At 52.5% G+C, this 126,268-nt stretch overlaps 2 protein-coding genes, 1 long non-coding RNA gene and 2 pseudogenes across 4 annotated transcripts; 3 read left to right on the plus strand and 2 right to left on the minus strand.

The window, feature by feature from the left end:
• Nucleotides 1-22,929: 22,929 nt before the first annotated feature.
• Nucleotides 22,930-23,903, plus strand: LOC101434682 (L-lactate dehydrogenase A chain pseudogene; annotated as a pseudogene).
• Nucleotides 23,904-39,269: 15,366 nt separating this feature from the next.
• Nucleotides 39,270-52,986, minus strand: LOC139440116 (uncharacterized). Its single transcript, XR_011650170.1, has 2 exons — nt 52,943-52,986; nt 39,270-39,933 (listed from the first exon to the last, which is right to left on the minus strand). It is a non-coding gene; the product is annotated as an uncharacterized lncRNA (long non-coding RNA).
• Nucleotides 52,987-65,283: 12,297 nt separating this feature from the next.
• Nucleotides 65,284-70,569, plus strand: TMEM106C (transmembrane protein 106C). The gene is given in 9 exon segments (XM_023592274.3): nt 65,284-65,376; nt 65,820-66,012; nt 66,014-66,035; nt 66,896-66,959; nt 67,592-67,751; nt 67,844-67,984; nt 68,433-68,482; nt 68,952-69,005; nt 69,843-70,569. Coding segments are annotated over 8 exon segments (753 nt in total). The 5' UTR covers nt 65,284-65,376; nt 65,820-65,847; the 3' UTR covers nt 69,940-70,569.
• Nucleotides 70,570-74,044: 3,475 nt separating this feature from the next.
• On the minus strand, nt 74,045-103,424 carry COL2A1 (collagen type II alpha 1 chain). Of its 2 annotated transcripts, XM_058307889.1 has the most exons (54): nt 103,100-103,412; nt 98,939-99,145; nt 97,432-97,448; nt 97,241-97,273; nt 97,107-97,139; nt 96,955-97,008; nt 96,696-96,797; nt 95,610-95,687; nt 94,939-94,983; nt 94,778-94,831; nt 94,298-94,351; nt 93,473-93,526; nt 93,022-93,075; nt 92,843-92,896; nt 92,510-92,554; nt 91,951-92,004; nt 89,439-89,483; nt 89,100-89,153; nt 87,784-87,882; nt 87,486-87,530; nt 87,300-87,398; nt 87,072-87,125; nt 86,575-86,682; nt 86,143-86,196; nt 85,957-86,055; nt 85,760-85,813; nt 85,248-85,346; nt 84,938-84,991; nt 84,597-84,650; nt 84,246-84,299; nt 83,969-84,022; nt 83,700-83,744; nt 83,429-83,527; nt 82,933-83,040; nt 82,583-82,636; nt 82,272-82,325; nt 81,886-81,939; nt 81,507-81,560; nt 81,164-81,271; nt 80,573-80,626; nt 80,091-80,144; nt 79,282-79,443; nt 78,959-79,066; nt 78,650-78,757; nt 78,382-78,435; nt 78,135-78,242; nt 77,946-77,999; nt 77,701-77,808; nt 77,414-77,467; nt 76,921-77,028; nt 76,256-76,544; nt 75,732-75,919; nt 75,166-75,408; nt 74,045-74,624 (listed from the first exon to the last, which is right to left on the minus strand). In XM_058307889.1, the coding sequence occupies exons 1-54, from the start codon at nt 103,182-103,184 to the stop codon at nt 74,478-74,480; spliced, it is 4,464 nt and encodes a 1,487-aa protein (XP_058163872.1). In that variant the 5' UTR covers nt 103,185-103,412; the 3' UTR covers nt 74,045-74,477. The 2 variants fall into 2 exon arrangements, with proteins under 2 accessions (XP_058163872.1, XP_058163873.1); XM_058307890.1 differs by lacking the exon at nt 98,939-99,145 and having other exon boundaries at nt 103,100-103,424.
• A 1,350-nt stretch (nt 103,425-104,774) lies between these two features.
• Nucleotides 104,775-104,875, plus strand: LOC111767055 (U6 spliceosomal RNA; annotated as a pseudogene).
• Nucleotides 104,876-126,268: the final 21,393 nt, after the last annotated feature.

Raw genomic sequence — 126,268 nt, forward strand, 5'->3', positions numbered from 1 at the left:
ATTTTCTTTTTTTTTTTTTTTCAATGGCATGAGTGGGTTGTGACCTTTAGTTGGAAAACTCCTGCCCTAGATTATGTGCTTAGGCTGACTGGATGGGGGGGGGGGACACAGAGGGTTAGCCCGGGGTTATGAACGTTGCCTCTCACCATGGGGTCCCTTCATTTCGTACCTGGAAGATGAGACTCAAAGAAAGCCTTTGAGAGAACAACATGGTTCACACAGAGCTCCCTCCGAACCCTGTGGTGACTCCAGCATGGCTACAGGGCTTTGGAAGGTTCTCTCTCCAAGGTGGCTTGGGCAGGGCTAGGTCCCAGAGGCAAGCAACACGCTTCCATCCACGGGTTGCTTTCGTGGCCTGAACTCCGCCATCTTACGACTCTTCTGCTGGGGGCTGGGGGACAGGTAGCCCTTACAGCCTCAGAAAGCTTCACAGCATCTCAGAAATCCTGACTCCTCCATACTGGAATGCTCTGCGGGGGGCACGTAGGGGGGTGACGTGTACAATACCACACAGACGCAGCCTGGCCTACAAAGAGTAGGCCCAGCTGGTAATCCAGTCTCAATCTGCCTGGCTCCAGGGCCCCATTCCCAGAAGCCCAGCTCATGTCTCCATCCTCAGGGCTTTGGGCTCTTATCTTTCCCACCTGCTCCCACATCCTCAAGCCCCAAGCTTGAGGCTGGCCCACACGCCGCGGCTACTGGCATGGTAAAGCAGAGCCTGCGGTCAGACAAAGGGAGAGGAAGACTCTCACCTGCAAGCCGAGGCAGCTCCAGAGTCCTCCCAGTCCCCCAGGTATTTGCTGGGCTCCCATCCAATCCCCAGCAGACAACCCCAAACCCCAAACATCAAGACTGGTGGAATCAAGACCAGTGGGAAAGCTTGGGGTCCTTTCCCATCTACGGCTGGTTGTGGCTGTGGGTTTTGCAATAACCATGATTACTCTTGTAGGCGATGATGTGAACTCTGTCCTTAAAGCCTTGGGGAATTCTTATGTTGCTTCCCCCATGGAAGAGTGCCGTGTGGGAGAAACTGGTGATGGAGATCAATGGAGAGGCTCTGGCTTGGGAGCAGATATCCCAGGGACAGGTGAGAGTTAGTGTCACATTGCTGCTGGACAGATCAGTAGGGACCAGCTGACTGTTAACAAAATAAGCCCCCTCCCAATCCCCCTTTCCCAGAGGAAGGTCTCCAGGGAAGACGATTGGGCAATGATCTCCTTTTCTTCATACCAGTTAGCTGAAGCTCCGCAAGCCTCATCCTGGGCATGACTGCATGTTTCTCCAGAAGAACAGGAAGAACATTCCGTAAGCAGTCCAGGAATGTATTAACCAGCTCTCCCTTGGGGCCCCAACTCTAGAAAGATACAGCTGTTGACAGCTCTTCTCCCTTGCCTTTAGTCTCTGGCCTGAGACAAACATATTCCAAAGCCCGGCTGCCCCTTCCTGTTGTGTTTTCTACCATCCTCATCCTATTTTGTTAAAAGAGGTTGCCATTTGCAAGAACTGTTATTTCCACCTCCTACATCCAAAAGGGTGTACTCTGGACTGGATGGTGGTGTTGAGTCGCTCTGCATTATCCACACTCTCATTCACTGTCTTCTAGCTAAGTTTGTTGTTGCTTTTTTAAATTTATTTCACCCCCACCCCCCACCCAGTTGTCTGTTCTCTGTGTCCCTTTCGCTGCAGGTTCTTCTTTGTCCGCTTCGGTTGTTGTCAGCGGCACGGGAATCTGTGTTTCTTTTTGTTGCGTCATCTTGTTGTGTCAGCTCTCCGTGTGGGCGGCGCCATTCCTGGGCAGGCTGCACCTTCTTTCGCGCTGGGTGGCTCTCCTTACGGGGCACACTCCTTGTGTGTGGGGCTCCCCTATGTGGGGGACACCCCCTGCGTGGCACGGCACTCCTTGCGTGCATCAGCACTGTGCATGGGCCAGCTGCACACGGGTCAAGGAGGCCCGGGGTTTGAACCGCGGACCTCCCATGTGGTAGACGGACGCCCTAACCACTGGGCCAAGTCCACTTCCCTCTATCTAAGTTTTAGCCCTCTGTTTGGGTATCTTAAGAAGTGGTCTCCAAATGGTTTTTTTAAAAATTATTATTATAAAACCCTACAGGTGAAAAAAAAAAAAGAAAGAAATAAGTGCTTGCATCTTCATATATGAATATGATTTTTAAAAGTTCTATCATTAGCTAACCTCTCATCATACTATAAAGTTAGACTGAGGTTCATCATCAACATTAATGAATGTAAAGTCATCTTTCAACAGTAATGAATATAAAGTCATCATCCTTACTGATTTCCCTGGTACTACTCTTTCACCCTCAGATATTTCACCCAACATGCCTGACACATGACCATCTGAAAACAGAGGGTGCCAGGGTCGATCTTTATATTAAATATATTAAAGCTTGATTTTTAAATGATAAAAAACAAATCTAAAAAGAAGTCATAATATTGTCTTCCTAAACCCAGCGGATCATGCAGCCCCTCCTCCCTTGGAAACCATTGCTCCCGAGAACGGAGAGGTAGGAGTTAGACCTAGAAGGCTCAGCAAAGTAGGTGAATGGACCCATCCAAGTTTACACTGCTGGGGAGTAGCAAAGCAGGGACAGGGGCCAGGTCTCCCACCACCCTGTGCCTCTTCTTCCCTCGGCTTCTTGAAGAAAGGCCAGCACTCATTTTAGAAAGGGAGCTAGAAAGTCTGGTTCCAGGCCAGCACATTCCATTCTCTTTAGAAGTTCTTCCTCTGGTAGCTGCAACTTCTGTAATTACAGTCTGGCCGGGAGCTTCGCCATTGGTTTGGGCCTCCATACACCTGGGTCTGAAAGAGTCCTTGCTTTGAAAGGTAAAGGAATTTGCGTTGGTGATGTCCAGGTGCCTAAGAAGTCCCTGGCATACCTCTGTAAGGTCCACAGGGATTGAGAGTGCGGAGCGGGGCCTGCACGTCAAGCTTGTAGTGTAGGAGTAAAGAACTGCGGCTTGCTCCGCTACTTTACTGCGGAGTGACTTGGGGCAAATCACAGAGAATCTCTCTGGGCTTTGGTTATGCCATCAGTAAAAAAAATGGGGACAATAATAGAACCAACTTCATAGGGCTGTTGAGAAGATTAAGCGAGGTAACTTATGTGAAGCCTTTAGCCCTGTGCCTGGCAAATAAATATTCAATGAATATTAGCTAGTGTTACTCCTGGAATAACAAATTGCTGTGATTAGTAAAGCCCTTAAAATTGTCCTGGTGCCTGGGGTCTCACTGATTTATTCTTATCTCACTGATAAGGAAGGTTGGGAGGGAGGGAACAAAGGAAGTAAGGGAGTGAAAGAGAGAAAAGGGAGGGGACAGTTCAGCCTACTGGAATTTTTTTTTAATTCATAGGCCTATCAGCAATACTACCATCTATTCTTTAAAAAAACAAAAGCAAAACTAGAACAATTGTAAGTTTACAGAAAAATCATGCAGGAAGTACAGCGTCCCATATAACCCCCTCTGACACACACGGTTTTCCCTCTTATTAACATTTTGCTTTGTCATAATTATGCCATTAACTTTAGTCCGCTGTTTACAGGAGGGTTCGCTCTTTGTGTTGTGCAGTTCTATGGGTGTGTGTGTGTGTATGTGTGTGTGGTAACTTATATACAACCTAAAGTTTCTCTTTTACCCCTTTTCAAATATACACTTCAGTGGTGTTAATTACACTCCCCACCTTGTGCCTCCATCACCATCATCCATTGCCAAAACTTTTCCATCACAACAAACTCTGTAACAATTACGCATTAATTCCCCATTCCTCTCCTTGACCTGGCCCCTGATAACCTGTATTATAGTATCTGAATTTGTGGATTTGCATTTTTTATTCTGCTTATTTCATAAAAGTGAGATAATACAGTATTTGTTCTTTTGTGTCTTTTATTTCACTCAACTTGATGTCCTCAAGCTTCATCCATATTAAAGCATGCATCATTCCTTTTTATGGAGCTGAATAGTAGTTCATTGTATGTATATGCCCCAGTTTGTTTATCCATTCATCTGTTGATAGACAGTTGGGTTGCTTCCATCTTTCAGCAATCGTGAATAATGCTGTTATGAAAGTTGCTGTGCAAATCACTGTTTGAGTACCAGCTTTCAGTTCTTTGGGATATATATCCAGAAGTGGGATTCTCAGTCATATAGTAATTTTATACTTTCTGAGGATGGCCAAACTTTTCCACAGTGGCTGTACCATTTACATTCCCAGCAACAATGAAGGAGTGTTCCTATTTCTCCACAACCTCTCCAACTCTTGTTATTTTCCGTTTTTTGATAGTAGCCGTTCTGCTTGATATCAGATGGTGTCTCATGGCGGTTTTGATTTGCGGGCTTAGTCTAACTTCTTGAAGGTCATCAGCTTGGGACAGGCTCATCAGATGAGGGAACCAGTGGACTCCAGCCCCCAGGGTTTTGATTTGCGGGCTTAGTCTAACTTCTTGAAGGTCATCAGCTTGGGACAGGCTCATCAGATGAGGGAACCAGTGGACTCCAGCCCCCAGGGTTTTGATTTGCGGGCTTAGTCTAACTTCTTGAAGGTCATCAGCTTGGGACAGGCTCATCAGATGAGGGAACCAGTGGACTCCAGCCCCCAGGGTTTTGATTTGCGGGCTTAGTCTAACTTCTTGAAGGTCATCAGCTTGGGACAGGCTCATCAGATGAGGGAACCAGTGGACTCCAGCCCCCAGGGTTTTGATTTGCGGGCTTAGTCTAACTTCTTGAAGGTCATCAGCTTGGGACAGGCTCATCAGATGAGGGAACCAGTGGACTCCAGCCCCCAGGGTTTTGATTTGCGGGCTTAGTCTAACTTCTTGAAGGTCATCAGCTTGGGACAGGCTCATCAGATGAGGGAACCAGTGGACTCCAGCCCCCAGGGTTTTGATTTGCGGGCTTAGTCTAACTTCTTGAAGGTCATCAGCTTGGGACAGGCTCATCAGATGAGGGAACCAGTGGACTCCAGCCCCCAGGGTTTTGTTGGAGGTTGGCATTGTGATTCCTTTACTGACTGACTCAGGCAGGTCACTTTCACATTTGTGAGAAATGGGGAAAAGGAGTTAAATCTATCTCACAGGATCAGCTGAAAGAATTGCCAGAGCTGTAGTTACTGAGTGCCTCACGGGTCTGCAAACCCTCCCTCTGCAGTCTGGGCCATCGCCGTTTGGGGTGCAGACTCAAACTCAGCAATGGGAGTTGTTTGTACCTGGACTACCCCATCAGGAGCATCTGAGCTTTTTGGGAAAAATAAAGCATTTAAGATAACGATACTCTGGGCTTTGTGCAAACTGTATTCCTCATCCAGGAAGTTGCTCTTTGGGAATCCATTCTTTTATTACAAGGGGTGAATACCATTTATTTTTTTGCAGATGAAGATGAGGAGTATCTGAAGACCTTAGGATATGTGAAATCTGGTTTGTACTACAGAAAGAGTTTTGATGATGCTTCCTTACATTTTCTTCTAGGAATTTTGCCATTCTGGTGTCTTTTACTTAGTTCTTTGAGGCATTTGGAGTTGATTTTTGTAGATGGTGTGAGGTAGGGGTCCACTTTCATTCCTTTACAAACAGAGATCCAGTTTTCCCAGCACCGTTTGTTAAAGAGATTGTTCTTTCCCCATTGAATGTTCTTTGCTCCTTTGTAAAAAATGTGAGAGTTGACTTCTAAGCTCTCAGCTCAGTTCCATTGGTCTATATGTCTGTCCTTGTTCTGCTACCATGTGTTTTGATTACTATGGCTTTGTAATAAGTTTTAAGATTAAGATAAATCCTTCCAACTTTGTTCTTCTTTTTCAAGATGGCTTTGGCTATTCTAGGCCCCTTACCTTTCTATATAAATTTGATGATTGTTTTTTCCATTTCTGCAAAGAATGTTGTTGGAGTTTTTATTGAGATTGCATTGGATCTGTAAACCACTTTGGGTAGAACTGACATCTTGACAAAAATATTTCATCTTTCAATTCATGAACATGGAATGCCCTTCCATTTATTTAAGTCTTCTTTGATTTCTTGTACCAATGTTTTATAGTTTTCTGTGTACAAGTCCTTTATACCCTTTGTTAGATTGATTCCTAGATATTTCATTTTTTCATTGCTATTGTAAATGGATTTTTTTTTCTCGATTTCTTCTTCTGATTGTTCATTACTAGTATATAGAAACAGTACAGATTTAGGGATGTTGATCTTGTAACCTGCCACTCTGCTGAACTCATTTATTAGCTCAAGGAGCTCATGTTAGGCAATGGTTTCTTAGATTTCAGACCCAAAGTACAAACAACAAAAGAAAAAAAATTTTAATGGGACCTCATCAAAATAAAAAATGTTAATGCCTCCAAGGACTTTATTGTAAATGTACAATGACAACTTACACAATAGTAGAAAATATTTGGAAACCACATATCTTTACAAGGTTTTTTTTTTAAAGATGTATTTTATTTATTTCTATCCCCTTCCCCCACTTTGCCCTCTGTGTCCATTTGCTGTGTGTTCTTCTGTGTCTGCTTGCATTCTTGTCATGCAGCACCGAGAAACTGTGTTGGATTTTTTGTTGCAACATCTTGCTGCATCAGCTCTCCGTGTGTGCGGCACCTCTCTTGGATGGTGGGCTGCACTTTTTTTGTGTGGGGTGCCTCTCCTTGTGGGGTGCTCTCCTTGAGCATGGGCACCCTTGCGTGGCATGGCACTCCTTGCGTGTGTCAGCACTATGCATGGGCCAGCTCACGATGCACATGGGTCAGGAGACCCTGGATACTGAACCCTGGACCTCCTACATGGTAGGTGGATGCTCTAACAGTTGAGCCACAACTGCTTTCCATAAGGTTTTAATATCCAGAATATATAAAGAAATCCTTCAACTCAATAATAAAAAGACAAACCATCCAATTAAAAATGGGTTGAATAGACCTTTCTCCAAAATTGATATGCAAATGGCCACAAAGCACATGAAAAAAATGCTAAACATCATTACCCATTAGGGAAATGCAAATCAAAACCACAATAAAAACCATTTCACACCCACTAGAATGATTACTATTAAAAAATGAAAATTGCAAGTGTTGGAGAGACTGTGGAGAAATAAGAACACTCATTCATTGTTGGTTGGAATGTAAAATGGCACAGCCACTGTGGAAGACAGTTTGGCAGTACCTCAGAAAGTTAAATATGACCCAGGAATCCCACTTCTAGGTCTATACCCAGGAGAATTGAAAGTGGAGACTTGTACAGATATTTCCACACCAATCTTCATAATGACATTATTCATCATTGCCAAAAGATGGAAGCAACCCAAGTGTCCATCAACAGATGAATGGCTAAGCAAAATGGAATATATTTACTACAATGGAATATTATTTTGCCATAAAAAGGAATGAAGTTCTGATGCATGCTACAGTACAGATGAACTTTGAGGCCATCATGTTGAGTGAAATGAGTCATACACAAAAGGACAAATATTGTATGACCTCACTGATATGAAATAAGTAGAATAAGCAAACCCATAGAGTCAGAATCAAGAATATAGGTTACCAGGGTATGGGGTGAGGGTAGGGAATTGGTAGTTAAGGCTTAAAATTTACAGTTTCTATTTGGGATGATGGGAAACTTTTGGTAATGAATGGTGGTGATAGTAGCATAGCACAACATTGCGAACATAATTATAGCACTGAATTACATATTTGAATGTGGTTTTTAAATGGGAAATTTTAGGTTTTATATATATGTTACCAGAATAAATTTTTTTAAAAAAATCCATGGAATTACAAAATACAAACAGTGAACCCTAAGTTAAGCCATGGACTATAGTTAATAGTACAATTATAAAAATATACTATTGTCAATTATAACAAATATACCATACTAATGCAAGGTATTAATAATACCTTGGGATTTATACATATGGGAATCCTGAATTTTGTGCATGAGTGTTCTAAAAACCCACAACTTTTCTAATTTAAAAAAAAAAGAAAAACTATTTTCTTCCAACTCACTAAAGAGTATGTTCAGATTTCTTTTTTAAAAATGGTTTTCAAGCATTAATTAAGACTTTAAAAGCTATGTGCAGAGGCTTCCAGGTCCTATGCCGTCAGGATCCAAGGCTGGGAGCAGAAATGGCTCGAGCAGTTGAGCGTCTGCTGCCGTCCCAGGTTCGGTTCTCAGTGCCTCCTACGAAAAAACAACAACAAGCAAAACCAAGGAAAAAACCAACTCAGGGGAGCCGATGTGGCTCAGCAGTTGAGAGCCAGCTTCCCACATAGCAGGTCCTGGGTTCAATTCCCAGCCCTCAAAGCCTCACACACACACACACACAATCCAAGGCTGAGGCTGCTTTGTCCCCAAGATGGTTCCTCTCAGACATCAGAAGTCCCTCTGTTCGCTACCAGAACCAGCTGGCTGTGGCCACAGCTTGGCTCTCTGTAGTGAAGACACTTATGCTTCTACTGCCCAGTCCTACCAAAAGGAACATTAGCTTTTCCAGCCCCAGGCAACAAGCTCATGAACCCACCAGGGAAACCAAGACCCCTTGCTGACGTGCTGGTGGTGGCAGAGCCCGGCAGCATGCGTGGATTCTGGAGGAAAGCAGGATGCCGACGTCTGAGTCCCCACAGGTCTCGCTTGCCTCTCCACTTTGTGGTCTGGCCATCCGTTCTTGGCACAGACTCCCAAAACATTTGGAGGGATGCCTCATAACGTCCCACAGCTTCCCAGGAACATCTAGTTTAGATCCGCAGCCCCAGAATAAAGGGAACTCTCCAAATTAGAATTGTGGTGTCCTTTGACTCTGTGCCCTGACATGGACAACTCAAATTATCCTGCAGGTCCGTGCATCTCTGGGGTTGGAAGTCCGGATAGTGATTATGCTTGAGAAGAAAAGGGCATTGGGGGCTTCCACAGTGATGGTCCCGCTCTGTATTTTGACCTGGGTATAGTGGTTATCTGCATGTGTTGTTCACATGATGATAATTTATCAAGTTGCACACTCATAATTTGTACATTTTTCTCTGTGTATGTGTCAACAAAAAGTTCACTTAAAATATCTAGTCTAGCCATAGCAGGTGTGGCTCAAGTGATAGGGCCTCTGCCTACCATATGGGAAGACCCAGGTTTGATCCCTGGGGCCTCCTGTTGAAAAAGAAGAGAAAGCATGCCCACACAGCGAGCCAGTGCTCACATGGAGAGCTGAGTACCTGCGTGGTGAGCCAAGTACCTGCGTGGGTGTCCATGCAGCAAGTCAAGTGCCCACGTGAGTGCCCACACAGCGAGCCGAGTGCCTGCGTGAGTGCCTGTTGTGGCGAGCCAGAGCCTGCGCGCTGAGCCAGTGCCCACATGGTGACCGAGTGCCCACGTGGCGAACCAGTGCCTGCACAAGTGAGTCACACAGCAAGATGATGACACAATAAAAGAAAGATGAAGGGAAGAGTCAAGGTCACAGGAGAGACCAGGAACTGAGGTGGTGCAATTGACAGAGAAACTTTCTTCATATCAGAGGTCCCCAGGATCGAATCCCGGTGAATCCTAGAGGAGAAAGACAAAAAGGGAAGACAAAAGGAGAAACAGATACAGAAGATCACACAGCAAATGAACACAGACAGCAAAAACAGAAGCGGGAGGTGGGGAGGGGGAAGAAGAGGGGAAGAAAAATAAAATGAAATATACTCTATGTTCCACTCCCAACAGATTGAATACACAAAATGTTTTTTATTACTATCATTTTACAGATGAGGAAACTGAGGTTCAGAGTGGTCTTCATCAAAAAGATAACATGAAGAACTTGTAGGGAGTAATGGATGAGCAGTGTACCACTGGATCATAAGCTCTGTTAGCCCAAGCACCTTATCTTATTCCTCTTTGTATCCTCCAGTGCCTAAGACAGTACAATGCAGATAGCAAGGGTTCCACAAATTATTTAGCAGTCAAGATTCTCTGCAGGACAGTTAAAAGAACCTAAGCCTAAGAAGCCAAGTTCTTTGAGCCACTTGGCTTATTTAGGGAGAGCCTAAGACAGGATCCAGTTAGAATTCAAACCGTGATCTGTATCTAGGACTATAGTTGCCAATAGCCTGATGCCACAGGCCCCCAACCAGATTGAACCAGAGAGGCAGACAAGACAGGCTCTCCCAGCAATAGCTGCTGGCAGCAGATGGTGTGGTGGCCACTAGTGGCTAATTAGAAGTAGGAGAGCAGCCTTGAAATATTTAGCTCAGCCACCACCAGGGACTTTCGTTCAACCCACGTTCTTGAGCAGAGCTGTTGCTGAGTTAGGTTCCTGGGACCTGGAAAGGAGGGATGTCCAGCTTGTCCTCTGAGTGGGAGCTGCTGAGTCAAGAAATAATGTGTTGAAGAGGGCTGAACCACTGAGGTCTCCATCCCTTCTTTTCTTTTCTCAGTACAATCAATCTTTATTTAATCACAGCTCAGTGTTATAGCTCGAATCTGGTTGGGGCCATGATGGAACCCATCCCTTCGTCACAGGCCTCAGTTCAATTGAACATTTTACTCTTCCCTACCCTTCTTCTCTGCCCAGACAAGCCAAAGGGTCTTAGAACTTTCATCCTGCCCTCCCCCTGCTTTCCAATGTACCTCGCTTATCTCTGTACCTTATTCATCCCTTGACTCCTTATTGCTCAAGGGGTGGGGAGTTTAAGAGACATCCAGAGCTAATGGCCAATGAGTTTATGACTTGGATCTGTCCAGTAGGACAATAACATTCCACTTGCCAACACAACACAGTCCCCACATCTTCTCTCTGCCTTTCCCTCCAGTGAAACCTATATCATGGGAAGACAGGTTGAGAGAGAACAGTTACCGAAGTAGTTTAGAAGCCCAGGCATGAAAACACCACTTCGGCTCTGCAGGGGCTGGAGTGGAGGTTCTCAGCAGGATACTGGACCCGGAGCAGTGAATTACAGGAACCCAAACCGTTTGTCTGTATCCTTGAAGTAATCCCCGTATTTCAGATCCCTATCTTCTTTTCCTCTTTCCAGGAAGAGGATGCTTGACCTTGACAGGAATTAGAAGTGACGCCTAGAGGCAAATGTTAAAACCTCCACTGCTGCTTCCTAGAGATGACTGAAATAATTCAAGCCCTTGTACCCAGGTAGGCGCTGAAACTTTGGAGAAATGAATGTCCCTGTGTCACCTTTCCCTCCCCCATCGTCCCCATTCCAGGAGCCTTAAACTTTGAACTGATACAGTATACCCTGTCGGTTGTGACATTACAAACCCGCCTGATAGAGAGGCTTATTTGGTGCCTCCAGCCAATTTACTTCCTTGTCAAAGTTCTGAATGTAAGGAAATACAATTCCTGCTTTGTGGTTATTAATAGTCCCTGCTCTAATCACTTGTTATCTTACTGCATTCGACTATACATTGACATTTGATCTGTAGTAATTAAGGATTTATTGCCATGTTTATTTCTACCAAACAGCCATACACTCTTTGAGTACAGGTCATTTGGGGATAAGTGGTTTTGGAACTAGAACTAGAACAACTGACAAAGAATTATATGCATCAAGATTGTGTTACCTTCATCTTAATCCAACCTTGAAAAATATGTTCTGTTTCTAACAGAACAATGGAGAAGATACCTTGAATGAAACACTCAATTGAAAGAATAAGCTTTAAAAATCTTAAATGCATGAGCAAACTGTCACAAAAGAAAGAAATCTGCAGAACCTGAGAATATAGTGAAAGTATGAACAAAGGCAAGTAAGCAATGGCCAAAGCAATGGCCTTCATCCTGAGAATTTCTGTAGAATTCTGGAAATCTTGAGCTTTCACTTTGATGACTTTACATGGTGCAGGGACAGGATAAAGAAGCCAAGGGATCTCCCTGCATCAAGTTGGGCCTTCAAAGGATACATCCCAGGACCCCTTATATAAAGTGAATGAGAAATAAACCCCCACAAGGAAGGGGAAAGCAAGGAAACTCACCTGCATCATTCGGATGGTAGAAAAAATTAGAAATATCCCCTTAGAATTTACAACCACAAGCCAGTGCTCATGTGGACATGCAGTCCAAATTCATATGCTGTGTAATAAAAAAAATTCACACAGAAAATTTAATTTGAAGTGGTCCTAGATTGGTACTGCTCAGGTAACTGGCAGAATCAAACATAAAGCCTGTCTAAGGAACTCAACCTCATTCCAGTACACATTTTCCAGATGAAACTTCAAGGAAAATTACAACTCATAGTGAAAGTCACAAAATGCAAAGGAAAACAAAATACACTGAGTGAGAATCAACAGGCACAGACCCACAAAAGCAGCAGGTGTTGTAATTTTCAGACCCAGAATATAAAATAAATAAGTTTCATAAGTTTAAAGAAATGAAAGAGAAGCTAAATAAGGAGCAAGAGACTGTAAATAAGAAGACTTGGAAAAGAAACAATTTCTAGACATGAAAAACAATAAGCATAGAATTTTAAAAATCAGTTGAAAGATTAAACAGCAGATTAGACATGGCTGGGGAGAAAATTAGTACAATATTGAGGAACAAGTTATTTGGAATGTAGCCAAGAAAGACAAAGATTTGCAAAATACATAAAGTTAAGAGACATGAAGGAAAGACTGAGAGAATCAAACTGTGTCTAATTAAAGTTCCAGAAGGAAATAGAAGAATAGAAAAGAGGTAATATTCAGAAACAATGACCAGGATGTTTCCAGAACTGTAGAAAATATGCATCTTTAGCTTTAAGTATCCCAATGAATCCCAAGCAGATAAAGGAATTCACACCTAGGAATAGCATAGGAAACTAAACAGCAAAGAAAAAGAGAAGATTGTGAAAGGAAATAAAGAGAAAAGTCACCTATGAATAAATGATAACTAGACTTATGGCTAACTTTTTAACAGCAATAATGGGGCTAGAAAACAGGGATATAGCAACATCTTCAATGTGCTGCAGCAACAACTGAAAAAAATGACTGAACCAAGAATGCTATAACCAATGCAACAACCTTTCAACAATTAGGGAAAACAAATATATTTTCCAAATGAATTGAAAACAACCAACTTTTCCTTACTAAAGGAAATTCTCGAGTAAATTCTTTACTTCAAGTGGAAGGAAAATTATTTTAGTTAGGCTGTTTGACATGCAAGAAGGCAAGGGGAATAAAGAGATAGGCAAAGATGTAGATAAATCTTAAGAAATATTAGCTGTTTAAAATAATAGTTAATGCATCTAATTTATGCATGGTGGCAAAGGCTAGATCTGAAATAATGGATAAAAAAGCACCCAGGTTCTAAGATCTTCGTATTGTTCAAGAGGGAATCACAGATGCTGAGTAATTTTAGACTTTGTTAAGGTAAGAATGAATAAAAAATAAATAGGGTAACCATAAAAATGGCTATAGAGTGCATAACTTCAATCCAAGATAAGGGGAACAAAAGAAGACAAGAAAGGTATATTTTTAAAATGAGATCAAGATGGCAGTGTAAGATGCTCCAGGACACTGTTACCTACAGAATCTTTGAAAAACTAGCAAAAACTGATATAATCATCTTCCTGAAGAGTCTGGAAAATAGTTAAAGGATTGCAGTAGCTGGGCAAGTGCTGAATCAAGAAAATGCAGGTTTTTAAATGGTTGGAGAAGCTCCTGGCACCCTTGCTGGTCCTTCTCCTCCACCTCTGGCATGCTGTGGGCCAGTCACACCAGGCCAGCCTGTCCTCCCCTTGCAGGCCCCAGGCCCTCTTCTAGAGGGAGCAGAGTACCCCTATGACCATCCTGGGGTACTTTCACGTTGGTGCCAGTGTAGTAAGTGGCAGCCTGAAAGACTGAACCAGGAAATTCTTATCTGACTCATCATCTCAGGAAAGAAGCAGCTTGCAGACAGCTAAAGCAACATAATAAACAAGTAAAGTAGCCTGGGCAAAGGATTACTTGCTTTAATATACACAATAGAGCTCCAGTCAGGGAGTGGGGGATAATCTATTTCATAGGGATTAGATCCCATTTACATTCAGATTCCTGTAAATGGGAGGATTCCTAAGGCAGTCAGCAAGCACAAGCCCAGGACAAGACACGGGCTCAGAAAAGACAGGGAGGTCCCTGCACTTCATTTTCACCCTGGCTCATCTTTTTGATAGGAGTTCTAAACTCTGAAAGAAAGCATCAGCCAACACAGAACCAATCTGCAAACAATGTGAAAGGTGTTTTATGCATTGGATTGTTTGTTTTTGCTAGCTCCTGGCCCTCAAAGAAATCTCTGTCATATGACTAGTTGGATACAAATTTAAACGACAGTTCAGGGGCTAAATCCTAGAGTTAACACACTGAAATATTAAAATGTACAGCACACAACAAGAGCACATGATAAAGAAACAGAAAATAATGACCCACCCAAAAGAACAAGATACAAATTCAGAAACCATCAACGAAGAAGACCAGACTCTGAGCATACTGGACAAAGACTTTTAAAAAATGATCTTCAAGGAGATTCACATGGAGAAAGAACTAGAGAATATCAGAAAATGGTGAATGAACAATATGAGAACCTCAGTAAAGATATAGAAGTTTTAAAAAGTAACCAATCTTGGGCTAGACCATACAGTATGTGACTATATCTCAATAAAACTGCTTAATAAGCTAATAAATAATAGTGCAAGAATAGTCAAATATAGTGGCTATGTACAGCAGGGGAAACAGAGCGATTAGAGGGGAGGCATTTCTTTGTGTGTTTGTGTGTCTGTTTTTTTGTTGTTTTTTATTATTATTTTGTATTTGATTCTTCAGCTAAGATGGCAGAAGAGATGATTGATTTTACATGTGTTAACACTCGGCCACAACTGAGAACAGAACTAGTCCAGAATGTCACAGGTCCAGGGAAAGGACCAAAGGGAATGCTTTGGTGTGAACCAGGTGGGTGTCTCTCAGAGGTGTTCACAAAGTTTGACGACTGCTGAAAGCTCTGGATCCATTGTGAAGAGTTTTAGATAGCATTACGCAGCCAATAACTTGTACCAGCTTCCTGGGTCTCTGGCATTCCATATTCCTGCTCCCCTTGTCTGCAGGGGTGCACACGCTCTAACAGTTTACTTGGACATCTGCCTCATCTTTCTTCTTCTGAGCTTCAGTCTGCGCATTCGCTTCTTCCTCCACGTGGCTCTCAGAGCGCGGAGGTTTCCACCAAGGTGGTGCTAAGGCCAAAAGCCGTTTATTATTATTATTGAAATAACAAAAATGCTTTAGTAAAGATTGAAGTGATAAATGCACAGCTGTGTGATAACACCAAATACCATTGACTGTACCCTTTGCATGAATTGTATGCTTTATTAATATGTCTCAATTAAATTGATTTGTTTTTAAAAAATAGAGTGTGTTGGGGGGGGAATGCACCAAATGTAAGATATGGACCTTAGTTAGTGGTAATATTTTCATGATACTCTTGCCTACTTTGTAACAAATGTATCACCACAAAGCAAGGAGTTGGTGGAGGGGTGATATGGAATGCCTGTATGATGTTACCCATGTGTATTTTGTAAGTTCACAACTTTTACTATGCACTTAATGTTTATGTATGCTTAGGTATGAATGATACACGTCAATAAAAAATAGATGGAAAAAAAAAGTAACCAAATACTGGAGTTGAAGACCACAATACTGAAATTGAAAAATTCCCTAGAGGGGAGGGGATGTGGCTCAAGAGGTTGAGTGTCTGCTTCCCACATGGGAGGTCCTGGGTTCAGTCCCTGGTGCCTCCTAAAAACAAACAAACAAACAACAATAAACAAACGAATGAAACAACCAACTCAAGGGAGCCAATGTGGCTCAGTGGTTGAGCACCAGCTTCCCACATATGAGGTCCCAGGTCAGCCCCAGTACTTTAAAAAAAAAAAAAAATTCCCCAGAAGCTTTCAACAGGACAAAAGGAAGAATCAGTAGACTCAAAGAAAAGACAATTAAATGATACAGACTAAGAAGAAGAAAGAATGAAAAAAATTGAATAGAGCCTAAGAGTCCTGTGGGACACCATCAATCATACCAATATATGCATTATGGGAGCCCCAGAAAGAGAAGCAAAAGAGAAAGGGACAGAAGGAATAGTCAAAGAAATAACAGCAGAAAACTTCCCAGATTTAACAAAAGACATGAATATACACATTTGAAGAGTTCAATGAATCCCAACAGTGAAAACTCAGAAGAATTATTCCTGCATATATATATAGTAGTCAAACTGTTGAATGCCCAGGACAAGGAGAAAGTCTGAAAACTGCAAGAGAAAACCAACATGTTATGTAAAAATGGAGCCCCAATGAGATTGTCAATTTCTCAAAGACCTAAACAAAAAACCAGAATAATAAAATTCCTAGAAGAAAATAGAAGGAAGCATCTTCAGGGCCTTGTGTTAGGCAATGGTTTCTTAGAATTTAAATCAAAAACAACAACAAAAAACAGATGAACTGGATTTCATCAAAATTTAAAACCACTGTGCCTGAAAGGACTTCATCATGAAAGTTAAAAGGCAACATAGAATATGGGGAGAAAATATTCAGAAACCACACACCCGATAAGAGTTTAATACCCAGAATGTATAAAGAACTCCTAGAACTCAAGAACAAAAAAACAACCCAATTTTAAAAAGGGCAAAAGTACTTGAATAGGCATTTCTCCAAAGAAGATAAAGAATGGCTAGAAAGTATATGAAAAGCTTCTTAACGTAATTAGTCAGAGAAATGCAAATCAAAACCATAATGAGATACCATGTGAGGGCGCGGATTTCCGCGGAGGAGTAGAGCAGGAGCCGAGGACGCACAGCGACACGAGGGACGACTGCGGAGACTCTGAGGATGGTGCGAACAGGTCTACTTTATTGGGGGATACAGCGCTTATATATGCGCAGGGTAACACCAAATAAGGCAAAGAGTGAGGGGAGAGTTGCTGATTGGCTGGGGGAAGGCGGGAAGGAGCTGGGTGGGTAGGGCTGACGTATAGGATGCCGATTGGCTGAAACTGCTGACGCAGCCGTTGCTGGGCAGGGGAGCCGCGGTGAGGTTACACTTTGGGGAGTAGGCGGGAAGTTCTGGGAGGCAGGGCAGAGGCTGGCTGATTGCTGCAGGGCACCTTCCCAGTGGTCCAAATGGTGGATGAAGATAGAGGGTCAGTGCTCGGGCAGGGCACCTTGGGGGCACTAATCAACCCACACCAAGCACCCACCCAATGGGAGACAGCGCTTATCTCAACTCACCGGGCTTGCCCAACGGGGACGGGCCTCCCCATCACCATGATACAACCTCAGAATAGCTACCATTAAAAAAAAAAATGAAAATAACAAGTGTTGTATAAAATGTGGAAAAATAGGAACACTCATTTATTTTGGGTGGGAATGTAAAATGGTGTAACCTCTGTGGAAAGAGTTGGGTAGGTCCTCAGAAAGTTAAATATAGAACTACCATATGACCCAGAACTCCACTTCTAGGTACTGAAATAATTGAAAGCAGGGACTTGAGCAGATATTTGCACACCAATGTTCATAGCAGCATTATTCACAACTGCGAAAAGGTAGAAGCAATCCAAGTGTCCATCAACAGATGAATGGATGAACAAAATGTGATATTTATACACACAATAGAATGTTATTCAGCAAAAAGAATGACGTTCTGATACAAGTTTCAGCATGGATAAACCATGAGAATATCATGTTGAGTGAAATAAGCAGACACAAAAGGACATATATTGTATGATCTCATTGATTTGAAATAGAGTAAGCAATTCATAAAATCAGAAACTAGAATACAGGTTACCAGGGCCCAGGGTGGGGGTAGGGAATAGGGAGTTAATGCTTAATTGGTACATAGTTTCTATTTGAGATGATGGGAAAGTTTTGGTAATGGATGGTGGTGAAGGCAGCACAACATTGTAAATGTAATTAACACCACTATATTTGAATGCAGTTAATAGGGAAATTTTAGGTTGTATATATGTTACTTGAATAAAATAAAATAGGACTGTGTAACACAAAGAGTGAAGCCTGTCTGCCCTGACTATAGTGTCTGGATGTCTCCAGAGACCTCAGGAGCCCCACTATTTGGGGTAATATCTACTTTGGCAGTCAAGGAGATCCTGCTGAGACGTGCATAAGCATAACATCTGGAATGACCTCCTGACTCACTTTGAAGTCTCATAGCCATATAAACTCATTTGTCTTTACCTTTCCCTCCTTTTGGTCAAGGTCTTTTTCCAGTTGCATTGCTAGCTGGTGCTTGGTAGTAATCCCTTGGTGCCAGTGAGGCTTATCCTTGGGGGTCATGTCCCACACCACGGGGAAGGTAATATATTTATTTGCTGAGTTCAGCTTAGAGAGAGGTCACATTTGAACAAAAGGAGTCCTAGGAGGCAACTCCTAGGCACCCTATAATGCTAGGCTAAGTTTCCATTTCAAGAATAAAGGTTCACAAGCACAGTCATCTATCAAGGGCCCTTCAATGGACCATCCTCCTTCAGTACATTGCTGCTCTACTTGGGGAATCCTTGGTGTTCCATTTGAGAATGTGGCAGAGCTACCCAGGATAGGAATTTGATATTCCTTCATTTATTATGTGACTCTCCACCCACTGTGACAATGCCCCATGAACATGTGAACACATTTGTATGCTTTATATAATATGTATGCCCAAGTGAGCTTCCTCCCATGTATCCCCCATCACTGACACCCCACACCAACGGTCCTCTCCTGCCTGGAGTTCGGTGCCTTGCCAGTGGGCCCTACTTTGGAATCTATGCTCCCCAGGGTGACAGAGTTGGACTCATTTGTGGTTTCACTACACGTGGCTCTTCTGTTCTTCTATTTCAGCCTATAATTAGCTCTAGAGTTGGTAGGTGTATGCCCAAGAGACTTAAATCTTTGGGACCGTCCATGCACCAACTGGGCCCTGAATCTCAATGAAGTTGCAACACCTACTCTCCAGTTCATTGGTCTCACCCATGACAACTAACAGGGAGGTGATGATGGACAGCTACCATACGAAGGGGCCGAAAGAGTGTACAACTGCAAGCAAGAGAGTCTCATCCATCGGCCCCAATAGATTGCAACCCCCTTTCATTTAGAGGCAGAGGGGACATGACCACACCAGAATCCTCAGGATTGGGGAATGAACTATGGACTAAAGTAGACATTCTGGTATTCTACTATAGAGGTGTTGGGAGTGGGGCATATAGGAATCCTGTGTATTTTATGTAACATTTATGTAACCTAAGTAACTTTAAAAAAAAAATAAGTGTAATATGGTGGCATTTTCGGGACTTTGGGATTGTCCTGAATGATGTTGTAGTGATAGATTCAAGTCATTACATATCTTGTCATAACTAAAAACAATGTGTGGGAGAGAGTTTAAACTATAATGTAAGTTATAATCCACATTTAGTGGCAATGCTCCAACATGTGTTCACCAATTGTAACGAAATGTATCGCACTGATGAAAGATATTGTTAATGTGGGAAAGTGTGGGAGGAGTAGGGAGCAGAGCATATGGGAATCCCTACATTTTTCATGTAACATTTATGGAATCTAAGTATCTTTAAAAAATAAAATAGGGAAACGGACTTTGGCCCAGTGGTTAGGGCGTCCGTCTACCACATGGGAGGTCTGCGGTTCAAGCCTCGGGCCTCCTTGACCCGTGTGGAGCTGGCCCATGCGCAGTGCTGATGCGCGCAAGGAGTGCCCTGCCACGCAGGGGTGTCCCCCGCGTAGGGGAGCCCCACGCGCAAGGAGTGCGCCCCATAAGGAGAGACGCCCAGCGCGAAGGAGGGAGCAGCCTGCCGAGGAATGGCACCACCCACACTTCCCGTGCCGCTGACGACAACAGAAGCGGACAAAGAAACAAGATGCAGCAAAAAGACACAGAAAACAGACAACTGGGGGAGGGGAGGGGAATTAAATAAATAAAAATAAATCTTTAAAAAAATAAAAAAATAAAATAAAGTTCATATTCAAGAAAAAAAGGAGTGAAGCCTAATATAATAGTATAATTGTAATAATATTGTTTCATCAAAGGTATCACACTATTGTAAGGGGAGGGGCTATATGGAAACTCTATTTTCTGCTTGATTTTCTTGTAAAACTACAATTTCTCTAATTTAAAAAATTAAATACAAAAATTTTTTACATGAACACAAAAGTCAAGATAACCAGAAAGCACGTATAAGGTGGTGTAGCAAGAAATGAAAATAAGTCAATAACCACCATAAATTATAATTAAATAAATCTTCTGATAAAGAATGACAATAGATTGGATTTTTAAAATTCCAGGTATATCCTGTCATGTGTCAATTAATCAGGAAGCTGAAATAATCCTAAACTTGTGTGCATTTAATAAGATAGCCTCAACAATATAGAGCAAAATGACAGAACAATAAGATGATGTATCTACTCTCGCAGTGGAAGATTTTAACACACTTCCCTCAGTAAGTGATAGATTCAATGAACAAAAAAGTCAGTAAGGATTGAGAAGACAATTAACAAGCTTGACCTAATGGCTATGTAAGTAACTTTCAGCGCACACAACAAATAGAAAACAAACATTCTTTTAAAACACCACACGGAATGTTTGTGAAGATTAGCCTGTTAGGCCATAGAGCTAGTCTCAACAAATGTAAAGGGTTGTTTTCAGAAAGGGTTACTTTCTGAACCATAATTCAATTACAACAGAAATGCTATCAGATAGGGCAAGTTAGCTTATGCTGAGGGCACAGTGCAAGTTTATTTTTTGCTCATGGTGCAGGCAGGCCTCCAGGGCAACTGCCCATTCTGTGTGTTGTGTTCCTGCCTGCTGGGACCCGGTGGCCCTGAATCCAACACGTGCTTCCCCGATCACTATAAAAAGGGAATGAACATGGAGAATTGCATTGCCACTTTTCTTAAGTGCTTCCAATCACATTTTATTGACTCACTCAGCTGTGACTAACTTCAAGGAGTCAGGGAAAGGTAATCCTCCCATAGAGCCACGAAGAGTCAGAGAACTGTAAATATTGATGATCACCACAAGAGTTAATAACCAAAAATTCAGGAAAACCCACTTGCCTCTGGAAATTTTTAAATGTACGTCTAAAGAAAAAGTCGTGGGAAACGGATGTGACTCAAGTGATCGGGTTTCCACCTACCATATGGGAGGACCCAGGTTCGACCCCTGGGACCTCCTGGTGGAAAAGAAGAAGAGAAAGCATGCCTGTGTGGCGAGCCAGTGCCTGCATGGAGAGCCAAGTGCCCGTGCGGTGAGTTGAGTGCCCATGTGGCAAGCCAAGTGCCTGCCTGAGTGCCCGTGTGGTGAGCCAGTGCCCGCGCTGCGAGCTGAGTGCCTGTGTGGCTAGCCAGCGCCCGCACGGTGAGGCAGTGCCTGAGCTAGTGCCCGTGAGTCACGCAGTAAGGTGATGACGCAACAAAAGAGAGACGAAGGGGAGAGTCGAGGTGAAGCACAGCAGAAATCAGAAACTGAGGTGGTGCAGCTGACAGGGAAACCCTCTCCACATCAGAGGTCCCCAGGATCAAATCCTGGTGAACCCTAGAGGAGAAAAAATGAGAAGAAAAGACAAAAAGAGAAATAGATACAGAAGATCACACAGTGAATGGACACAGACTGCTACAACAGCAGGGTGGGGGGATAAATAAGTCTTTAAAAAACTAAAAAAAAAAAAAAAGGAAAAAGTCATAATGTGGAAAAAAACCTTAGAACTTTAATAATACTACATGTCAAAAACTTACAGATGCAGATAAAACATCATTTAGAAGAAAATGTATACTTTTAATACCTAGCATTTATTATGTATCAAGCATTGTTCTAAGTGCTCTGCATATTTTAACCTATTCAATTCTTATAACAACCCTTGAGGTAGATATAATTAAGGAAACTGAAGCACAGAGAGTTTAAGTAATTTGCCTGAAGTCACACCTCTAGTAAGTAGCAGAGTCGGGAATTAGAATCAGGCAGTCTGGCTTCAGAGTCCATGCATTATAGTTATGACGCTTACACTGGAAAATTTTAAAAGCCCAAAATTAAAGTGCTAAGCATCCTACTTAAGAAGTTACTTTAGGGAAGTGGACTTGGCCCAGTGGTTAGGGCATCCATCTACCACATGGGAGGTCTGCAGTTCAAACCCCGGGCCTCCTTGACCCATGTAGAGCTGGCCCATGTGCAGTGCTGATGCACGCAAGGAGTGCAGTGCCACGCAGGGGTGTCCCCACGTGGGGGAGCCCCATGTGCAAGCAGTGCGCCCCATAACGAGAGCCGCCCAGGGTGAAAGAAAGTGCAGCCTGCCCAGGAATGGTGCCGCACACATGGAGAGCTGACATAACAAGATGACACAACAAAAAGAGACACAGATTCCCGGTGCCGCTGACAACAACAGAAGCGGACAAAGAAGAACATGCAGCAACTAGACACAGAGAACAGACAACTGGGGCAGGGTGGAGTGGGGAATAAATAAATAAATAAATCTTTAAAAAAAGTTATTTTAAAAAGTAAAAGAAAATCTATAAAAACGAAGAGAAAAAAAATGATAAACAAACAACAAAAAAAGTAAAAGAGCCCCAAAAAGTATAAGGAAGCAATAGACATAGAGCAGAAATTAAATTGAAAAATAAATAGAATAGAAAAAAAGTCAACAAAGCCAAAAGTTGGTTTGCTGAAATGACTAATAATACAGACAAATCTATGGCAAGATTTGTCAAGACAAAAGGAGGGAAGGTAAAAATAAATACTGTTAAGAATGAAAAGTGAGGGAGGCCTAACTAGAAATTAAATAGATGAGAAAATATTATGAACAACTTTGTGCCTACGAATTAGAAGTTTTAGAAGAAGTAGATAAATTCCTAGAAAAATACAATTTGCCAAAGCTTACAAAAGAAGAAATAGAACTGCTAATAGAGTCCCAGAGCTGCAGCCGCTAAGTCTGGTCCAACCACTGCGCCGCGGCCACTAACTTGACGTCAAGATGGCAACTCTCAAGGATCAGCAGATTCAGAATCTTCTTAAGGAAGAAGAGACCTCTCAGAATAAGATGAAAGTTGTTGGGGTTGGTGCTAGCATGGCCTGTGCCATCAGTATCCTGATGAAGGAAATGGCAGATGAGTTAGCGCTCGTGGATGTCATAGAAAACAAATTGAAGGGAGAGATGATGGATCTCCAACATGACACCCTTTTCCTTAGAACACCAAAAATTGTCTCCGGCAAAGACTAAAGTGTGACTGTCAACTCCTACCTGGTTCTTATCACAGCTGGGGCATGTCAGCAAGAGAGAGAAAGCCATCTTAATTTGGTCAGGTGTAGTGTAAATATCTTTACATTCATCATTCCTAATGTTTTAAAATACAGCCCTAAGTTCAAGTTGCTTGTTGTTTCCAATCCAGTGGATACCTTGACCTATGTGGCTTGGAAAATAAGTGGCTTTCCCAAAAACTGTGTCATTGAAAGTGGTTGCAATCTGGATTTAGTCCAGTTCCTTTAACTATCGGGGGTGAGGCTGCGGGTTCACCCATCAAGCTGTCGTGGCTGCGTCCTCGGGAACGTGGAGACTCTAGTGTGCCAGTGTGGGGTGCAGTGAATGTCGCCAATGCCTTCTTGAAAAACCTGCACTCTGATTTAGGCACCGATGCAGATAAGGAACTGTGGAAAGAGGTTCACAAACAGGGGTCGACAGCGCTTACGGGGTGGTCTAACCAAAAGACTATACTCCGACCATCGGGCTGGCTGTGGCAGATTTGGCAGAAAGTATAATGAAGAATCTTAGATGAGTACATCCGATTTTCACCATGATTAAGGGACTCTATGGAATGATAGATGACGTCTTCCTTAGTGTTCCTTGTGTCTTGGGACAGAATGGAATCTCAGATGTTGTCAAGGTGACTCGGACTCCTTGAAGAAGAGTGCAATAGACTTCGGGGGATCCAAAAAGAGCTGCAATTTTAAAGCCTTCTAGTGTTGTACCTCTTCATTGTTTAAGCTACACGAGGATTTTAGTTGGGGGTTGCACCTTTTGTCCTATGTATCTGACCTGGGGTTAAAGCAGTAATATTAGGATGACCTAGGAAAAATATCAATTTCTTAAAGTTAGACATAGGTATGCTTCATAAAACACTAAAGCTATTTCCTGACGCTGTAGATGACACCTATCTTGAATAGTCCCAAACTGGTTATATGAAATAGTTCACCTCTGAGGCACCAGTGCCAAAGTTGCACATGCTGCAGTTGCCTTTCAAACCAGAAGAATGTATGGCTACTGTGTGTTTTCCACCTTCTGGTTCTTTCACCAAACATGCCTGGTCGAACTTCTTTCCCCCAAATTAATCACATACTGGTCTCCAATGCATAAAAGCAACATTGCATGTCTTGTGCATAACTGTTTTAAAGGATCTTATTTTTTGTATCAAAGTACTGTGCATTGCCATGTAATGTGAAAAAAAAAATCTACCTATACACAATGTCGAAAACGCCAAATAAGCTATCAACAGTGGGGGGGTGGAATGAATAGCTGTATAAGCATTTGGAAAAAAAAGAATTGAAGTGCAGTTTAAAATGTTGCCACATAAAAACACCAGGCCAAACAGCTTAATAGGTTCCCACCAAACCTATTCTGTGGGTTCCCACAGAAAGCAGAGTCTGATTCAAGGGCCTAGGTGTAGATGGTATATTTTGGGAAGTGAAGTGGTTTATTTTGGGAGTGGGGTAACCAGGTAAAATGAAACAAGGAAGAACAGTCAACATAATGCTGTGTCACGTCTGTGAGCAACCAAGCCTGGGACCTAGGTGGATGGTACCTCCAAATTCTTTGAGGGATGGCAGAGGAAAGCGTTTATCCACCAGTTTCCATCCCCCATTGGCCAAGGTTTTCTCCGTGGGGTATTAATTTTCTTGAACCCTCAGACTGACAAATCTTTAAGTGCCAAGGGACAAAACTTAGGACAAAAAGTGAGAGGCAGGGAGTTGAGGCAAGATGCCCTCAGGGGAAAGGGATGTGGCTCAAGCATTTGGGCTCCCGTCTACCATATGGAGGGTCTAGGGTTCGATGCCCAGGGCCTCCTGGTAAAAAGGCAGACTGGGCTGCGTGGTGAACTGGCCCAAGCAGAAAGCCAGCCCATGCGGGAGTGCCGTCCCCCGCAGGGGAATGCCGCCCCCTGCGGGAGTGCCAGCTGACGTGGAGAGCTGGTACAGCAAGATGACACAACAAGAGACACCGAAGAGAGACAAGGAGAAGACGTAGCAGAACAGGGAGCTGAGGTGGTGCAAGAGAAAGATCGCCTCTCTCCCACTCTGGAGGACCCCGGGATCAGTTCCTGGAACCGCGTGGTGAGAAGACAAGCAGACACAGAAGAACACACAGTGAATGGACACAGAGAGCAGACAATGGGGCAGTGGGGGGGGAGAAATAAATAAATAAAAGATAAATAAAAAAGGTTGAGGTTTTTTTTTTTTTAAAAAAAAGGATGCCATCAGGTTACATCTGTGCAAAGCTGGTTGCCACTAAAAATAAAATTAAAAAATGAAATAAAATGGTTCCAAAAGGATTTGAAGTGGGACACAAGAGCTGATGTAAGTTCTGTCAAACATTTAAGGACCCCATCATTTCAATCTTATACAACTCTTGCAGACAATAGATTAAAAAAAAAAAGAGCATCCTTCAATTTATTTCATGAGACTAGTATAACCTTGATAACTAAAACCAGGCAAGAACAGTATAAGAAAGGAAAAGTACAAGGTAATCTCATTTACTACCATATTTTAAAAGGTCTCAAACAAAATTAAATCTAGTAATTTGTAAAACATTAACAGATCAAAGAGGGAGAAGAACCATATGGGTAATTAAATGCATGCAAAAATAAAGTATTCCATGTAAAGCACCATTCATCCAATTTTTTTATTTTTTAATTATTATTATTTTTTAAGTACGGTGGCCAGGGATTGAACCCTAGCCCTCGTATGTGGGAAGCTGATGCTCAACCCCTGAGCCAGATTGGCTCCCCTGAGTGGGATTTTTCATTTGTTTTTTTGTTTTTAGGAGGCACTGGGAACCGAACCCAGGACCTCCCATGTGAGAAGAAGGTGCTCAACAGCTTGAGCCACATCCACTCCCCAACATTCATTCTTGGCTTAAAAAGTGTGTTTGCAAACTTGATATAGATGAGAACTTCCTGAACCTGATAAAGGGGATTTACCAAGAACCTGATAGAAAACATCATACTTAATATCTGACATACTTTGAAATGTTTCTCTTAAGATCTAGAACAAAATAAGCATGCGTATTATTACAAGTTCTATTCAGTATTATGCTTAATATACAGCTGATGTAAGTCAAGAAAAAGAAACAGACACAGAAGATTACGCAACAAATGGACACAGTGAAAAACAGCTGGGGTATGGGGGGAGAAATTAAATTAAAAAGAGAGAAAGAGAAATAGAAACAAAAACTATGAGATTTAGAGAGGAATAAATAAAACACATTACTTTTAGATGATGTGGCATTTTCTACATAGAAAACCTAACATACAAATAAATTATTAGAGTGAAAAGGAGTTTAGCAAGATTGCAGGATAAAAAATCAACTTATAAAATCAATTACATTTCTATGTACCATAATCTGTCAGACGGATTTTTTTAAGGAAAAAGTGTGGTTTATAATATGAAAAAAATACATAAAATTCTTAGGAAGGAAATCTAATAAAAGGTGTTCAAATTCTTCATGGAGAAAACCATAAAATTCTACAGAAAGATATTAGAGAAGAACAAAGAAATGGAGAGACACACCATGTTCTTGGCTAAAGAGATTCAATATAATAAAGATGTCAGTCATTCACAGATTGAATTATGATTCAATGCAATTCCAATGAAAATCCCAACAGAGTTTTTCTTAGAACTGGGTAAATGTGTTATAAATGTATTTGGAAAATAAAGTGTGAAATACAGACAGTACTCCTGATTTTAAAAAAAAAAGTACAAGGTGGGTTACTTGGCTACCCAATATTGAGTCATATCATAAAGCTATAATATTTAATATCATGTGATAACCAGGTATCAGTGCTGGGAAAGACAGCTGGATCAATGAGCCAGAATTGAGACACAGATCCACACATACTGGGAGACTTATTTGGAACAGAGGGTGTATTGCATATTAGTGAGGCAAGGATGGCCCATTCAATAAAAAAATTTGGAATAACTGGGTATTCATATGGAAAACAGTGAGATTTGATCTAGCCCAAACAGTACCCACAAATCAATTACAGTTGGATTAAAGGCTCACATGGGGAAATGCAAAACTAGAAAACCCTCAGAAGATAATATTTCCTGTTGTATAAATGTTAAAACAATAAAATTTTAAAAACAATTATGAGGGAAGCAGACTTGGCTCAATGGATAGGGCGTCTGCCTACCACATGGGAGGTCCGCAGTTCAAACCCCAGGCCTCCTTGAAGTGTGCAGCTGGCCCACGCGCAGTGCTGATGTGCGCAAGGAGTGCCATGTCAGGCAGGGATGTCCCCCGCATAGGGGAGCCCCATGCGCAAGGAGTGCGCCCTGTAATGAGAGCCACCCAGCGCGAAAGAAAGTGCAGCCTGCCCAGGAATGGCGCCGCCCACACGGAGAGCTGACACAGCAAGATGACGCAACAAAAAGAAACACAGATTCCTGTGCCGCTGACAACAACAGAAGCGGACAAAAGAAGAACACAAAACAAATGGACACAGAGAGCAGACAACTGGGGCAGGGGCGGGGAAGGGGAGAGAAATAAAAATAAATCTTAAAAAATAAAAATAAAAACAATTATGAGTCAATAAGACAAACAATTATTTTTAAAAAATAAGCAAAGGACTTGAATAGGCATTTCACAGAAAAGGAAACACAAATGATCCATAATACATATACATTTAAAAGTCCAGCCTCATTAATAATCAGGGAAATGCAAATTAAAACCACAATAAAATAGTTGTACATGTACCAGAATAAAAAGCCAGTCCACTCAAAAATCTCGCAAAAATGTGGGCATCGAGATCTCTCATTCACTGCTGAAGACGGAGTAAATTGGAATCACTCTAGTGAACAGTTTTTTACTCCCTAGTGAAGTGTAACATGCTCACACCTTATAATCCAGCAATTTCACAAGAAACACTTGTTCATATGTACCAAGAGACAGATAGAAAACATTCAATTAAAAAAATTAATTATAAAAACTAAAAACAAAAATGTATTTGTGATACCAAAAGAAAAAAAAAAAACCTGGGAAGAAAAGATGTGCCTCAATGGTATAGATGATTTGTGGTATGTTCAAATAATGGAATACCGTGGAGCAGTGCAAAACAGAGAAACTAGAGCAACGCACACAGACATGGGCAAAACTCACAAATACGATAATGAGCCAAAGAGGCAAGCAACAGAAGACTATATACAGAATGGTTTCATTTATTTAATATTCACAAACTTGCAAAACTAGATGATTTCATATTTTTGAATACATACACAAGTGGCACAAAAAGAAAGGGAATGAGTAACAAAGTTTAGGATAATGATGGACTGTGAGGCCAGAGCACACAGGGAGCTTCTAATGTTCTGATAATTTTCTCTTTCTTAGTCTAGGCACGTGGGTATTCCTTGGGATATTCATATTACCATTTACAGTGTATGTAATCATAATATACTCTTTTGTGTATTATGTGTGCGCCTCAATATTTAATAACAACTAAGGAAAAGATGCTAAGCAAGCTCTGCAGACACACTGCTGTTAGTGGGAGTAAACTGGGATTGTTCGGTAGGTGGAATCCCTTTTCCATTTCCCCTCACGAAGTTTGACTCACTCATCAGTCCATCTATTTTCTCATTTTAAATGTGTGTTTAAAAATCTTTTCGTTGGGAAGTGGACTTGACCCAGTGGTTAGGGCGTCCGTCTACCACATGGGAGGTCTGCAGTTCAAACCCCGGGTCTCCTTGACCCGTGTGGAGCTGGCCCACGCGCAGTGCTCATGAGCCCAAGGAGTGCCCTGCCACGCAGGGGTGTTCCCCGCGTAGAGGAGCCCCACGCACAAGGAGTGCACCCATAAGGAGAGCCGCCCAGCATGAAAGAAAGTGCAGCCTGCCCAGGAATGGTGCTGCACACACGGAGAGCTGACACACAAGATGACGCAACAAAGAGAAACACAAATTCCTGGTGCTGCTGACAACAATAGAAGCGGACAAAGAAGAACACGCAGCACATAGACACAGAGAACAGACAACTGGTGCTGGGGGCGGCAGTAATAAATAAAATAAATCCTAAAAAAAAAAAAATCTTTTCGTTTTTCATCTGGCCCTTCTGATGACGGTCAGTGTGGCCTTCTCTCTGTACTGTCCTGGGACCTCCCTGCCCTGTGTCCGCCCTGGACATGTGCTTTCTCTTGGGGATGCACATCCAAGCCTGTCACATTATCCAAGGCTGAAGGGTTTTAAGTTTCATGTGAGCCTTTTTTTTGGCATGTGGGAATCACCCCCACTCACAAACAAGAAGTCTTCTTAGTGTTCTGCTGTTTGTGTTCTTTTCATCTCAGGGCAAGAAATAATTTCAGTTTAGAAGACTGTACCCAAGCCTAGGATAAACGGATTCCTTTATGCCACCTTACCTTCAAATTCAAGTTATTGATCAATGTTTTGCCTCCACATTTTGTAGCAGCAGGTAGTGATTAAATGTTACAGTTCTGGAATCAAACTGACCTAAGTTTGAATTTCAGGACTGAAATTTAGTAATGACATGACCTTGAGCTGTTATTTAACCGCTCAGATCCCCAGTTTCTTCATTTCTTAAGCGAGAGTAATTTTTCCCTACCTCAGAGATGTCATGTAGATTTAATTAAATAATGCATGCAAACAGACACTTAGCAGTTTGTCTGGCAGGTAGCAAGCACTCAATAAATATTAGATATTATTACTTTGTTCTTTTTTATCTTAATTACTATTGATTTCCTTGGAAGTTGAGTTCTCCTTTGAGGTGAAACTATTTCTTTGCTAACTTTCCTAAACTCTGAAATAATGTGCCCAATTTTCTACCTTCCTGCTGTCACTTCCGTCACCTTGACATCAGAACAGGAGCCCAGGCAGTTAGCCTAAAGCCAGCAGCTGGGAATCGTGTCCAGATCCTCACAGCCTCCCGCTGGCCGGGACGTTCTATACCATTTCTCGGTAATCCCTCACAGCCATATGCCTCTGCTAGTCTTGAGGCTCTTTTTGATTTCTGATTTCAATTTCTTTTGCTGGGCTCATGCTCATCCACTTATTCGTTCCTCACTGAGAATGAGGAATAACTGCTCTTTATCCTTCACCGTGTGGTAATACTAGAAATTCTCAGTACCCCTTGCTCTTCTCTTCTACACAGGAGAATATTAATTTGTTTGACCCTCCCTCCTCTTTCTCTCTATTACACAATCATTCTGATTTCAAAATTCTTTAGGACATAATTTTTAAAAAAACCAACATTCAAGAAGTGGGTTGGCATTAAAACATTTAAAATTTACAAATCAGTAGTTTATATATATAACCTTTTATACTCTTTTAAAATAACCTTTGACAACCAAGGTATGTCTCATTATTCAAAATACAAATCAAAAGAGAAGAGAAAAGAAACTACTCTCCCATCCGCCAGCCGAAGTCTGCAATTTTCGGGCTTTATTGTTAGAATAAATTCCTGTTAGAAGACAAACACTTCTAAGAGGATGCAAAAATAACGGAAGGAATATGCTTTAAGCCTATGCTTTGCAAACTGTGTTCCACATCATATTATTTCTATGGGATGATAATGGGAATTTTTATACAGGAAAATAAAAGTTCTATGACCAAATAAGTCTGGGAAATCCTGGGTAAAGTAATTACTGAAATGTCCTGGCCCCTTCCTACCAGATCTCATCTTAACCGCTGCTCCTTGTTGCCTCTCGTCCAGGTGCATCAATCTTTCATTCGTCAAACATGCAAAAGTTGCCTCCAGCCTCAGCATCTTTGCTAGTCTTTCTGCCTGGCTTTTTTGGTCACTGAAGTTGCAGTTCTAATATCACATCCCCCGGGAGGTCTTCCTAGAGTTCTAAAGCAGACTCCTCCATTCCAACACACTTTATAACAATCTTTAATGCTATCAGAAAATGACATTTTCACTTGTGCATTATCTGCTCTCCCCCCTCCCCACAAATTAAAATGAAAAGCCACGCCTGTCCTATGCATTGCCGTAGCTCTAACATAACACCTAGCATGCTGTAGGCACTCAAAAAATATTGGAATGAATGAATGAACCAAAGTTAAATGGATTTCTTCTCAAGACCTTGCATGCACGCATCTGTATTGGAACTCTTTAAGCAGGAGATAGAAGTATGTGAGGTTTTTCAAATTGACTTGACATATTCCCTGGAGCACCTCATGGGAAAGTTTTTCACTGTTCATACTTTGGAAACACGCCTTTGGGTTTCAGAAATGACTTTATATCTAAATGAATTGTAGATTCTGTCTGAAAGCTAATTTAGTGGATTGGAGAGTAGGGAGAACCCATGAGGCTACTAAGTAGAGTGAATAGTGGAGATAGAAACGATCACAGATGTAGCTGATGGGGAACTTGGCCCAAGGTTGACCCTAAAACTTACATCATTAGCTTGCTCTTAGGATATTTCTTTGAAATTCAGGTCTTTCTCCGTCAGTTTGTGCCTAGAATTAGACTCTTTTCCCTCTGTTGAAGCGTTACTTGAAAACAGAAAAGTTACCACCCTCATAAAACAGAAACACACACACACACATGCACGCAACATATATACACAACTTCAATAAATGCTCCCAGTTACATCCCAATGAGTTAGCTAGAATGCAATGAACAATGTCATGGAATCCTGTGCCTGCCTTCATTTTAATGTTTCAGTAATTGCCTTGTAGCCGTATCCATGCAGGGCTGGAGTCAGGGCAGGCTGGGAAAATGCTGGGGAGATTGTCTTGTCCACTCTCTATCTCCTGGCAGGGCGGGGGGGTGGTTGATACTGTTACATCTTTGGAAAGTCTTTCTGAACTCCTTGCCTGCTGTCATCTGGGTAGCAGAAAGATGAACCAGGAAATGAGAAGGGCATGGTGGGGGGTAGGACTAGAGGAAGCCACTATCTGGGGGAGTTGAAATAACACATCTTCATCTTGGATGAACTGTAAACGGGTTCAATACTTTAATTTGCCTGTAAAATCGTTTTGCTAAACGCTACTAAATTGGCTTAATAGTTCAGAAGAGAGAAAATGATCTTTGTGGAAATAAGACCCTAATTAAACCGTGTACTAGCAGCACAAGTATTGTGATTGAGCTTAAAATGCAGGTAACATAAACATTTTTTTCTGGAAGGAGATATAAGAAACTGTGAACAGAGAGAGCTCTTGGAGAGAGGAGCTGGGAGTGGGTGAGGGCTGTGGAGAGGGACCTTTCACTCTTCTTTCTGCTCAGCTTGGCTTTTTACCACATACGTCTATTTCATTTACTTTACTTTTTTTAAATTTCCTTTATTGGGTTGCCTTTCTCCATTTTGATACCTGGGTCTGGAATAGGACGAAGAGGAACTGGAAACACGGGAGAAAAACCAGAGAGGGCCAACTAGAAGCTCCCCGGCAAGAGCTGGCCATTGGGTTTGGCAAGAGTTGGCTTACGTGAGTTGTGTAGCAAGCCAAGCCTTAGAACTAAGCAAAGAGAAGGCGTGGATTGGTGGGGTGCTTGCCCCCTCCCCACAGGTGGTGGAAAAAACTCAAGAAGTCTGATGCCCTATGCCTGAAGGGTATGATTCTCCACATAGAAGAGTCTTAGATTCTTCTCATCCTCTTCAAAATCTTGGTGCCAGACTTTGGTGTTTATCTCTGTCTGAAACTGGGAAAACTGCCACACCAAATTTTGTTGCCTGCAGCCCGTCCTCTTGGCCCCTGCCCCATGAGGGAAGGAATGACCACCGACCGGGCTTCCCTGTTCAGGCTGGACCTCCTGAACTTGTTCTTTGCACTCTGCTAGGAAACAAAGATGTAAAACGTGAATTCTTGCCCTCTGGGCATAAGAAACAAGTACTGAGTATGGAATGTTCCCAAAACAAGTTTGACTTGAAGAAGGAAAAGAAGGATCAGGGGGAGGAGAAAACTTAAAAAAAAAAATAAAATGAAATGGCCCTGCTGCCCTCAGTATCTCTATAGACTTGTGCTCATTCAAACCAGGTGACCTCTTGTCTTCCTGTCCTCGCATGTAGCCCCTTCCTCGCTCTTCCTCTCTCCCTACCTGTCTCTCAGCAGGTGTTTTGTGGGTCCCAGGGTCAGGGTAGGCATGGGGGCAGTAGAAGGCACAAGGGTGAGTAGGACACGGTTCCTTCCTCAACCTGCTGGTCAAGACCGCGTGCCCCAGGGGTCCAGCAGAGTGTGGGGGAAGTGCTGGGAGAGCGGTGAGTTCTGAGGGAAGACGCGGGGCCGCGAGGGGGGGAGCTCCACAGGGGTGGGAACATTCAAACTGAAGAAGGAAGATACGGGAACTGAATTTCAGGGGGCCCCCTTGACCTTGACCGCCCTGTGCTACTCCCCTAATTACATGGCAAAGGGAGATTTTCCGGGTGGGCCTAATCTAATCAGAAGCCCTTTAAAAGCAGAGTGTTTTATCTGACTGGTGGCAGAATAAGTGGGCGCGCTCGGAAGCACGGGGGCGCCTCTGGTGCGCTGGCGTGTGTTGCTGGCTCGAAGGCCGAGGGGGCTGCGGGGGCAGGCATGTGGGTGGCCTTCAGAAACCCAGAGAGACCCCCCACCCACAGCCGCCAAGGACACCAGGGCCTCAGGCCTGCCGCCGCGAGGAAACGAACTCTGCCAGGACGCAAAAGAGCCTGAAAGCAGATTCTTCCCCAGAGCCTCTAGACAAGGACCCAGCCCAGCCGCCACCCTGGTTTCAGCCTGAGACCCAAGGCAGAGAACTCAGCCAAAACCAAGCCTTCCCGAATTTCCCACCTACAGAACAGTGAGATCGTATTGCTGAAAGGCACTAGGTTTGTGGTAATTTATTTCACAGCAATAAAATCTAATACAGAAGGGTTTTCTATTTGGAGGGGAAGTCATGAGCACGATGAGGTTCAAACACTCAGAGGCTTTGGGGGTGACTTGGGGTGCAGGAGTGCACAGGGAGGGGCATGGAAAAGGTCTAGAAAGTTGAGTTTGAGCCAGATTGGGAAAGTTATTGATTTCTATGCATGTCAAGGAGTTTCAGCTCTATTCTTGAGTGCCACGTTCCAGCTCCCCTTTCCCCCAGCAGCTACATCACCTTCTGTCCAACATGGAAATACTTTTCTTATCTGAGTAATGTCTGGGATGTCCAGAAAGTGTCCTATGTGTCTGTCTGTCTTTTCACTTCTTTTCTTTCCTATTTAAGAGCCACCAGCATGGCTCCTGCTCTTCAAGCTAAGCACAGCTCCCCTTTGGGTAGAAGAATGCCCAGGAGTCCTGCCTGACATTGTGACATTGAAAGAAGATGGGTTTGGCCTCAGCCGTGATGTACCCTCAGGCTCATGCCCACCAACGTCCACCACCAGGACCTTTAGAAGGGACCGGATGTGGGTGAGATGAAGTGGCATCTCGTTGCACAATAATGGAAGAAGCATGGGCAGTAAGGCTCTGAGCCCCAACCCATGGGTCATGTCTGTCATAAAGGAGCTATCTGTTTGGAAGATGGAGATGGTGAGATGTAGCAGTCTGGGTCCTAGCAGGAAGTAGAATTCACCCCCAAAGGGTTCAAATGAGACTTGGAAGAAAGGACAACTGTCAGAGGTGTGAGCAAGGTTAGGAGAATAAAAGGGGACGTAGGGACACCAGGAGGTCGTTATTACCTCGAGGGCCCAAGGGGCAAGGAGGGGAACTAGTGTAACCAGAGCACAACGTGAGCCGGAACAGTGGAGAGGAGACCCCCGGCAGGAAGTGCAGGCTTGGAGGTATGGCGCTACAGCCAAAGCCTTGGCCCTGAAGCCAGGAGGGATGGGGAGAGGTCCCCGAGCTCTCTCTCTTCCCTAGCCTCTGATCTCCTGGAAGTGCCTCCCCTGGCTGGACCCACCCAGAAGCCATTTGGCGTGGGAGTGCAGGAAGATAGAGTCCAGGAGAGGCCAGCCTCCTGCGGCAGGGAACAGTGCAGAGAAAGGCAGACCGTGGCTCTGGGGTGGGATGGGAACGAGGAACTAGTATAGAACGGAGCCAAGAAGCTCTTGACATGATGTTGACTTTGATATGACTTGAGCTGTGTCTTGGCTCAACCAGGACCACTCTGAGTCCTGAGACCCTTGCTAGACCCTCCTTGGTGGGGCCCAAAAGAGGGATGAGCTGAAAGGGAAAGAATTCCATCACAGCAAAGGTCCCAGCTTGGCCCTCCAGTTCAGGGACCCTCTATGAGAGCGAGAGAGCAATCACCTCCTTTGTGAATGACAGGAGAGGGTTTGGGGGGGCGGATACAGGCGTATCATGTATCATTGCGGGAACTTCTAGTCCGAGGACATTAGGGGCTTCCCAGAGATGAGAGCCTGAACCATTCAGGGTCTGCATACTCAGAGTGATGGGAAACCATGCTTGGACTTGTGGGCTGGACTGACCATTACTGCCAGGTCGATAAAGCTGTCTTTTGGAGGCAGAGGGGCAGCGAGGGGATGCACAAGGGAAGGATGTGGTGAGGTCTTTTTTTAAGAGCACAACTTATTATCTTTTGGGTCAAGAAAATTATAGGGAATTGATGAATTTACTAGAACAGCAGGAATCACACTGCTGGGGTTTTGTTTTTGTTTTTCGGCTTTAAATAAGGGCATTCTTTTCCCAAAATATCCTCCTTAGGCTTAGAATGAACCTAGGAATGTTTCTGACCAGCCAGAGGCTGGCAAATTAATTCTGGGGAGGAGATCTATGAGGACAGAGAGAGCCCCTCTGTGGCCCAAATCCGCCACACAGACTTCCGCCCTCTGCGCTCCCCACCTGGCACCCCTATCCAGGTTGGACAAGTCCTAGCGTCATCTCATAGTTTTGGCCCAGAAGGGCTGAGTTGCAGCTCCCACCTCAGACTCAACCCCACAGCTGGCCCAAGCCCCCGGGGTCACTAAAGTGAAGTTTCTCCTGCCCTAAGGGCCAGATGTGTGATCAGACGCAAAGGCAAGGCCGTGGGGAGCCCCAGATGAAGGTCCGAGAAGAGGACCCACGCGCCGACCGAAGAGCAGTCTCTCCTCCTGCTGATTATTCTGTGTGGCCGGGCCTGCAGGCTCTGGGCCCAGACACTGAGCCCTCTCCCTCAACCTCAAGCAACTGGCCAGGCCAGTCCTTCCCAGGAACACAGCTTGTTTACTCTACTCTGTGGCCCAAGTTCTCTCTCGGGTCCAGAGGAAGCCCCCGCAGAGAGGTCTGGCCCTAAACTTGCACAGTCAGGACCTCTTCCCTGGGTCCCCAGACACAGGAGACCAGGCCAAGCAGGGGTGGGAGGCCCAGGGCAGCCTGGCCAGTGGGGAGGGTGGAAGGCCACCCTGCTCTGGGGCCTCGACTGCCCGCCCGAGCTCAGGGGCTGGAGGCGCACGGGGGTGTCCCCCGCCCATGTGCCCAGTCCCTCGCCGCTCCCCAGGGACTTCCAGAGCCCGTGAGCTCGGCTCGCAGCTCTCCGCCAGACCTTCGTATCCACCAGGTCAGATCCTCGCTGGCCTCAAGCTCAAAGGCAAACGAAGGACCCGACATTCACCAGAAGCAAGAGAGCCACAATCTGTGACCTCTGTGCAAAGCTGGGCCCTTTGCCCAACCTCAGGACCTTCACCCTGGCCCTGACCCCTAACTCCAGGTCCCGAGGGCCCTCCTGGAGCAGAGCCTTCCTTCCGAAGGCACAGGTGCAGGAGTGCCCCCGGCTCCCCGGGCCCCGTCAACAAGCCAGCTTTCCCGAGCTTGTTTTGTTAGGTTCAGGTCTTGCCCCTCCACCTAGCACAATTACCTATCTCACCTGCCAGTGGTGGTAATCGGTAATCAGTGCCAATTACTCTAACTGCCGGTGCCGTGAAGGAAGGACCCACCCACACACCCGCTGGAGGCACTTTCTCGCAGCTCCGTTTTCCTGCTCGGGGTGCGCTGACACCAGAACACGGTGTACCTGCTGCCCCCAAAGCTCTCTCCCCACCCGCCCAAGGGAGAGGGCTTGAGGCGAGTCAAAGGAGTCAGCGAGCACTTCCCGCTCCGAGACTCTACAGACAATCCTCAGGCGGGCTCCCTGCAGAGAGCAGGTGGCACAAGGCGAGGCATGTGCAGGGTCCATAAAAGACCTGGGCTTGTGCCAGGAGAAAACCTGAGACCCAGGGAGGGTAAAGGGATCCTGGACTTCAGACAGCGGCCACCCTAGGCTCTGGGGCTGCTGCCCCCACCTGCGTCCTGCCTGCCTGTACCCCAGGGCCGAGAGTGTGCTCCTTACCCAGCTTTGTCCATCCAGTTTTTCACTTTTTTTTAAAATTAAAGATTTATTCATTTATTTCTCCCCACCCTCCTTGTTGTTTTTGTGCTCGCTGTCTGCTCTCTGTGTCACTCGCTGTGCATGTTCTTCCGTGTCTGCTTGTCTTCTCTTTAGGTGGCACCAGGAACTGATCCTGGGACCTTCTGGAGTGGGAGAGAGGTGAACAATCTCTTGCAGCACCTCAGCTCCCTGGTCTGCTGCGTCTCTTCCTCTGTGTCTCTTTTTGTTGCATCATCTTGCTGTGCCAGCTCTCTGCCCCAGTCAGCACTCCTGCGCAGGACAGCTTGCCTTCACCAGGAGGCCCCAGGAATCGAACTCTGGACCTCCCGTGTGGTAGACGGGAGCTCAGTCGCTTGAGCCACATCTGCTTCTTATCCATCCAGTTCACTCTTGACCAGCTGACGTTCGATGGCTTGGTTATATCTGGGCAGGCTGGGGACCACAAAGTAAAGGAGGAAGTGCTCAAGTGAGAAGATGCCTCAGCTTTTGTCTCAGGTGAGAGGGCATATAGCATTGTGTGACTACTGGAAATGCTTCCTTGGGGAATCAGCACAAGTAGAAGGTTTGCTCTCTTAGCCTAAGCGGTAGAAGGTGTTATACAGATGCCCCCGCCACACAGGGACTACTTTTTAATTCCACCACTGTGTGTTGAAAACTAGGGTGATTGGCCAAAGGACATTGTTTAGAAATTGTTTCATTATTTCATTTTTGGACCTCAATCTACATGAGGCATATATATTTTTTCATTGTGGAACCATATCTAACATAAAACTTCCCATTTTAACCATTTCGTAGTTTACACTTCAGTGGGATTACATTGACACCGTCATGCTGCCATCACCACCATCCATTACCAAACTGAGACCCCGGACCCACTAAACAATAACTCCCCAGCCCCCCCCAGCCCCTAGAAACTATTAATCTATTTCTGTCTCTACGGATTTGCTTATTCTAGAGATTTCATGTGTGTGGACTCATACAGTATTTGTCCTTTTGTGGGTGACTTATTTCACTCACCATAATGCTTTCCAGGTTCATCCGTGGTACAGCATATATCAGAACATCATTTCTTTCTACAGCTGTATAATATCCCATTGTATTGGATGTACATACCACATTTTGTTTATCCATTTGTCTGTTGATGGACGCTCGCGTTGCTTCTATGTTTTGACTATTGTGAATAATGCTGCTACAAACATGGGTGTACGTGTATCTGTTTGAGTCCTTGCTTTCAGTTCTTTTGGATATATACCTAGGAGTAGAACTGCTGGGTCATATGGTAATTCTAGTTTTAAGTTTCTGAGGAATTGCCAAACTGTTTTCTACAGTGGCTGTGCAATGTTACAATCCCACCAACAATGTATAAGGGGTGAATATAATTTTTTTTCTTTTGTTCTTTTATGAACATAAATTTTTAATGAGGTGGCAGACTTGGCCCAGTGGTTAGGGCATCCGTCTACCACATGGGAGGTCCCCGGTTCAAACCCCGGGCCTCCTTGACCCGTGTGGAGCTGGCCCACGTGCAGTGCTGATGCGCACAAGGAGTGCCGCGCCACGCAGGGGTGTCCCCCGCGTAGGGGAGCCCCACGCGCAAGGAGTGCGCCCCATAAGGAGAACTGCCCAGCGCGAAAGAAAGTGCAGCCTGCCCAGGAATGGCGCCGCACACACGGAGAGCTGATGCAGCAAGATGACGCAACAAAAAGAAACACAGATTCCCGTGCCGCTGACAACAAAAAGAAACAGAGATTCTTGTGCCACTGACAACAACAGAAGCGGACAAAGAAGACGCGACAAATAGACACAGAGAACAGACAACCGGGGTGGGGGGGAAGGGGAGAGAAATAAATAATTAATAAATCTTCAAAAATAAAATTTTAATGAGGTTGTTTGACTCCTAAGCAGAGGTCACAGTTTTTGAGAACCCTCTTGTTCACAAGTAAACCTTGCCCTTTCTATTATTTTCCGCCAGCAAGGAGGCTTCCAAGCCAACGGAAACTCTCCCCTGCCCCCCAAGTAGGGTCTCTGATGTGCCAGTTCAGATTCTGCCAGTTCACTGAAGGGTCGATGGTGGTGACGGCCCTGAAGACGCTCACCAAGTCCCCTTCATCACATCCCTAAATCACCGCCCCCAGCTGCTGTCACCCCTTGTGTCCTCGGGTCCCTGCTCTGGACCTGGCACCTGCTCGGGTCCTAGGAGAGCCCCCTCTTGCTGGTCCCGAAGGTGGCGTGGCGTTGTGAAAGGCCGCATGCTCTCTCGCTCGCAGGATCTCTTGGGTCCTTTGCCTTTCCCACGCTGCGCTGCCTGCAGGCTCCGGACACACTTACAGCACTGTCAGCCGTCGCTTTCCCCAGACCACAGACGCACACAGCCCTTACCGTCTCCACACTCTAAGCCACGGGGGAGGGGGGATTGCAGAAAACGCGCACTTGTGCATGCAAGAAGGGGGAGCGGGCGTGGCTCAAGCGGTCGAGCGCCTGCTTCCCACTGGAAGGTCTTGGGTTCGGTCCCCAGTGCATCTTAAAAACAAAAAAAAACAAACATGAGCAAATAAACGAAAAAATAAACCAAGTCAAGGGAGCTGATGTGGCTCAGTGGTTGAGCGCTGGCTTTCCACATACAAGGTCCTGGTTCAATTCCTGGCTCTGGTACCTCAAAAAAAAAAAAAAAGAGGGGAAGGTGGTGGAGGACGACACTATACGATGAGACGATAGGAGTAACCACAGAGACGCAGGGTGAAGAGGGCAGTAAGAAGGCAGGCCCAGGGGACAAAGCCCGAGAGTGCCAAGCATTTGGCTTGGGCAGGCAGACGCCAGCGGGGCTCCCTGTGCTGACTGCTGGAGCGAGGCAGCCCCTCGGCGACCCCTTCCTACACGCTGAAGCACGCCGTTCTCCTGCGAGTTGTGTGGACCGCAGCAGGGCACAGAGGAACACAGGGCAGACCCCGGCTAACAGCGGGAGGGGGCAGTGGGGACGACTGCTCCTTAAACGGAAGGCAAAGTAAGGGCTGGGTAAGGTGACTGCCAGGACCAGGTCTCAAGGTTACTGTGAGCCAAAAGGTCAGGCTCACTTTCCTGGGAATGGCAATGTCTGGATACCTGCTGCATAATCCCGGGACACTGAAACAGTAAATGCACATCAAGCTAATGGATACAATGTGCCTGTTAAAGGACATCTCAGACTGTATTTCGTAGTCTTATCAATATTATGTTTATGAAACATATCTAATTCATAATATTACAAAAACGTTGAAAACCCAGTGATGTAAAAAGTAAATTGATATAACAATGTTAATATCGGACCAAACAGACTTTTAAGAAAAAAAAAAAAGCACAAAAACAAGCATTATTACTTACGAATTATTATGTGTACGAAGGACCATTACTTAAAAATAATATACCAGGAAGATAGAGGAATACTGAACATGCATTCATTTAGCAATATAGTCTCAAAATACATGAAGCCAAAATTAAAAATGGACAGAATTGCAAGGAGAAAGTAACAAATACACAGAGGGGAGATTTCCATTCATCTTTTTCAGAAACTCTAAGTTTAAAAAGACAAAAATGGGGAAACGGACTTTGGCCCAGTGGTTGGGGCGTCGGTCTACCACATGGGAGGTCCGCGGTTCAAGCCCCGGGCCTCCTTGACCCGTGTGGAGCTGGCCCATGCGCAGTGCTGATGTGGTCAAGGAGTGCCGTGCCACACAGGGGTGTCCCCCGCGTAGGGGAGCCCCACGCGCAAGGAGTGCACCCATAAGGAGAGCCGCCCAGCGCGAAGCGCCCACACTTCCCGTGCCGCTGACGACAACAGAAGCGGACAAAGAAACAAGACGCAGCAAATAGACACAGAGAACAGACACCCCGGGGAGGGGAGGGGAATTAAATAAAAATAAATCTTTAAAAAAAAAAAAAAAAAAGACAAAAATGAATGCTATAAATACAAATCATTTTAACAGCACCATTAAATCTCGATCTAATGGACACATACAAAAACTGGAGAACACACATTCTTTTCAAGAACACAGGACAAAATATTTACAAACATAGACCATAAAGCAAGTCTCAAAAAGACCAAAATGTATATATTTAGATATATTCTGTGACCCCAGTGAAGTAAAATAAAAATTCAATTTGAAAAGTAACTTTAAAATTTTTATTTGGAAAACCTCAAGCACTCTCCAAAATAATTTATGGGTTAAAAAAAATAGTTGTGGTTATGAAATGGTATAACCAAATAATAATGAAAATAATACACATCAAAATTTGTGGCTGTTGCTAAAGCAGTCTCTATGTATAATTTTAAATATATGGTAGAAAACAAGATTGAATATTAATGAGCTACATATTCAATTTAAAAAGTTAGAAAAATAAGAGACCATTCAAAGACAGTAAAAAGAAGTAGAAAAATAAAAGAAAAAATTTATTAAATCAGAAACAAGCAATGATTGACAAACCCAAAAGCTGGATTTTGAAAAGATTAATCAACCTGACAAACTTCTGGCAACATTCTTTCCAGCTGGCTACACGGCACCCATGTCTTATTTATCATTGTATATTCAAAGGCTGGCAGCCTGGTTCATAATCAATGTTCAGAGGGTTTCTTCTGTAAAATTTTTTTTAATTTATTTAATTTTTTTTTATTTCTCCACCCCCCCCTCCCCAGTTGTCTGCTCTGAGTCCATTGGCTGTGTGTTCTTCTTTGTCTGCTTCTGTTGTCAGCCGCACGGGAATCTGTGTTTCTTTTTGTTGCGTCATCTTGCTGCATCAGCTCTCCGTGTGTGCGGCAGCATTCCTGGGCAGGCTGCACTTTCTTTCACGCTGGGCGGCTCTCCTTACGGGGTGCACTCCTTGCGCGTGGGGCTCCCCTACCCGGGGGACACCCCACCCCTGCGTGGCACGGCACTCCTTGCGTGCATCAGCACTGCGCATGGGCCAGCTCCACACGGGTCAAGGAGGCCCGGGGTTAGACGGACGCCCTAACCACTGGGCCAAGTCCACTTCCCATTCTTCTGGGAAATTGAATGTCCTTCCTGAGCGGGAAGTTTGTGGATTCCCAACACAGTATTTATCATATGTCATGATAAGTGACTTATTACTAATGCAATGGAATAAAACACTAACATTTAAGAAGGTTGTACTTAGAAAATAATAATCAGCGCAAGTCAAGGTGATCCTTGTAACATTCCTCGCCCTTGGATGAGCATAAGAGGGGAAAGGGCAGCATGTAGCGGGGGTGGGGGTGGGGGCGGGGCCTTGTTCGTTGCTCAGGGCACCCCAAGGACCCTCTGCCCTTCACCTGAGCCCAGGGGACAGGTGCAGGACCACGGGCTGATGACAACGGCTGTGCCCGAGCTTCCACGTGGTCGGGAAACCCGCACCGCATCCTTCTACGAAGTCACAGACGTCGGGCTCAGCGTCCACAAAGTCAGACCCAGTCAAGCAGGTCAGGGCGCGACCAAGAGGGCGCAAGGTCTGGACCTCTCTGGCCGAGGGCGGGAGGCGGCAAGGTGCGCGGGTCCAGGACGGACTTCAGCGGTCCCGGAGAGGCCTCTTCCCGCATCCCAGAAATGCCTGTCTCCGTGTCCAGGCACGCAGGCCTCAGCTCCAGCCCCGTCTCCCACTCCAAGTTCCTTTCCTCTGTGGCCCCAGCCCCCACCCTGGCCCTGGCCCCTCAGCCTTAGCCGTTGCTAACCCAGGGTGAATCCTCCCCGCACAGGGCCGGGCTGGGTGGGGAGAGCTGACAGCACAGGGCAGGAGCGCAGAGAGTGAGGTCACTGCCTGCTCGAGGCTGAAACGGAGGAAGAGCCGCCCACTGTCGAGTTCTGCCCGGTCGTGTGGGGTGAGCTCAAGGGCGAGCCACGAGCCGGGAGAGGAGGAAGGCTCTGGACGCCCAGGCACAGCTGGGAGCCACATGGCCTCTGGTCACGGGCCAGGCGCACAAGCAGGCCAGCAGGCAGACGGCGAGGACAGCACGCTGCGTCTGGCTCTGCGGAGAGCGGCTCTCGGGAAACAGCCCCAGTGAGCGTGCCGTGGACCAAGGCAAGGATGCGCCGGCCCGCCCCTGTCGCCCTCACGGTCCCACCTGCTGCGTCAGCAGCTCCCGGGAGCCTTCGAAGGTAAATCCGGGCAAGCTAAAAACAATCGAATGGCACCTCATACTTTATAGAGGGCTTCCAAATACATTATCTCCCAGGAGCCTCACAACACCCACTGGGAAGTATATATTTAAGACTGTTTTTATTGTGCAAAGAGGAAACAGGCTTAGCAAAGATAAGAAACTACAGACGGACCTGGGACTTCTTACTCCAGACGGGGTTTCATGCTCTTGTTTTTCAGCCAAGCCCTGGCCTTACCCTGGGACAGACCGTCAAACCTAGATCTAGGGAATCAAAGTCTGCATTTCCCCAGCATCACGGGGTGATGCACATTCAAGGTGCTCATTAAAATTTGAGAAGCTCTGTTTCCATCACATCAAACCACTCCTCATAAACAGCTGGTGACTCTTGGGACGTCCTAGTATTTTAGAGCTGGCAGAGACCTCTCAAAAGCTTGTAGCCCGGCTCCATCATGGCACAAATGATGATGCCGACAAATTTTCAAAAATTTGTCCTAGTTCCTAGCCAAGTTCCTAGCCAAACTCAGGTAAAAACTCAAGCCTCCTTTCTTTTGACTCATAAGGCTTCCATTACACCTGTCCTTTTCCTTTTATTTTTATTTTGTCATACTTGGTGCTTTACATTTGGGGTTCTCTTTTAAAAGCAGACTTTCCGGGTTGTGTGACTCAGGCTAACAGTGAACCTCATTGCATTTTCTGTGCATGCATTAGCAGAGAAAGAAAACACTAGCGAGAATGGACGCCACCATGGCCTTTTCTTTGCTTGGCATCTCCTACTTTTTCAAAGTGATTTATACCCGTGCTTCAGTCACATGAGAGAGAGCTGCAGAAAACCAGCCTGTATGAAAGATCGCTCCTGGTAATTTGGGTACAGCCATTGAGTCAGTTGCAAATCCATATCAGATGGAATAATACGTGGAGACATACACTTAATAATCATGTTTGGAGAGGTATCTAGATGTCTGCAAGGACGCATGCCAGCCTAACCCTGCATTTGGCCAGCGCAAGTGCAGGGTTTGGCAATTATCTGGTTAATTTGCTAACTGTAGCCGCCAGACCAGATAATTCAGGCCAGTGGTAGATTTTTGAACCTAAATATTCTGGTTTGGCTGTCTTCATGGATAAAGTTAACCTGATATTTGCCAATTCACTGCTTCCTCCATGCTCACACGCGTGTGAACACACAGGTTGGGTATGCATGCACGTATAACTCAGATGTCAGCGTGGGTCATTTTGTTTTTTGGGGATCGGATAATATTGACTCCAACACTCAGCCCACAAGTGGTGGGAAGCCCAGAGCCCCTCTCGGTATCTCCAGGAATGTCTGGGGTGAGAACGGGGTTGGGTTTGTGATTCTCACACTCACTTCTGGCTCTAAGTCCCTGCTTCTCTGGAATTTTCTCTTTCTCTTCTGCCTTGCCTCTTATGGGTACTTCCACTCTCCACCCGCACTGATCCACAGTCCACGTTCCCTGATTCTCCAAGACCTCCCTCACCAAGATCAGTGGCTGGTGTAGACTTTCTCTGCAGATTTGGAAGTAACTGAGGGGGTAGTTCTTTGTTGCACAATAGAACAGATCATAGTGGTGATTACTAGAATCTTTGTCCTTAAAAGTCCTTCAGCTGTTTCCTCCCCCCACATTCTCACTGCAGGGAACCGTCTCTCCACTTAGACTCTAGCCTCCTGGCATGTGTCTCCATTCCCCATCCACTCTCCTTCACCCACAAGTTCCTGTGGATTGCTTACTTCTTGGTCTCTGGTCCTAGCCCATCCTATCTGAAGGCTACTTTACACAACCCAAATGGCCCACCACAATGTTTCTTTAAAAAAATGCACAAGGAAGTCCTCGGTGGGCCCCGTCATCCCCGCCCATCACTGACCGGGGGCCCTTTCCCAACACGCCAACACCTTCCACCACAGGACAGATGGACAGGACCCACGTGCCGGTGCACACGTGTCAGTGCATGTGCAAGCACCGGGGAGAGTAGATGCGAGTACAAGTGTGTGCATGTGTGACTGTGTGTGTGGGAGTAGCCCCAGGAATTAAACCAAGTGTGATCAGGAAGTGTGTACAGTGCGTCGAGGCGCATCCATCAGATATCGGAGCCAAGGCTGGGAAATCCCACATGCCAGCCCCCAACAAGGGGATTCCACACATCCAAGCTGCACCTGCTTAGAATAAATAAATAAATGGTGTGGGAGGCAGCATAGAGATGCAAAGGAAAATAAAGGGATAAAACCAGGGGAACTGGAAAGACAGAAACAATGAGTTGAACAGCAAGTTGCTAGGTCATCTTGGTTCTCAGAGCCGTGGGCTGTACCAGTTTACCACGATGCCACCAGGAGGGGCAGAGCTGGGCACGGCAGGCGCTGGGGAGGGTTAGCAAGACGTGCTGTAGCCTGCCCTTCCCCAGGGGTCTCTGAGGCCACAAGAGAGCCCACCTGTCAAAGTGGGGAAGGGGGTGGCCTTCCCAGAGAGAGGAGGAGGGCAAGGAGGAGCTCGTGGAGCCCGACAAGCACGGCAAGCAGAGCCTTAGCCGCAGCCTCAGAGTTCGAGGTGGGAAGAGGTGACAATGGCCTCTCCATAGCCCCTCCTCCCATGCTGCTTTGCTTTCCCCAGAGCTTCCGCGCCTCCTGGGGACTTAGGCCCTGAGTCTCTGGACAATAGTTTAAAGTCACAGGGAGGGACTGGCCCTGCCCTGGCAGCGTCCAGGCAACTCTGCTGCTCTGGGTGTGGAGAGGCTGTTAGGAACCTTGGGCTCAAGGACTCTGCCCCTTGGTACGGGGCAGCCTGCAGCTCTTCTCCTCCTCCCTCGCCTCCTCCAGCCTCCCCAGATTCTGACCTGGCAGGGGCAGCTGAGATCCTCCCAGAGGGATGAGATCTTCTCAAAGGGTCAGAAAACCTGGGTTCGCATCCCAGCTCCAAGTTTACTTCCCGTGTGGCCTTCGACGGCTTACACAACCATGTGAGCATTTGTTTCCTCGCTGATGGGACAGTAGCGGGAACGCCTCCCTGCCGGGGCTAGGGGATTAGATGCGAGAAAGCAGGTCAGGCACCCAGTCCTGGGCCTCGGGAGCACTGGGTGCTGGCTCTGGGTTTTTCCTCCCGGGGCCAAATCATGCACCTGAGGACTTGAGGGCATGAGACAAACCTTACTCATCTCTGTCCCCTCAACAGCTGGCGCAGCACGCAGCGTGCCCTGGGGCATCCAGGAGTGTATGGAAATGAACTTGATTTGACCACAAGTCAGAGGCGGTCACAGAGCAGGAAGCATCTGACTGGTTCTATGACCCTGGAAGGGCAAGAACCCCAATCCTCATTGCCCAACAGCGCCGTGCCCAGCCTCCACCTCCCTGCATCTCACTGAGTGGCTCTCAGAGCTGGCTCGTGACCTCATTTCCTTCAGGCGAGGCTCATCCTGGCTCCCTTACCTGAGTCGGTCTCCCAACGGCGCCATCTGACTCCAAAGTCCCCGCACACCCCACCTCCGCCCATTATGCCACCCTGCTGTGACCTCCAACCCCCAGACCCACCTTCTTCGCTCACCTGGTTGCCAGGTAAAATTACAAGCTGCCCAATTAAATTTTCATTTGGGATCTAATTACCCTAAAAAGTGATTTGTTGTTTACTGGAAATTCAAATTTAACTAGCCAGCCTTTATTTTTATTTGCTACCCCAGTCAACCCTACCTAGGGTGTGTCTTTCCATCACCCAGTCTTTTCTTCCTCCACGCCTTCCTTCCAGCCCCACCAGACCCTAACTGACCTCAGCAGCTGAGACCACGTGGTCGCTTATTCGTTCACTCATTCAATAAGTTTTTACTGCATGTCCACCAAGCGCTACGTGCCAAGCCCTCTTTGAGGTATGACTGATGCAATAGTGCAAAAGCCAGACATAATCCCTCCCCACATGGCGCTTACATTCAGGTGTGCACAGGAAAACTAAGTAAACAAATAAATGATGCCAAGTTATAATAAGTGCTATCGTGAAAATAAATTAGGTGGAGGACCGGAGTAGAAGTTAGAGGAGGAAGGCTAGTTTGGACCAAGCAGTTAGGAAAACTGCTCTGAGGAGATGACACCTAGGCAGACCGAAAGGATGAGAAAGGAGCCACCCGTGAAGGGGGCTGCGGGTGGGGAGGCATTCAGGTCCTGAAGCAGGGAAAGGACTTTGACTATTAGGATCCGAAAGGAGACCTAGGTGCCCGGCCAGTGGGAAGGGACATAAGAAGAAGCCAGGAAAATGAGAAGAGTCCAGAATCATTCAGGGTCTCATAGAGCATTGGGGTTTCCAAGAAACATGTGCATACACACATACACAAGGCACACTGAAAGATTTTGCATGCAGGGGGGGCGGTGCACCACGATCTGAATGCCACTTCAAGAGGACAATTCTTAATGCCTCATGGGATATGAAATGGGGGGTCTGTGAATTGGGAGCAGGCAGTTCAGTGATGACACCTCTGCAAAGTCCAGGAAGGAGAGGATGGTAGCTTAGGGGGAAAATGGGGTGGTAGAACTGAGAGAAATTGTAGAATTAAGAGCACATTTTGGGGGTAGAATTTGCTGGGCTTGGTGGAAAGCTGGATGTGAAAGGTGAGGAGGTATCCAAGAACAGTCTTCAGCAACTAGAAAAATGGAGGGGATGTAGGCAAGACGGGGATAACAGAGTGAGAACTACGAGTTCTCATCTGGACATGTTAAGTTGCAAACATTTGAGAGACCTCAAATTTCCAGGGGGAGCTGCTATGACAGAGCTCAAGAGGTAGAAAAGGCTGGAGTCAGAATCGTGGGATCTGCCGTCAGACGGACCGTCTCTGTCTTGGTTTTCTAGGGCTGCCATAACGATGTGGGTGGCTTTTAACAATGGAAATGTACTCCCTCACGGTTCCACATCAGGCAGAGCAAGGTTGGTTCCTTCTGGAGGCTCTGATGGAGAATCGGCTCCTTGCCTTACTCCTGGCTTCTGGTGGTGGCAGCAATTCTGTGTGTTCCTTGGCTGGTAGCTGCCTCACTCTGATCTCTGACCCGAGGTCCCTGTGTGTCTCCTCCATGTCCCTGTGCCTCCAATAATCCTCCCTCTTGTAAGGACCCCAGTCACGGGATGTGGAGCCCATCCCAATCCAGACTAACCTCATTATAACTTGATTACACTCATAAAGACTCTATTTCCACATTCACAGGTATTGGGGGTTAGGATTGAACATATCTTTTTTTGCGGGGGGGGGGGGGGGAGAGACACAGTTCAACCCACGACAGTATCTAAAGCCATGGAAAGGGAGGGTGGGGGGGGAGCAGGTGAACATGGGGGATTGGCGGGTACGTGGTTGAAACTGTAATGTTGAGAAAACTCTTCAGACAATATCATCAGGAAGGGTTACTGGTTTAGAGTGTTGGATGGAGGGCATTCGGCACAGCGCACATCTGGGGCAGGCTTCTAGGGAGTATGTGAGTGCTCGTCTTGTCATACAGTGTTGTATCAGTGGGGGGAGACCCATACAATGAGTGGGAAGGAGTTGTACCCCCATCCTGGGGAGGCCCAATGTTCTCAGAGGGGAGGGTGTCTCTCGAGAGCATGGGTGGCTCTAATGGGAAGGACAGACTAGTGAGTCAAGCCCTCAGCTTTGTTGCAAATATCTGAATTTTGTCCTTCAAGCAGTGAAGCTTGGTTGTCACTGTGCGCCCTGAGGGGAGGGGGAGAGAGGAATAGCATAGATGGAAGAGGGGGTTAACTGGGGGCAATGGAAATGTTCTGCATGATCGTGCAATAATGGATACAAGCCATGTTAAATTTCACCAAAAATTTATAAAAGTGCACGGTCTAAAATGTAAACCATAATGTAAACTACTGACCATGGTTGGTAGCCGTGTTTCAATATTTGTACATCAACTGTAGCAAATGTAACATCCACATATAAAAAGATCATTGGTGGGGAAGGGGGAAAAGGGGGAGGATGTTGGTATAGGGGAGTCCCCTATATTCTGTACGTGACCTAAAACGTCTTTGAAGACATAATAAAAAAAAAAAAGAGGCAAGATATTGAGGAAGAAATGGAAGAGATTGCCTTGCCACTGTACATACAGGACAACACCTATTACAGTGATGAAAGGCAAAACGTCAAAAAAATTTTTTCATTTTTCTAATACCCCAATTTTTTTTACTTTATTTTAGTTTTTCTAAATTATTATGTATTCTATCTCTAAAGTTTAAACTTATTATTATTTCATTTTCCTAGTAATTGAATTTGGCAGTATATTAGACTTCGGTTTTGAAGAAGTTTTGGATCACAGAGGGTTCAGCTATGGCTGGGGAGGAGCACTGATGTGGGGTGTCACTGATGGGGGAGGCACGGGTGGGAGGGAGTCCTCCAAGGCATGCACATAGGTGTATAGATACATTCGATGTTCGTTGGGTATTGACACAGTGGGTAGAGATTCACACAACTGAGGGAGTGCCGGGTTCCCATCCTGGGGAGCTCTGCCGCGTTCCCCAACGGAGCAGCGACAATCCCCGAGTGAAAGGACAAAGACCAGTGAAGAAGGACGGTCCAGTGATGAGCCCTGGATACCGATGACTATGCTTGGGAGCCTGTGCGCCTGAAATAGGAACTAGGCCTAGAGCTACAGGGTGCCTGAGTTACCTCCTGAGAGCCTCCACGTTGCTCCAATGTGGCCACTCTCTAAGCCAAACCCAGCATGTAAATGCACTACCTTCCCCGCAGCGTGGGACATGACTCCTGGGGATGAGCCAGGAATTGAACAGTTTACAGCATAAACGATAATCCACGCTATGCTGCAGTGCTCCAAAATGTGTTATCAAATGCCACGAATGCACCACACTAATGAAAGAAGATGTCGATGTGGGAAAAGCGAGGGGTATGGGGAGTGGGGCATTTGGGAACCCCCTATATTCTTTAAAGTAACATTTTGTGTGATCTATGTATCCTTTAAAAATAAATAAATAAAAAGCCATGGAAACATACAGAGAGGCCAGAAGGAGGCCCAGGACCCAGCCCAAGGAGCCTCGGCGTTAGAGTCACTTTGAAGACAAACCCGCCCAGAAGGCTGAGAAGGAGCTGCGAGCCGGGCGGGGGTGGGGGGAACCAGGGCTGCGTCCTGTGGGGAGAGGGTTTCAGGACGGACGGACGGGACTCCGCTGAGTCAGAGCTGCTGAGCGAGGAAACCAAGGAAGAAGAGGATCCCTCTTTGGGTTTGGTAACTTTCCTAGGAAGAGCTGTCATGGAGGGGTTCGGCAGTGAGGCTGGAGTGGGTGAAGAGTGGCTGGGAGGGAGGCAGAAGCAGCGAGCACAGACCACGTGAAGAGGAGTGGGCTGCGAAAGTGAGCTGAGCAGAGTAGCTGGCGGGCGCGGTTCGGGTTTGTTGTTGTTTAAGATGGGAGATAGTGCATGCTCCTGTGCTGTTGGGAACCGACTGGGAGAAAGCAGAAGAGTGACACTGCGAAGGAGAGAGGGGTTCACCCTCTGCCACATTTGCCCCCTGCCTTTCCCACCAGAGACTCAGAATCGCCTGCGCTTGGGCCTGGAGCCGAGGAGGCAGGACCCTCTGTCCATGCTGAGGATGCAAGCTGGACGGAGCCTTGAGGTGGACAAAGCCGTGCAGGGGGGGAGACCTGGAAATAGGAAACCAGCACTAGTAACTGAGTACCTCGGGAGAGGGGGGCCAGGGCCCTGGCAGAGTCTGCAGGAACAAAAATACTCCGTCGCGCTTGGGCAGTGAGGCGGGTCGGACGTGGGGGGTGGAGTGACCCGGCGTGCAGTCCCCTGGCCCTCAGCGCCCCTCCCTAGCCTGCAGGGAGCACTGCTCTTGACCCACCACCCACCAGGAGCGCCAAGCCCTCAGCACCCCGCGGGCAAGCTCCAGTGCCCTCCCCACAGCCCCTGCCGCTCTGCGCTCCAGCCGAGCGCACCACCCAGGCCTCGGGGGCAGCTCCGCTGAGCCCCGGCCAGGCAGCACTTTTTTCTTCTTTTTTAAGGAGGTACCAGGAATTGAACCTTGGACCTCGTACATGGGAAGCAGGTGCTCAAACCACTTAGCTCCACCCGCTGCCCGCGAGGTAGGTCTTGATTTCTCCAGACCTCTCTCGGATCTCCCTCTTCTGAGATCCAAAAGTTTGTGCCACAAACTTCCCTCTTCCCCTCTCCAACACACATAGGCAACTAGATTGTAAAGTCCTCAGAGGAGATGCTGATTTTCTAACACCATCTATGAACTGATTGAGGGATTGCTTGGTTTTTGTTTTGTTTTGAGTACGTGTGTGTTTTTTTTGTTGGTGGTAGTGGTGTTTGTTGTTGTTGTTGCTGTTTTTGTGTTTTTTAGGAGGTGCCAGGGATTGAACATGCAAAGCAGGCACTCGACCACGGAGCTGGGCCCACTCCCCTGCTTGGCTTCTTTGTTTCATTTCGTTTTGTTTGTTGTTGTTGTCGTTGCATCATCTTGTTGTGTCAGCTCGCCTTCACCAGGAGGCCCTGGGAACCGAACCCAGGACTCCCTATATGGTAGGCGGGAGCCCAACCACCTGAGCCTCCTCCCCCCACCCCTTGGGTTTTGATTGTAAGAGTTTCTGAATGTAGGTCTGGAGCTTCTCCTGCTTTCCTCTCCCACCTGGGGACTGGGGCTCCTGGCCTCCTCTCTGCTCCACAGTCTCACCTCTAAGACTGCAGGAAGCCAGAGGCACATCTCACCAGCAGACAATACCGGGGGCTGGGGCCAGGAGGCTTGGGTGATGCTGAGAGCCTGACGCCCTGCTCCACCCCCACCGCCCCACTGGGACACCCTCTCGGAGGAAAGCAGGGCCTTGTGGGAAGGGAGGCACTGGGCTCCAGAGGAGGGGGCTGGGCCCGTCTCCCTCCGGAGGAGGAGAGGCAGGTGAGAATCGAGGGCCTGGTAGAGGGCAGTGCCTTCCTTCCCCTAAACTTCCATGGGATCCCTGGAACAGAGAAGGGCTGCCCTTGCGCTGAGGGTGGAACCACTGGCCGCCCGTGGGCTAGGGGAGAAGGATGGGCCTGGGGCAGCCGAGGATATCCGAGGTGTTTGGAGCAAGGGGCTAGTGGCTCTGAAAACAGCTGGGGGTCCCATGCTGGGGGCAAGGACTCTGCGGACCTGCCCACCCCCACCCCTCCCCCGCGGGCGCAGGACGGTCTGTTTGTAGGTGAACTGTTATAGGTAGGAGGTGGGAGAGGGAAGGGTCGGTCATCTGCGCAAGCACAGAGGCCCACGATCTGCGCCCCCAGCCGTGCACTCAGCCCCTCCCCCTCCCCCCTTCAAAACCTCCTCCCCTCCCCCCAGCCGACGGGAACAAACGGGCCGAAAGTTTCCAGTTGTAAAAATCGGGGAGGAACCATCAAGAACAAAGATCAAGGCTTCGGATTTTCCATGACACCCGTGCCTACCTGGCGCGGCTCCCATCGCCCAGGCCCTCCGGGAAGCAGGAAGCTGCCACCGGGGCCCGGGCCGGCCTCGCCCGCGGGGAGCAGGGCGCCCTCTCCTGGGGCTGCCTGGCACAGCCTCCCATCTCGGGGTCACAGCAGTCCTGACCGCTCCCGGCGCGCTGGGGTCCCACAGCCTCAGGGGCCGGGACTGGGGAGCTCGCCCACGTGCCCCCGAAACCTGCGGCGCTGCGCAGAGGTCAAGGGTCAGAGGCTAAGGGGAGGGGGAGGAGGCAGAGTCCAGGAGAAAGGAGGTGTGGACGTTGGGTGGGAGGTGGGGAGAGGGGCTGAGATCTGCAGGGGGCCGAAGGGCGGCTGGGACAGGGCTGCCTCCCAGAGGGGGACAGGCGTGGGAGCAGCCAGCGCGGGCTCTCCCCCTTCCCGTGCACCCCCTCCCCCGTGCACCCCCCATCACAGCCTGTGGAAGCCGGGGAGCTGGGACACCCAGGGGTGAGTCTGAAAATGTGGCCAGGTCCATCGTGAGCAAATGGTGGCTCATCTATTTAATAGAATACTCTTCGGTTATTAATAAATCCATGCATATTGACAGGCAAGATGGCCAAGTACACGGAGTGAAAAAGAAAAGTTGAAAAATGCTATGTAATTCTGATACCATTCTGTTAAAAAAAAAAAATTAAACCTAATATTGCTACATTTGGATATGTGAATTTAATTGTGTATTGGAAGATGCAAAGAAAAACAAATAGAAGGATAAAAATGTCCAATGGCTAGAAGAAAGAAATTACATCTAGGGTAATGTGGATTATAATTAGAAAGAAGGGGAGACATTTGTACAGTTTGATTTTTTTTATAATAAACTTGCATTATTTGATAATTAAAAAGAAAACAGTGATGGGGGGGGGAGATGGTTTGGAACAATCCAAGTATGCAGACCCGGCCAGGTGCACATGCACACACACACCACGCAAACTCGGCCACTGAGGAGGGCACGCCTGGTAAACCTGACAAAGCCAGGGCACACACCTGGCTCAGACACACCCTCAGTCCCGGCTTCGCTTGGCACGGGCCAGGCAGGGCCCAAAGTTCTCTCCAGGCATGACACCATGCTAGGTCAGCCCCCAGTTCTTGCTGCCCCAACCCCCAACGGATCTCCCCTGGGCCCCCACCATTTCCTGCCTGGCAGGACCCTGGCCCTGGCGAGTCGGAAGAGGCAATGGATGCAGGAGGGGGCCCCGCCCTGGCAGTGAGGATGAGTGTGGGGTGCAGCAGGCTGGTCTCCGCCAGGGCTGACCCTTGTCCAGGTCGCTGGCCTGCCCGGGCTGTTCCAGGCTGTCCTGTGGATTCTGGTGTGACGAGGAACGGTCCCCGGAAGCCAGCCAATCAAAATATGGTCCTGTTCTGCCATGCGCCTGTCCGGTGCCCTTGGACTAGTTATTTAACCTTTCTGAGCCTCAGTTTCCTCATCTGTAAAATGGCAATAATAGGGTTGTTGTGAAACTCCAAGGAGATAATATCTAAGAAACTCTGGGTACTTTGGAAGACAAACAAGGAAATGACGCTCAAGAGGAAGGCAGGATAGGGGTTACCCCTGGGGGGGAGGGATGGGGCTGTGACCAGGGAAGCGACACGGCAAGTTCCGGGCTGGCAGCACTCTATTTCTTGACCTGGGTGGTAGAAACATGGCTGTTTGATTTGTAATCATTTATTAAACTGTCCCTATGCTTAATATATGTATGTTTCGCAACATGAAAAGAAAAAAAATAATGTTTGCAAATTTTCGTGCTCAGCGTCCACGTAAAATAGTATCAGGAAGTGCAAATGCCCATTGTCACACACTGTGAGCAGCCTCTGGGACCCTAAATCAGGCCTAGTTTCCACGAAGAGAGCAATAGGTCTGTGGCCTGTTAGCTGGATGGCAAGGATCAGCTAATAACTAGAGATGTGTTATACATTCAGACCAGTGTCGTTTTCCTTGCCGGGGTCCCCCTAGGCGGTGTATGACTTTGGTGGGGGGCCTTGAAGAAAGCTGTCAGGTCCACTCAAAACTGAGTTTTCCCTTCTGCTGGGCCCCACGCCACCCCAGACTGCCGAGAGCAGCAGGCACCTTCCCACCCCGGCTTCCCGGCTGGAACACCTCTCACCCTGCAGAGCACCCACAGCCTCCTGGACCCTCCTACCCACCACCCCTTACTCTCCCATGGCCCTTTTCCTGATCGCCCGGCATCCCCCCTTGCTCTGGAAGCTCCCAGCCTTTCACTCCCATAGCCTGTGAGGAACTCGCTGCCCTCCCAGCTCTTCCAGGCTTCCAGAGCCTGATCTGGAATCCCCCAGCCCCCCGACTCCACCATCTCCCCGCAGTGAGAGCCAGGAAGCCTCACAAGGACCCAGGCGTGGCGGGCAGGCTGCGTGTACGCCCTGGGGCCTCCCCGCCTGCTGCCCAGGCCTGAGACCCCGAGCTGGGCCCTGCACCGAGGCACCAGGCAGCCCTCAGAGCTGAGTCCTGCCATCAGCGGCCACAGGAACCTCCACGTGGACCCGGCCGGGGGGGCGCAGGCTGGCGACGATTCCCGCCCCCCATCCGACCTGCTCTCTCTGACTCGCCTTCTGTTTGACTCTGCGACTCCGCTCCCTCCCAGCATGGATTTTCTTTGGGCCTCTGTCTCTGCGACTGCCCTGGGCCGGTGCGGGAGCGGCAGGGGCCTCCCCTGGCCTGGGGGGCTGCGCGTGGGGCGGCCTGCGCCCCCGCTGCCCGCCTGCTGCTGCCTGCCAGGAGGTCTCCTGGCCTCAGGCGTCCACCCCTGCCAGGGAGGCAGGTGAGGAGCCTGAGGGCCTTCGTGGAAGAGAAAGGGAAGAGGAAGCCGAGGAAGAGCCCGGGGGCGCACGGCGATGGAAGAGGCCGACAGGAAGCTCAGGGGCAGGGGACGTCCTCATGGGACTGAGGTGACACCGAGGGGTGAGGCACTGTATTCCCAGAGCTGGGGAAAGAAACTAAGTTCTGGGGGAAAACGGGGTCTTGGGTAAGGAAAAAGTGGGTTGCAAGCATAGGTTCCGGCATTAAGAAGTTCTTTTCAGCATCTAACCTCAGTCCTGCCTGCTGCAGAGCTGGCCCTTGGCCATCTCTTTATTTCTCGCATCCTCAGAATTCATACGGGGTTGAAGTGAAAGCAAGCACAGAAGGTAGTCTGAGGGGCGGGCAGTCCTTCTCCTTGGCCTGTAAAGCCCCCTCCCCACGTCCTACCACCCGATAGCTCCCAGCCCTGGCCCGGTGCAGGGGCCCAGCCACAGACAGTGACAGCTCCAAGCCGTTTAGACAATCTTCCTCTCACAAGCTTATTTATTATTCTTTTCCCACCTCTCCACCGCTTCCCCACCAGCTGCTTAAAATATTTTTCCAACAGAAAAACCCAACCACAGCTGGAAACCAACCCTAAAGTTAGTCCAGAAGGTGGGAGCTGCCAGGGACCATTGCCGGAGCTCAGGCAGGGCTGTGAGAGGAAGGGCCCAGCCACTGAGCCAGCCGCGCTCTGCAGAGTCCGCCGCGGGGGGACAGTGGACGAGAGGAAGGGCCCCAGGGCCAGCGTGGCTCACGGGCGCTCAGGGAGGACCTGCTGGGCGCCAAGTCCTGCCTCGGGACGGGAGAGACACCCAGGGCCAAGCCTCCCGGGCGCAAGTCCTGCGCCAGGACAGGAGAGACACCCAGGGCCAAGCCTCCCCTGACGGAGCTCCAGGATTCCCAGGAGGCAGGGAGGCCCAGGCACAAGTGCTGCAAGGACCCCAGTGGTTCGGGCTTGGGTGGTGCCTGCCAGGCCCTGGGCGGCGCACTTCACGAGCATGAGCTCCCTCAACACTCTCAGCAGTTCTGAGAGGCAGGGATTATTCTCCTCCCCGTTTTAGAGAGGACCAAACCGAGGCACGCAGAAGTTGAGAGACTCGCCTATCGCCATACTAGGAAGTGGCTGAGTCAGGATCGCACCCGGGTCATCGGGCTCCAGAGTCCACGCTCTCAATCGCCCTGCTGGGCTGCTTCTGCAGTATTCGGCAAGGGGTGGGGCAAAAACCCCACGAGAGGAGTATGAACAGATGAACCTGAGAAGTCAAAGAAGGCAGAGAGTTGGAATCACGGAGTGCTTCCTGGAGGAAGTAACATGGGAGCTGCATCCGGAGAGATGGTGGGGGTTTGAGCCTCTACTCAGGTGGCAGGGGCAGAAGGAATATAGTGGAGAAAGCTGAAATGGGCAGAGGCAGAGCAGAGCCTAAGGGCCCAGCACCCAGGGTCGGCTCCCCAATGCCTCCACGCCACAGCCCCATGTGCAGAGGGGATCCCGGACCAAGGAGCCCCGCCACGGTGGAACAGTGACCCCCGCTCCATCTCTCCAGCACCCCAGCCCGCTTTCTCGTCTCCCTCTGGCACCCACCTACCTGCTGGGTTCTCTCACTCTTACCACCAGTGCTTGTAAATCCGTTTATGGGTTTGTGAAAGACAGATGCCACAGCATTTGAAATACTCTTTATAATACAAATCCTTGGTGGCGTCTAAATTTAGACAAAAATCACTAGGCTGCCTTGTTTGGGACGGACAGGCACTGTGGAGTGGCCACACAGTCACGTGACCCGAGAGCTAGGGTGATGGGTCCAGGCACTGGGCTCTCCCTGCCCTGCCTCTGCTTGTCTCTGTGACCTTTGCCAGGTCACTTGACATCTCCAGGCCTCCGATCTCTCCCCGGATCTGTTTGCTGCGCTCCCTTCTGAGTCAGAAGGCCCCGTGAGCTCAGGACCTGGTGACGGGCTGGCTGGATACTCAGGTGTAATCCAAAGAAGGTGCAGTACTGTCATTAAGTTCTTGGCAGTGTCTAACCCAGGACTGCCTGCTGCAGAATAGCTCTTTCCCACCTGTTTATTTCTTGCATTCTCAGAACCCATCCTCAGCCCTTGGACGCCCTCAAACGCATGATTCGAAGGGCCTGCCGAGAGAGAGAATTCCTAACAACGAGAACAATAGCTGGCGTTTGCTGAGTGCTGACTATTAGGCACTGTTCTGAGACTGTTATGGAATAACTTACTTAACCGCCGTAAAACCCATATGAGGTAGCTGCTATTACCATCATCCTCTTTGATTCTAGGGGGATACCGAGGCCCAGAGAGGGGTGAGGAGCTTGGCCGAGGTCACACAGCCACGTGGGGCTGACCCAGCAGTCACAGCCAGCTGCCTCTGAGCCTGCGTCCCCGACCCCTGTGACGAGGCCGGCGTGGGCAGGCTGCTGGCATCGGAAGGGAGGGCCTCCGGGGTAGGCAGCACGTCCCGCTCCTCGCAGGCGCCTCGCGCCCTGCCAAGACGCTGCCTGGAACCAGGGCCGGGCCCTGCGACCCCCTGGAAAATGGGGGTGGCCTCGAGAGAGGCAAGGCCAGGAGGACAAAAGTGTGAGTTCTGGGGAGCTGCGAGGGCCCAGGCATTCGGGCAAACCCCCTCCCGTGGGGGAAGGACTCCTTCCCGCAGCAGAGCTGCCCCGAGCCCTTTCCCAGCTCTGGACCGGCTCGGCTCCGGCCACAGCCTCCCATGGCGAGCATCTGCCTGCCCCAAGGTGTGCTCGCCTGGGTCCACCCTGCGGGCAGCAGGACGGAGCGGCCCCTCACTCCCCCTCCCAGCAAGAGCAGGCGGGCCCGCCGGAGCCTCCCTCTGCTCCCGGCTGCCTCCTGAAGTCTCCGGCAATGGGGAAGTACCCCGAACCTCCAGTGCTGTCCAGGCCCGGCCTCAGAGAGAAGCACCTGCGGGGCGGCCTCCTGCGCCCCCTCGTGGGAGGAGCAGGGCGGTGTCCGGGCCGGCGACGCGGACTTGGGCGCAGCGTCCCCACGGCTCCCCTGCCCTCTGCCCGCCCCCCACCTTTATTCACTCACCGCCCGCCCCGTGCAGATGTCATACAATGTGGGCATAGAAATGGCTGCGACACTGCCCGTGCCCCGGGGTGCCCCCCACGCGCGCCCTCCCCTCCTCGCCCGCTCCGCAAATGCGCCAGGCTCCCTCCTGAGCTCCAGGGACCCGGTCTCTGCCCCCACGGGGCTCACGGTCATGCAGGACAGCCGGCCTGGCTGACAGTCCCGAGAGGGCGGGAAGCGCAGGTGCAGGAGAGGCAGACGACGGGAGGACGGCGGCACCACGTGGGTGGGGAGGGCGGGAAGCCGGCTTTCAGAGACGTCAGCGTGACGTCCGGCCTGGGTTTGGGCAACGGCCTGGCATCTCTCTGGGCGTAGGAAGTGGGGTAGGGATGAGGTGGGGAAGGCAGAAAAGTACATTCTACACAGACAGGACAAACGAGCAAGTACAGAGAGTCCTGGCATGTTCGGGGAGCTACAAATAGTCTGCCGTGATCAGTGCGCCCACTTAGCAGGAGGACCGCGGTTTGGGGAGGGTGGAAAGCACTCGCGAGCTGTGCCAGGGGCCTGGACCTTCCCTCGCAGCCCGTGAGAAGCCACGGAAGGTGCGAAGAGACAGACTCAGACAATCGCGGGTGCATTTTAGAAAAGAACCATATTGGCCAGTGGAGCGTGAAGGAAGGGCCAGAGGCGACCACGGCCCCAAACGGGACGGTGCTGGCACCCCAGCCACGGGGCCCTGGGTAAGCCACGGGTACCTCATCTGTCAGAGGGGTGGAAGCTGTGCAGCTCGTAGGATGAAACGGGAGCACGTGTGGCCAGTGGCCAGTGCGGGACCTGGCGAGCGGCAGCCACTCGGTACACTAGAGTAACTTTTTTAAGCCAGAGAGCCTACCAAGAGGGGTGCTGCAATTGTCATGCAAAAAGACACTGCGCCTGGATTCAAGCAGCAATGGTGTACATGGATAGGCCAAATCAAGAGCTGTTTCAGAAGGCTAGTTTGGGGGCCAGGGCTCAGCAGGGATTTGGCTTTGCTGAAAACCTCTGGGTGTTTGTCGCTGCCTTCTGTCCTCAGGCCCTGCCCTGCGGCTTCTTCCTTGTTCCCCGCGGCCCCCGGCGGTCCTCCGTGCTGCAGTGGCAGTGCAGGCTTGCTGTCCGCTTCGGCTTGCCTGGCTGGGTGGCAGGCAGAAGCTGCTGGGGTCAGGCAAAGGCTCTGCTGGCCGAGCCTCTGGGATCAGCGTCGAGCGCAGCAGGAGACGCAGGCGGAGGTCAGGGGAGGCTTCTGGTGATGATCCGACACAGACAAGCCCCGCCACCAGGTCTGGCCAGAAGCTGCCAGAGGGGGTGGAGAAAGGGACTGCTGGGGGAGGTGGGCCACAGAGGACTGGCTGGCCGTGGCTTGGGCTGACATGGAACACTCACTGCAGGGTTCAAAGCCAACAGGCCCACCTCTGGCCCACCCCTCAGGCTCAGTTTCCCAAATTCCCCGGTCCAGGCAGCCGTCCTCCCACACTTCCCTCCAGGATGCCAGCTCTCAAGGCCGTTCCCATCGAGGAGGGCAGCAAATCTGGGTGGCAGCGAGGCCAAGCGGTTTCCCCACGGCGCACCCGGGGTCGCTGCTTCGCGTGTGTGTTCACCTGAGGTGGGGGGGCACTGACAGCCATTGTTAAGGGCTAAGGACCCCGAAGCCATGGCTCGGCTGACACCCTCTCGATGCCACACTGGCCCCGGAGGCAGTGGCTAATTTTGTTCAGCAGCCAGGTATTCCTCTTTTCGGTCTGCTGGTGCCCCTACAAGATTATCTGGCGCAGATGTTAATTTTCAGAGGTTAGTCTGTGTTCCAGTTTTCCCTTTTATTCCAGTCTCCCATTCCAAGGAAATAACTCAGTCCTTCGGATGTCTTTGATTTGGGGGGTGGGAGGGTAGAAAGGGCTTTTAGTTGCTTGAAAACATCCCCTCAAACTGTCTCCCATCGATGCACAGGACCCCACCGGCCAGTGCAGGGGGCAGCCCTGAGGCAGGTGAAGGGAGCACAGAGCAGGTGAGACCGCCTTCCCTGCAAGGGGGCTGAGGAGAGCCTGGCTTTGCCCCGTGGCTTCAGGGACGCCCCTGACAAGCCGTGCTGGACTGTCAGTGCCCTGGCCGCGCAAGCCCCCGCGCCACCACGCTGTGCTAACCCTCCACGGGGCCTCCCCGGGCAGGGCTCCCTGCCCCCCGCGCACTGGCCGCTCCAGGACCCTTCGGGACTTAAGCACCCTCCGTGCCTCTCCTCTTCCTGGAACCATCTGGAGACCTCCCTGGGACCATTCCTCATAGGAATTAGCATCTTAAAGCAGAAAGAGACGGGGGCTTAGGGCAGGAAACCCACCACCCAGTCCCCACCTTCCCACGCACAGCTTCCCTGGGGCTCGGTTTCTCCATCGGTAAAGCAGGAATATCGGTTCTCACCGTAAGAAGCACCAGCGAAATAGTGGGATGCCTGACAGCTGTCAGAAGTTCCTACATGTGAGGGGCTTTCCTCTCCCCCCTCTCCCTTTATACTTGCCTTTTGAGAATGAACCTGGAACTGCAGAAGGGGAGCAGTGAACCTCACCTGGGCCAGAGCTTTGCACACCCAGATCTCTCAGTCACATCAGCCTAAACAGAATGCATGGAAAAACAGCGCCGGGTGCCGCTTAAATCCACCTGTGTCTCGCAGTGCCTGCAGCAAGGGGACTAAGTTCTGACTCTGTCTTTAACTTTCCAAGCTCTAGCAGATCTCAAGTCACCAGATCTCCCTGGAAAGGGCGCCGAACAAGGAAATAGCAGGTCCGGTTCTGGTTCTGACTCTTTCACAGGTGTCGTTTCACCTCCACGTGTGTGCTTAGCTGTGGAATGGGGGGGGGGGGGGCGGAAAAGCTGCCAACTCTGAATGCTCAGCTTCCCGCCAGCGTGGGGGGGGGGTGGGCACCGTCCTCAGCACCCCCTGGACCTCTCTGTCCCTGTGGCAGTGCCCGTCCCCCGTCCCCCGGGACCGTTCAGGACCAGCATTCCCCTCCCGCCTCTACTTCCCTCAGCCTCGTGGGGTCACAGGTCCATTACGCACAGGGACGTGGGGTCACAGGTCCATTACGCACAGGGAGAAATCGGGGAGGCTCGGGGAAGTGTGTCAGGACCCCGCGTGGGCTTCACCCCGCCCCAGCCCCCCAGGACAGCCCCGTGAGCTCACGTCTGCAGGCGCCTGCCTGCTCATGACCGGGGCGGCGAGGGGCACCTGGCAGCAAGGGAGGCCCGGGTGAGAAGTGAGGGCTGTCTCCTCAGGAATGCGCTGACCAACTCAAACCGCCCCCCCGGGCGGCCGAGCCCGGGCTGTCCCTGCCCCCCAGGTGGTGGGCTGCTTCCAGGCCCAGCGGCCCTTCCAGCCTTTACTGCGGGCCTGCTCTGCGCCAGGCCGCGTGCGGGGAGCGGAGAGACAAGAGGGATTTGGGGAGCAAACTGTCAGAGAGTCTGGCAGGTTCTGCTGGGTGGGGCCCCAGGGCTCCTTTCTGATCTCCCACCAACCCCAAGACCTCCTTTTCTTACCACGGGCCCCAGGACCTTAGCCTCCCTCCCCTTTCAAAGCCCCCCTTCTTCCTGTGGGTTCATCCTCATCTGGGGGGGCACGGGCCAGGCTGCTGCCGCCTCAATTTCCCTGCTTCCGGGTCGGCCCAGGCAACCACCGAAATCTCCACCTGTAACCTGGGCCTCAGGCCTATTGCCTGCTGTTCTGGCAGGGTGTCAGGGGCCCCAGGGCAAGGCGGTAACCCTGGGACTGAAGAGCAGCACTCAAAAGTGGATCCGTGGCCTGTCTCAGGCAGTTCCTCAGAAAGGAAAGCCAAACTTGAAAGACAGGCTTCAGACAGGCAAGGGGCCTCCCATCTCTCTAAGGGCTCTGCGGGCTACGGTTGGAAGCGGATAGAAACCTAAGTAAGGCCTCCGAGGTGTGTGGTTATGAGGGAATAAGCTGCAGTCTGACTGTTAAGATCCAGCCTTCCCCCTCTTTTAGCTCTGTGTCTGTACCTTTTAAGATCTCATCCCAGCGAGAGAAAGAGAAACCCAGAAAACAGGCTGAACTAATTTTAGAGAGTTATTTTTCTCAAGCAATGAGAAATCAGAAGATAGTCCATTTAGGCACCAATTCTCGCTCCACAATACCATCAAGAACCCAAGCTTCTTTTAGCCTTCTACCCAGCCTTCCATTGCATGTGTTTCTTGCCTCATGGTCACAAAATGGCTGCCCCATCGCCAACATCGAGTCCAAATTCCAAGTAGGAGAAAAGGAAGGTCAAAGGGCCAGTTGAGTCTCCATCCCTCTTGGGGATTGAGTCATGGCCCCCACAAAAGGCGTTTTCAGGTCCCAACCCCACGGGCCTGGTCCATTTGTAAATAGGAGTTTTGAAGACATTATTAGTTAAGGTGTGCCCAAACTGAATGAGGATGGGCCTTAGCCCAAAGTGGCTGAAGTCCTTGTAACTAAAGGAAATTGGACAGAGAGCAGTCAGAAGCCGGAAGTCAGCAGGACGTGGAAGAGAAAGGAGAAGACACTGCCATGTGACAGGAAAGTCAAGGACAAGGGTGACTGGCAGCCGGCCCCAAACGCCACAGCCTTTGAGGAGAGCATCGCCTTGCTGATGCCTCCAATTTGGACTTTTTCTAGGTTCAAAACTGTGAGCCCGAAGTTTCCAGTTGTTGAAGCCAAGCCATTGTACGGTATTTGTTTTATTAGCCAGGATACTAAATCCATGCCTTTTAAAGCGGTCTCCTGCAAGCCTCGCTCGACAGCCTCTGCTTAGAGCTCCCTGGCCAGAGCCGTTGTCGCACGGCCAGCGCTATCTGGAAGGGAGGCTAGAAAATGTAGTTTTAGTGGAGTATATTGCTGCCCCCAAGAAAATCAGATTTGTGTCAGTAAGGAAGATAAATATAAAGTGGTTTGGAACGTGCAAGGAGAGCGATGAAGAAAGGATTTCAGGCAGAAGGAGTGGTGTGCCCAGGGCGTGACAGAAGAGGAGCGATGGCTCCCGGTTCCTTCTTACTCTACAGCAGGGGTTCTTAACAAGAGGTCAGCGAGCTGGAATTTAAATTCAAAAAACATTCCCGTGGGGACGTGCGGGTGCGGGTGCGATGTGTTTATTAAACAGCACATGGTGCACCGTGGGCTTAGTCAGGGGTCCGTGGTTTTCACCGGACTGGCAAAGGCGTCCGTGGAACGACAAAGGTGAAGAACCTTTTCTGCAGGCTCTGTGGGCGGATGGGGACCAGTATGAGAAGCGAGCTCTCTCCCAATTTCACAGATGACCTTCCCTGAGGAGAGGAAGGACAAGCACCAAGCGTGGGTGACAGAGGCCAATGGCGGGGTCGGTGACTAGATAGCAGGAGTGCCCTGGCATCTCGAGAGGAGAACGAGGGAGACGCGGAGGTGGGGTGACCTCAGAGGCACCAGCGTCGCTGTTCATTGCCGAGCAGGCCCCTCACTTACGCCGTTTCAGAATTTACTCTCTGCCCCGCTGTCATCCTTAATAACTCCACCTGCCTACCCAACGCCCTCCCTTCCTTCTGCTGTAGCTTAAACTCAACCTGGCTGTGCCGACCAAGAAACGTGCCCACCGTTGATAAGCGTTGACTAGCCCCTCATGGGCACGACTTGCCCTGAGGGGCCGGGGAAGAGGCGGTTCTGCTGCCCCCTGCACCTACCCTGCCACCCCTGCCTGTGAGAGCCCGCCTGGCTCCCTGCTGAAGCTTCCCCTTGCTGGGCCAGCTGTCCCTCCTCTTCGCGGGCCCTCCACCAGCACTTCACCCACATTACTGGAGTGGTCTGTAGAAATGTTCCCTTCCCTTCTCGGACTGAGGGCAGGCTCTGTGTCCTACTCATGTTTGGACCCTCAAGCGGTTGAGCGCCTGCTTCCTGCATGGAAGGTCCCAGATGCGTTCCCTGGTGCCTCCTAAAAACTAAAAAACAACAAACAAACAAAAAAACCAACTCGGGACAGCCCAGGTGGCTCAGTGGTTAAGCGCCTGCTTCCTACATGCGAGGTCCGGGGTTCAATCTCCTGCCCCACTATGAAACAAGAAAAAAAAAAAAAAGCCGAGAATGGATTTGCTGCCAGCAGCTCTTCCCCCTCCCTCACCTCTACCCCCAGTCCCCGGCAGACAGACTGCCATCTCCAGAATCTTAACAGAGCCTTTCTAAGCGCTTTCGGAGGAGAGCCGAGAGCCAGCCTCTCCCCGCGCTCCCCTACGCCCGCCCCGCGCTGCGCGGCTCTCCCCTGCTCTCTGCCGCCCTCTACCGGCGCCGCGCGGACACGACACCTGGGCGGGTGGGCCGCCTGCGCCGCGAGGAGCGCATGCGTGCGAGCACGCCGGCGTCCCCCGAGCCAGCCAACCGGTCACAGGCGTTCGACGCGTGCGCAGAGGGCGAGACGCTCCGAGAGAGTAGGAGGCAGGTACGCGGGCGGGATCCAAGCAAGTGGCCCGGAGCGTCCCGGAGAGGGGCTGCCAGGAATTCGTGTCCTGGAGGTCCGGGAACGCGGCAGTCCTTTCTGTTCGGGCGACGGGTGGGCTCGGAGCGCCGCCTTTTGCCAGGGGGTGTGACCTCAGCCCGCCTCGCGGCGCTGAGAGTGGGGGAGAGTAAGGGCTCGCTCAGGCTGTTGCTAATTGGATGCCTGTTGTTTGTCCAAGAAGGCTTTATCGAGGAGGGCAGTTTGCACAAACAGTGTAAAGGAAGGGCGAAGCTGGGGCGGGTGGAAACTGAGAAGCCCCGACGCCCGGGGCGGTGAGGAGCTGGGCAGGTTGGCGAATGCAGCTCGGGGCTGGGAAGCATTGCTACAGAGCGACGGTCCTGGTGGAAATGCAGCTGGTGTTGGTATCACACTCAAGAGGGCCATTTGGTGGTTTTGTGTGGGTGTTTTTCGCTTCTCAAATAGAAACAAATGGCTTTTTCTCCCGTGACCCAGTGTGCGGACGCTGACTTGTACTGACTGGCCTCGTTGCATCCTAGGTCATGACACAGGTGGCACGTCGCGGGCATGGGGTCCCAGCATTCTGCCTCTGCTCGTCCCCCTTCCTGCAAGCGGAAGAAAGAAGATGACAGGGAGGACTTTTGGGCTGAACGAGAGCAAGAAGAAGCCATTGCTCAGTTCCCGTATGTGGAGTTCACGGGACGAGACAGCATCACCTGTCTCACGTGCCAGGGGGACTGGCTACATACCAACAGGTGAGAACCTTTGGGAATGAAGGAGGGGTGGTTCCCAAGAAGAATCCCAAGATAGCCCCAGGGGTATTCTTATTTGCCTGATACCCTAGTCACTTACACTGCGCCGTAGCAGGGTCGCCTCAGCCGCTTGCTGACCTTGGACAGGTGCCACAACTTTTCTGGGTCTCCTTATATTTGAAAGCCTCTTTTTCTTAACTTCCACCCTTTTGCTTTGTTTCTGTGGCTTAGAAGGTCCATTCCATTCTTCATTATGGAGTTTGTTGACAGGGACACTTCTTTATTGCTCTCACTCATAGGACTGGCAAAGTTTTGGGACAACCATCTCGGAAGCTTCTTTTCAAGGAAGCATATAGTGAATGATTAACTGCCCATGGCCTGAAAAGTCTACCAAATAGGGAGTGAAAAACAAAGGCTAGAAAAGCTCTCATGTGGAGACTGGATTGGGTGCAGGATTATCTTTTACTGAGTTGGCACTCAGAAAGTCTTAACAGCTTAGGCAGAAAGCTGCAGAGGTTTAGACTGGTCAGAACCTTAGAAACCAGTTCCCCAAGGCCTCCAGGCAAGGAGACAGTGATCTAGAGAAGTTAGATGGCTTTCCCAAGGCCATGGTGAAGCCAGAATATGATCCCAGATTTCCCAACTTGCATTTTGCTGCCCCGGCAGCACTGGATAGATGTTTTGTAATCTGTAGCCCTCTATAGATTTCCTTGTTTCTTGTTCGTGAGACCCAAATGTGTGGCTAGTGTTTTGGAAATGTCAATTCCACATGAGTATTTGGTGGTGGCAAGCTGATGTGAGATGTGACGGAAAGTACTGCCAACACCTGGGATTTACAAAGTCATTGTTTATTTCTTTTCTAGAGCAAGTAAACGAGCTGGTGGCTTTGATCCCACACAGTGATCAGAGATTGCGCCCTCAGAGAACGTGAGTTAACCTGCCTCTCCTGTTAAGGCCTACTTCTGTCCCTGGTCCCTTTTTATATAGAGGCGAATGTCAGTTAACTTTTTTATATAGAGGTGAATGCCGGTTAACTTTTTGCAAAGTGAAGTGAATCTGTTCTTGCAAATTCCCCCATTTCCTGTAATTACTGTTGCTTAAGCAAGATATTTCTGCCCTTATCACAATCTGGGGAAGGAACCTTGAAGCTCGAAATGTTCTCAGTGCCAAGTGGAAGAAATGGATTGGAGAAGAGGGTTGCTGTGGGAGGTGAGGAAATGTCTTTGTCCACACAGCTCCTCTCTCCAGCTTCTCTTTCCATGGCGTGAAAGTCATTCAACAGGATTTAAAAAGGCTTCTTCCATGGGGAGCAGGTATTGCTCAGTGGCTGAGAGCCTGCTTCAATGTACAAGGTCCCAGATTCAATTCCTTGGTACCTCCTTAAAAAAAAAAAAAAAAAAAAGCTTCTCCCTTGCTACTCTTGCTTGCCTGGTTTCTGGTCTCTGGCTCTTTGTACTTTCCTTCCACTCTCCCCTCACACCTGGTTTTGCATTTTCTCTGGAGTGGTTAGACCTTGATATCTGACTGCCCGGGTCAGTCATGCGCTTTGTCGTTTGCAGTAAGCAGTATGTCTTCCTGTCCGTCCTGCTCTGTCTTCTGGCGTCTGGCTTGGTGGTTTTCTTCCTGTTTCCACACTCGGTCCTCGTGGATGAGGATGGCATCAAAGTCGTGAACGTCATGTTCAATCGGGAAGACTCCGTTGTAATCCTCAGCATCATGGTAAGACGTCAGGCCCCACTTCCTGGGTCGTGCTCCTTCCAGGTCTTGGACCGAGGACGCTTCGACTTGCTTTGTCGTTTGCCCTGATGCAGGCCACCCTGAAAATCAGGAACGCCAACTTCTACTCGGTGGCAGTGACCAGCCTGTCCAGTCAGGTTCAGTACATGAACACCGTGGTGGGCACCTACGCGACAGGCAACGTCTCCCTCATTCCGCCGCGCAGCGACCGACGGGTACGCTGTCATTTCAGGACCCTGGCCCCCACGTCCAGGAGAGGAGCAGGGATTGTGGGAACGCTGTAGCCTCGTTACTTTCCCTTCCTCTTCTCATTTCCTCTTGAAAGACCCGGTTGATGAGGAAGACCTCAAGGGCCCTGTAATTATGAAAAATTGTGAAAATTACCAACTAACATTTAGGTATTTGGAGAGGAAATTAATTTGTAAGAGGAAGAGAGATGCTACAGATCACGAAGAGGCACTATCATAAGCTCATGTCCACTGGCCTCAGAAGGGAAGACCTTGGAAATACATTAGAGGCTTCAAGGCCGATTCAGGGGCAGTCTTGGGGAAATACTTTGTATGTGATGGAAGAACAGCCGAGGGTCTGTGGGTTGTGGGTGGCTGAATTGCAGTGTGTCGAACCTTCTCGGGCCTCAGGCTGACTCTGGTGTTTTATTTTCAGGTGAACTTCACCGTGAAGGCTGAGATGGGAGAACCATTCTCCTATGTGTAGTAAGGAGAACGTTCTCTGGATGCATGTGCTCTGCTGAACTAAAGGGATTCAACCCGGTTGATTGGGGCCTGGTCCTGCCTTAAATCCCAGCCTTTAATCTGCAGGACCCCCAGTTTGGACTGCCCTGAGATTTATTTAGAGGATGTATCATATGATATGTGACTGACATGCTAGGGTTTCTAAGAGAGAACACTGAGCCACTAGATGCATTGCCAAGCAGCTAAACGCCACCATTTTCATGATGGATTTAAATTAAAAAAAAAAAAAAAGGCATCATGACGCGGGAGGATGAGAAGGCGACTTTGGGGGCTTGGATCCCGGGGGCTTTGGCAGCGTTCATGTCTGGGGCTGGGGGAGGGAAGGGGTTACAGTCAGGACCGGCTGTGCCTCGGTTTGACGGTGCGAGTCGGCGTCCTGCTGCACGTTCTCCTCCCTTTAACTGACCGTGTGCTGTTTGCTGTCCGGCAGCTTCTTATGCACGTTCCCTGAGATCCTGGTGCACAACATCGTGGTCTTCATGCGGTACGTCGCTCCTCCCCCGTCCCCACGGCCTCTGCGTTAGGGCCTGGACTGTCAGGCCGTGAGAGCGACCCCCTTTGCTCGGGAGGTGAGAGTGTGGCCCAGGCAGAGGCACCCAGGCAGAGAGGGGCGCCCGGTGCCTTATAGACGCTGACCCCGTAGGCCCTCGGTGTCCTCCAGACACGGCGTCCAGAGGCCTTCACAGATCCCTAGGCTCACAGGAAGCAGGAGAACACACTGTTTTCTCCGTCAGACGGGGTCTTGTGTAGAAAACCTTCACGATCCCTCTAGAATCTTACTGAGATTAGTGAAGAGCAGAAAGGCTCTGTCAAGGTGGAAGTCCTGGGCGTTTGGTCAGACGTGCTCTCTAGGTCCCAGTGCCAGCTACACAGAACACCACATGTCGGACCAGGAGGGTTTTCCCTGGGACCATGATTGTTGAATCTGCAGGTGAGGAGGATCTGATGGAAGTATTTCAAATAGGAGGGCTTAGAGCAGGACTTCTCACCCTCGGCACCAGGGACATTTGGGGCCAGACAGTTCTTCGTTGGCGGGGCCGCCCTGCACTCTGTAGGCTGTTGGCAGCATCCTGGCCTCCACCCACTAAATGGCAGTATACCTCGACACCCCCTACCACGCTGTGACGACCAGACGTTGCCACAAGTCCCCTGTGGGGCAGAATCGCCCCCAGTCGAGAAGCACTGGATTAGGGGGTCACTGTGTGGCACTGTGTCCCTGGCCATGTAACTGCCAGGGTGTGTCTGGGGTCCGCAGGGATTGTTGCTTGAACTTGCAAGGCATTATTTGGGGGAAAAATCCTTCTTGTTTTTTTTCCCCTAGAACTTCAGTGAAGATTTCGTACATTGGCCGAATGACCCAGAGCTCCTTGGAGACACATCACTACGTGGATTGTGGCGCAAATTCCACGGCTGTTTAGAAACTGCTCTGGGTCCTGCTGACCTGTCAGAAGAGAACGCAGCCTGTGTTCCTAGAGCCCGAGTTGCGTGCCTGCCCCCGGTACCCGGCGAGCGTCCTCCTGGCCCTGGGGGAGGAACTCCTCCACAGCGCCGTTCAGGTTCCTCCGAGCCAGCACTCTCACTGCCCCTGCCCAGCCTTGTGCCCAACAAAAAACAGGCGCTCAGGAAAGGTTCGAAAATCTAATGCAGATCTGTTCACCTGTCCTTAGGGCATTATAAATTGAAATCACCCCGTAGTCCTCAGTCATCAGGCTGTGGGATAGCGTGGACATGGGACTGTCAGCGCAGCCATGGGCCTGTTCCGTGTCTCGTCTGGGTAGTAACGGGAGCAGGGAGGGCCGTTTACCCAGAAGAAGAAAACACACAGACCATTCAGAATGTGAATTTTTTCATCTGTTCCCAGACACCTAGGAACTTTTAAGAGAGAAAGGAGAAAAAGGGGAAAGAAAAAAAATTCATTTTTTTCTCTGTAGAAAGATAAAATTGTTTTTACCAAGATTCTCTATGTGGAGCTTGATTTATCCTTCATCCGTTGGCTGGAACACGGATTGGAGATTTGGTAGAAAAATAAATCCTGCTTTTCATTCGTCTGTCTTCTCTGATTGGATGTCTTAGGAGGTACTTCTGGGGGACCATGGAATAGTGACCTACTAAGCAGGTTAGCCCAGGATGGGAAGGAAACAGGGAACCCTTTGGTACTCCTGTCCCTGTGAGTGCCTGTCCCAGAAGGCGGCCACACCCTCCTCTCCCATCTGCTCCAAGTGGCAAGAGGCCACCCTGTTGCTCTTTCAAAAGAGAGAGGAGTTAGAAGAAGCAAGCCAGAGCTACACACGGGACGCAGGACACTGCTTCCCTGAGGAACGTATTACCAGATACATCTTTGGGCACATCGTGTTTGAGTGACTTCTCCTCCCTGCCAGCTGCCTTTAGTCCTCAACAAAGAGGACCTGGTCTGGGGTTTTTGGTATGTCTCTGCCCTCCAAGCCTAAGGAGTTTACTACCAGCCCCGAGGTGAGCGAATGCAGCTGGGAAGCTTGCGTAGTCGGCTTTGAGAGCTCCGCCAAAGAGGGCTCCAGCGCGGCACCGCAGCCCTGGGAAGCCCTGGCAGAGCAGGAGCTGGAGGCCGGGCTTGTGTATTCATTTTTGCCTCTATTCCCATAACTTGGTTCTCCATATTTGCTTTGTGATTTTTACACTCTGGATCTTGACACTGAAGCTCAGTTTCATGACTGGCTGACATTGCCCATGACTGAATCACCCAAAAGCTGTAGGATGGCAGTGGCTTCAGTGTGATTATCATTTAATGGTGTCTATGTGTGAAGAATGTGTTGTGCCAATGATGGACATTGCCACCCAGGAGAAATGGGCCCCATTTCCGAGAATGTTGCCCTAAGCAGGCACCTGAAGATGTTCACATGCTACCTTTTCTCTCTTCTCATTTTCCAAGGAGTTCCTAGGGTATTTTTCATGTAATTTTGAAAAAGCTACTCATGCCATTAGTTCAGTTTGGAATCATCTTGCTATGACAGCCTCAGCAGACTTCTCTATATTACTTTAAAGGGTAGCTCTGATATTCAGATGAGAGCACTTAAATGTTTAAAACAGAGCATTACGTCTGAGCTCAATGCTGTGAATCCTCACAGCTATTTCTATTCTTGTTCCTTAGCATACCCAATGGCACACCGGGATGCCCCCTGGTTTTATCACAGTATCCCTCAAGCCTTCAACAGATGTTTGTAATTTGCTCTAGCAACTCCAAAAGAGAAAGGGGGGAGTGGTGTCATTGCATCGGGTGTCATTGCAAGAACCTCTACATCTCTAGGGGACCAAAATTTGGAAAAGAGTGTGTTTCCTGGAGGTAAACCTTTGCAAGAGATCTCTTTTCCCTGTAACTTCACAGCACCCCTTCTTTCTAAATCTAAACCACACTCTAACAGTCGCAGCATATAGAAATCTCCATTCTTCAATGAATATTGAGCACCTACCGAATAGCCAAAGATGGCATTTCTGATGTCTTTTGTCCAGGGATTAAAACATCATCACTAACCTTTTAAACTCAGCAGGCACTGTGTAGGACACAGTTTACCTCTACCACCTATTCTGCAGCCCTAGTTGCCCCATGTCCCTTCTGAGTCAACTATCCTGTTAGGGGTTCTAACCCCAAGTATGAAGCTAATTATTTTTAAAAGACCCATTTTGTTTAAAAGCTTTACATGGGTCTACAGTGCCTCAAATGTTTTCTCTGGGCAAAATAACCCTTGTTCTTTCTTTGACAAGTAACATCCCTTTCTCCCATTCTTCACCACATACAGCCCTCCTTTACGGTTCTCTCCTCCACTTTTTTAGAAGTTATTCTGTGATTTACCTGGCATCCAGTGGGTAAATCATAGAGTAAATCTTAGCTGGAGCTCAGACTCGTGACCCCTCTTGTACATTTTTTTGATGACAGACACAGAAATGAGGAAGCAGACGCTCAGGAGAGGAAAAGTACCCCAGCCACAATTAGTAGGCCAGGTCTGCCCCTCCGCACTGCCAGAGCTGGGGATTTATCTGAGATTATTCTGACTGGAGATGCCTGCTGACGTTCCTGGGGCATCAGGGATCCTGGGAATTAGTAAGAACCGGGTTGTGCCCCCCTCCTCGCTGGGACCCGGTCGGGACCGTCTGGATTTGAGCATAGAGGCAGGAAGATGCGGGCTCGGTGTTCCCTGCCGCGCTGGCCTGGAGCGCTTCCCTCTGGCTCACTCCTTGATTCCTCGTGGGGCAGTTGCTTCCACTTCTAGGTTCTGCCAGCTACCCAGGAAGTGGGTGGACCGTGGGGGATCACCTGGGCATCCTGGTACAAACGGTCACTGGGCTCTCGGACTAAGCGACTCGGCGCTGTCCTGGAACAGGAAAGCCAGCGGCACCTAGGGCTTTCACGCCGACCGAGGGCTGGACGTCAGCGCAGCGAGGCTGCTGAAATGCCGTCTGAACAAGTGTCCGGAAGCCTCCCCGCCTCCCCGGCCCTCTCCCTTGCCCTCAGGAGCTCTCGTGGTAGGTGGAAATATTGTTTAAACTATGAGATAGCTAGTTTAAGTATGGTTTTTGTAATGAAATAACCCTGTTAAGATACACTTCATTCAACAAAATTTATACCACAAGTTGGGTATTAATACATACAAACCAACCCAATAAAAGTTTTATTCTTATTATTTCCTTAGTAGATGAGCTGTCAACCTGAATCTAGAGAAAAAAGGTCAGGGATAGGAGAAAGGGTGAGCTATTAGTTTTAAGGTGTGAGAGAATGAGCAGTGGATGGCTCTCTGAATTGTTAGCAGTGCCAAATATCTTTTGAAATTTATTTTACAGACGTCTCCCGTCACTGATTCTGATTGGTTTTTCTCTCTCTTGGCCACCTTGCACATCACGGTCCCTCTGTCCCACCAGGGAGGTGACAGCGCCCTCACTTTTACCACGCACACACAGGACAATGAAAAGCAGGGGACCCCTGGTAAGCAGGGAGAAGTGGGAGGGCACCAATTCCACAGCCTGCTTTCCAGGAGAAGACCATGGAAGCTGTAAGCGCTGGGCTAAGAGACAAAGAACAGGCCGGAGGGTGGGGTGTTTAACGCTCCCACCTCCCTCTGACCTGAAAGTCTGATAGGAAGACACGAATGGATCACCAAGACTGTGTGGTTCTGTGCACCTGTCCCAGGGGCCTGTGGGACTCACTCCCCTGTGCACCCTCCCACCCATCCTCAAACACTCTCATCCCCTGAGTTTGGAGGGAACCGCTTCTCTTGCACCAGTCCACCACAGAGCTGAGTTCCCTAAGTCGTGCCCAGTGTTTGCCCTTGAGAACAAGGCCATCCCTCTTTTCCTGCCTCCCTTCCCAGATCTTGGTCTATGGTCCCAGTTCACCACTGGCCGCCAGGCAGTGCCAAGGTTTACAAACAAGAAAGTTTATGCTTGTGTGAGGCCACCAAACCAGGTGGAGAAGGAAACAGAAGAAGCCTTCGAGAGGCCGTTGGGCTGTGCCCGCAGAACCAAGGAAACAAAGAACCACACACAGGTCGATACGTACTTTCCAATAATTTTTTTGTCTTTAATATCAATTGACGTTTTAAAAAATACAGAGGTGTTTGACACAGAATAGCACCATTGTGTAGGACGCACACAGTTCCTGTGCCCGGCTGAAGGGGAGGTCCCCCGGCCTGGGCTGGGGGCAGTCACTCGGGGGCATTGGACTCACACCAGTTAGTTTCCTGCCTCTGCCTTGACCCAAAGGTCTTCCAGGAAGACAATAAATAAATAGAACACCGAGATTTTATTTTGCAGTCTGCCCAGTTCAGGTCTCTCAGAAAGAGGGAATCAAAGTCCAAAATGCTCGCGGATGGGATGAATGGACGTCGGGTCAGGTCAGCCGTTCAGTGCAGAGTCCTAGAGCGACTGGGATTGGAAAGTACTTGGGTCCTTCGGGTTTGGAACGGATTGTGTTGTTTCTGGGTTTGGGTTTCTACAAGAAGCAGGCAGGCCCTATGTCCGCACCAAATTCCTGATCAGGCCCTCCTATGTCCATGGGTGCGATGTCAATGATGGGGAGGCGAGAGGTCTTCTGTGACCGGTACTCAATGACCGTCTTGTCCCACTTACCGGTGTGTTTCTAGGGGGAGAAAGAGAGGAGACACCATTCAGTAGATGCTTTGCAATTCAGTGCCAGCTGCCCAGGACCCCAAGACCTAGCAACCAGACAAGCATCCTCAGACACAAAGGGCAAGCCCCGTTTGGGGAGCGCCCTGGACCTGCTCCTAGCCTGTGGAGCCACCTCTGCTCAACTCCTCCACCCTCCCCTCCCTCCTTCCCTGCTCCCCGCAGCGAGCTCCCCTCCCTCCGACCTGCTCTTTGCTTTATCTCTTAGGCATGCTTATATGCAATGCACAAATACTTCCAGAAGAGTCGCCAAACCCGCCGGGTAGAACCTGACTTCCCCGGAGCTGAGCCAGTGGAGAAGACAGAGCAGTCACGGGCCGCTCCCATCACCCTGCGTGTCTTCTGTGCATCACCCCCTCAAACACTCGCCTCCGATGATCCCGTCCGTTTAGGGCCGGGACAGCCTCCGTGGACCCTCCGCCCCGCTCCAGCCCGACCCCCAGACCCCATCGCCTCGCGACTCTCTGGCGACCGCAGCCGGGGGACCCGCTCACCGTGCAGCCGTCCTTCAGGACGTTGTACGTGAACCTGCTGTTGCCCTCAGCCCGGATCTCGACGTCGTTGGAGCCCTGGAGGAGCAGGGCCTTCCTGAGGTTGCCGGCCGCTTCGTCCATGTAGGCGATGCTGTTCTTGCAGTGGTAGGTGATGTTCTGGGAGCCCTCAGAGGACAGCAGGCGCAGGAAGGTCAGCTGGATGTTGGTGGTGCTGGGAGCCAGGTCGTCATCGCCGTAGCTGAACTGCGGGGCGCAGAGCGGCGGTGTGAGGCCGGCCCCCCATGGGGCCGGGGGCTCTGGAGGCCGGCCGCGCTGCCAGGGTTCGGCGGAGCTGAGGGGCGCCAGGGGAGCGGCAGCGGGGAGGACAGTTTTGCTCCCAGGGCGTGGAGCAAGCCTCCGAGGGCCTTTCCCCACACGGGAGAACGCGTTTCTCCTGTGCGTCCCTCTCCTTCTGAAGCCCAGAGGTAAACCGGGGAGGCTGTGAAGCAGGTGCTACAAGCTGCCTGGCGGGGAGCAGGTGGAGACGCCCAGGAGCCGTCCCCGACCCAGGACAGTCAGGCACTCACGTGGAAGCCCCCGTTGATGGTTTCTCCAAACCAGACGTGCTGCCTCTCCTTGCTCTTGCTGCTCCACCAGTTCTTCTTGGGCACGCTGGCGGGGTTGGGGTAGACGCAGGTCTCGCCGGTCTCCATGTTGCAGAAGACCTTTATGGCGTCCAGGGTGCAGCCCTGGTTGGGGTCGATCCAGTAGTCTCCTGCAGGGGGGCGAGGCCACGCCCCGCGGGGGCCCAGTCAGACACAAACGAGGGGGACAGGCCCGCCTGGGCGCCACGTCCACGCGCGGCCCGAAGGGAGGGGAGACGGGGGAATGCTCAGAGGGGCCCGGATGCCAGGAAGGGCAGAGCCCCGAGTTCTGAAGAGGGCACAAGCCCAAAGGGCAAACCGCGCCTGCCCGCGGGTGGGCCCGGGTCTCCTGCTGTGAGATGGGAGGCGCCACCACCAGCCAGACCCTCTGGGTGAGCTCTGCCCTGAGCCGCAGGCGTCTCCTCCCTGGCCTCCCTGCGGGCTGAGCCCCCGCCCCCTGGGCTCACCGCTCTTCCACTCGGGGTGGCAGAGCTTCAGGTCCCGGCAGGTGCGAGCGGGGTTCTTGCGGGAGCCCTCGGGGCTGCGGATGCTCTCGATCTGGTTGTTGAGGGACTTGAGCGTGGCGTCCACCTCCACGTCGTGCTGCCGCAGGGTGCCGGCCGCCTCGTCGGCCCGCATGTACTGCATGGGGTCGGGGCCCTTCTCACGCGCGCCTAGGCCGGCAAAGGCCGACATGTCGATGCCGGGGCCGGGCGGGCCTGGAGGGCCGGGCGGGCCGGGGTTTCCAGGAGGACCCTGCGGTGGGAAGCAGAGGCGTGAGCCAGGACCGGTGGGAGGGGCCCCTCCTGCGTCCATCCGCACCCACTGGAGCGTGCTAGAACGTCTTCCTCCCAGGCCCGTGGCAGGAAAGGGCGGGAGGGGATTATGGCGGGCCCCATGGGAATCCAGACCGCCCAGAAAACCTCAGCACCTCCGCTGCTGCTTCCACTATCCCCCCTCTTTCGCCCCCCAACACCCATCACGAATGCCTTGAGCCTCTGGGGTGATCTTGGCATGGAGGATGCCCTCAGCCGAGCCTGCCGCCCCTGCAGGGGCCCCGAGCGCCCGCGGACGTGAGTCCCCCGGAGGCTGGGGGCGCCGCAGCCAGCAGGGAAGGGACCGGGACACTTACAGCGGGGCCGGTTTCGCCGGAGCGTCCCCGGGGGCCAGGAGGCCCGATGGGGCCAGGGATCCCGTTAGCGCCGTCTTTGCCAGAAGGACCAACGGGGCCGGGTGGACCCTGCAAGCCGGAAGGAGGGGAGGGTGAGAGAAGGGCCGCCGCGGGGCGGTCGGGAGGAGCCGGGCGCGCGGGCGGCAGTCTGCAGAGCACTGGCCCGCGCCTGCTCCAGTTCTTCCTGTTCCTTGGCCGAGGACCCCCAGACCGGGCCCGACGTGGCCATGGACCAGGAGGACAGCTCTGTGGCTCCCCCGCCCCGCTCAGCGCCTCTGTAGACCCTACCACCGAGGGGTCAGGCCGATGGCCGGGCGCGCCCTCACATTCACCATCTGGGTCACGCCGAGCCCGTCTTGCCCCGAGCGTCCTCAGGCGCAGCCGCCTCTCCCTCCCTGGCCAAGCACCCACAGAGCCCTGACCCCACCCCCGGCTCCGGCTCCATCTCACTTACTCGAGGGCCAGAAGGACCGGCAGGGCCAGAAGCACCTTGGTCTCCAGAAGGACCCTGCGTAGAGAAGACAAGAGGCAGGGGTCAGCACGACGGGGCTCCATCCTTGGGCCGGGAGGCCTCCCGGGGTCTGTGTAGGTGCGCATCTCCTAGGGGCTGGGGGAGCAGCACGTGCCCCCCATTCCCTCTCCCTGCAGCCCTTTGGGAGTTTTAGGATGAGCCCAAGACGTCGCGGGGGCTGGGGGTGGGTGGCAGGCCTCGGGGAGCGGAGCCCGGGCGGCAGCACTTACAGGAGGGCCGGGCAGGCCCTGCAGGCCGGTGAAGCCACGGTGTCCCTTCAGGCCCCTCTCTCCAGCCTCTCCAGCTTCTCCCTTGTCACCTCGGGGGCCTTGAGGGCCCTGGAACAAGACGACAGGGATTGGGTCAGGTGGGGGCCGACCCCTGCTGGCCCCACCCACACCCCGGGAGAACCCAGGAGCCTCCAAGCCCGCCCCGTCGGGGGCTCAGGCCCAGCCCGGGGCGCTCAGACACTCACAGCGATTCCCCGGGCTCCAGCCGGTCCTGCGGGTCCCATGGGGCCCTGTGCACCCTGCGGAGAGAGCGGGGCGCGTCAGAGAGAAGCCAGCACCCCTCCCTCGCCCTGGCCGGACACTGCCCGCCCCAGGGTCCGCCTCTACTCGGCCCCCTCCTGCGCCACCGGCTCCGCCGCGCCGAGGACACTCACGGCTTCTCCGCGGTCGCCCTGCTTGCCAGTTGGGCCGGCGGGTCCAGGAGAGCCAGGGGGCCCGGGGGCTCCTGGAGCACCCAGGGGCCCGGCCTCACCACGATCACCCTGTCGGGAGAGAGGTCTTGGGGTTAGAGAGTGCCCCCAGCAGGGGGAAGGAGAGAAGTTCCTTCCAGGCTGATAGACAGCACCCGGCCGGCCTGGGGAGGCCCTCCCCGTGCCCCGCGCAGCGATGCCCGCCGTTCACCTTGACTCCAGCAGCACCGTCTCTGCCAGGGGGGCCGTCGGCACCGGGGCTTCCCTGGGCAGAGGGAAACGAGAAAAAGCGGTCAGAGCGGCTCTCGGCCCCCTCTTCCCCTCCGCGCTGGGGCCCCAGCCTCCCTGGCCCTCCTCTGCACTGAGCTCTCCATGCCCCTCTCTCCCACCGCGACCTTGCCCCCGCACCCCATCAGCCAGCCCTGTCCCGCGCCAGGGGCGCCTCTCCCTGGTCAGGCCCCCCAGGGCCCACTGCTCACCTCTCGACCAGGTTCTCCCGAAGGACCCGTCAGGCCGGGCGGGCCCACGGGGCCGGGCGGGCCGCGGTCTCCGGATGACCCGGGGGCGCCCTGCTTGCCAGGCTCACCCTGCAGCGGCAGAGACCAGGGCCATGAGCTCACGCCCCAAGCGTCCCTGCCCAGGGCCCCACAGACCCCCCCACCAGGGGAAGCCCCGGCAGAAGCCCCAGGCGGCGCCGGTTCCGCGGAGGCCAGCAAGGCCGCTGCGGGAAGAGCGTCCGGCCTGCGCGGGGCCGTGCCCTCCGCAGAGCCAGGCTGCCGCTCACTCACCGACGGGCCAGGCAGGCCGGGGAATCCTCTCTCGCCACGCTGTCCAGGCAGACCTACGATGCCCCTCTGGCCGGCCAACCCCTGGGGCCCTGGAGGACCGTCGGGACCCTGAAGAGAGGGGAGGAAGGCGATGAGACCCAGGCCGCAGTGGGCCTGCCCGCACCCAGTTCGGTGCTCCCAGGACGGTGCTCCCGGCGCCCCTCTCCGTGCCCAGCGTTTCCACGGCTGCTGCTCCTCCCTCTGGGCTCTGGGAACTCAAGCCCCTCCAGCCCCGGGCCCGGGACCCTGGCCCTGGGCCGGCCTGGGCCTGGCGAGGGACTTACGGAGGGACCGTCATCTCCAGGCTCTCCCTTCTCGCCAGGGGCTCCAGCAGGACCTTGGAGGCCAGGGTCACCGGCTCGGCCAGGAGGGCCACTGTCGCCGCGAGCACCTTTGGGACCATCTTTTCCAGAAGGACCAGGAGGGCCGGGGGGCCCGGGGTTGCCCTAGAAGGAGCAGATGCAGGCCGTGAGCGTCGCACGCTTCCCTGTCCGGGCCGGCCGCGGTCTCCTCTCTGGGGCTTCCCGCCGTCCCCTGCTGAGGGCGACAGGACCCCTCCCGGGCCCACTGCTCTGAGAAGCCGGGCCAGCCCGCCCGCTTCAACCCCTGCAGTCTTCGGTGCTGTTTTCTTCCCTCTTCTTGGACTCCTCCTGCCTCAATCCCATCGCTCCACAGGGGTCAGCTCGAACCCTGCTGCTCTGACCCCCAAGCCTCCGCTCGCCCACGGCACCTGCTCCCTCTGCGCCCGGTGTTCGCGAGAGCTGAGCATCCGCTCGTCATCTGTTACTCCCCGAGAGCGAGGGCCACTTAGGGGCTTTCTTACTGCGGTCAAGGCCAGGGGCACGGAGCAGGTTCAAGAAGTGCGGGTCCTGACTGGGCTAGGCCCGTCCACCCGCTGAGGATTTGCATCCAGGCCCCCTGGCAGGCTACCAGCACCCGATCTATACCCCCTGCTGCCTGCGGGGAGCAGCTTCCTCCCAGGAATGGGACTGGACAAAAAGGGGCAGAGAGCCAGACCTTCTACGCCCCCCCCCCCCGCCCCGCGCCTCCCGTGTCAGGGGCGCGGTAGGAACAAGCCAGGACCCCCACTTACATTGGAGCCTGGGGGTCCGACGCGGCCAGCGGCTCCAGGGAATCCAGTGGCTCCCTGTGTGAGGAGAGGAGAACCCCTAAACACCCCCGAGCCTCAGGATTGAACAAGGGGGGTCTCTGAGGCTGAGGGCAGAAGGGGTGAGGGGCTGCAAAGCAGCAAGGGGATTAGAGAGGGAGAGGGGGTGGCTGGGGTTGGCAGGTGCTGCTTCTCTGCCTCCGGTTGTCGCAGAGAGCATCCCGCTGGCTTTGGGGGGCAGAGCCTAGGCTGGGGGGCCCAGCGGAGAGAGGCCGGGGGGTGGGCTCGGGCTGGGGGCCCAGGCGGGACTAAGGAGGGCAGTGGGTGAATCCCAGGAAACCGCGGCTGGAGCCCCTTGGCCAGACCTTCTTCCGGAGGTTCGGGCAGGGGTGGGGTGTGAGGGAAGCCCCCGCCCCCCCTGAGCCCTCCACCCCATCTGGGGGAGGGTGGGAACGGGGCACACTCACCGGGGGGCCTTGAGCTCCTCGGGCTCCTTTAGGACCAGTCACTCCAGTGGGACCCTGGGGATCAGAGGGAGACGGTGAGGCTCCGAGCCCCGGCACCCGACCCCCGAGGTTGGGGTTTCAAAGGCACAGCTTTCTGGGCACTAAAATCCCAGCCGGGGGAAGCCACAGCAGGCGGCCTGGCCAGCGGGAGCTTCTTGTTCTAGGAAACCTCGGGGGAGACGTACAGCACCTGCGGGAGCCCCTCGCCCACCCCTGGGGACCCCCTGCCTCGTCCCGGGCTGCCCTCCGAGGAGACACAGCCCCCCAACACCTCCCAAGCACAACTCCACACCCCACAGCCAAGATAACGAGCGCTCCTTCCACTGACGGGGCGCCAAGGCTTAACCACCCGCGTCTTTGTCTCTGAGCGTAATTCCTGTCCCTTTGGCGGAGGCAGTAGGCACCGGAAGCTGCTGGCTCAAAGGCCCTCAACTCAGGCGGGCGTCCCGGGGAGCCCGGGGCCTCCTCTGCCTGTGCGGTCCGCTGGGCCCTCTCCTCCTGCACCCAGCAAGCCCCATGCGAGCAGCTCTTGCAGGGGCCTGAGTGACCCACCTGGGGCCCGGGTGCTCCCGAGGGGCCCTGAGGCCCGGGGGACCCGGAGTCGCCTTTCTGGCCCGGCTCTCCTTGCTCGCCCTTGGCGCCAGGCTGGCCGTCAGCACCCTGTGTGGGGAGAGGAGTGGGTGAGCGCAAGGCAGGCACAGGGGGGCTCCCAAAAGGGCCAGAGGCCATGCGTGCGTGTGAGCTCAAGTGCGCTGGCCCCCAGGGCCCGGACACGCCTGGAGGCATGACAGCAGCGGGGCAGGGTCGGTTCCCCACCCACAGGCCCAGAGGTGCCTTGGGTGCTACATGCAGGGTAGCCCCGAGAGCGCGGGAGCAGGGGCGAACAGGTACTCACGGGAGGGCCGGCAAACCCAGCGGGGCCCGGAGGTCCAGTCTCTCCACGCTCGCCCTGTGGCAGAGGAAGCCCCGGGGGCGGTCAGGCCCCCGCTGTCCCCTGCGAGGAGAGGGCCCTGGCCGCCTCCCCCCGGCCCAGCCACGTGTGCAGCACCCCCAGGAGAAGGCCCCGGAACACAGTTTGCAGGGGGCTCCCAGGTCTGAAAGTCCCGCTTGGGTCAGGGGATCCAGTGACCTGAAGGCCCCGGGCTGCATCTCGGGGTGCCTTGTCTTCTCCCCACCCCTGGACCCACGGGGCAGGGAGGGAGCCTGCAGGGCCAGGCCAGGGGGAGAGCGGGCTCCCTGGGCTCCCGGAGTGGGCAGCTGGGGCGGGATCTTACCGGGGCGCCACGAGCACCAGCAGTTCCCGAAGGACCTGGGGGGCCGACTTCTCCCTAAATTGGGGCAAGAGGCGCCGATGAAGGAGCAGGGAGCCAGGGCGGGGCCCTGGACACAGAGCGCCCCGCTCCCCCGCCCGTCTCCTGGGTGTCTCAGGCTGAGGCCTTGCCCAAGGGCCCGTCTGCCCCCCGCCCAGCTGCTCGTCTCACAGGGCACGCAGCCAGTGACTTGTCTTCTAAGAGGACCCCCGCCCTCCTGGGTCCTGCCCCTGGCGGGCAGGAGGGTCACGGCGGACAGTGAGGCCAGGAAGAGCCGCCAGCAGCCCCAGAGGAGGAGGAGGCTTGCTGGAGGAGGGGAGGCGGAGGGAGGAAGGGGCGCTGCGACTCACCTTCTCGCCGTTGGCACCGGCCGGGCCGGGGGGCCCGATGGGACCTGTCAGACCCTGGGGAGAGCGAAGGCGGACATGAGGGGGAGCAGGGAGAGTCGTCAGAAGAATTTGGGGCACGGCCGGTCTCTGGGGGTCCACCGCCGAAGGCACCTCGCGGCACCCTCCCACGACCCCCAGAACTTCCACTCACGCTCTGGGGGCCCCCTGGCACGGCCAAGTCCATGCAGCTGAGCCAGGCCCAGCTCCCCTGAGCACTGACGTGGGGACTCATGGGGTCCCCTGCAACTGCGCCTCCCAATCCCCTCACTTACTCGACCGCCGTCCTTCCCGGGGGCTCCCTCGGGGCCTTTCTCACCAACGTCACCCTGGGGGACAGAGCAAAGGGGCCAGCTCAGGGGGGCACCCCAGAACCCCCTTTGCCAGCTGGCGGCTCCAGGGAGTGCTCAGACCCTGCCCAGGAGGGCTTGCTGTGTTCTCAGGGTCCATGCCGAGGAGGAGTATGAGTGGGTGGAGAGAAGGGTGGCGAGAGGATGACACGAAAAGGCAGGCAGAGCTCTGGGGGGTTGCTCAAAAAGGGGTGGCAGAGAGCCACCTCCCCAGGGCCTGCAGGGAGGGAGTGACGGGTAGGGCTTTGGGGAGAGGCGTCAACCCCGGTACTTACCCTGTCTCCCTTGGGCCCAGCGATACCAGCTGCTCCCCTCTCACCGGGCATCCCCTGCAGACCTGGAGGGCCCTGAGCCCCAGGGGGGCCGCCGGGTCCAGACGCGCCCTGGGGTGGGAGGCGAGAAGGCATCTGCAGTGAGAAGCAGCTCCTCCGGAACAGCAGTGCACAGAGGACAGAAACCAGGGGCCCGACCCTCTCTCTCCCTCCTTTGCTCTCTGCCCACCTCTTTTCTGTCACCATCTTCCACTCCACACTCCTATTTTTTTTTTTTAGGAAGTACTGGGGATTGAACCCAGGACATCATACATGGGAAGCAGGCACTCGACCACTGAGCTACATCCGCTCCCCAGTGAGAGCTGGTTTTCCGGTTGTTTTTAGACTGGTACACGGGAGCTCCGTCCGCTCCCCGCTCCTATCTTTCGTTCCTCCCGAGCCCCTCCGCTTCCTCTTCCTCCCTCATCAGGGTGGCCTCCCATGACCGCCATCCACTTACTTTGGGACCATCAGTGCCAGGAGTACCAGGGAGGCCACGGGCCCCCTGCAGGCCCTGGGCACCGGGAGAGCCACGTTCCCCTGGGAAACCTCGTTCACCCTGCGGGAGAGACACCAAAGGGGCGATCAGGAAAGATCCACGGGGGAGGAGGCCCCGGGAGAAGCCGGAGCCCGGAGAAGCAGGGAGGCAGGGAGGGCGGGCTGCAGCGCGGCAGGCACGGGGAAGGGGCAGGTTCCAGGAGACCACCCACAAGAGGCAGAGGGACGCTTACCCTGGGACCCACGAGGCCGGGGGCTCCAGCTTCACCGGGAACGCCCTGTGTGATGAAGAAGGGTGTGTGAGACTGCGGAAGGCCCCAGAACTGGAGGGCTCTTGCATCCCTGCACACGGGGCTGAGCAGCGGGCGCTCGGGGGACTGAGCTCCGACGGCATCCTCTGTCCCCAGCGTGCCCGGGCCTCGCCGGGCTCCACGTGCCCCCCTGCCCTTGGAAGGGATCTTTCCGTCTAAACCCGTGCAGCTTCACAGAGCCCCACGCTCACCTGATCGCCTGGCTTTCCACCTTCACCTGGGGGACCAGGAGGGCCAGGAAGTCCCTGCAGCCAAAGTGACACGTGTTGGTAAAGGAGTGAGTTTGCTGCCCCAGGGAGGCTCTGCAGAGGGCAGACCCAAAGCCGGCAGCGAGAGCCCGGGATGCAGGCGAGCCTCGCTCCCTGCTCCCCCTCAAGACGGGGGGCCCTCCACGCATGATGCCTGCTGCCACCCCAGAGCATGTGGTGCAAAAAGGGGCCCAAGAATGAGCCTGATCCAGCCGCCTACCTGGAACCCGGATGGCCCGGGAGCACCCTGCTCGCCTCGTTCACCAGCAGGTCCCTGCAGAGGAAAAAGGTGAAGGTGAGCTGAGCCAGCGGTGCAGAGGCCTGAGAGCCACAGCTCAGAGGGCCTGGAGGGTGACCAGCGGGAGAGCAGGACCCGCCCCTGCCCTCCCAACCAAAGGTGCACACCCTCTGCGTCCCTAACCGCCAGGGGGGCCCGCACTACCCCCCGGGGACACCCTGCCTCAGTCGAGGGGGGCCTAGTGCCCTGCATCTGCCCAGAGCCGCCTTGCGGGCCCCTGCTTCCACCTCCCCTCCACGCCCCTGCCGCAGGAGGGGCTGCAGAGGCGCTTACCGAGGGTCCCGGGGGTCCTGCGGCGCCCGTCTCGCCGTCTTTGCCAGGAAGACCCTAGAGGGAGGAGAAAAGGGTGATGTGACGTCACAGACTTTGCTCCCGCTCTTCAGGGGCCCCAGATGCCCTGGCAGCCCCGGGTTTCTGGAAGGAGCCAGCCCACCCTGCTCTTCCCTGCCTTCCTCAGCAGGGAAGCCGTCCCTATCTCTCCGCCCTGAGGACCTCGGCCTGCGGTGACGCTCACAGGGCCACCACGGAAATCCGTGCTCAGGAGGGGTCCCAGGGTCATGCCCCAGCAGGTGTCCCGCCCACACCGAGCGCTGGCTGGGGCGAGGGCGACTTACTCTCAGACCAGGAGCACCAGGCAGTCCCTTCTCGCCAGCTTTGCCAGGTTCGCCCTGGAGAAGAGAGTGCAGGGGAGTGTTGGGGGGGGAGGGGCAGAGCAGGCCGGGGAGCAACGAAGGATAAAACCGCGTCGCAGCCTAGACGTCCCGGGACTCAGCTGAGCCCAGATCACGTGCTCTCCTGCAGGACCTGGAGCCCAGAGCTGCCCACGCCACCAGGGCCCCCCCTGGTGCGTAGCCCTCCCCCCAAGTGCGTAGGTAGGTCGTGGCCCCACGTGGGAGGAAACAGAAAGATGGGCTGTTAACTTACGTTTGCACCTTTGGGGCCAGGGAAACCCATGACACCAGGCTGCCCACGAGCCCCCTGAGGACCTGGAGGGCCGGGGCGGCCGTCTTCGCCAGGGGCGCCCTGGAAAAGAGGACGCCACGGTCAGGGCAGGGGCCCCTGACCACAGTCACCCACCCAGTAGTTCCTACTCTGCAGACTCAGCACCAGACAGCAGCCGGATGGACGAGGTAGTGGCCAGCGGCCCACACCGCCCCTGTGAGCGCCGGCAGCAGTGCCCTGCACGGACGGTCAGCCCCTGAAAGCCCACGCCCAAGCTTTGTCTTTCCCCGAGGAACTACCCCAAATGCGTAAGAGGGTGGCATTTTCAGAGCTCGCTACCCAGGCCACAGCCGGCCCAGCGCCCACCACCCATCCTCCTCACCCATTCCCCAAACTCCCGGCGCTCCAGGCTGCCCTCTTCCCAAACGCCTGCCTCCCTTCCCACCCGCCTCCCCGAGGACATTTCCCCAACGAGCCCAGGGTGACGGACTTACAGAAGGACCGACTTTGCCTTGGGGACCAGCATCACCGGGGCGGCCAGTGAGACCCTTTGATTAGGAGAGAGACGAGGGCGGGTGTCAGGGCCAAGGCACGAGGACCTGCCAGGTCTGGCACTGGGGGAAGGGCGCGAAAGGGTGCGAGGGTCCACTCGGGGTCCGGGGCCGAGGGTGAAGGCGGATCCTCCACTTACCCGGGCTCCAGGAAGGCCAGGTTCCCCGGGACGGCCGGGGTCCCCGTTGGCACCCTTGGGGCCAGCGAGGCCACTGGGCCCTCGCTCTCCGGGGGCTCCCTGTAGGAGAGACGAGAGGAAGCCAGGATTCGGCGGGAAGCCGTTTGACCAGGGGCCCAGAGAGAGACCCAGGCCTTCCCCACTCACCTTGGGTCCAGCCAGACCGTCCTGACCTGGGAAGCCCCTGTTGCCAGGAGCACCCTAGAAGGAGGGAGGCAGAGGCAGTGAATCAGAATGGCCCTGATCCCCCTGGGGCGAGAGCGCCTGGCCAGGCTCAGGGGACCCTCCCCAACCCACCGCCCACCGTGTCTGTGGAGCAGCAGCTCTACCCTGCACGGTTCAGAAGTATCCACAGTTCAGATCTGTCCCCACCTTTCTGGGAGGGAGCTCAAAATCCCCATGTCATTCTGGGGGTGAGGCGGACAAACAGGGACAAAGGATCCCTAAGCCCGTAACGGGTGGGTGGAGAGCAGAGGAGCATGATATCCACACGGGGCCTGGTCTTGGCCCAGGGCACACAGCCAGGGGGACTCTCGGGGTCACTGCCCAGAGGCACGGGGGCCCTCCTGGCCCACTCACTCTCTCTCCGGGGGGACCAACGGGCCCGGCGCCGCCAGGCTCCCCACGAGCACCTCTTTTGCCTTCTTCCCCAGCGGGGCCAGGGGCTCCCTGGGGTCCAGCAGGGCCCTGAGGATCAAAAGAGAATCCCGTGAGCCTTCACCCGGCCCGGGGGGCAAGCCGTGGCCTGGGTGTGGAGGGAGGGGCCTCGGCCGCTGCTACAGGGCCGGGGGCTTGGGGAAGGAGGATCTCGAAGATCGGTCATGGAAAGCGGGGGCGGCCCACGGGGACGAGAGGGCGCGAAGTCCAAGCCCTTCCAGCTGGTTAGGCCAGAGAAGGGAGCTCAGGCCACAGCAGGGTCTTCTCAGCCCTGCTGAGCCTGCCCGCCCCAGGCACCGCCCGAGGGGTCCCGGGCTGGGATGCGGCTTCGGGGGAGGCGGGCAAGGGGTCTGGGGAAATGGCCCTGGGCGGGCGGAGCAGCAGCAGGGAGAGACCCGGGCTCCTGGGCAGATACTCACGGTTTCTCCCTTGGGGCCTTGTTCGCCTTTGAAGCCGGCGATGCCAGGTTCGCCCTGAAGAAAAGCGAAAGGCGGGGGGTCACGTGGACCCTGCCCTCACCCACAGGCGCCCGTTTCAGGTGCCCAGGGAAGGGCGCTGGGGTGAGCCGGGTCAGGTCGGCATGGGACAGAGGCCGCCCGGTTTGAGGCCAGGGACGCCAGGGGGCTCGGGGTTTCCTGGGGTCTTACCGTCTGGCCCTTCGGTCCCAGGGGACCTGTGGCGCCTTGAGGGCCGGGAGGACCCCGGGGTCCAGGGAAGCCAGGAGCACCAGCGATCCCAGGAGCACCCTATGGGCACGGCGGAAGAGAGGAGCATGAGGAGGGGGGCGGGAAGGGCGAGCCCACCCGAGGAGTGGAGTCCGGGCCAGCACTCACCGCTGATCCTTTGGCTCCAGGAATCCCGTCAGTTCCGGGGTTACCCTGAAAAGGGGGGTGTTGTCAGCCTAAAATGAGTGGCAAGCGAGGCGCCCCCCCACCTCCCCGCCCCAGACCAGGGGGGCCGGAGCTGTCCGTCCCAGGGAAGCCCCTGCTGGGTGTTTTTAGGAGGCGACTGGAGACAAGAGGAGACGCGCCTGGCTGGAGACGGGCCGGGCGCTGGGGCCCCCCTCCCTCCTGGTGAAGTACGGGGCCCACAGACCCCAGACCCTTCGGGCCAAAGAGAAGCGGCACTTACAGAGGCGCCGGCGGGCCCGGGGGACCCGGGAGTCCCAGGTTCGCCTCGGGAGCCTTGAGCACCTTCGGGGCCCCGAGCGCCGGTGGGGCCGGCTTCGCCCTGGGAGGAAATAAGGTGGGGGGAGAGATGGAGCGGAGGGGCGCCCCAGGCCGGCCGCTCGCTCGCTCGAGGGAGACTGCGCCCGAGCACGGGTCCGCACACGGGCCCTGCAGCCGCCTTGGCCCCACCTGACCGATGGGCGGGCGGCAGGCCCCGCATCCCCCTCTGTACTGCAAAGCGGGGGGCCTCCGCCTCCCACCCCTCCTCTATTATCTCGCAGAGGAGCCGAGGCCCCCGGAGGCGAACGCCCACTGCCCGGCGCCCGGCCCAGGGCCCGGCTTGGCTGGCATCTGGCTGCTGCGTGAGCCCGGGAGGCCGGCGCGGGCGGGCCGAGGGGCTGCTAACGGCCGTCCAGGTCCCCTCCGCTTCCGGCAACCCTTCCAGCACGGGCCGCCTCTGCTTCTCCTCTCGTGCCTTTTTTTTTTTCCTGAAAGTTCTGACTGGCTGGGGTCTGGGCCCTCTGGTGGCAGGGCCCCTGGCGGGGCTGCTGACCTGCAGCGAGGGCAGCGCCTCCTCAGGTTTCCCCTCACAACACTCTTGCTCCGCATTTGTGATGATTATTTTCTAAAGGTCGGGCCCCCTCACCTTCCTCTGCCCCTCTTCACAATGGGTCTCCTTCACCCGCTCCCCGGGGCCTCAGACACTGTCTGGTTGCCATGGAAACCCCCAGGAGGGGCAAAGCAACCTGATGCCAGTGGCCGCACGGAGGCTCCTTATTCATCTCCTGGCAGCCCCAGCAGAGAATTCCCAGAGAAGCGCGGGCTGGAATCCCTCCTGGGCCGCGGGGCCTTTCCCCGGCCTGGCTGGCCTCCCACTGGCCTCTGCTAATCCTCGCAAGAGCTCGGGGAGTGGGGCCTGCAGAGCCAGGCAGGACTGCGAAGGGGAGACGGGTCTCCTGCCCGGGGACCCTCTCCCCAGCCCTGTTCCCTCAGACCCTCTTCCGGGCCCGGGGTCTCCTTCACTTCCGGGACCCCCTGCCCTTGCGTTCCTGGTCCTCGGCTCCCTCCCAGGCCGCTGGCCTCTGCCTTCCCTGGCTCTGAAGCTGTAACTGCAGCTCCAGCTTCTCATCCTTCCTTCTTACTCTCCCTTCCAGCTGGGGACTGAGAAATACCCGGCTTTTCTCCCCTCAGAAGGGAAGAGGGCAATTAGCAAGGGCTGAGGGGAGAGGGAGCTCCTTGGCGCTCCTGGGTCCACCACTCCAGCAGCGGGGCACGCACCTTGGCACCGGGAGCGCCGGGGAAGCCAGGGCCACCAGCAGGACCGACGGGACCCTGGAGGAGGAAAGGGGTGGAGAGGTGAATGCCAAAGTGGGCCGCCCCACACCCCACACTCCCTCCCGCCCTCGCACGTCCGCCGCGGCTGAACGTCCCCAGATGACCACTGTCCCTGTGCCGGCGTCCCCAGGAAGCTCCAGAGAGACGCCTGGCTTCGCCTGGCTTCAGACGGCGAAGCACGTCTCTAAGGCCAGCGGCGAGAAGCAGACGCTTCTTTGGCTGCCTTCCCCAGCTAGCCTCTCCTAAAAAAACGAAAACCTGCCGAAGATGAAATGCACTTACCGGAGGCCCTGCCGGGCCTGGTTGACCGTCGTTGCCCCTGGCACCCTGTGAGCAACGAGAAGCAAGAGCCGTGGTGAGACGCGCCCTCTCGTCCAGCCACTCGCTGCCCGCCGCCCACCCACCCAGAGACTGTGGGAGACACTGCGTGGGGAGCCCCAGGGCTGAGCGTGAGGTGGCCCCCAATCGAGATGTCGGCGTGGGGGTGGGAGGCAGTGGGGGCTGGTTCTCAGCTTAAACGAAGCTTAGGTTGTTTCACGGCTATTCCTTAAGCTTAGACCCCGACGTCAAGGCCAAGTTACTACGGAAAGACTCCGTGAGCTGGCTGAAGGGAAAATGGAGTAGGTTAAGCAGTCCTGACCTGGCTGAAAGGAAAATGGAGTAGGTTAAGCAGTCCTGACTGGGTGCTTCCTGCCTGCTCGCGGCCTTCTCCACTACCCTCTCTAGACAACCTACTCCTGAGGGACAACAGGCGATGCCAGGAGGCCTGCCGCTGGCTGGGAGAGCGCCGTGCGGGATCAGGGCGCCAGCCACCGGGCCCCAAGGCCGCAGAGAGGCAAGGCTGCCAGTCCTTATCTCCGGTGAGAGGGCTTGCTCCCTGGTTTGTGGTAAGGGCCCCGCAGGGCCCAGGAGCCTCTATGCAAACTCAGGGGCCCTCGTGCTGGTGGGAGATGGCTCCCGTCCCTGGCGGCCGACCCCACAGACCAGGAGGTGACCTTCCCCGGGCCACCTGCTTCTGCCTCTCCTCAGATGCTGAAGGAAAAGGGCACGTCAGGGGGAGCTCATGTTTTAAATAAGATGCAAATCTTCCCCTGGCTGCGGTCCATTTCTCCCCACTGGGACGTGCCAGATTGGCCTTAAACAGCAAGGCAAAAGAAGACTGAGAAAAAAATGCCAGAGAGACAGAAAGCCTTGGGACTGGCCACAGCCCCTCACGGGCCCTCCTGGCCGCTGAGGTGGGGGGTGCTCCTGGGGGGTTCCGGGGCTGGGCCCGAGTGAAGGGGAGCTGCTGGGCTGTCCTGAGAAGAGGGGGCTGGGGTGGGGGCCCCCGGCTCTCCCCGCCGGATGTGGGGGCTCGAGGAGGGCACGTGACCGCGGCAGGCAGAGGCCAATCCCCGGCCTGGCCCTAACGCCAGGCCTGCGAGCTGCCCGCCTCGGTCATGAAGCAGCTGCCTTCGAGGGGTCCAGGCCCCAGAGAGCCCCAGGAGGGCCTTGGGATCTGCTTGGAGGGCAGAGGGAGGAGGGGCGAGGAAGGGCTCACAGGCAACGTCCCCATTGCAAGGCAAATCCTATACTCACCCTGCCAGCCTTGCTGCCGAGGGGCCAGCAACCAGCACAGGGACTTGGGAGAGCAAGGGGAGGGCGCAGGGGGTCTCGACCCCTCCACGCAGCCACGGCGGCTCAGGGCCGTGCTGGGAAGCCGGGAGGCCCGGGTCTCCCTCATCTGCAGAAGCAGTAGGGTTTGCCGGCAGGCCCTGAGCTCGCTGGGACCAGGCACTTGAGCAGCTGGGGCTGACCGAGGAGGGCCGTGGCGGCTTGCCCTTTCACTGATCTACTTTTGAGGAAAGTGGCTGCCAAACAGATACATTCTCTGACCGGCAGCACAGCTGAGTGAGGCTGATTCTCCCGGCCAGGCCTCCTTCACATACCTGCAAGGAGGGTCCTCAGAGCTGGGGTGGTTTGGGGTGCGAAAGCAACAGAAAGCACAGCCTTTCTTTAACGCGGCTTTCGGCGCATCCCCCGCCTGACCAGGCGCCCACGAGAACGCTCCACTGCCTGATGGATCAGAGCTAAGGGCCTCCGCCTCGCACTCTGCACCCTCCACCGGCCCCCAATCCCCTGACCCCCAATCTCCCATAGTAAGTGGGACCCACTGGAGTCTGAGGATGCAAAGCACGGTTTGTCTTAAGCTACTGAACACTTGTGTGCCTTGGCTTCCTTGGACCTAAAATGCGGAGACCAATAGAACCTATATGGTGGGATTTGGGGAAAGATTAGACGAGATGGCGTCTATACGGTATTAAACCCTTGGGGACATGCACATTCGAGGGAATTGCGGTCATCGTCACCAGCCAGTCATCAGTGGCAGCCGGGCTGAATGCCATGCCCCGCAAACTGATGCTCGACTCTGTTCTACTTTTCTAGGACCTCATCCAAGCAACCAGAAAGAACAAAGGGTAGCACAGGGCTGTTGCCAACTTAGGTCTGTCGGTAAATTCAAACTGGACCGACTGGGGAGCGGGTGGCAGTGGAAGGGACAGTCTATCCAATCCAGACTGATCAAGAGTCCAGCTCTCACCAAATAGCCTCCCAGAGCCACCGCTCCTCTGACGGTGCAGATGCAACCTGGGGATTGGGGACCAGCCCGTTCAGAGTGAATTCTCATGGGGATGACAATACTTTACGCCTCCCAGGGTTGCTTCGAGGGCCCAAAGGAATAACCACAGCTGGAAGTGGCATGTAACCTCTAGACAGTGCCAGGAGAACGGCAGCTTTGGGTATGCCAATGACTCACCGCAGCACCGGCAGGGCCGGTCCGTCCTCTCTCACCAGGCAGGCCGCGGGGACCCTAGAACACACAGGAGCACAGCGCACGTGTGAGCTGGTGTAGGGATGCTGTGCGCCACGGCTTTCCCCAGCACGGGAGGAGAGGGAGCGGGCCCGTCCCGGGTAGCGGAGGTGGGGACCTCCCGGCAGGACCCCCTTCCTGACGACTCCCAGACAATTTGTACCACACCCAGCAGAGCACCCCTGTGCCCCCACCCTCACCCACAGGAGCCTTGCTTCAGCTGCATCTTGCCCCTTCGCTAGATGAGCTCCCCGAGATGTTGGGAATAAATAGAATTTGCATCAATTGAAGCATACTTCAAGTGTGCACACAGGGCTGACTGCCTCTTTCAAGGAAATGCTGATGACTCCTTGTACAAGTCATCTGCTGAATACATTTAAATTTTTGCTCACAAGCTGATCAAATCTAAAATGGAACACTGGCTTTCCACCAGGGGAGCTCTGATGGTTACGGTGCAGCCCTTTGCGGGGCGGACGGCTGTCCCGGAGGACGAGGCTCTACTCACCATGGGGCCTGGAGACCCGTTCTCACCAGGGGACCCGCTCTCGCCCTGGAAAAAAGACACACAGGCTCAGCGGACAGGCCCATGCCTGGCCCCCAGAGAAACTCCCCGGGAAGAAGCTGAGAGCTCTGGTCATCTGAGCTGGCACCGACAGACGCAAACTGCAGTTCTGAGGGGCCCAAGTCCCCCCAACGTCAGGCCTGCGGTTTGTCCTGTGGGACTGGGAGTTCCCAAGCAAAACGGAGCTGATATCCTGACTCCACCGAGCTCCACCGCGTGCGCTGGCCTGGGAGGAGAGGATTGCTCCCATGCCCCCGCGTGCTTCCTGGACCTTACCTTCACACCTGGAGCACCGGCTTCTCCCTTAGCACCGTCCAAGCCAGGGTATCCCTGGGTGGGGGGGAGAAAGAACACTCAGCACAGGCCTGGGGCTCAGGGATGGGCCCAAGGCGCCTGGACTAGCCCTTTACTCTCCCCCAGGCACCCCCTTCTTTCCAACATCCCCACCCACTTACTCTGTGGCCTTTCACTCCAGGAAGGCCTGGGGTTCCCGGGAAGCCTCGGGCACCCTGCAATCCAAAGAGGTGGTATTGAGCACGGAGGAGGAGGACAGGGTAAAGTCCACCCTGGGCGGCCCGACAGCCTTGGGAGTCGGCTCCCTCAGCCGCCAACCCCTGCAAGTAGGCGGCTCTTTTCCCAAACCCGGGGTCCCCGCACGGAGCCTGGCCCCGTGCTGTGCAAGACGGATAGAAGTAACCCCTGCCCGGCCCCCTCCGTGGGGCTGTGTTGGGGGTCGCAGTGGGATCATAAGACGTGAAGGCGTGATGACGCATTGAGGAGGTGGTGGTGCTCAGTTTTGGAAAGGAGCTGACTGAACCGATGATCTCGGTTTGAAGCTACTGCCTCAATTCCTAGGAAGTGGGACTCTGGGAAACAGGTTTGAGGGTGGAAAAAGTGGGGTCTCACCTGAGGACCAGGAAGGCCTCTTTCCCCAGATTTTCCAGGTTTTCCAGCTTCACCCTGAAGGGAGAGAGAAATAGCTCGGCTTCCTCAGAAGTGTGGGCAGAGCTTGCCGCCTCCAGAACGGCAGCTCTCCACCCCGTCCTCACGCCCTTTGCCCACCAGGTTCCTCATCTCCCTCACCTCCTTCAGATTCCAGACCCCCTGGGGGCCCTCTGGGGGCAGGAACTGCTCCCTCGGACACCCACACGGGCAAGGGGAAGATGCGCCTGTCCTCAGCAGCCTCTGACTTCCCCTGGCTGGTTTTTTCTCTCCCCTCTTAGCCTCTGCTGGCTGGGCTAGCTCTCTCAAACCTCCAGAGGCTTTGCTGTCGAGTGTTATTCATGGAAGAGTGGGGAGTGCCAACTCTTGTCTCTTCACTTCGTTTGCATCCTTTGTAGACATCCTGACTCAGGCTGAGCTCTCTCTAGCTCATTTACAATTAAGATAACGTTGGGTTGGTTAAAGGTTTCTTTCTTTGTTTTTCTTGCTCCACATCTCCTTCCCCCATGTGTTTTTCCTCTCCCTTCTCTCGTTTCTCAGTTTCCCTTCCTGGGGCTAATGATGTTTTAATTATTTCCCTTCCCATAGGGTCCAAAGCAGTACCCAGGGAACTTGCAAGATAACTCACAACGGCCATATGGCCAGTTTATATTGGTCGCTTTATGACTCACCAATAGGGTCCTGCTACCCTGTGCCAAGCAAAGACTTCCACTGCTCTCCCCGCCACACACCCTCCCCAGGTCCTTTCAAAGGAGGCAGGTGCTCATTTGACTACTTGGTTATACTCACATCATCACCAGGTTTTCCGGGGGGGCCAGGAGGACCCCGGGGACCCATGGGACCCTATAAACAAAGCAAGGGAACTTGAGGTAACTGGAGGGGGAAGACACCCAATCAGCGGACAAAGCTCTGGGATTGTAGCTTTTGGATGCAAGTTCCCCCATAAGGAAGAAAGACACAAAGGTAAAAACCCGCTTGGTGCTGGGAGAGAGCAAAGGTGCAGAGCAGGCCATGGCGGGAGGCAGCAGGCACACAGGCCAGGAGGGGCCCAGCAAGGGGACAGTGGGCCAGAGGTCCTGGTGGCCCTTGCCACATTCGGTTCTCATGAGAACTCCTCCATAGCTAAGAAGTGGCATGTGGCATTTTCTCTGGGTCACTCCACTGTGGGAAAGAGCTAGGCAACCCGGGAGGGGACGGCAGCTGGGGTCTGCGTGGCGTATCCTGAGAGGCGTCCCAGGAGAGGAGGCAGGGCCCGTGGGGGGTACTCACAGAGACTCCAGGTTCCCCAGGTTCCCCAGGATTGCCTTGAAATCCTTGAGGCCCCTACAAAGTAAAGCGAGGACAGGTTGGCCTCCCCAAACTGTGCTAAGACATCAGAGAGCTTGGAAAACATCGGCCGCGATGGAGCGAGAGAAAGACCCAGTACTTACAGGAGCACCGGCAGGGCCGGGAGGTCCTCGGGGTCCCATGGGGCCCTGCATTGGGACAGAGAACGAGGAGCTTCACTGGAAAGCCTTCGCCAGTGGCGCCCCGTGTGCGGCCTCCTCCCAACCCGGGGCCCCAAGGACAAGGAGCTGCCCGGGGGGCAGGGGGCCTACCGCCGCTGCTCCCCTTCATTTCCCACTCCCCAAGCAACCATCTATTTTTATTTATAGGCTCCATTTAGACAGAGAAGCTGGCCTTGCTTGCTCCTGGAAAGCAGCCATGTTTACTAAAGTCTGAGTTTCATTTAGCTTGTGCCAAGCCAGAGCTGCAGGGCTGCGATTTCCTGCTGGAAGTCCTGGATGCTGGAGAACAGTAGCCGCTGTCTGCCTTCTTCAGTTCTCATTCCAAGAGCAATAGCAACGGGCCCTCCAACAGATCAGCCTAGATGCGCCTCTCCATCCTCATTCTTCTTAGCCACTCCAGCGCATCATTCAAGCTGGCACCCACGGCCATTAAAAACCAAATGCTTCGGGCTAACTAAATAGGAGGTTATATAACCTAGGCAGAAGGGCTGCTCTAAGCAATTATCGGTAAAGCAGAGGCTGTCAGATTCTCTGGCTCTGCTAAGGGCCACCCCCTGCCACATGGGGTAGAAGGCGCGGGTGTCTTTTCTTACCATGGGTCCTTGCATCACTCCCATCTGGGCACCGCCAGCCTTCTCATCGAACCCTCCAGTCATCTGCGCAGCAAAGTTCTGCAAAGACAACCGACAATATCAGGAACCCGAGAGCCCCTGGATCTTTCTTCCGTGGTCAAATAAATGATATCTGAAGAGGAAGAACTCGACTTGGATAAATTCTCATTCTTGGAGGCTGACCTAGCATTGAGCAGAATAAACAATGATTCCTGAAAAATAGTTTTGGAAAGGTGTCATCCGCTGACCATAGCATAATCGTTTCCCTGAAAGAAGAAGAGTTATTTGGAGGCTTATCAGTGCCTTGCCTGTCATTTAATAATAAAAAATTATTATAGCATTATTGTAATGACCACTCTTAATTATTATATTATAAAAATTCTGAAGTATTGGATGCACTATTTAGCATCTATTAATTGGGAAAGTTAAGTAAAACATCACTTTTAAAGGCATTTTTAAGGACTGAAATCCCCAGCATGAACTACCTCAGTAAAGGCTGCAGGAGACATCTATGAGCCCATTCAGTTTCAGAATTTAACACACAGCAAACATGGAAATAGCAAGCCTGCAAAAACTGGGCAATAAGGTAATTTTTGGATTGGTTTGAATCCAAAACCCACTTTCGCCACACACCTTTCCTCAGTGGGGTTCTTTCATGAGAATGAATAGTTGCTTGGAATGTACTTGGCAAGGGCCAAGAACAAATGTCTCCCAAGGACAGTGGTCACTCTTCTTCCAGGGAAACACAAGTACCCAGTCATCCTGTCCCCCGTCCACCCCTCTCCCCAAGAATCGACCACACGGACAGACGCCAGGGAGCCAGGTAACTGAACACCTTCTTTGCCAAAGCCCAGTGAGTGAAAAAAAAAAAAAAAAAAGGCAGCCCTTAGCACCACAGTCTCATGCCTAATTTGTGATTCCACTAAATTATAGGCTTTGGGGAGAGAGGCTATGTACACACCGCCACTGCCGGCAGTCCTGGGAGCCTGCCAGGTAAGTGCGAGTAGCAATTTAGAAGCCACATGTCTGGAGGGGCAGCTGGAAGGAAGGGGAAGGAAGGATACTCACTCCACCAAGGCCAGGGGGGCCTGGGGGGCCAGGAGGGCCAGGGGGGCCCGGGTTGCCAGGGGTCCCAGGTTCTCCATCTTTGCCACGAGGTCCGGGAGCACCCTTGGCAGAAGAGAAAAAAGGCACCACGGTGACACAGTGTTTATTCGAGAACCATCTGCCCACCAGGTGCCCTGGAGGAGGTGGCCAGGTATGGAGGAGAGGGGCTTAGAGGACCTGGGAGGCCACAAGGGTCACGAGGGGCTGCTTCTCTACTCACTTTTTCACCTTTGTCGCCACGATCACCTCTGGGGCCTTGTTCACCTGCAGGTCCCTGAAGGTAAAGAAAACGGTGAGGTGGTGGCAGGGCCAGGGACCTGCCAGTCGTGGGCTTGGATGCCAGAGGGGGAAGGGCATCTCTCCCTTCCTTACCTGAGGCCCAGGGGGTCCTAAGGGTCCTACCACCTGTGAGAAAGAGACCCACGGACGGCAAGTTAGAGGCCAGCACAGAGAAATGGCCTGTCCAGAGCAGCAGGTGCAGCAGCGTGAGAAGAATTTATACTTACATCCTTGATGTCTCCAGGTTCTCCTTTCTGTCCCTGAAATATGAAAAGCCGAGTGAGCCCACTAAGTTGCAGGTACCTGACCCTGCCCAGCCGCCCCACCAGGCCACTTCTGATGTCTAAAGGAGTCTACAGAATCTCAGCATTGCTGAAGAAGGAAATACACAGACTCAAACAAACAACAAAAATCTCACCTTTGGTCCTGGTTGCCCTGTCAGGGAGGACAAGAGGGGAGGGGGAGGAGAATGTAAGATTCATGAGATGGATAAATGCAAGCTAATGTCACTCAGATACTCTTTAGGACATCAAACAAAGAAAAGGACACAACCAAGGAAGGAGGCAGATTCTTGTAACCTCTCTGTTGGGGTGTTAGGGTCACTGGGGTCCTGGAATGGCTGAGGTTCCATCCCATGAGGAATGGACGTGACCCAGACTTTGTTATTCAAAAAGCATTCAGTGTGCAAAAGAATAGAGCAAGGAAGGTACTAGGAGAAAGTGAAGATCTATGCAGTGACAGGGGAGAAAAGCACCCAAAACAGAACAGCCAGGCTGTCCCCACACCTCCAGGGTAGGAAGCCCCTCCCATACCCCACCCCCTCCCACCAGAAGAACGAGGTACTTAGAAAGGTCTTACGTTAGAGCTGTGCCTCCTTGAAGCAAATACAAAAAGACAGCAGGGCATAGGATTACACAGTGCACTGCAGCCGTCACCAGCCCCGATCAAGGACCCCTTCCCCTCTGCAGCAGCAAAACAGTCAGGGCAATCAACTCTTCACTCACATGGGCCCCTTCAAAAATGACCTGGGAATCTGCATCAGAAAAACAGCTTCCCCAAGGAGCCAGTGTTGGCGAAGTGTTAAGGAAAGGCAACTTCTCGCTTCCCTTTCAATTGTCTTCTCTACCTTGAGCAGGAAGGGAACGCTGAGGGCCAGCCAAGCAGCCCAGATATGTGACCCCAACCCACCTGCAGGAAGATAGGGTCAATTTTTGAGCGCTGGGGAGGGATCCCCTACACCCACATCATCTGCCAGCGCTGGTTCCAGCTGGGATTTAATAACTACCCAGCAGAGTGCAGCCACACGAGCTCTGCCCTAGCCCCTGCTCTGTCCTTCACCACCAGAACACTGGAAGTCCAGCCCCTTCTCCTCTTTATTGGTGGTCAACCCAAGAGAATTAAAATAATAAATAAATGAATAGGAAACTACCACCAAAGTTCCATGCTTCAAAGAGGGAAGCTGTCTCCCCTTTTTCCCCATGGTTGGCAGAGGTTTTCTCTGTTCTGAAGAGCACATATGTGTTCTACGGAAAAGACCAGGTATGGGCAACAGAGGAGGCATTCATTTGTGATGTGGCCAGAGCATTCAACCTCCATCGTGGCTCTGGTAATTCACAGAGATGATTCCAGAGAGGATGTTTTGTGAAATCACATCTGTGCCTCCCTGCCTCCCATAACCACATTTTTTGGAGGTGTTAGGCAAAGAAGGACTCCTAGGGGATCAAAGACTCACTCGGTTTCAACCTGTGGCACCATGTGGCCGAGTGAGCACGCGAGAAGTAGCCTTTCCTTGCTGCCCCAGCTGCTGGGGTGCCATGGATAACCAGCCCCTCTGCTTTGCAGAGATGACCGGCATCCATGGGAGGGCATTTGCTACGCTTGCAAGTAATTTATTTATGTGGAAGAAGAAATAAATAAATTACGACCACTGGCAGTGGCGAGGTCAGCGGGGCAGATGGGGCAGCACTCTCCGAAGGGGATCTCGGGGCTGAGGCAGTCTTTCATGTCTTCACAGATTATGTCGTCGCAGAGGACAGTCCCAGAGTCACAGACACAGATGCGGCAGGGCTCGGGCTTCCACACATCCTTATCATTATACCTCTCCCCATCCTGCACACAGCCGCCAGCCTTCTCTGCACCAAGGGTGGGGTGGGGAAGCAGAGCGTCAGGGGAAGGAGGGGGCGGGGAGCCAGAAGAGAAAAAGAGAAAGTAGTTGCCATCAACTCGACATAATTCACAGACCGAAGAAAGGGCTGGGGCCACGGGAGCAGGGGACATAAACACTACGGCTTTAAGAGATCATTCATTCTTCCACGGATTCAGCGAGTATTTGTCGTGTGCCCTGCACTGTGCTCTCTATCCAGCAGTGAAATTCCTGATCGGCAGTGAGGTTGGAGTGGGAGTGCGGCCCCTACTGTACCGTATTCTCTTCACCCATCTAGCAGGTGGGAGACATGGGGGGAGGGGGAGATGGGGGAGGGGAGTCTCTGGGACTGTAGAAATAGAGGAAATAGGAAGTGGTGAGAGCCCCTCACGCAGGGCAGAGAAACCTTTCGTCTGCCTTCCTCTAGGAAATATGGGATTGCTAAATACAACTGACAGCTGTTGACTGAAAAAGAATGTAGATCTTCTACCCACAAAAATTAGAATCTATAAAGAGCCAGTTTCCAAAAGTGGACGTATAACTCGGGGGGGGGGGGGGGGGGGGGCATGCCAAAGGAGAAGAAAGGAGCCATTAGAATCAGGCTCTGGTCCCATTCTCAAACCACACCAGGATTAGGACCAATTTGGGGAGGGGGCAGGCTAGTAAATGCCTCGGGGGTCCTCCAGCTGTAGCCCTCCCTGAGGCCGGCGCTCCGTCGGCGGGTCAAGGAGCTTTGAAGGCCGGGCCTCGGTTGAGATCGGCCAGTGCAGGCCTGGCCTCATCCAAGAACGCAGAGCGAGAGCGGCGCAGACCCGTGCCCTCGCGGCCGTCTGGAACTCCCGCGGCCAATGAAACCTGTGCGGACAACAGCGCTCCTTCGAGAGCCAGGGCCGAGGAGCCTGTACCACGTGCTCGGGAGGGCCCGGCGCTGTTTTTCTCATCAAAAATCCCCAAAGCAACGGCGGCGGCAGCAGGGGATGAAAAATAGCAGAGACCCAAACCAGGTGGGCGGAGAAAGAAACGGGCCTGCCCACTGCTCTTCAAGGAGGCTCTGAAACTCCAAAGATAAACGTTTCTTTTTTCTTTTCCACTAGAAGAAATCTACCTAGTCTTTAGGCGAGATAATAGCGGGAGCGGGGTGGGGGGGTCCCCGGGGAGCCGCAGAAGCTGCCGGGACCCACCCTCCGCTGAAATAGCCGCGGCTGTGGAAAGCCGGCAGACCCCGAGGGGGCGGAGGAGATGGGGGTGGATCGACTGACGGCCTCCGGGCCGGACTCGGGAAGAGCGCGCCCTCACCCGAGAGGGCTCAGGAAGGGAAAAGGGGGAAACGCTGGGAGAGGGAGGGTCCCTGAACTCCCATCCGATTTCCCGAGGAAGCGCGGCCTGGGGATGCGGGAGGGTGGGGGGTGGCGAGAGCTGCGGGGTGACCCTTCGTGGCAGTGGCTCTGGACGCTGATCGCCCACAGACACTGGCAGGGCGTAAAAAGTGGGATTCGATAGCCGCCTCTGAAAGGAGCCAGCACCGTAACCGGATCCCCTAGGTGCGGGCGCAGGAGCCCAGGACCCGCAGAGTTGCTGCTGGAAAGCGGCGGCCGATAGCATCCCGCGCGGGATCGGGTTCCCCTCATTACGCCCGCGCGGCACAAGCGATTCTTTGTGGCAGGCCAATGAAAAAGCTCCCTCTTTCGGGGAACTGTTTTTGCTTCGTGGCGGCTTTGCGCAGGGCCGGAGCCCGGGAGGTGGCGGCAGCCGGGCACAGGGGGGGCATTGTGGGAGAGGGGGTCGCGGAGTCCGGGGGAAGCCACCGCACCTCGCTCTCATGAATGGGCTTTTCTCGAGCGCACACAGAGCCCGATTCACAGGTCTCTGCGCGGAACCAGTTTAAATAAATACGGCAGCGTTTCAGCCCCATCTGGAAGCCATCGCTGCCAATCTCCCAACGCAAACAAGCCTCACAAAGGACTGAGGTCTCTCCCCTGAGCCGAGGGGCACTTTCCTGAGCGGCGAGAGCCGGGAAATGCAGATGTGGGGCAAAGACGCCGCCGCCAATAAGGTTCTCAAGCCCGTGGAGAGACGACGAGGAGGAGAGGCGGGCCCGAGCCCGGGGTTGCTGACATTCCTGCCCTCGGCGCAGACCGCGCCTTTCCCCACGTCACGTCTGCGGGGGTGCAGACCCAGGGATTTGGGGGCGGAGAGAGGGTGGGAGAAGGAGCGCCGTTTGCAGAGGTGGGATGCGCCTGGGCGCAAAGTCAGCAGTCAGCGGCTCGGGTGCAGAATTACACGCCGCCTGGGAGGAGGAGGAGCGACTGGAAAGTTTGCACCCGAGGAACGATGGAATTCACTCCATCCCGGGAAAGATGCGGCGGTGAGACGGTTCTGCTGCTAATAGCGCCTCTAATACCGGGGAGAGACTTGGGGGACTATTTTAGGGTCACTCAATTAACTCCAGTATGCGCTAAGGCAGAAGTCAGTCAAGAAGACAACTTTACAGGATGTGTGCGTGTGCAATTAGGACAAAAATGTAATCGGCCCGAGAGGAGGCCCCGTACAGATTCGCCGTATTCCCCAAGAGGGCAGGAGCACGCCGCCCAGCGCACCAGGGGGACACCAGGCCGGGGTCTCTCGCCCCCGCCCAGGTCAGCCCACTTAAAGAACAGAAAGTCCTCCTGGGCCCGCCGCCTTCCATCCCGTCCCTGGAGACCGCCTGGTCTGGGGCGGGAGGGAGCGGCAAAGGGACTTTGATTCTCGCCTCCTCCCCAGGTTTGCCTGAGATTGATTTACAATCTGTAACATACAAAGACAGGACTGGAATCCCAGCCGTCGGAAACGTGCCCAAACACGTGGAAAATAAAAACCCTTTCTACCTAATACACTTTCCAGGCTTCGTTTGTCCTGAATATAATCCCAGACAGTGGGACTTGACCAAAGGAGGTGGCGAAAGATGCCGCCCGCACCGCGTTTGAACCAGACTGTAAAACTGCCTTCTCTAACTGTACTCGGCTAAGATAGTTATAGCCCTCGACCAGCCGCGCCCCCTCTCCTGCCACATTGACACACACACACACACACACACACACACACACACACACACACACACACACACACACACACACACCAGCCTGGGTCGGTGAGTCCCAAAGTCTTGGAAAAGCTACTCATTGTAGAGCCTGGGGACTGGGGGCGGCAGCGGGGAGGGGACGCAATTTTCGAAGGCGTTTGAAGAACCGGCTCTGAATGGAATGTAATCGCCCTTCTCCTACGGGAAGTTTCGAGACCCGTTTAGAGAAGAGAGGCGAGGAGAAAGCCGAGAGGCAAACGAGGGCTTCGCCTAGCTGCGGGGGGAGCCGGGCGGGAGAGAGGACTCCAGAGAAGCTGAGGTCTCCGAGCGCCTCTCCGAAGCCTTCGTGGCCTCGCAGGTCGACCGCTTTCCGAGCGTCCCCTTTGTCTACCTCCTCTTTCAACACCCCAGCCATCGGCCCTTGGACACGACGGCGAAGTTAACCCCTTGGCGCTTGCTCGCCTCCTTGCTCGCGCTCTCTGCCCTAGTTCTGCTGAGATCGATGGGCCGCGACCTGTTTTGCTTAAGTCAGAGTGCCTCGGCGAGGCAAGCTGCGAGCGTGTGCGCCTGATTATCAAGCGGCAGGAAAAAAGCGCTCTTAAATCTGTGCGCAAACCTCTCGCGTCCAGCAGTTTGCATATTCAATATTCCTGTGCAACGGGGGGACACCAGCTCGGAGGACGCTGGGACTGAGCCCCTGACTCGCAGACCTCGGCTGGGCGAGCATCCGCGCATCGTGCGCCCAAAGTGTCGGCGGGGCACGGCCCGGGGAGCCGCTCGAACCCGGACCTGCAGTCCGCACGCTCGAGACCCGGAGCGGGGCTGGGGAGCAGGGCGCGGAGGGCCGTACCGAGGGGAGGCGGGCGGGGGCGGGGGGCGACTTACGGACATCCCGGCCCTGACACCGAAGGACAGCGGCGACGAGCAGCGTCAGCAGCACCAGCGTCTGGGGAGCCCCGAGGCGGATCATGGCTCCCCGCGGGGGCCTGGCGGAGCCCGGCGCTGGCGGAGCTCAGCTAGGCGGCAGGAGCACGGCGCGGGTCCGGGTTTCTACCGCGTCCTCATGCAGGAGGCCCTCGGAGCAGGAGGAGGAGGCGGAAGACCCGGCGGCCCAGCGGCGCTCTGCGTCTTCTCCGCCGCTCCGCGCCGGTTATATGCGCCCCGCGGCTCTCCAGGCTGGCGAACTCGCCCAAACCGCGGGCCGCCCCCCGCCCCCAGCCCCCCGCCGGGCTGTAACCTGAGACCCCGCCCCGAAGCCCGTCGGGCCCTGCCAGAGCCCGCACCTGCCGGGGCCCGAACCCCCCTCTCCACGATCCCGGCTCCCCGCCCCCAAGCCCTAGTGTTCAGCGTGGCCTGACCGGACCCGGCGCAGAGACGGCCCCCGGGGCCCATCCCCACCCGGGACTGCGACGCTGCCCCCTCCGACCACAGGCGGGAAGGGGGGCCTGCGGCCCCTCCCCTCGGAGCTCTGCCCGGGGTGGACGGGCGGGGGGTGTTTGTAGAGGCGCAGCCTAGGAGCCCTAGACCTTGGATGGAAAAGAGATGGGAGGGAGGAGGGAAAGCGGTAGAAAGGGGCAGCGCAGGGCTGGGGCTCCTCCGCGTGGGGCTCGCGGGGTGGAGTGGGCAGGGGAGAGCCTGCGAAGTTATCCGGAGCCCTCAGTCTTGGAGAGGGGTATCCCCGTTGGGGGGGGGTTGCCTCGACCTGTCTCCTAGCCCCTTCCCGGTGTACCTCGGTCCCGGGGTCCCACCTGGAGGGCCAGAGCGACAGCCCCCTCCCCGCCCCTCCCCCGTCCTGCTATGCGATGAAAGAGGCTTCTCTGGAGCCTCAGCAGATGTTGGCCGGAGCCCACGGCCGGGAAAAGGGCCGGTGTGTTACTACACAGAAGACCTGTGTGAAGGTGGCGGGGGGGGGGCAGGGACCGGCCGAGGAAGGGGGCTGGAGCTGCCGAGCGAGCCGAGACTAAACGGTGCACGCTGCCGGGCTGGGGGACTGTCTCGTTCCAGGCTCAGACGTGGTGTCTGCTCTTCCTGGCTTGAGTCCGGGAGTCCCCGGGGGGGAGTGGGCGCAGCCGGCCGGGCCAAGCACCTCAGGCCAGGGACGATTGGTCTCTGCTGCCGCCCTGGCCGGAGAGCAAGGAGGCCGCTCCAGCTGGACCGAGTTCTGTGAGCCGGAGGAGAAGCGCCAGAATTTCCTAGTTGCGCCCCTGGCCGCCTGCGTCCCGCCTAACCTGGCCTTCCCGGGTGAGCTCCCTACGGCATCTTAGCCCAAACTCTGCCTTCTCCCCAGGGCTGAGCTGAGCTCTTCTGGGGCCTGGAGTCTCCTTTGATACCAGGGAGGAAAACTCCCAAACTTCTTAGCTCACATATCAGCTCTGCCCCTGGGGATTGCAGTGCCTCCAAAGAACTTTAGGTAAAATGCAAAACTTTCAAGAAACCCAGAAGTTGGGGTCTCACTTAGCCAGAGCCTCCCCTTCCTGGCAGTTGGTTTCCAGGAGCTTTCCTCCCAATGCTGAGAGCCCTGGAGGAAACCATTCCTACCATCCAGGCCTCAAGTTTCTGTAAAAGCTTCTGCACCTCCTTTTAAGCTTCTTGGCGATGCAGAGATTAGCATGGCCCCTGCACAAGGATGACATGCAAATTCATGAAGCGTTCCATATTTTTAGGCCATGGTGCAGCGATGCCCAGAGGTGTACTCACCAGATGCAATGGATGTGTCATGATGATGGGGGAGAGTGTTGCTGTGGGGGGAGTGGTGGGATGGGGGCGGTGGGGGTGAATGGGGACCTCATATTTTTTTAATGTAATATTTCTTAAAAAATGAATAAATAAAATTAAAAAAAAAACAAAACTGAGGCATGTTTCAAAGTGAGCTAGTTCCGTGGGCAGCAAAGTGGGGCACACTTCTCTTGATTCTTTATCCTCTAACTTTGCAATTTATTTTTGCCCATGGACTGTGTCTGCATATAAGAACTCGGGACTCTTTCCAGTAATCATGATCCATCAGTGAATACAAAGTTTATTTCTCCACTCCCTGTGGAAAATTTTTTCATCAGCGATAGGACTAGACAAAAGACTCTGAAACTAAAATAAACTATGGAAATTATTTAAATTCTAAAACCAACTAAACTCCCAATATTAATATCCTGCCATCTATGAATCTCAACAACTACAATTTCAAAACCTCTAATTTGTAACTCAAACTGGAATTGAATTTATTTGTGGTGGAAAAAAAAAACAAACAAACCAAAAACCCCACTGATGTGGCAATCACTTATCCAGCAATCTTATGTCCAGAACATAGCCAAGAAACAGGAAAGAGGGGGAAATAAGCCTCCAAACAGCCAGAATTCATGTTATGTATTAAAGCTTGTGTATTTTCTACTCTCCTGTGATTCCCTCTCACAGGTATTGTTGCCTGACCTCACAGTTTAGATATAGAAAAATAGAAATGGGTAGGAGTGCAAGTGTTGGGTGAAAGTACAGTAAAGAGCAACAAGAAGGGACAGTAAGAGAAAACAAAAAAGCAATATGAAGTTGACACAATGAATGAAAATCATGGTAGCTGCGGGTCAGCGAGGATGAGGGTGGAGACTCTACATTCTTCAGTGGTTCCAGGGAGGATTCCTCATTGACAAGCCTCTGCTGCAGGCACTGAGGTTCGTATTAATGAACTTAAATGCTATTTTAAGTGTAATACAGCTTCTTTGAGGTATTCCATTGTAGAAAGGTATTCATTAAACGTAATGAAAATAAATGCTCATTCATTTAATGCACAAAACCTTATATCATAGCACTGTCAGATAGATGAGGAAACACTGCGGTTTCTAGATTGTTGAACTAGAAGCAAACAGCTTCTGTTTTCCCCACGGGGTTAGTCTTTGTCCTGACAGAATGAGGGCATCAATGGCTGAGGGCAAAGGTCCCACATGACCATCATTCGCCTACATCTGTAGGTGCAGTACACCCAAAGATAGGTGCCACAGGTAGAGATTAAACAGAAGGCAGTGCATCTATCCAAAAGCAAACCAGCTCAGTGAAACAGATGGATTAAGCCAGCAATTTTGTGTTGCCCAGATAAAATAACTGTTTGACTATTTTTCTCTCTCGTTGTAGACGCAGCCCTGTTGAGGAAGATATTTGTAGGTGGGCTGTAAAGAAAAGACCTCTTTTTCTCGGGTCCCAAATCCCATTTAAAAATAGTGAGAGAGTAGGGAGGGTTTCACATTCCAGAGAGGCAAGCCCACCCCAAATATGACAGGTGGTGAATGTGCACTCTTCCAGAGGCGGCCGAGCGGTGGAGGGAGCCCAGAGCTGGCTCGCCCACTGACAGAGCTGCTGTTGCTCGGGCTTGGCTCAGACATCCCTTCAAGACGTGCTTATGTTTTCCTTTGGCATTTTTAGGGCAGAGTCACAGGGTCGGGACTGTCCAGGATAGGGTTTCCAGATTTATGGTGTACATTCCATTCCCTAGCCGTAGAAGTGTGCGGCTGCGTTCTCCAATGCAAACAGCATTAAGAATCCCACCCAGTCTCCTCCATCCTGTCCGGGTGCCACACTCATTCAGTCTAGCACTCGTCCTGATGACCTGCTCCTATAGGAAAGTGGTACACAGAGAACATTGAGATACTGCCTCTGAATCTGTAAGAGAAACAAGAAGAAGATGATGGTAAAAGATGCTATAAGAAATATGCTACCCTAAACACCAAAATTCAAAGAGCACAGAAAGAAAGAAGAGAAAGAAGGGCATTTGGAAACCAGTGTGCTGGGAAAGGTTTCTTGGGAGAAACCAAGTGGGTCTCCAGGGATGGATGGGGTTTGAAATGCAGGGGTGGGGGAGAGGACAGGCTGGCTCTTGTACAAAAGCAAAGGAGGGCAGCTGGACCAGAAGGCTTGGCACGTCTTCCAGAGCAGTGTGGAGGCAGCTGCTGGGGTCCCTGGGCATGAGACATGATGAGATGGAGGGTTCTCATCGAGTCCAGCTCAGACCTGGTTTTCTTGCCTACCTTTCTTCACCCTTGGACTTATTTCCTACTAGATAGGCCTTTGGGAGTAAAGAGAAAGACGTCTTTGAACAATTGCCTGGTTTTCTTTTTAAGACGTACTTTGTGAAGACATGGCTATGTCCTTAGTACTGAAAAAAGCTTTCTATTTCACTCTTTGCTTGTTGTTTACAAAACCTTTTGACACAAAGTCATGCCCTTTCTCCACGCATCTCCTTTTTGGCCTTAAGAATCATGTGCCTCCTCCTAATATCAGCTCTTGATGGTTCTGGGACAAAGAGAAGAACACAAATGTCCAGATGAAGAGATAGTCAAGTACTCCCAGCCAGAAATTACAGAAGAAACTGTTCCACCCCAGTTGGTCATCAGGTCCTGTATCAGTCAGCCAAAGGGGTGCTGATGCAAAATACCAGAAATTGGTTGGTTTTTATAAAGGGTATTTATGTGGAGTAGGAGCTTACAGATACCAGGCCATAAAGCATAAGTTACTTCCCTCACTAAAGTCTATTTTCACGTGTTGGAGCAAGATGGCTGCCGATATCTGTGAGGGTTCAGGCTTCCTGGGTTCCTCTGGGCTCAGCTCCTCTGTTTTCTCCACAAGGTCAGCGGTAAACTATCAGGTGAATGGCTCTGTCTCTCTCCCTGGGGTTTCTGCCGTGTCTAAGGAGCCGTCTCTTCTCCTCTGTGTTCTTCTCCTGGCTCAGGTCCTCTCCTTCCAGGGCTTGCTTCTCTTTCCTCTGAGTGTTGACTCTCTGGGGCTCCAGCTTAAGGCTTCAGCATCAAACTCCAACATCAAAACTCCAACATCAGAAACCCCAGGGAGAGAGACACAGCCTTTCACCTGGTAGCCTACAGCTGACCTTGTGGAGAGAGGCAAAGTCTAGAGAGCCTTGGTCTACAGCTGACCTTGTGGAGAAAAGAGAAGCGTTGAGCCCAGAGGAACCCAGGAAGCCTGAACCCTCGCAGATGTCAGCAGCCATCTTGGCCAACAATTGGAAATAGACTTTGGTGAGGGAAGTACCTTTTGCTTTATGGCCTGGTATCTGTAAGCTCCTACCCCAGTCCTGGTATCAAGCTGTATTAGTCAGCGTTCTCTAGGGAAACAGAATCAACAAGGGATATCTGTTAATAGTATGTGATTCTATAAGAGTCTCTCATGCAGCCGTGGGCATGCACAAATCCAGGTTCCGCAGGCAGCCTGCAACCAGCAGTTGCAATGAAAGTCCAATGAAGGTTCTTAATGAGTTCTGGGAGGTACTGGCTGTCCAAAGACGAGCTGGGAAATTCTCTTCAATGCTGGAATCACTTCCCCTTTTAAGGCATTCAGCTGATTGGGTTAAGCGTCACTCACCGCTGATGCAATCTCCTTGCTTTATGTAATTATAACCAGCTATCTATGCTCTACCACTGCAGTAAAGTCAATGGTTACTAAAGTCCATAAATGCCCTTGTATTAAAGTTAGCCCAGTGCTTGTTTGATCAAACAACTGGGCACAATTACCTGGCTGAGTTGACACAACAGCCTAACCATCACAGATCTCAAGTGTCTCTAGGGGCCAGAGAGCATTATCTTTGGACAGTTGTTAAGCAATGGCAAGGTGCAGTGGTCCCAGGGGTCAAGTCTTCTGACCTGTGGCTCTGGACATGTGAAAATGGGTGGTTTCTCCCCCTCCTCTCCCTCCTGCCCTTAACTCTTGAGGCACTGATGCAGAGCCAGTACCATGGAATTGTGTAGTTATACATTCATTTGTACATGTCTCTCTCTATCAGGCATGTAGACAAATCTCATGGGAGCTTAGTCACACACCTCCTTGAGGACAGGGGAGCATAACTTAGACATTTAAAATCTTCCTACAGTGCTGTCACATAGTAGGTGCTCTAATTCTTGCAACTGGACATATGGTCCATGGACCAGCAGCGACATTCTACCCTGGAGAGCTTATTAAAAAAGCAAAATCTACAAAATCAGAATCTGCATTTTACCAGTATCCCCAGAGGGCACACATGCCCAGTAAGTTTGGGGACACACTGGCCTCCTTATTGTGGGCTGGGTATTTGGGCCCTGGCTAATGAAGAGGGTGTGGTCTGCAGTAACAGATGACCAGGCTCCTAAGTGGGTTCGATGGGCTCATGGCGAGGAGAGAACCTGAGTTAAGGGTGGCAGAAGGGAGAAGGGAATTGAGGGGGAGGGACAGAGAGAGGGCTGTAGAGGCAGTGACACGGGCCTGACTGGGCAGCCTGCTGCTGGGGTGTTAGCCTGCTGTCTCTTGGCATCACCTAAAACAGGTGGGAGGTCACTTCTCCTGGGTCCCATTTCTCCATTTGGGATTGGGATCAGTGCCAGGAAGAGACTGCCCAGGACTAGAGCCCGAGTCCTGAATTCCACGGAGAGTCAGGGCAGAGCGGGGAGGGAGGCAGATTCTGACTCTGTACCTCTTTCCCAACTGCCTCCCCTCCGCCCTCCCCCTTGCAGACTCCTGCATGAACTCCTCCTGGGTGGGAAGGTCACGGAAAGCCAGGCCTTCGATGGAGAGGTCTCCAGGCCTAGCAGGACCGTCTCACCTAGAGAAATCCAGGGGCCTGACACTGAGGCGATTCTGCTCTCGTCGACAGGACGGGCCCACCCTCCAGGAAGTCCCTTAAAAGCTCAAGAGAACTGCCAAAAGCAGGACAGCGCGTGCCGCCCTTCCCCGCACCCTGCTCCTGGCGCGTCCGTGCCTGGGTCCCGTGTGCCAGGGAAGGGCCAGGCCCCCACCCCTTCCCCACCACTGCCTCAATACATGTGATTGCTAAAAAAAAGAGAAGAAGCCAGGGCCCCCGTATACTCTGGACCCCTCAGCACATCTCCTTCTCCGGCCTTCAAGCGGCATCTTGGCTGACAGCCCACCCCCTGCCCTTGACACCTTCCCCGCTGGGCTCGAACCCTTGGGGTCCTTTCTCACCCTTGTCTTCCTTACCATCCCCTCCTGCCTCTTGTTCCTCTGCCGTCGTTCCCTCCACTTGGCTGCGTTGCGCACCACCACTGCGCTGGGGCCCTTGCTAGGTGGCAAGGGGCCACGAAGAAAGATCTGTTAGAGCGCCTGCCTCAGGGAGATCCCGCCTCTCAGGGGAAGGGAGATAGTCACATGAAAAGCCAGCTCTGGGACAAGCTCAGATGCATTGTTCTGTGAGGAGACGTGAGGTGTGCTGGTGTAGCTCAAGGCAATGCCCTACGCAGAAGCTCCCAGCAGCTCTTCTTACACTGCCTGGGCAGAGAAGGCTCCCCATCACAGACCACATCCGTGCAGTGGAGAAGCGCATCTTTAGGATCTGCAGAACCCTGCCTTCCTCTGCCCTCAGGCGTCCATCTAGTCACTGAGCCAAAGTAAGGCCCCCACGAGGGCTTCTGCTCCACGGCACGTGGTGACGCCGCCCTGCAGTCCTCAGCTTGTTGTATGTGTGCGCCATTCTTCTGGGGATAAAGTAAGAATGCCCCGTGTGCCCCAGTTCCCACCTCACCAGCCCCCCACGAGGCCCACTTTTGTCTTCAAAGTGCCTAGAAACTCACCCTATCGTGATTTCCTGGAAACACATGAAAAGAGAGGAGGCCGGCTCTCGCTCTGCAGCGGGCCCCAGTTGAACGCGGCACCTGCACTTCCTAGCTCTGTTCTCCTGGCCAACTTACTGAGGGTCTCTGAACCACATTGGAAATGGGGATGACGGCGACTCACTCGTGGGCTTCTTGTAGAGGAAAGGAAATAACCAATGTGAAGGCCTGGCAGAATGCTTCTGCCAGGAGGCTCAGAGTAAATGTTTATTATCCTTATTACTGCTTTCCACCCCATTTTTTTTTTACCCTTCCCCCACATGCCTACCATACCAAAAAGAAACAACCTCATTTCACTCTGTTAACTTTACAGTTCCACTTAAAAATGTGTCTTAACTGTTACGTTTCCCTGAGTTTGGATGACAGCTCCCATTGTAGGGAGCTGGTTGAGAGCCAGGTTGATTGATGAGTATCTTGGAATTTAAGGGTATAGATTTGGACACTTTTTAATTGTTTTAAAATCAGTTCGTAACACAAAGCCTGGATTCACCAACTTTCAATATTACCTAAAGAGGAAACTTGGCACTGAGGATAAATGGACCCCACGCTTCCACCAAAGCTTTCGCTAGGAAGGTAAACAGGTATTTCTAAGCATATCATGAAGGTTGGGGAGGCTGGGATACTTCTGGCCTTCTCAACAGCCATGAGCTTAAACAAGGAGATGCATTTCATCTATCTGTGGCATATCAACATGGGGGGAGGCGGGGGGGGGGGGCGGGGAGGAGAACAACCTGAAAGTCTTTTGATAGGGTTTGATGAGAAGTCATAGTTTGATGATGAGTTAGACCAGAGTCGTAACTCAAAGAAATGAGGGTAGAAGCTGATTCTTCTCAAGTCTAGATATCACCAACACAGTGTTTAGTGGTTACAGAGAACAGTGTAAAATGAGTGAAAAAGAGGGAAGTGAATGTGACTCAAGCAGCTGGGCTTCTGCCTACCAAATGGGAGGTCCCAGGTTTGGTGCCCAGTGCTGCCTAAAGAAGACGGCGAGCTGACACAACAAGATGACGCAACCAAGAGACACAGTGAGGAAGCACAATGAGAGACACACACAAAAAAAACAGGGAGCAGAGATGGCACAAGCGATCAGCCACCTCTCTCCCACATGGGAGGCTCCAGGTTTGTTTCCCACGTGCCTCCTAAAAAAAAGGAAGAAGAAAAGAGACAGGGAATATAAACAATGGGGTGTGGGGATAAATTTTTAAAAATAAATAAATCTTTTTAAAAATTAAAATAAAATGAGTGAAAAAGAGACCTGATTGTACCTAGGTGTTTCTGTTTCCTCAACTCACTGGAGATTGGCTGTGTGTAGTTTTAGTTATAAATTACTTATCCTGATAGAGTTCTAATTTGTCAGGGAAGCTATATTTAAATAGAAAATGGTGTAACAGCAACAATCCCCCAACTACAATGGCAAAGATCAATAAAGACAGATGGTCCAAAAATGAACCCTTGATACTGATGGTTATGATTATGAGCCTGTGTGCCTGAAATATGAACTAGGCCTAGAGCTGCAGGTGCCTCAGAGTTACCTCCTGAAAACCTTTATGTTGCTCAAATATGGCCACTCTCTAAGCCAAACTCAGCATGTAAATGCATTACCTGCCCCCCAGCGTGGGACATGACTCCCAGGGATGAGCCTCCCTGGCACAGAGGGATTACTACCAAGCACCAGCTGCTATAAAAAAATAACTTGAATAAAAGTGTCAACTCAGACTAGCAGAATATCTCAGCCTACATGTAATATCAGGTGTTAAAAATGGCTTTTTGACTTTGTATAAAAGGGGGAAATGGAAACGACAAATGAGTTTATATGGCTATGAGTCTCCAAAAAACAGTCAGGAGGTCATCAGAGGGGTAACGCTTATGCATGCCTCAGCAGGGTACCAGAGACAGCCAAAGTAGATAGAAACCAATGTACTGGTTCTCCCGAGGGCTATAGAGACCCACAGGTTCTATGGTCATGGCAGATGACTCTGGAGTTCAGTGCCATGTCAGTTGGCTCTACTTTGGAGTTTGTGTTCCTGAGTGTGATGGAGTTGGACTCAGATATGACCTTTCCACACATGCCTCTTTTGTTACTTTTACCAGACCTGTGGTTGGCGCTGTGGTTGGTGTATACTCAGGGGACCTGAATCTCTGGACTATCCATGTGACAGCCAGGCCCTGAGCCTCAGCAGACTTGTAACTCCTACACTCTGGTTTATTGGACTTACCCCGGCCAGCGAACAGGGAGGTGAAGAAGGTCAACCACCACACCAGGGAGCCAAGTGTGCCTACAACTGCAAGCAGGAGAATTGCATCCATCATCCTTGTGGAATCTAAGCCCCCTCTTGATGTAGAGGGGGAGTGGACATAACCATCCCAGGATCCACAGGATGGAGGAATAGAGTGTGAATTAGAGTGGACTTACTGGTGTTCTGCTGTGGAACTATTGTGATTAGTAATGGAAGAAATTGTAGCATTGATGTGGAGAAAGTGGCCACAGTAGCTGCTGAGGTAGGGAGAGGAAAGAAGAGATATGATGTGGGGGCATTTTCAGGATTTGGAGTTGTTTTGGGTGGTGCTGCAGGAACAGATGCTGGACATTGTGTGTCCTGCCATGGCCCACTGGGTGGACTGGAGGCGAGTGTAGACTACAGTGTAGACCCTTGTCCATGGGGTACAGCAGTGCTCCAAAATGTATTCACCAGGTGCAGTGAATGTGCCACGATGATGGAAGAGGTTGTTGATGTGGGAAGAGTGGGGTAAGGGGGGTGGTGGTATATGGGGGCCTCATATTTTTTTAACGTAACATTTAAAAGGAAAAAGAGAAAAAAAAGAAAATGGCTCATGCCATGTTTTCACACAGTGCATAGATACAATGGAGCACCCACCTGGTGGCACAGGGTCACAATTGCAGGCAAAGCCCTGGGAGCAAAGGGCCTGAAGAGTGCTTGCTCGTCTGATGCAACTTAACAGTAAACACAGCCCCTCTCCTCTCCTAGAAGGACTATCAATAGTTCACGCTCCCCTGGTGAACTTCGTTAACAGTTTGACTCCTGGTGAAATTACACTTACTGATGTTCACTAGGCAGGGCACTTAGGAAATGTTAGGTTCCTTGTGTCTGTCCGCTTTGGTTCGTTTGTCCTTGACATTACCCTAAAGGTCAGGGATTCCTTCTGTGGAGCCTAGATTCTCAGTGGAGATAACCCCCTACCGCGAAGACTCCAGGAGGTTTTCTGGTCTGACAACTAGTCGGGAACAGGTAAGGAGATTTCAAGAAATGTTGGCTGGTGTCAGTTCACGTATTTGTCAAGAGCAGACCCCTACTTTTTTGTCTGGGGCTGCACAGCTTGCAATACCCAGGGTGGGGTTTCTGAGACCCACGAAAGAGCTCTTGTTCTTTTCTTTGCTAGTCTAGGCCGTGAGCCTGGAAACATCTCCTGTGGCTACAGTGCTGATAGTGTGACCTTTTTTTTTTTTTTTTAAGTACCATGGCCTGGGATTGAGGATTGAACCCAGGGTCTCGTATGTGGAAAGGTGGTGCTCAACCACTGAGGCACATCAGCTCCCCTGAGTTGGTTTTCTCATTTGTTTGCTTGTTGTTTGTTGTTTGTTTTTTGTTTTTAGGAGGTACCAGGAACCGAACCTGGGACCTCCCATGTGGGATGAAGGTGCTCAACCGCTTGAGCCACATCTGTTCCCGAACTTTTATTTTTTTAAGGAGGAACCAGGAATTGAACTCAGGAACTCATACATGGGAAGCCGGTGCTGAGCTACACCAGCTCCCCACCTTTCTTTATTCATGCTGACTTGTTTGTTAAAGACGTGGCTTTATTGCTGAGGTGTATGTGCCCTGGGGAAGGGGCCCAGTTGTCCTAGAAGGAGTGCAAGGTGTCCCCTCCAGTAGGATGTGGTGGGTGGGAGAACCAAGACCACTGCACTCTGCAAGGTACTCCTGGGGATTACAAATTCATGTAACATTATATTCCTTCTCTTTATTGGCATATACATTTTTAAAATTTCTTGGGCATACAATAACAGTAAGAACACTGGCCACGGAGTCAGGAAACCTAAATTTTACGCCTAGCGCTGCGTGATCTTGGTCCAATTGCTTCCCTCCATGGGCCTTGGGGTCTTCATCTGTAAAATGAGGTGGCCGCATGCTTCATGGGGCTCACTGAAGAGAGGTGCCAGCCCCAGTTGCTTTTCCACTCCCAGTTTAACGCTCATCCTGGCAGAGTTTAGTTTTAGTAGCCATGACGGTTCAAGTGAACTTGAAAACCACCGCTTTGGCTTAACCTTGAACCTTCCCACCTGGGGAGGGGAGAGGGTGCCTCCCTCGGCTCCACCAGCTCCTGGGCTTGACAGAGCAGCATAACCAGGTGGAGGGAGCAGCCACCTGGGGCACTCTCTCCCTTTCCCCACGACCCAGGAAAAACGCCTTGAGGGTCAGAACGCATCCGGGTGTGTCTGCTCTGAATCGGGCTTAGAAGATAAGGAATTTCCTCAGCGGCCCCTGAGCACCTGGGCGCAGCCACAGGCGCCTAATGCTGGCCAGATGCGCTGACAGAGGCCACCTGGAACCCCGCGTTTTCTTGCCTGAATCACGGCCAGCCAGGGCTCAGGAGGGCATTCCCCGTGCAACCTGCTCATTCGCCACCTGCCCAGCCGTCCATCGAGCTTCCTGGTCACACTGGGAGACTGCTAATGGCCAAGCAGACATTGGCTAATCAGCTAGTGTTTGCAGGGCAGCAGTCTTTGGACGAAAGAGGAGTGCTCTAACCTGAGCAAGCGTTAACTGAGCTCCTTCTACACGGGCAGCACACCTAGACAGGCAAGCATAAAAGAAATGTTTCACTGACCCTGCTACCAAGGAAGCTTTGATTCCCATTTCTAGAGATGGCAAGATAGGGGTTTAGAGACAGAGATGCTCTGGGACAGCATGGCCTACTAGAGATTTCTGTGCTGATAGAAATGTTCCATGTCCGTGTCCAGTATGTTATCATGAGCCACATGTGGCTACTGAGCACTTAAAATGTGGCTAACAGGAAGTGGAGGTGGCCCAAGTGATTGGGCTGCTGCCTACCATACAGGGGGTCCAGGGTTCAGAATCCAGGGCCTCCTGGTGAGGGCAAGCTGGCCCGCGCCGTGGAGAGTCGGACTGTGCCATGAGCTGACCCAACAGGATGATGCAACAGCAACAGAATGTGGCTAACGCAGTCAAGGAACTGAATTTTTAAATTTATTTAATTTTAGTTGGCTTTAATTTTAAATAGGCGTATGTGACTAGTAGCCACCACGCTGCAATAGGCAGCAAGTCCTTGCTACTCAAAGTGCCCTTTGCCCACCGGCAGCGGCTCATCACCTAGGGCAGGCGTTCTTGACAAGGGGTCCGTGAGCTTGCCTTGAAATTCAAAAAACATTACTCTTGTGGGGACGTGTTGGTGCAGGTGTGATATATTTAGTAAATAGCGCACTGTATAGTGTGGACTTAGTAAAGGGTCTGTGGTTTACACCTGACTGGCAAAGAGGTCTGTGGAACAAAATAGTTGAGAGCCCCTTACCTGGGAGTTTATTCAGAATACGGGATCTCGGGCCCCACCCCAGCCCTAGTGCATCAGAATCTGTATTTTAAAGGATCTGAAAGTCACTTGCACGATAAGGTTTGAGAAGCCCTAGTCGAGGGCAGTGGTTCTCAGCCTTCTCGGCATGTTAGAATCACTGCGGGAGCTTTTACGAATTCCAGTTGAAGGACGTTGTTAATGTGGGAAATTGTGGGAGGGTGAGGGAGGGGGGCATATGAGAAATCCTTGTATTTTTTATGTAACGTTTATGTAATCTAAAGCTTCTTTTTAAAAAAATGATTAAAAAAATGAATAAAAATTCCGGCGCTGCGACTGCACCCCAGACCAATAAATCAGCATTTCCGGGGGGTGGGATCCAGGCACCCACAGAATTGCCAGGTGCACCCAGGGTTGGGAACCGCCACTCTGGGGCCACGCAGCCACCCGGACCACGCTGATGGGTGAGTCCAGAGGCTGAATTCGCTCGCTGGGCCTGGCTGGCTGGGAAGCCAAAGGGACTTATTCATCCTCAGCAAGTGTAAGACTTGGCCGGGGGCTTGTGTTTGTTTCCAGTGCCTAAGTGAGATATTCCCTGGTTTTTGACAAAACATGTCCAAATACCACACCACCAAAGGGCACGCACCACCCGGGGCGGCTGATTCACTTCCTCAGCTGGGACCTGGAGATCCCGGGCATCCGGAGCCTCGGTGAAGGCAGTTATTCTTCCCTCGAGGGTGGAGGCCCGTCCCTCCTGCAGCCCAGCAAGTGTCCCCGGGCCACTGGGCCAAACAGAGAAGGTGGGTTTTCCTGAAGAGCCGGACTCTCGCTCTGCTGGTTTGGCCTCAGATACCCCAGCCACTTTCTAGTGATGGACGATATTTGCGGAGATGAGTCCTCGTCTGAGCTGGGAGGTTCAGGCTCTGAGGACGCTGCGTCCCTCGAGCAGGAAGGCTGTTCCCACAGGGGAGGAGCCACAGCCCCCTGCGAATTCACAGGGTCTCACTGAGGAATCTCCCCTCCGACTGGGGGAACGGTCCACTCCCCGTGAGGGCATCGTTGGCTCCCCTGCCCTGGCGTGGCCGCTGGATCTCTGAAGCTTGGCCTCCACAGCTCTTCTCATGCGTTCCAGGCTGACCTTAGAAGACTTGGTCAAGATGAAGGCGCCCTCATGACGGTGACAAGAGAGCGAGCCATGACGCTCTGCCCGTCTTGGGGTGGGAGAGGAGCACCCAGCGCAAGATGCCTCCAGGGCTCTCCCTCCACCTCCAGCTGCCGGGTACCAAGCATGTATCCTTAGAAAGGTCCCCGGGCCTCAGGCCACAGCTCAGTGAGTCCGACTCAATGGCCCTGCTAGGGTGTGAGCCCAGTTCCAGGGAAGAATCTGCAAAGAGGCAGGGGGAGGATGGTTTCCCTCCCTTCGCTGCATGGGTGAGGCTGCACCCACCAGGGACAGAACAAGAAAGCAGGTCAAATGTTGCTCTCTCCTCCAGGTGTCTCTAACTTCCCCTGCCCCCTTGTCTCCACGAAGACACCCTGTTGACCCACCCTGAGCTGTTGTCCGCACTGTACAGTTAGCACTTTGTTAAATGCTCCCTAGGTGTTCCTTGGCTCTTCGTTATGGAGCCACAGAAGGTCAGCACCCAGCAGGCTCCTTGCAGGTCAAATGGTTCTAGCCTGTTGAGAGATGGGAAAATGAGGCTGAGAGAGACATGCGCAGAACCATATTGCACCTGAGACAACAGGACCAATCAGTGATACTGATGCTGTCTTTATATAAAAGGTTGATATTTTGTTCATCATGGATTTTTTTGCGTTTTGATTTTTTCAAAATATTGCGTTAATATGTTATTTACCTTGATTACTAAGTTTTCTGTGCTCCCTTAAATTTTGCACCTGGGATGAATGCCTCACTCATCTCTCCTTAGTTCTGGCATGGCAGGGAGGGTAGAGACTTGTCCAAGACAACACTAGTCTTGATCAGAGGCAAAAGGAAAGCTTGGGTCTTCCAACTGCATCCACCTCCTTCTTCTCTGTTGCCTTCAAGTGCAAAGCTCTGTTTCTCCAAGTAAGTGGAAAGCTCCAGTGTGCAGGGAACTGAACTTGTGGAATGATAACACTTTTATGTGGTTATTGCCTAGCCAGAGAAGAAAATACATTTGAAAACGCAAGAAATGCAAATTTATTTCCTACACAAGGGGTTGTTGATGATAGTATCAAAATATTGATACCAGATAGGATACAAGATACTGATGTTGGCTATCAATAGGAGAGACAAGAACTTGTGCCAAAATGTGGACTTGTTTCCCAGCCCAACACTCTCTCGCCTGCGCCGCTTTGGATGTGAGGAAGCACCCTGCATTCCTTCCAAACCCAGGCTGACATCCTTCAAAAAGAATTTTTAAAGAATCAAGTATCAGCACAATAGTGTTTCTTTTACTCATCCTTGTGCTCATAGCTTTTGCTGAAATGCTGCAATAAGTGCCTATGTGTGTATGTATGCCATTTTGCACATGCACCGTATTATATGTAGGATAATTTCCTAGAAGCAGAATTCCTGGGTCAAAGTTGATGTGCATTAAAAATTCTGATGGATAGTGATAAATTCCCTTCAACAGAGCTTGTGCCATGCCTACAGTAATGTACGAGAATGTCTGTTTCACCCAACCTTTGCCAATCACAATGGTCATAATTTACCAATTATGAGAAATCTTACCATGAGATCTTCCCTGGACAATGAGTAACCCTTTTTGTCTTTGTCAATTTGAAAAGTGAAAAAATGGTATCTTGGTGTGGTTTTAATCTGAGTTTCTCTAATTAAATAAGACCACGTTTATTCAATAAACTCTGTTCATGTGTTTTACCCACTTTTCTATTTTATTGTAGATCTTTCTCTTATTTGATATGTATGAGCTCTTTGTATAAAAGATTAGACCTTGTCTACGATAAGAGTTGCAAATACTTCTTAATGGTTTGTCAGTTTGTCTTTGGACTTTGCTGGTGGCAATTTTGTTTGTTTTTGCCATGCAAAGACTTCTTATTTTCATTTGGTCAAGTTTATCTGTGTTTCATTTTATGGTTTCTGGTTTCATTCATAGAATGTCTTTCCTTAATTTCTCAGCGTTTGCATTCCTTTAGGGTTTAATTTTTGCGTCTAAACTTTTGATCCACGTGCAGTGTATCTCATTTAAGGTGTGAGGTGTGAGTTTGACTTTACATTTTTTTCAAAACAGCTACCCAGGACATATATTGTAAAAATATATCTTTTATTCACTGGTTGAAACACCACGTGTATTATAAATTTCAGAATCAGTTCTATTTCAGATCTTTCTCCTGTGTTCCATCGACCTATGGACTCATGTACCAATACCACATTCTCTTTTTTTCAGGCGTCACTCGGACTTGACTCCAGGTCATTAGGTTCCAAGTACAGCCTGAGATTTGCAGACACTGGGATAGAATAGGGGGTGGATATAGCACAAAGGTGGGATATTCCTGTCAGAAAGCTTCCAAGCTCTCTCCAAAGAATCACTGCCACCTAAAACGACTGTGCTCCCCATACCTCCTCTCAAAAGAAAACAGAAAGAGAAGAAGTTCATCTCCTCCTTTAAAAATCTATTCGTCTGCATGCACTGGAGGGCCCAAGTACGGTGCACTCTGCAGATCTCTCCTTTTCCCCCCAATTTTAGGAGCCTGAGAAGGCCTTGAAGGAGCTTGGATCCTGGTATTGGAGGTTCATGCCTCCTGGGCTCCCCAAGGTCCAAGTTTGTCCTTGTGTGTAAATTGAGCTGGCCCTTACCTTAAAGACCTCCCCACAGACCCTAAGCAAACGCACTCCCAGCCCCTGAGAGCGTTAGCTAATGCTGCCCAGTGCAGACATCCTCCTGTCCTCCTTCCCACTGGACCCCTGGGGACCGGGCTCCAGCTCCCTTTTCCCAGCTCCACGACACGCCCCGCGGCAGGCCCTCTCTCTGCTCCTGTCCTCGTCCCCACAGGAGCTCAGCGCGGCCCGGCACGCAACACTTAACGCTGCAAACGAAACAGGAAAGCAAATCTCTTTAGAAGGAACAGCTGGTAGCTCTGGCCATCAAAGGGATGTTTTCCTTTGGAGGAAGAGATTCTATTATACACCAGAAATTCTTCATTTAAGGTCCATGGCTGAGCTTCAGAAGTTCTCTGAACCCCTTCAAAGATTCGCAAAATGCATGCCTAGGCCGAGGGGCATTTGCTAAGGGGTGGGGGAGGAGGTTCCTCGGAGATCGTCAGATGTTCAAGGAATCCAACTCTACAAAGGAATAAAAACAACTTAAGAATTCTTACTGATATCTATTTAAATATCTATGAATAAAATGATAGGATGTCTTAGATTGGCTTCACAATATTCCATTTGGAGGACAGGAAGTGGGTGGGCTGGGTACAGTTATGGATTCAACACGTTTGGCCAAGAGTTGATAGTTGTAAAAGTTAGTGATGGCATTTATTATGTTATTCTCTCTTGAAAGAGAGACAGAGAGAAGGAAGGACGAATGGAAAGAAGGGAGGGAGGAAGAAAAGCCTTGCTGTGGACTGTGTTGAAAGAACCACAGTTCATAGCTGCCGTTCATAACTTTAGCTTTATAGGATCGACTTCTACCCCGTGGTTTCACTGATCCGTGTGTGAAAGTCTGGAAAACCTGCGGACACAGTAGGCATGCCCACCCCGCTGTCACTCCCACCCTCTGTCCTCAGCATCACCCAGAGAGAGGGCCTGGGGTGGCTGGGCCCCAGGGCCACCTCTGCTCACCTCCACCCTCTCTGCTAAATGTCCTTCGCCCCTACACAGGATGTGTGTGTTGGGGAGAGGTCCCCAGAGACCCTGGCTACCCCCCTCCCCCAGGCAGACAGAGCCTCAGTTGCCCAGCTGAGCCTGTGCAGAAGCGGGGCTGGGGCTGAACCATTTGGATGTGCTTGGAGCAGAAAGTTCACAAATTCCAAGCTCTGCTCCCAAAGCAAACCTGCCCAACCAGGTGGCTGGATCCTTCTCCTCTCCTCCAAGGGGGCTCGGCCGGGCCGCCAGGCGGGTGGCTTTGAAAACCAGCTCGTGTTTGAGTTGTGAAAGCACCAATGTTTGCAATGTTTGCCCAGCAGAGAAGGAGCATATTTTCTTCCTTCCAAAGGCAAACTCAAATGATGCTCCACGGGTTTTTCTTCAGACTTTCCACAGGAAACATAAATAAGGAAGAAAAATGACTTGAGGTGCTGAGACCTGAAGTGGAATTTCAGCCCTGAAGGAACTGCTTGTAACAAGCGCTCTCTGTCCCCGAGCGGAGGCTGCCGGGGCCGTTCCTGTGCTCTGAGCAGCTTCACAGATGAGGCAAGAGGGAACTGGACGGCTCTCAGGCCTGCCTCCCAGCCAGGTCTTGGCCCCGCCCGCGGACGGCTCACCAGCGATCAAGTTTCCTTGGTTTTATCTTTCTTCATTGTGTTGGAGTAGCACAAGCTCGGGGGCGCCAACCCAAGGCCCAGCAGCGCAGCAAGCCAGGTGCTGCCCGGAGCCTGGGTGGACGCGCGGCCCAGCCTGGCGCCCGCCGCCCTCGGTTCCAGCTCGGATGGGGCACGTCCCTGGTCTCGGGCCCTGCCCTCAGGGAGCTTACAGTCTGCACACAGACACGAAATACCAGAGGTCACAGGCAGAGTGACCCACAAATTCGGATCAGCCACTCCAGGGTTCTGAGACACCTTAATGGGGTTTTTTTTCTGCAGAAGATCAGAGCAACACTGACTGCTTCTAGGTCGAGGTTTGAAAAATACACATTTATAGACCAACTGGGCTTTACCAAGGACTCCAGAACCAAGAAACAGAGTGTCTGCAATTTAAGAGAAACGATGATCAATTCATGTAGCCCTTCTGACACGTCAACTAAACAAAGGGAAGGCGCTGGTGACAAATTCATGCTTCCATTTGGAACTTGGGTTTGATGGAAAGCCATTTCTCCTTTGGCTGAGGTTTATTTACCCTGCTTATCTGAATCCAGGGCCGGTTCTCGTGGTGGCTTCGGGTGCCTGTAAAGGTTTCCCGGCATTCATCAGTCCATGGTCTTCGACCTGCAGGCTGGCCTGCTGCCCCTGACGTGCTGAAGGACGCTGCATGGCTGAGGCCGGCCGGAGGGCCGTGGGGAGGCCCCGCAGGACCAGCCGGGCCCTGCCACTTGACAGCCGCACGACCGGACGTGCTGGCCTGTTTCCTGACACGCGGCAGCGGCATCCTGCTGGAGCCTGCCTCGTCAGCTTATTGTGAGGAGTAAATAAGACAAAATGTGGAAAGGACTCCGCCCAGGGCCAGAAAATGGCACTCGGCAGAGGGAAACGATTCTGGTGATAGCAGAAGGAAGGAACTCAGAGGACAAAGCGGAGGGAGCGAGGGGATGCCCCGGGAGGGGGTGCAGCAGCCCCCAGCCCCCCCCACCCCCGTCTCGGGGCGCCTGGGCCAGCACGTCCCCCACCCTCACAGCCCGTGTGCCCGGATGTTTGCTGAACCACCATCCACGAACATTCCCGGCTCGCGGCTCACTGCCCGCTCCGCCAGCTCCCTCGGCTGCCCCCGGCCCCTCTCCCTCACGCCCACCAGCCCCTCGTGCCTTGTTTACAGGGTCCCCTCGCCAACCCCCGTGCCTGGTTCCTGCCCTCCCCTGGCGCTGAGTGACTTCTGACTTGCTTTTTCCACACGTGCAATCTTGGCATGAGGTCACCTCGACTTGGGGAGCAAGGGGAGGCTCACCAAGGGAATATTTCCTAAGTGTGGAAGTCCCCGGGGGGGCGGGAAGGGGACACGTGGGCCGTGGTGAAAGTTTTTAACTGTAATGGTTACGTGTTCATTTTTAAAACTACCTTTATTTTACTGTGTTTTGAAGGAAAAGGTCCTACATCAGTCCCATGATAGAGTCTTGGTTTCCCCATCAACTCGGGTAAAATGAAAAAGAAAGAGAGTTGATTTAAGGGAACTTTAAATCGGTGATTGTCTGTCTAGGTGGTCCTCAGAACTGGCATCACTCACGCCTGGTCTCGACCCTCACCCCAGCGCCGCCCGGAGCTGGGTGGGATGGACACGGCTTTCACCTAAACAGGGAGGCCCTGCTCTGGGCTGGCCAGAGAGTGGGGCAGCGCCACGTCCGGAGAGCTGCAGAGGCAGGCCCCGGCTCCTGGGTGGCGGCCCTGCGCGTCCCTGCGGGCCCGCACCGCCAGACCTGGCCTCCCAAGCAACACCGCGCTCGTCGGGTCTCTACACTGCCCCAAGGCCCCCCGGCTCCCCACGGCTTCCAGGCGGAGACCACTCCTCGGGCGGACTCTTACGGCCCTTCCCCATCGTCTGGCTTCTCTGTCCAGGCTCTGCCCCCAGGCCCGCCTCTCCACGGGGCCCAGAGCACCCCTGAACCGGCCGTCCTGGGCTTCTCTCGCTGGTCTGTCATCTTGAAAGGCCTGTTCCTCTCCAGCCTATTCTTCCCACTCCTGCTCAACCTACTCCCAGGACCCAAACCTCCTCCTCCCTGCAGGTGGTAGAGCTGAGCCAGTTCCGAGACATGCTCATGATCAGGCTTTGCGCTCTGAGCCTTGCCCTACTGCCTACCAGCTGTGTGTCCTTGAGCCAGTAGCATACCCTCTCTGTTACTCAACTGCCTCATCTGTAAGGAGAGGGCAATCATAACAGCATCCACCTCCTCCCAGGCTGCTTGGGAGAACTGGAGGAGATGAGGCATGGGACAGCTCCTGGCCCCGTCCCAGATACGCAGGAACAGCGAGCAAACTGCCATGGCTGCCCCTTTCCTGGAACTCAGTTTCATTTTTGCCACTCCTTTTCAGGGAGGAGGCTTTTGATACATATTTGTTAATCGACTGTGGATGTGCCCTGTCCTGAACATGTGTTTTCTGCACCTATTCTCTTGATCAGAGGCTCCTGGGTCCACGGGCCCTTTGGAGATTTCAAGAGCATCTATTCCGGAGCCCTTGCACAGCCGTCCCGTCCCTGAGCGGAACTACCCTGTGGTCTCCAGGTCTCTGTGAGGTGGGCTTGCCGTCCTTCAGGTCTGACTTAACAGTTATTAGGGCTTCTTCCCAAGAGTGGAGTGGGCGGTGGACACAGCACAGGAAGCTTCCTCAGTGCAGAGAGGAGCAGAGAGGAGAGGGCCTCAGGACACAAGGCCAGCTGCTCGGGTGACCGCCTGCCTGGACACGCTCGACAGAGCCCACCAGCACACACTGGGCCAGGAGCTGTGCTGGGAGCTCCCTGCGAGGCACGGGCCCTGCCCCTTGGCCCCGGCCACCAGGACAGTCCCCAAGCTGGGGGATGGGCGAATTCCTCCAGGACCAGCCGAGGACGCCCGCCGGGGCTAGCTGGCCCCAGCCGCAGCCCCCCTCCGCACTTCCTGGAAGAAATTCTGGGATCCCTTGGTCCTTCCGCCTTGCCACGTCCCCTAACTCCCTTAGGGGTCCCCCAGTGTCTCTGCGAGCAGGTTCCAGTGACACGTGGCTTTGCTAGGAGCCTCGTTAGCAGAGACAGGCACTCCAGGGGTCCAGTTAAGGGGTGCTGCGGAAGGAAAGGCCGCTAAGCTGTACCCGAGGTCAGCCGCTGGTGGGACGAGAGATCACAGACGGGACCTGGGCAAGGCTGGGGAGTGAAGTGCAGAGTTAGGGGGGCGATGTGCCCTGCTCGGGCTGGCACGCGAGGGCCGGCTCCTCGGCCGGTTCTTTCCCACGCTCCTCCCCTAGGAGCCCCAGAGGCCGGTGCTGATGGGACCCCATTCTCTAAACCGCCGGAGGATGCAGGCTGGGCCCCAAGCGCCCGTGAACCCCCAGGGCCCAGCACATCGCAGGTGCTCCAGGAACATCTGAGGAGCAGGTGATCGGCCTGTCCTCGGGGAGGACCCCCGGAGCGAGCCAGGGCCCACCAAGCGTCCGGCGCCGAGCTCGGAGCCCGCCGGTCAGCTCCCAGGCGCTCAGCGCGGCGGGTATTATTAGCTCCGTTTTAGAGATAAGGAAGCAGAGACGCCGGAATGTGTTATTCCGGGGCTCTCGCGGACTTACGAGAGCTCGACCTGCTGCTGCTTGGAAGTTCTGTACCAGGGCACATTCCTGCATTCCACAGGTATTCATAAAAAGGCCGCACTAGCAGCCAGCGCCGGGCCGAGGCTGCACACCGAAGGGCAATTAGCGTTAAACCTTCTGGAATCTGGAATTCCCTGGTGCTGCCGGGCAGGGGGGCGGCCCGAGCCGGGGGCCGGGCTCTGCCGCCGGGGGCCGAGGACAGTGGAGGGCTTGTGTGGACTCCCCGGCGTGGCCTCGCTGAGCTGTTTGCCTTTGCTGGGCAGGGACCCGCGGAGGTGGCATATTTTTGTCACGCCCCACAGGGAATGTACATGATTTATGGAGGTTATTTTTTTGTTTTTGACCTGAGTTTTCCTCATAAAGGAGCTTTTGAGGAGAAACCTGTTACGAAAGGCCTTCCTCTCCGGGGCCGATGCCGGCCCTCGAGGATTAGGGGTGGCGGGCACCCCACTCCTTGTCTGGAAGGGTCGGGGCCTGGGGGAGTCCATACCCCGGGAGGACTGCACTGGGGTCGGTGCCTTGATCCCCCGTCTTTTCTTAGCTTCTTGCCCTCCACACCCTTGAGCTGACATGTCTACATCCAAGAAATCTGCCCCAGGACATCCCTGAGTGCCCTGATGCCTGGGCTTCAAAGGACCTGGCTTCCCCGGATAGGTCACCCGGCCTCACCCAGCCTTAGTTTTCTCATCTGCACAGTGAGCCTAAAACACCTACGTGGAGATCGTAACGCCTGCCTCCCGCCAGCTGGGACGTTCTCTGCGGCCAGCCTTCCCCGTGTCTCCTCCGCGCTTGTCGTCTCAGCACCTAACTGCTACCTGGCACGTGGTGTAGACGCCTGCGGAAT

The sequence above is a fragment of the Dasypus novemcinctus genome, chromosome 12, assembly GCF_030445035.2.
Source record: "Dasypus novemcinctus isolate mDasNov1 chromosome 12, mDasNov1.1.hap2, whole genome shotgun sequence".
NCBI lineage: Eukaryota > Metazoa > Chordata > Mammalia > Cingulata > Dasypodidae > Dasypus > Dasypus novemcinctus.

Coding starts and splice junctions, on each gene's coding strand:
- COL2A1 (XM_058307889.1), bottom strand. CDS start 103,184: ATGATCCGCCTCGGGGCTCCCCAGACGCTGGTGCTGCTGACGCTGCTC. Junction 94,984..95,609: donor GAGTGATGCAAGGACCCATG/GTAAGAAAAGAC, acceptor GTCCCAATGCAG/GGCCCCATGGGACCCCGAGG. Junction 83,041..83,428: donor CTGGCACTGATGGTCCCAAA/GTAAGTGGATGG, acceptor CTCCCACCCCAG/GGCGCGTCTGGACCCGGCGG.